Source organism: Leucopleurus acutus, assembly GCF_964270905.1.
Source record: "Leucopleurus acutus genome assembly, chromosome: 10".
Lineage (NCBI taxonomy): Eukaryota > Metazoa > Chordata > Mammalia > Artiodactyla > Delphinidae > Leucopleurus > Leucopleurus acutus.
In genome coordinates this window covers 63019151-63163329 of record NC_139153.1, presented here as the reverse complement: position 1 = coordinate 63163329, position 144179 = coordinate 63019151, and the positions used below count along the sequence as shown (strand labels likewise).

Below are 144179 nucleotides of genomic sequence, written 5' to 3'. Positions count from 1 at the left end.
AGGTGATAACTCATTATAGTTTTGATTTGCATTTCTCTAATAATTAGTGATGTTGAGCATCTTTTCATGTGTGTTTTGGCCATCTGTGCTCCATCTATCTTTTTAAACAATCCTTTATTTTGGGTCATGTTTGTTCATTTCATTTCAACTATTGGATCCTTTGAGAATATGAGCCCAAGTCTCTTCTTCCTTCTTTCCTTCTTCTTGGTCTTTCTTCTTCTTCCCAACCTCCCTTGTTCATAACAGCCATTATATTATGCTCACTAATCTGTTGATTGACATCCAGATATTTTAAAAGTTTTACTTAACTGGAGAGTGTGACTGCTGATCAGGAGAAAGTGACTCTCACAGAAGCAAGGCTAGAACCCTACTTTAGCCAAATGGTACCATGGATTCCTTTTCTCCTGGGTGGAAAACAGGACTCCTGCTCATGTATGAATAAATTACAAAACAAATCATCTCCAGGTGACTGAACCGTGATGTCACAGTGAACCACTAAAACCACATATACAGTTTAATTTCTCAACAGGTAGAGGTTTTTATGTGTAAAAATGAAATCCAATAAATATCATAACATTGTTCGATTACCCTGTTGCTTATCATTCACTGATTGTATCTAGAACAGAGGATTACACATAATTTGTGAGCACTAGACGTACATCTGACAAAGACAAAGAATACATGAAAGATGATGAAAAGGTGATATTGACTTGGTGCCAGTGCCATGGGAGTTTATTTTGAGTCAATAAGTCAATTATCTTTATTCTTAGAGAATGTGGATCATGTTCAGGTTCACAGAGAGGTGCAACAAATAATAGATCTTCCAAAGTGGGAAACTTTTGCCAGTGAAAGTGAGAAAGACTTAACCTAAAACTTTCCTCGGAAAATTGCCATGCAATGTAAGCATTACTGCTGTAAAATGTAGGGAACTGGGTAGGCAATGGGAACCTAGGAGTCTGTTGATACTTGTCTCATCTCTCGTTGCAAATTAAAAGTAAAATATTCAAAACAAGCACATAACAAAAGGAATTACATTCTAATACTTCCTACTCAGTTTCTAGCATGCGGTGAACCATGGAGGCTCTGGTAGCTGAAGAACTTGGGATGGACTCCTTTCCTGCTCTGACAACATGGGCCTTGCTAATGTGGCTGTTCACAATTACAGGGAATTTATTTTTTTTTGCTCAATATATACTTTGAAATATCTACTATATGCCAGACACTGAGCTATATCCTTGAGATATAGTCAAACAAGACAGGATCTGCGTTCTTGCAGATTTACAGTGGAGCAGAATATGAGATAGAGTATTCTTCAGCTTCAGAATTAAACATGCTTCAGAATTAAACACCAATATATAAACATATTTATATTTAAAAATTATCTCTTGGGGCTTCCTTCATGGCACAGTGGTTGAGAGTCCACCTGCCAATGCAGGGGACACGGGTTCATGCCCCAGTCTGGGAGGATCCCACATGCCTCAGAGCAGCTGTGCCCGTGAGCCATGGCCGCTGAGCCTGCACATCCAGAGCCTGTGCTCCACAATGGGAGAGGCCACAATGGTGAGAGGCCCGCGTATCTCAAAAAAAAAATTATCTCTTGTTTCAGATTACCCATGTCATCATTTCCCTCTACTGGTGCAGAAAGTTGATCAGAGTGATTGAGGAAGATAAAATCAATTAGAAGTAATGCTAAATAGTATTAAATACAACTTAAAATCATTAAAATATTAATTTATCAATTTATTTATTCAGTACATGTACTGTAAACAAGCAGAATTACTTCACCTGTCAGTCAAATGCATTCAACTTAATGAAAAAATATACCAACTGTCTTCCTATGTTCGTCAATCAACCAAATGGAGAGTATTTGTGGGGGGCATGCAGTGTAGATAAAATTTTGACACTTTCTTTTTTTTATTGGTACCACCGGAGGTATTTGAATTTTCCAAATAGAAAATAACTAAGATGTAACCCTTTTTTGGAACATCAGCTGTCATGAAACAAAACTGGCATAAGAGCTAGAAAGGCCACGTTTCATCATAATCTCAATCCTAAAAGTAAAATTATAGTCCCTTCAACATTAATTTATATGACCTACACTAAGCAGACTCTAAGTCTTTTATAAAATATTTCATATATTACAGGGTTTTGCTGAAAGCTTTGTAACCACTGATGCCAGATCCTTCCTACCTTGAAAAAGTTAATTACGAAATTAAAGCTTAAGAAGCTAAGCCTGTCAGCATAGTCATATGCTATCATGATGTCACAAATGTGTAACTGAGCTTTGGTACTTATGACTCATACTAATGTTCCATAATGAATCAGGCAGGCAGGGCTATTTCTAAACTCATTTAGTCAAAAGGTTTTTTCCTTCATTGCTGAATGTTCCTGAAGAAAATATATCTCATATGTATTATACATAGTTCACAGGAATAAGGCTCACTTTTAAAATGTATGTTCCTAAGAGGAACGTTATAGTAATCAATGATTGATTGGGCTTGAAGGACCATATTTTTTTTTCTTTTAAATATATACAATAATTGAAAGTAATAATATTAGTCTCAGAAAAATTGATACCCCTTCCTTAAAATTGTGGATAACAATAAAAGTAACCATGACTTATAAGAAGATATAAAATTTCATTTGAGTTAAAATGTGTCATTATATTCTGGAAATATATTATTCTGGAAGAAGAGGTCAATGGATCATTACAGGGACCTATAATGGCAAACTTAATACTTGGCAATGCTACTTCATTCAAGCAGTCCTTTGATTTCACATGCAGAGGTAAATTCTCTCCAAGTATTGACCTACCATGATTTAACAAAAGATTTATATCTATAATTTATTCAGAAAAACCATCATGACTATAAAGATTATGTTTAAGTTCTTCTAATTCTGCTGTTCTCCCTGGTCTTTCTGTAGGACTAAAGGATAAGCCAGTAAAGTCTGTCTTTGTTAAAATGAGGTTAATAATATGGCACTGCCTAAAAAGAGTGCTTGAGGATTAGCTAAGTACTTGTTTTAAGTGCACGAAATATTTCAAATAAGAGAGGCTAGGCCTTCATGTAATTTAGAAACCACTGGAAAAGTACTAGGTGTATATATATTTACATATAATTTTTATATATAATTATAAAGACCAATATCTTCTACTCTGTCTTACTTGATAAGGGATTGAGAAGAAAGATTCTATCCTACTGTACATTTTGCACAGTATTAAAGCAGGAAAGTTCCAACACGGAAGCCAGGTCTTGCCTTGGTGCCTTTCTACCGCTTCCTTCACATCACCAATATTGCTGAGATTGGCTCTTGTTTCTCTGTTTACTATCAAAAGTCCTAAGACTAAGTCATTGCAGGTGTATCCTTGGCTGGGGATGTATACAGTCTGCCCTCCGTATCAGCAGGTTCCCAATCTGCAGATTCAACCAAGCACAGAAGGTGCAGAATCCGCGGATACAGAATGTCCACAATGGACTAGAGCACCCGTGAATTTAGGTATCCATGGCAGGTCCTGGAACCAATCCCCCGCAGATACTAAATCTTGTTTGATTTAAAAGGATGGAAAAGTCCTGCTGCCAGAAATACCTTTATGGTACTGGAAAGGCTAGCATTCAGGTCACAGTTTGGATCAAGCACTCTTTTGGACTGGCTTCTAACACAGTGCAAGCAGGTTAGGCAGTGAGGCAGAGGGGCCTGGGGAAGCGGCGCTCATTACCACGCATTTTGACCACAACCTTGAAAGAAGAGCAGAGCTCTGGGTGAACATGACACAGAACCACAATTGGAGACCCTGATTCATCGAACTGTACTTGGGGAAGGCAAAGCTGCTAGAGACAGGTAGAGGTTTGGTCACAGGCAAGCAGGAGGGTAACGTGGGAACTACGGGAGATAGAGCCAACCATTCAGAGAAGGCACTGGAAAGAGAATTAATTCCTTAGGAAGTCATCTAAGAATTATGGGAAACTCACCATCCACATATGTGTGCCAATTCTCACTTTCTAAAGGGTGTAGATTTCATCTGGATGCAATCCCTTAATTAGAATGGATGTAATTAAATTCTAACAAAGGAAAGGAGATCGTTGACTAGGAATAGAGGTGTGACTTGACTTTGGGGTAGCAAATGAAACAGTGCCCCTCAGGTTGTTTCAGGTTTTTAAAATAGTGTTGAGTTTTGTATAGTTACACTTCATACGTAAGTATTAACATGATGCTGATTTGCTCTAAATTATTATTTTACAAGTTAAATATAATGTTTCTCAAGTATAGCAAAATTAAATAATAATACCAGCCAGTGCATGATTCAGGGCCAAGCAGACATAGAAGGTGACCTGATATGATAGAGTCAGGTAGACCAGAAATTGATCCTAATTCCACTCCTTAGTAGCTTTGTCATATGGGGCAAGTTGCTTAACCAGTTTGAGTCCCAGTTTCCTCTTCTGTAAAACAGGTAAAATAAGATCTACCCTCAGGGTTAACAATATATATGAATTGCCCAGAAGAGTGCTCAGTAAAATGGTAACTTATTAAACAGTGATGATGATGATGATTATTTTTAACATCTTTATTGCAGTATAATTGTTTTATAGTGTTGTGTTAGTTTCTGCTGTATAACAAAGTGAATCAGCTATATGCATACATATATCCCCATATCCCCTCCCCCTTGTGTCTCATTTCCACCCTCCCTATGCCACCCCTCTAGGTGGTCACAAAGCACCAAGCTGATCTCCCTGTGCTATGCAGCTGCTTCCCACTAGCTATCTATTTTACATTTGGTGGTATGTATATGTCAATATGACTCTCTCTTCATCCCAGCTTACCCTTCCCCCTCCCTGTGTCCTCAAGTCAATTCTCTACATCTGCATCTTTATTCCTGTCCTGCCACTAGGTTCGTGAGAACCATTTTTCTTTTTCAGATTCCATATATATGTGTTAGCATACAGTCTTTGTTTTTCTTTTTCTGATTTACTTCACTCTGTATGACAGACTCTAGGTCCACCAATCTCACTTCAAATAACTCAATTTTGCTTCTTTTTTATGGCTGAGTAATATTCTATTGTATATATGTGCTACATCTTCTTTATCCATTCATCTGTCAATGGACACTTCAGTTGCTTCCATGTCCTGGCTATTGTAAATGGTGCTGCAATGAACATTGTGGTACATGTCTCTTTTTGAATTATAGTTTTCTCAGGGTATATGCCCAGTAGTGGGATTGCAGAGTCATATGATAGTTCTAGTTTTAGATTTTAAGGAACCTCCATATTGTTCTCCATAGTGGCTGTATCAATTTACACTCCCACTAACAGTACAAGAGGGTTCCTTTGTCTCCACACCTTCTCCAGCATTTATTCTTTGTAGATTCTTTGATGATGGCCATTCTGACCAGTGTGAGGTGATAGCTCATTGTAGGTTTGATTTGCATTTCTCTAATGATTAGTGATGTTGGGCATCCTTTCATGTGTTTGTTGGCAATCTGTATATCTTCTTTGGAAAAAGGTCTATTTAGTTCTTCTAAATGTTTTTGGATTGGGTTGTTTGTTTCTTTTGATATTGAGCTTCATGAGCTGCTTGTATATTTTGGAGATTAATCCTTTGTCAGTTGCTTCATTTACAAATATTTTCTCTCATTCTGAGGGTTGTTTTTTCATCTTGTTTATGGTTTTCTTTGCTGTGCAAAAGCTTCTAAGTTTCATTAGGTCCCATTTGTTTATTTTTGTTCTGTTTTCCATTTCTCTAGAAGGGGGGTCAAGAAAGATCTTACTGTGGTTTATGTCAAAGAGTGTTTTTCCTATGTTTTCCTCTAAAAGTTTTATAGTGATTGGCCTTACATTTAGGTCTTTAATCCATTTTGAGTTTATTTTTGTGTATGGTGTTGTGGTGTGTTCTAATTTCATTCTTTTACATGTATCTGTCCAGTTTTCCCAGAACCATTTATTGAAGAGACTGTCTTTTCTCCATTGTATATCCTTGCCTCATTTGTCATAGATTAGTTGACCATAGGTGCATGGGTTTATCTCTGGGATTTCTATCTTCTTCCATTGATCTATATTTCTGTTTTTGTGCCAGTACCATACTGTCTTGATTACTGTAGCTTTGTAGTATAGTCTGAAGTCAGGGAGCCTGATTCCTCCAACTCTGTTTTCCTTTCTGATGAATGCTTTGGCTATTCGGGGTCTTTTGTGTTGCCATACAAATTGTGAAATGTTTTGTCCTAGTTCTATGAAGAATGAAATCCATAGTTTGATAGGAATTGCATTGAATCTGTAGATTCCTTTGGGTAGTATAGTCATTTTCACAATGTTGATTCTTCCAATACAAGAACATGGCATATCTCTCCATCTGTTTGTATCATCTTTGATTTCTTTCATCAGTGTCTTATAGTTTTCTGCATACAGGTCTTTTGTCTCCTTAGGTAGGTTTATTCCTAGGTATTTTATTCTTTTTGTTGCAATGGTAAATGGGAGTGTTTCCTTAGTTTCTCTTTCAGATTTTTCATCATTAGTGTATAGGAATGCAAGAGACTTCTATGTATTAATTTTGTATCCTGCTACTCTATCAAATTCATTAATTAGCTGTAGTAGTTTTCTGGTAGCATCTTTAGGATTCTCTATGTTTAGTATTATGTCATCTGCAAACAGTGACATTTTTACTTCTTCTTTTCCTATTTGGATTCTTTTTATTTCTTTTTCTTCTCTGATTGCTGTGGCTATCTTCTCTGTGGCTGTCTTCTCTGATAGCTGTGGCTATCAAAATTCTGTTGAATAATAGTAGTGAGAGTAGGAAACCTTGTCTTGTTCCTGATCTTAGAGGAAATGGTTTCAGTTTTTCACCACTGAGAACGATGTTGGCTCTTGGTTTGTCATACACGGCCTTATTATATATATGATTATTATTTTTGTTGCTATTACAACTGCCATTATAGGCAATAAAGGCAACAGGTGTTCAAAGAAACTATAAGGTTTGGGAACCTCAGCATTTTGGGACATTTTCACAGAGGAGACATGTCTTGTGCTGATATTTAAATGTTCAGTAGACTACGTATAGGCAGAAAGGATTCTGTGAATGGCAGGAGGCTTCATTGCATTGCAGGGAGAATGGTATAGTTGTGCAGACAGAAATATCTCTGACATGATTTAGAGAGACAGTGAGTACACTGATGTAATAAGGACTCCATTTTAGGGAGATATGGGTAATAAAGGGAGAAAGGTTAAATTGAGACCTAATTATAGATGATCCTGAATATCTGCCAGCCCTTGGGCTTTTTTCTGTGGATAATTGATAATAGGCTGGGTTATGATTAATGAGCCAATGTCAACCAGAAGAGAGATGTGTGGTCATAATCTGTAGGGCTGTCCTCACAGCTGACATTTTAAATGGGTTATCAAAGATCCAGCCTACATAATTAAGTCAGACACTTTCTCTGGAGCAAGGGAATTGAGGGTTCCATTCAATTCCTCACTAAGCAGACCACAGTTGAAGTAGGAGGGCATCTCCACAAATGAGTAAACATAGTAACTCAGAGACTAGAAACCTTTGTCACTGAACAATAGAAAGGTCTATATATCATCAAAGAAAAAGCTCATAGACATTTTTTGATAGATGAGTGAAGGTTTTTTTTCTTCTTCTTATGACCGTATAGCAAAACGCAAGGGAATCCAGCTTTCAAAATAACTGGGGTCCCAAAATAAAAAAAGAAATATTTAAAGTATTTTTACTATAATACAAAGCATAAAATATTTTGTATTTCCTACAGCTAATAGTATAGTATATTATAGTGAATCTCGTCTGTATTTACTCTTCAAATGATTATTTAAAGTAAAAAAAAATCTAGTTGGATAATGTTTCAGTCATTCTGATATAGGCCAGGCATTCCTATGTTTGATAACAAAAAAAAGGAATTTTCTGGCTTGCAGCATCATCCGAACCTGAGTCTGTAAACTATGTCTTTCAGGAATGCAAGGCATTCAGAAATGTAAATCTATCTGATCTATGGAACGTAACAAGCTCTCTGTCCAGCTAGGGATGGCCTAAGCTAACAGCAAAACATCAGTTTTACATTTTAAAAAAAATTTGTATGCTTAGCTTGAGGAAAAAGAACACTCAAGAAGGCCATGTTAGCAAATGTTCAAGTAATTAACAGGCTGTCATGTGGAAAAGGATAAACGTATTCTTTGTAGTGTCACAGCACAGAACTAGTTCTGTGGGTTAAAGATAAATAAAAGCCAGTTTTAGCTTTACATAAGAAATATTTTATAGAGTTGGCTGCAAATAGCTTAGCCTGCTTCATGAAGATGGAAATATTCAAGTGAAACATGGATGATCGGTCATTTGTGAGGCTAGCTATTAACTCAGAGATTTTCTTTCAGTCTTAACATTAGCATCACCTGATGGTTGTTTAAAGCTCCACTGACAACAGAACCCCAGCACAGATCAATTCACCAGAAACTAGTAGTAAAGCCCATGGGTATTGATATTTTTAGGAAGTCACAGGGTTGGGAGTCACTACATTAGCTAAGTTAAGTCTACATGGCCCCACTGCATCCACCCTGTCTGTAACGTTAATTAAGAGTGTGCCAGGAAGAATTCTCGTTAGCGTGGCTGGTCAGGGGACAGTGTGCAGAATGGATTGAGGATGATCCAATTTATGGTCCAGCAGTATAAGGAAGGGGCTGCTATGGGTCCAGAGGCCAGATCATGAAGTTTTCTACAATGAATATGCCGTGCTTTTATAAACACAAAAGAAAGTTATTTTGAATTAGCAATAATATTAATCTTTAATACTATAAAGATTATATAATATTGTATTGTATATTATATTATAAAGGTTATTATAAATATTATAAATAAATGAAAATTTGAAAGAGTTTTCCAGCCTCATCTTCAGTTGCTCCTGTGCCCCCACCCCTACCCCCAACATATATATATATATACTTATGTTCTGGCTACAATCCATTCTCTCAAGATTCCAGGAACATGTTAAATAATGTCCCACCTGCACAATTTTCAGTCATTGAGACCAATCTCCTAGAGTCACTTTCCTCTCTTCTCGGCTGGGTGGAATCATATTATCTCCAAGATCTTGTTCCACCATCACCTCTTATGAAATTTCCCTGACTTCCTCCCAATTCATTATTTTCTCTATTATATTTCTGTAGCATTCTGAGCATAGTCCAAGAGCTGTATTTATCACATTGTATTTTAGTTGTTTTTACTGATGTTGACTCCCTAGATTTTCTGTTAATTCTTCTGAGCAGCAAGGAGGAAAGAGAGATCAAAGAAAATTCAGGTTTTCTTCAGGAAACTGTAGTATTGCTGATGGAATCACAGAAGCTAATTGAGGCTATTTTTTTTGAAGTACATGGGTAAGGGCCACACCCATAATTTAGGGTAATTGACAGACTTTTATAATTCAAATAAAATCCAGAACGATAAACTGACTACTTTAGGATAAAATCATTGGGTGAGAAGCTTGCCTTCTCACTGAGATGAAAGGCCTGGTTTTATTGAGCTTCACTCTGAAGTTACTTTCTTTTGTATCTGGCATTCATCAGACATATTCACAGACCCTTCCACACCCTTGGGGTAAAGTTTAAAGGAACTGAATAGTTTACATTCCAAGTGAAAGATCTGCACTAGGCCCAGAGAACAGCAAGTGTGTGGAGGCCAGCAAGGTCATTTATGTGGGAGGAGAGGAAGTGTCACTACAAAAAGCCTTCCCAAAAGATCTGAAAAGAGACATTCAAACAAACTACTACTCCAAGTATCATAACAAAGGCTGTTAGTGGAATGAGCATCACCTCCAGATTCCCACTTAACCTGGACTCTCCATGGATCACAATAAAGGTTTTGATCTTGAAATAAAGAATGGTTCAGCACAGCTTTCTGGACTAAGTGTTTGGTCACCTAAGAGTTTTTTGGTTGTTTTGGGGTTTTTTGTTTGTTTTTTAACCAAGGCACAACATGATTTGGCCATATATGTTAAGGAAATAGTAAAGGGATAATACTTTTTATCAGGAGATACTGATTATCTAGCTTTTTAATTTAAGATCATTTCACAAAAATAGTAGTGGCAAATTGAGTAGTATTAATACTATTAAGATATTAATACAGTTTGGTGTAAAAATTTTAAACTATTATTAATTTCTAACTAAGGATCTGCTACTTATTCCTCATCAAATGAGTCATATTAAATCCAGTTACATTCAAATTAAGCATTTATGGTTTCTGGCCAGAGGAGCAATATAATATGATGTTATGTAAATCAGAAGTCCTAGGTTTTAGCCCAAATTCCAGTCCTTTACTCTAATTAGCTGTGTGATCCTTGGAAAGGTATTTAATATTTCTTGAGATTTTATTCCCTCATGTGTAAAAAATAATATATTTTTGCTCATTTTGCCAATAATTTATGCAAAAATGTTATGTCAACTGTAGAGATCTCTAGAAATGTAAGTTATTATTTCTATTATTATAACAAGTAATGTAAACTATATATAAAAATATAGAATGTTTTTCATACACATTTTAAACTACTTATTCCAGAAAGATTTTCTATTTTAATGTGAAAAAGAAAAAAATTTTGCCTTCTGATAAAAACCTAGAGGGGGTTAAATGCTCAAAGATGGCTTCATTGGTTGCCTTAACTAGTTCACTTATTAAACATAAATGCTTCATATGCTGATTAGATAACCATCTGAAAATGAGGGTCTAATATCATTGATCTTGGAACTCAGGATTTTTCTCTTTCTAGATACACAAGATCAAATATACCTTTGGAAAACAAGTTTTATTTCCATCTATTCCCCTATTCGTCTTTTACACTATTACAAAATTATATTACTTGTTCATAAACTAGTCCCTAAGTTTTTCTAAATACACTTCATTCTCTATCTAATATCCTCTCCTTTTCTGCCTGTCAAAAGAACTACAAATTTAATCACAACGTTATTTTTGATATTAAAAGACTGAAAACAAAGTGGGTGTCAATCACAGAGAGTATCAATTATAGTGGACTATTTTTTTCTCCATTTCTTCCTTGAAAATGGAACCCTTAGTTTTTTGCTGGGTCTCAGTTGCCTGAGTTGAAGGCTACTTTTCTCAGATTCTCTTGTAAGTAGACATGGACATGTAAAAAAGTTCTATGCTTTGGATATAAATAAGAATAGTAATGTGCAATATATGGGAAAGTTCTTCCTTTTGCTTAACTTTACTCCATCCTCCTGAAACTTGAGAAACAGATAGGGTCTGGGATCCTACATCATGTGGCTTCATCTCAGCTCAGAAGTTCTTTCATGCATGTAAGAAAAAAATTCTGCCATGTTTAATCTGCTCTTAGGCTTGGTTTTCTCTCATTTGCAGCCAAATCTAAAACTAACAAATACAGATTTTTACTTTGGGGAACTGGCTAAAAAAGCTATTCAGACATTAAAATGATGCAAAAGAATAGAAAGTTGATCACAATATATTGAGTGATAAAATCAGATTACAAAATAGCATTTACAGTATGGTCTGAAAGCATAGCAAAGAAACTATTGACAGTATTAAATGGAGGGGATAAAAAATTGTGGCCAATAATTTAATTTTCTACAATTACAAAATTACTTTTGACTGACTGGCTTATAGGCAGTTTTATTCCCTTCTATTTGAAATGATTTTTTTTCTAATTTATATGAAATAAACAGTTTTAATATAGAATAAATTCATAAAGTTTATCTTAAAACATGATGTTCATGTATTAAGCCTCAACTTAAGGCCACTTTCTCTTTGAAGACTTCTTGGAGACACCAACAAACACTAGTACTTTCCTCCTCTGAAGTACAAATTATTTATTTATATCTCTCATATCGACTTTCTCCGATATCTTTTTATTTTAATTATCATTGTCTGTACTCATTTCCCATTAGAGTGCAGAGCAGAGATTATACCTTGTTCATAAATGCATCTACTTAGCCCAAGTTTTGCACATAGAAGGTGTTCAAGAAATATTTATCAAATGAGTTGGTGAAGTACAATTGAATAAAAAATATAGGACATCTTTTACAGGAAAATATTTACAAATATTCACAAAACAGATGTTAACAGGTCACACACAAAATATGTGAAACAAACAAAAAAATAATATTCATTAGGACAGACTCCCATGAGAGATGCTGTTTACTGGTTTGCACACTCTAATGACCTGAATCTTGACTCTTGTGGACAGATAGGATATATCCATTTTAGATAGCCAAATTGTTAACTTAGGACCTTACACACATCACAAAAAGATTCAACGAAAATGACTGAGAAGAATGTGAGCTACCCTCTGGGACCACTCCAGGAACTCCCAGGAATAACTTGGAGAGACTTAAAAGGTGGAATTGAGACCCTGCTCTCACATAGCTGGAGGCTACACTATTTTGAAAGTAGTATTAATGGACCCTTGCTCATTTCCACTAGTTGGTAAGGAGAAGCTTATACACGTATAGTAAATTCTACTGAATAAAGAATGGTTATGTTTTCAATCTCTAGTGCTTCCTTATAGTAAAGCTTAAGAAAAGTCTCACCTAAAGTAATAGCCACATCCAACACAATTCCCTTTTCCAGATGTCTCATGTAATTCTTTTCTATGCCACTTGGGCCTTTCAAGGTATGTCACCTCTTTCTTTTCAGACCTTTATGTCTAAATTATAAAATAGACTTAGTCAAAGTATTAGTGCTCATTAACAGGTTTCTTCACAAGTCTTTCCACCTCTCCAAAATCTGACACATGCTATGTGTTGCTGCAGCTCTCCGTATCTCTGAGAAGAGGGCTCATGAGTTGTATTCCACAATGTAGGATAAGGAGGATACAGCACAAAAGAAACCCTAATCTCCCTTTGGCTGGGTGATTCACTTCCTGATAGAGGTGTAATGGAGCAATCTTCCCATTGGAGACCCCCATGCCCCATGTCCTCCACCTGCCTCTTGTATGTAGAAAAACTTTACCCAAAGAATAAGTTTAATCAGAGAAGTGAGAAAATGCAGAAACAGAGGAAAATAGTCAAATAAGACCAAATAATAATAGTTTAGTCATTAAGAAATGTCAAGGACCTTTAGTTCCTCCTCAAGGGCTAGAGCTAATATTTTGAGCCATGTCCTTTGAGCTGTTTGGTAGATACTGAAGCCCCTGCCAGGTGGAGGAAGTTAACTACATGATGACCAGACTGTAGCCTTGACATAAGCTGCCACAATTCCAAGAACTGGCCTCAAAGAAATTGTAACAAACCAACCATGGAACTGAAGATTAACTGTACTTAAAACAATCAAGATGACAGTGGTCAGACCACTGCATGACTAAGTTCAAGATGATTGTCAGAACTGACTGTACTGTTTCTGCAAGTAGCCCCCTCCCTCCACCTATACACCCCTGAAACTCCCCTTTAAAAGTTCTTGCCCCTTGATTGGCAATGGGGAGTTTGTTCTTTGGGACTTGAGTCCACCTTCACCCCAGGATTGCTAGTTTTCTCAGTAAACCTTTTTACCCAACACTTGTATCTCAGCATTGGATTCTTGAGCAATGAGCCTCTGAACCTGAGTTTGGTAACAGAAGTGGCACCTGAAAACAGGTGTGTCACTATGAAAGACCAGAACTCCACAGACACTGTATAAGACTATTAGAGCATGGTGATTCATTGTAGATTTAACACAGCAAGTTCATGTAATGAACTATTGAAAAATTAGCTTGGTTTTACTTTTCATTGCTATGTGCCCTTCAAGAAGGAATAACAGTTATTCTCCTTTACCTTCTCAAGAGGGAAGACAGATCTTATTTGTAAAGTATAGATTCTCCTTCTTCACATGAAGATGTCAGGGAAAAAGAGACTTTTGTGTTTCATGACTGTGACAAAATTGCAAATGGGGATTGAAACACTGATGGCAAATCTTTATGACCTTTGGAGCAGGTAGGCATCCCAGAAGGAGAAAGTTATGGCAGCTTTGCATTTATAGATGCGGTGTGTATGTGGGAAAAATCATAAGAAGGGGGGATACCCACACAGGGACAGGGGAGAGTTTTAGGACTGAAATTTTTGTGAGAGCTACAGGAGCCTGAGAAATCTTATTTGAAGTCTCTTTCTTAGGAATCAAGATCTGGAAAAAAAAAAAAAGCACAGCTTCCTGGGTAGCTGTGAGCACCAAGGATATGGTGGAGAGGGGAGGAGAGGGACACTAAGTAAGCAGCACAGCCTGAGAGCCCAAGCAAGGGGCCCCCAAGATAGAACTTGGACCTGAGGGAAAAGAGTCACACGTGGAGCTGTCCAGCTGAACAGGTTCCTCTGTTTTGGAAAGGAAGCTGGGAAAGACCCCACATTGGATGATACTTCAGCATCAGACAGAGACAACAGACCAGAGCCCACCAAGATATTCTACTTCCATTAGGAAGCGAGGTTGCTGTGGAAGCTGTGGAATTTTTTTCTGAACCAAATAAGCATATGAGCTTGCATAGGTGTTTGTATAAACTTAGGGATGGAGAAGGAGCTCCTGGAAAAATGTTGATAGAGGTAGTTGAAGCTGTATTAAACTTGATTTGGGTAATCCAAAAACTTGTGAACACCACTTTCATTATTATTATTATTATTATTATTAATGAAAGCACTTAACATGAGATCTACCTTCTTAAATTTTTAAGTGTCCAATGCAGTATTATTAACTGTAGACAACAAAGCAAAAGATAATAGGAGCAGCGTTTATGCAATAGCCAAAGTTCTCTTAAATTAATTACAGTACTTATAAGGAGTTTCAATTGTTATACATAATCCATGCATTGGCTGTTGTGAGAGCCCTCCACAATTTTAGTAAAGCTAATGTGACTGATGACACAAATATTAAAATCTCCTTTCTCTTTATGATACACTTAGGTCTGACAGCAATAATCCTGGAAATGTTACACAGATGAGTAGCCTTTCCACAGACTATTAAACACAGGCTAGGCTCTCTTGAGCATTTTCTATATGTTTTAGGACTTGGGATAGTATTGATTCTATTAGTAATATATATTACATTCATAAATAATATTATAATTTATTGATTATGTATCTATTTCCTATTGATATCAAATAGAGGTTAAAATGCTGGTAAGCAGATAGAAGTACAGCAAGTACAGCCATGAGAGTCTCCCACCAGTGGGGAATTTATGGCTTTCTCTAGTCTAGTTAATCCCTTCTGCCTTTTTTCCCCTTGTAAATTTGAGATAATAATACTCATTAATATCTATAGACTGTGCTTTGGGATCCTCAGATGAAAGGTGTTATTGGATGTATATTTACAGACACAATTTAATTAGCTATCACTTCACTTCTTGGGTTAAGTGTCTCTAATTATTTCTTTGTGAATGTGGAATCTAAGATATAATGAGGGCAAGTGATGTGCTGAAAGTAATATTGTAAATTGGGGACAGTGCTAGAAATATAGACTAATGATTATAAAACTAACTAGTATAAATCTGAATAGAATCAAATTCAAATCAGGGAAGTTTCCCAACTATATGTTTTATGTAAAATTTAATGACAGGTTTGGTAAATTTTAAAAAGAATGCCACTCATGTGTTAAAGAAGAGTATTATAAAGCATTTTTTATTCTAAAGTTTTTGTATTTGATGTTCACTGCTATAGGTGTGCCAAAATCTGTGAAAATTCTATAGATAGAATGAGACAGTGATCAGAGAATAAAGTTAAAATGAAAATGCTATAGATGCTAAATTGAGACTTGAGTATAAAATATAACTTCACTTCCTTTGGTGAAAGATATTAGGAGTTGTATAAATCCTGAACTGAAACATTTGTCTCCATTATTCTCATCTCCTGAACTTCCTGAAAGTCCAAAACTTTTTCTCAAACTTTATTCTGTACACATTTTGCAATATCTCTTTTAGGTGTTACATTAGTTTTCTATTGCTATTGTAACAAATTCCCCCAAGCTCAGTGGTTTAAAACAACACAACTTTACTGTCTTGAAGTTTTGGAGCTCAGGAGTCCAAAATGGGTCTCTTTGGCCTAAAATCAAGGTGTCAGTAGGCCTGTGTTCGCCCTGGAGTTTCTAGGCGGAGAATCCTGTTTTCTTGCCTTTTCCAGCTTCTAGAAGCTACCCACTTTCCTTGGTCCATGGTCTACTCCCATCTTCAAGTCCAGCAATGGCCGGTCTCGTCTTTCTCACATTGCCATCTCTCTGCTTCTCCCTCTTTTCTCTCCGCCTTACATCTATCGTAACCCTTGTGATTACATCCTCACCCACACACACAATAATCTAGGATAATCTCCCCATCTCAAGGGGAGATTATCAATCTCGATCCCATCTGCTACCTTAATACTTCTTTGTCATATAATGTAGCATATTTTCAGGTTTGGGCGATTAGAACATGGACATCTTTGGAAGGTCATTATTATTCTTCCTACCACATATGCTAAGAATTAAAGGCCCTCAAATGAGTAGTAGGTATAGGAATAGTTTTCATAAATAAGCATATTAATCTCAGAAATTCAGACCTCTTTTCAGTATGCCTAAATGTCACATTAATTACTTAGACAACTTTTTTTTGAAAATCAAAGCTTTTGTGTCTTAAATATTTTTCTTATCATTAAAGAAGATGAAAATACTCCTGGCTGATAGTTATTTGAAAACACACAACAAATTAAATCATGTAATCATATATGATCAATAACAACATCACCCAGTCAACATAAACACAATTTGTAAATCTGCATGGTAATAGAATAGACACTCAATCCAGGAGAAATGCATTTGACCATTTTAAAATAGAAACACAGCCTTATAATAATGGTGAATTGTTCCTTTCTCATAAATTTATATTTGGAAGTGATCACACATAGTTTATTCTCCTTGAGAATTTTGTTCTTCTTTTCTCCCCTACTCAATAAATCTCTGCATTACAGCTAGAGAGAAACTTTGTGACAGGCAATTAGAGAATCATTTTTTGTTGTAAGTATAATTTGCATCATATAGTTATCCAAAAATATTGATTTAAATAAATACATTTCCAAAAGAATTTGCCAACTTCCCCTTTTGAAATATGGGTTCTTTCCTCATTACTTGTTTAGGACACCACTCTTCCCCAGTCACTCAGCATCATCATTTACACTTTTATTTCCTTTATCGAGATATCAAATTCTGCTATTCTTCTCTTGAAATAATATCCTCACTCTCGTCTACTGGAAATCCTAATCAATCCATACCAAGATTACTATAGAACATATCCTAAAGATTAGTCCACATTGATTTTTTTGAAAGGTAAAGAAAAAATCAGCTCACATTTACTGTCCAAATGCTTTAAAACGTAAGGCTCATTTGGTTCCCACCTTGACCCTATGAGTTGAGTACTATTTTAACCTTATTTCCTAAGTGAGAAAACTGAGATGTGGGGAAGTTAAATAATTTGCCCAAAGTTGGGTAAATGGAAGCAGTAAAACCAGAATGCAAAATCAGATAGTCTGAGCTGAGTTTCCACAAACTTGCTCAGTGCACTGCCAGGAACGTTTTATGGGAGGCATGTGAACTCCCTTTGTGACTGGGGGCTGTGTGACCCACCATACTAATTCTAACATGTTCTCACTCTGACAGATTCCACTGGGAACTGGAGGGCATACTTGATAGGCAGATAGACAAGGAACCACTGGGCGTGAGGGCCTCCATTCCCAAAGGGGGAAGAGAAGGAACCAGTCTTACCAGCCTCAGACAGAAACTAGCACAGTCCTGTTTCCTTAGTCCTGCCTTCGTCAGCCTTCTCTCAGCCTAGCTAGACAATGCAGCCGGTGCTCCAACAGCACCTCTTACATCATGCTGCTCTCCTTCCCAAGATCTTAAAGCAACTTTGTAATGCTTACAGGAGCAAGCCCAGACGACTCCATCTGGCACTGAAATGCTCTTTTATTCTGCTTCATTGTGTCTATCTAATTTTCCACTTCTTCCCAATATAGATTTCCTAATTCCAAAATCTCAGACTCATCCTTGACTCCTCTCTTTCTCTAACAAGTTATAGCCAATCTGTGAACAAATCCCCCTGACTCCAACTTCAAAACATACCTCAAATCCAACCATTTCTCAACAATTTTCGGGCCACCACCCTAGACCACATAACCCTCATGCCTCGTTTGGACTATTGACATAGCTACCTAACTGATCCAGCTGCTTCCGCCCTTACCTTTCTACAGAATCTTCCAAACACTGCAGTCCAACCTTCACTTTCATATAAATTACTCCTCTGCTAAAATCCCTCTAGTGCCTCCCTGTATCCCACTGGATAAAAATCCACAGGCTTCACCAGAATGTACCAGAATGTACAGGGCCTTACATAACCTGGCCCCAGAAATCTCTCTGAATTTATCACTTTCCACTCTCACACATGATAACTTTGCAACAGCCACATGGCACATAGTACTGTTAGTAGGTGTGTATTTAGAGTAATTTCTAAAATTTTAGTATCACTCCCTGAGTGTTAAGTTAAAATAAGATGGAACCCTTGGATTTTATATAAAAATATTGGTTGAAATTCCTGGTGGAAAACAATTATCATTATAGTGGAAGTTGTAGTCTTTGGAGAAATACAGTTTATTAATTTGAAAAAAATAAGCATTAAAAGTCACCCTTAAATTCTCATATGAGTTTTGAAAAAATTCATTTTAACTAGATGTTAATGTACCGTTAATAAAACCATAACACCAGAGATGTTACTAAATTGACATTTTCTAAAGGGGGAGAACTTATGAAGATAAAAATCTGACTCTGACTTATCTTTTAGTATGATTATCCAATTTTAATTTTTGATAATACCTAGCAAAAAAATGGGCCTGCAAAGTATCTCCTCCTTTTCCCTTCTTGAAGTACAACAAATAAAAGCAGGTTTGACTTTATCTTCTACTTAAGTATACATTTCAGGAAAGTCTCCATAATGTGGTTTTTATGAGTATTTAAAAAATAAATTCCATTTTAATAATAAACAAACTAGCATAAAATTGGATAAATAAATGGCTTCCTATAAACTTTTCTTATTTAAAATTGACCTGGTTCTTGCAACCAGGGTCCAACACAAAGTGAAACTACAAAAGTATTCAATGACATAATGGGATAATTGTTTTTTAAATTATGGTACAATATACATAACACAAATTTTTACCATTTTAACCATTTTTAAGTGTACAATTTAGTGGAATTAAGTGCATTCACATTATTGTGAATCCAACGCCACTATCCATGTCCAGAAATTTTTTTATCATCCCAAACTGAAAATCTGTACCCACTAAACAATAACTTCCTATTCCTCCCTTCCCCAGATCCTAGTAACCACTATTCTACTTTCTGTCTCTATGAATTTGGCTAATCTAGGTACCACAAACAAGTAGAATCATATAATATTTGCCCTTTTGTGCTTGGCTTATTTAACTTAGCACAATGTTTTCAAATTTCATCCATGTTGTAACATGTATCAGAATTTTGCTCAGTTTTTATGCTGAATAATATTCCATTGTATGTATATACCACATTTTGTTTACCCATTCATCTGTTGAAAGACATTTGAGTTTTCTCCACTTTTTGACTCTTGTGAGTAATACTACTTGAATTTTGTTCAAATCCCTGCTTTCAGTTCCTTTGTGTATACACCTAGAAATGAGATTGCTGGATCTTATGGTAATTCTCTGTTTAATTTTTTGAGGAACTGCCATACTGTTTTCTATAGCAGCTGCATCATTTTGTATTCTCATCAGATATGCACTGTAGTTTCAGTTTCTTCACATCCTAACACTTGTTATTTTCTGTTTTTTTTTTAATAGTCATTTTAGTTGATGTGGGGAGAATTCTTTTTTAATCTCAGAATGAGGAAGGCTTTTTCCAAATATGATACAAAAACAAAACAAAACAGAAAGAGAAGCCATGAAATAATATATTGACAAATTTGACTACTCAGAAGTGAAAATTTTTAAAGTTTCTGCATGGCTGAAATCCCCTTAAGAAAAATCAGTATAAAGACAAACTAGAACATAATTGTAACTTTCAGACAAAGATTTAATTTCCCTAGCTTAGAAAAAGCTCCTTCAAATAGTTAAGAAAATAATCATCAACCAATGAAAAGTGGACAAAATGTATGATTAAAAATTATCAGAATAAGAAAATGCAAATAGGGCTTCCCTGGTGGCGTAATGGTTGAGTGTCCGCCTGCCGATGCAGGGGCCACGGGTTCGTGCCCCGGTCCGGGAAGATCCCACATGCCACGGAGCGGCTGGGCCTGTGAGCCATGGCTGCTGAGCCTTGCGCGTCCAGAGCACAGAGGCCACAACAGTGAGAGGCCTGCGTACCGCAAAAAAAAAAAAAAAAAAGAAAGAAAATGCAAATAGATCTTAAGCATATGAAAAGATAGTATGAATCTTAGGTTATCCATCTTCAAAATAGGCTAATGATGTCTACTTCATTAAGCTGGTATAAAGATCCAATAGTAAGTCCTCGATGAATAAATTTTACATATTTTCATTAACTATCCAAAATCTCTAAGAAGTAAAGCAACACAATCTACATACAGCTAAGACAAAAGGAAAAATTGTTCTTAAATTTGAATTCAGCTTAAAAAAACCAATTTCTTTAAGACCAACCAGGCTAAGGCATTAAAGTATAAACCAAGTTATTGAATTAGATGGTCAGGTTAGTTCAGTACAGTAGTAACTTACAGAATGGATACTCGAAAAAATATAGGGAACATTTTTAACCAAACATCTATTTCTAAGGAGAAACCTTGGAACATTTTGGATACTAGCAATAGAAAATTATCAGAGGATCTCTTTCAACACCCTCATCATCAGAGGCTGAAATAGCTAATCACTTTATTCATACACATGAAAATCTCTAGAACTCTTCACTCACTGTGAAAAATTTGGCTTCAGTGAGTCTTGTAACTATTTAAGTGTAATTCTAAGATGCTTCATTAACTTTGATTCTTCCTTGAGCAAAACTCTTTGGTAAGGAAAATCTATTTAAATTTCATGAACATTTTATATGGGATGTATGTATTTAATTGTCATGTTTCACACCAGGGGATCAGAATGATCAAGAGCATTTATGTAGCAGCACTTCTAATGTTCCCTATGAAGCCATCAGGGAGAAAGACATTTTCCTCTCCCCTTCTAAGTTCTCCTGGCTGGTCTAAGAATTAAATTGACATGAGACAGATTAGCTACAGAAAATCAAATAAAAGTTTAATAACATATATATATATATATATATGGGAGAGACTCAGGAAAACTGAGTTACTCTCCAAAATGAACTAAAACCTTTACCTTAAAATACCACCTTCATCTGAAGACAAGCCAGGATGTTGTGGCAAATTGTTGGGATTTCAAATGGGAGGAAGCATATTCACATGGAGATGGAAAGACAAACGTTTGCTGGGCTAGGCAGGGCTCACAGGGTGCAAAGTGAACTCTGATTTCTAGGCTTTGCCAAGTTCCCCCACCACACCCAGCCCATATTCTTTCCAGATATTTCTGGTAATAGCTCTATTCTAGGAACGGGCCCTTTGTCTAAATCCTTTTAGGCAGTTAAGGGTGAGGTAATGAGAAGAATTTCCTGAGTCTTGTTTTTAAAAACAGCCTAAATTAATTCTCATGCCAAAGAGACATATTTTGGTGTGGCAAACTGCTCCCTTATAAAACCATTATTAAATGAATATTCATATAAAGGGATACAGAAAGCTAAAGTTAATGAACTCAAAAAGTTATTTTCTACTCTAGGTATTAACTTTTTCCCAACTCGCATTAATAAATATAATTTACTCCCTACTATATATTGAATGCCTTCTGTGTGTCAAATGCTATTCTTGATGCTTTTAGATAGAGTTGTGAACAAATATGATGAAATCCTCACCCTTGAAAAGACTACATGGTGATAAGAAGAGACCACAAAAATCATAAAAACAAACAAAAATTTATAGAGTAAGTGTTGCAGGAAGGGAAACCCCTTCCAAGGTCCAAGACTGGGCTCTTGTCTAAAACTTGGAAATGAGTTGTCTGAGAAGTCACACCTGCTGACAAAGCAAAAGACTTTATTCAGAAGGGGCACCCAGGTGGAGAACGGCAAGGTAAGGGAGACCAGGAGAACTGCTCTGCCACGGGGCTCACAATCTCAAGTTTTATGATAATGGAGGTAGTTTCTGGGTTGTCTCTGGCCAATCATCTTGCTTGGCTCCGATTTGGTCTGAAGCAGGGTCCTTCCTGGTGGTGCGTGCTTCTCTCAGCCAAGATGGATTCTAGCAAAAGGATTCTGGGAGGCTGGTAGGACATATTATGGGCTGGCATCTCCTCCCTCTTTTCAGCCCCTCCTGAATTCTCCTGGTGAGTTTTCCATGCCAGCACCATGTTCCTTATCAGGACCTCCTGTTGTGAGACAACTCATGCAAGTGGTTAGCATCGTGCCTGGCCAAGGCAGGTGGTTTCAGTAGATGAATAAAAATTAAAAGGGTGAAAGGGGCTAGACGATGACTGGGGGAGTTTCTCTTGTGTAGAGCAGTTGGGGAAGGTCATGTCTGATAAATCATAAGAAAGCTGAGGGAAGGATATCCTGGAGCCAGAAGGAACAGTGAGTGAAAAGACCCTGCAGCAGGACTATGTGTGAAATATGTAAGTAACAGCAGCAAGGACCACATGTGCAGAACAGTGAGCATGAGGGCAATTCAAAGTCAATGAAGTCAGAGATGTAGCCAGAGGAAAATTTGTGCAGGACTTTGCAGGCTATTTTAAGGATGTTGGATGAGTGGGATGATATGCCACTACTATGAGTGGGATGATATGCCATTGGACAGTTTTATAATGAAGAATGATAATGTTAAACATATTTTTAAAATTTCACTCTGGCTGCTCTGTAAGAATAGACATTATGGGGCAAAGGTAAAAAGAACAGCTAAGATGCTCTTCCAAGAACTAAGGTAAGAGTCTCTTTCTAGTCACACAGCAACTAGGTGCCTGGATGGTTCTTCTTGTTGAAAATAACTGCAGGTGCTGAAGAATACACAATGGGAAAGTGTGGCAGAAACTGCTAGATCCTTCCCAGTATTTACTTTCTTCTTATTCTCTGGTAACAGAACACTGATGATTAACTCAACACATTGATGAGAACATCTCCATACTTCCCCACTTCTCGTGGTTAGGCATGGCCAAGTGACAAAGCTCTGGCTAATAATAAGTAGAAATTTTATGTGAAGTCTCCCACTGAGACTCCTTAAAGGACGAAAGTGATCTTTTCCTTGTGTTTTTCTCTCCCCTCGCTTCTCAGAATGCAGACAGATGCCCGAGCTGGAGCAGACCTCTTAGATTAGTGCAGTGGAACAGTTACATAGAAGGATGCCAGGTGCCTGATGACAGTGGAACCTCCTGGAAATTTCTATCTTGTTCATGCTACTGCTTGTGTACTCCTATTAAATAAAGCAGAATGTAAGCTTAGCAAATGTGGGAGCAAAGGTGAAAGCAGGTTAACAAGTTAGGAGGTTTCTGCAATAGTCCAAGGAAAAAATGACCAGGATTAAGCAGGGGTGGAATAATAATAAATGGTGAGATTTGGAATGTATTTTGAAGGACAATCTAATAGAATTTGTTAGTAGGTTGAATGCAGATTACATTATAAAAAGAGAAATCAAGCATGCACCCATATTTTTTGCTGAAATAAAAAGGAATGGAATTACTATTTACTGATTTGGGGAAGATTGCAGGTGGGGCGAATTGTTTTGTTTTGTTTCATTTTTGAAGGGCAAGCCTAACCAAAACTTAACTTTGGATATGTTAGTTTTAGATGTTATTATACTTCCAAGTTAAAATATAGTGGGAGCATCTGATGAATGATTCTGCAGATCAAGAGAGAGGACTGGGTTGGAGACTCATCAGGGATCACCTAATGAATACATATGGATAAAGAAGAGGTCAAAGGACAAGCTAAGGGACACCAGTGTTTATAATCCAAGAGATGACAGTGAATAAGCAAAGAAAACTCAGAAGGAGCAGTCAGTGAGGTGCCTTGGAGGCCAAAGGGCATGGAGTCGGGAGTTCTGTTTCAAGAAGGCCAGAGTGATCAACTGTGACATACGCTGCCGATAGATCCTGTTAAGTTCAAATCAAGAACTGACCATTGGATTTGGCGATATGAATGAAACACATATTTTTGAAAAGAGCTGTTCATATCACTTGGGTGGGGAGGAGGTGGGAAGACCTCATGGGAATGAACTCAAAGAAGAATGAGACCACAAATATTAGAGATTCCTGAAACTTTTTTAGAAACTTTGTCGTAAAGAGGAGCAGAGAATTGAGGAACTAGATTTTATAATTTTTTCATTTTCTTTTAGATGAGAAATAGTATAACATGTTCGTATGTTCATGGAAAAGATTCAATAGAGACAATTAGTGTATGAAGCAGGAGAGAGGAAGCCACATCCTGTCTTCCAGTGGGTGACAGGGAACAGAAACTAGTGCAGGTGTGGAGGGGATTGGCCTTTCCCAGGAGTTAGGATAGTTCACCCAAAGGTGAAAGCAAAATTTCATTTTTAGGTTTTATATTTGGTGGCTGGAATGTCAGGACATTTTTTTCTGATTTCTTCAGTTTTCTCAGTAAAATAAGGGACAAAATCATCAGCTGTGAGTGGGAGGGTGGAGGAGACATTAGAGGTTTGGGGACAGAGGAGAAGCTGGGAAATAGTCATGAGGAACAGTGGGAGAATGAAATGAACAAGGGAGGTGCCGTGGGGTGGGTTGCTGGAAGTTAGTGATCATAGATGTGAACTGGGACCAGGCAGCATGGTGGTGGGTTTTCCTCCAGCTCTAGTCTCTCCTTGTGTGTATGTGCAGAGGAGATAGTTATATTCACCCAGAACTGGGAACCTGGCTAGGAGAATACAATGGAGGGAAAGAGCATTATGGGAATCGAGGGTATAGGTAAGGGAATGATCCTAGTGATGAACATTGAATCTAAGTAAGGTAGAAGAGGAATGAGGAATGAGGGAGGCAAAGAGGAGTAAAAAGATGTCAGAGTTGAGGAATTGAAGGCCCATGGAGTTAAGGTTTTAGATATTAGAGGTCTAGTGGGAACAATGAGAAGAATGAAGGTGGTGGTCAGAGAGGGATATTTGAAATGAACATCACAGAGAGGGTGTCATTATTGGTAATGGCCAAGTCCAGGGTATGACCGTGGGCATGGCTCCTGAGATGGGTTGCAGGCTAAGATTATTGGAGGAGAGATTAACAACAGGATCAACAAAAATCTAATAACCAGGGTGTGTTGGAAAGATGACCTATGTGTATTCTGCACTCACCAGGAATCAGAGAGCTAACCAGATGTTAGAGTCTTCAAGGAATCTTGGGTGTCTAAGAAGTCTGTAGATGACACCAATAAGGAGACATACCAGATGGCCAAACTACTTGTGTACTCCTTCTGTTGAGTGCCCTGGAACCTTGGGATAATCATATGTTGGATATATTTCACCCATTTTTACTGAGTGCTCACAATTTACTAGGCACTGAAGAAAGAAGGTGAATAAGGACGGCACAGTCTCTGATATTAAGAAAATCCATCTAATAGGGGAGCCAGGCATGAAAACAAATGTTAATGCAGTGAAAATGCATTCCAGTAATCTGTGGAATATTAACAACAGGAAATTATGACAGTGATAGGTTTTTGAAATGAAATCATTCTGGGTCATATACAAGTCATCCCTGGATACAGTTCAAAATTGGATCCACCTCACATTGATTTTCTCAAAAATATGTAGTGAGTACTACATAAGAGTGTACACAGTATGGTAGAAGATACGATGTTATATTAGATTGAAACTCTGTCTTTATATTAAATTATATTATGATAAGTCATGCCATAGGCAAGATTTCCCATGGTTAATTTTTTTTCAGACATTTTATTTAGGCAGCCACGGAGGTTCTGTTTAGGTAGGGTCAAAGTTGCTCTTTCATGTTACATCAAATTGCCTGAGTCATGTAAGCATTTGTTTAAAATTTAAAACCAGAGCTTCAACTAAGAAAAATATCAGGGGAAAACAAAGCCAGATCCTGAAGCCACAATGCACTATGTGTTATCTCTCTGAACATAATCACAAGGTTTTCTATGAGAACTTTAAATAGGGTCAGTATCAGTGGGGTATCATTTTTGTTTGTTTGTTTTGGGGGACTTTTGGATTAAATTATAGTATCTGTCAAAATGACTCATAATGCCACCTGATGGTCAGTATTTACTTCTTAATAACTATCATACCATGCTAGTGAATAACCACTATCAAAAAAATAACTGAAAGAAAAAAAGAACTCCTGGGATAATTTCTCACCTTTTCTGTTGAAGGTGTAATATAATATCACAGTTTATTTAAAGGAACCCAATATTTATTAATTCTTTAATTTATACTAATAACTTGCCTGAATATTTTTCAATTAAAGATGTAACAATATATGCTAACATTCATTTTATCATATTTAAATTGGGGAAAATAATAACATCTATCTCATAAGGTTATAGAGAAGATTAAATAATATGTCATATAAAGTTATGAAAAATGCTTGATTAATTTTAGTTAACATTATTATTACCATAGCCATCAAAGTTATTGTTATAATGGCACAGCTGTTTTGTTTTGAAACATACAGTTGCAAATGAACAGAACCCAGCTAATGGTTGGGCAAGCACATAATGAAGGTTAATTGAATTTGCAGAGGTGGAGAAGCGACATAAGGGGGCTGGAATGGTGTTGAGCCTCAGAAGACAATGGGATTAGGCCCAGGAGAGCCATGAAAATCTCCTTCCATTTCTCTTGTTTATCTCTGCACATCTGCATCAGTTTTTCCATTTCTGCATAATGGCTTTCTCTGCTTCTCATCTTTAAGACGAAATGGCATTGCCACGGCCACCGAGTTTACATGTTGTGGTTCCAGTCACATGCCACGACTAACTAGTTCATTCTCAAGATCATTTCTAAATAGAGAGAAAGTGTCATCTGTCCAGGTTTTTTCAGTAAGCTCTTCCTGATCTTGTTAGGATCCAGGAGTTGAGGCAATTTAAAGATGGCTGCCCTCTCACCCTCCTGATGCTTGGGAAGTTCCCAGAGGAAGGACGATTATTGTCAGCAGTGCAATTGTCTGCACTGCAGAAAAGACATGTCATGTCCTACTATTGACTTCTCAGCTCATCTATGTCTTTCTTTCCATATATCCAAAGATATCCTATCCACGATTCAACCAACCAGTGCCTAACAACAAACACTTAACTACTCCATAATTAGAGTAATCCTGAAGTAATAGTCTTTACTTTACACAGAGCTATACCATAGGGAATAGATCAGGACTTTTAAGACAGGAGCAACTTAAACTAACTTAAAACTAAAAGGGAAAGTTATTAGATCATTAATTTGGAAATTCTTGACTCTAGATTAGATTCAACTAGATTTCAGAGTTCAAAATATTTTCCAATATGTGTACCTCTACCTCCACTGCTTCCCTCTGTATGTAAACTTAACGTTCTCAACTACCGAGGGATTTTCTCCATGTGTCTAGGGAAGATGGGTCACTATTAGATTCATGGTGTGCTATCCCAGTTTTTTCTCCAGTATCCAAATATATAATCCAGTGGAAGACTCACGATTGATATTGTTTTGGTCATGGGCCCACCCATGGCCAATTGGTCTATTAAAGAAAAATGCAGTTCAATCTACTTGCATCATACATTTTGTTACCTGAAGTATTCCTTTTTAAGATACCAATTTATATATGAAGACTCCTTGGGTTGCAAGGGACAAAATCCAACTCAAATTCTGTTTAAAACAGGAGCTGGATTGATGGTTTTGTAGTTAGCTATATCCAGGACTCTATCATCTTACTAAAATGTCCTCTCCCTCCACTTCCCAACTGTTTAAAGTTTTTGTCCTTCATAAGTTGGCTTAATTTCCTTTTTCTTCACATTCATCCATACAGTTAGGAAAGGAAGAGGCCATCCTTCCCCACCTCAGCTTAACAATCTCAGCAGAAAGACAGCTTCTAACTTCTCTAATTGCATTATGATATATGGATATCATTTTAAACTTTACAACATAATCCTATATATCATTTAGGGGTATGTACATAGGTAAAGAATCAAGTATCAGGACAGACATGGGAATGAAAACTGGGGAGAATGATTAACTTTCCAAGATCACAGAATGGCCTGTGGTGGGGTATGTAGGGGCTGTATTGGTTACATGGATCCTTGTTATATTATTCCTTATACATTTTAGTACGGCCAAGATATTTTATGATTAAAAAAATTTAAATGTTGGGATTTTGATTCTAGAGACAACCTCTGGTTGGCCCTATGTAGATGATTCGAGCAGCCTGGCCCTCTCTCTCTCTCTTTTTTGCTTTAATAGTAAACATGGAAGGCTAGGCCATTTGCTTACCACTGTGGCTGTGGGGAGAGTGAAGAGGTACTGAGGTTCTCAGACCCATTAGATCCAAAAGGAACAGGGAAAATATGGTTTTCCCAAAAGGCGGATGTTGCTGGACAAAAACATCTGAGGGGCATTTTAATGGGTTAGTTTTCTCTAAGTGAAACTCATTCTTTCTCGAGTTCATTTTCAGTTTGTTCTTATATACTGCTACCTGAAATTATAATCTTAATTGTGGCCAACACACTTAAAATAGATAACTAAAAAGGACCTGCTGTGTAGCACAGGGAACTCTACTCAATATTCTATAATAACCTATATGGGAAAAGAGTCTGAGAAAGAATGGGTATATGCATACGTATAACTGATTCACTTTGCTGTACACCTGAAACTAACACAACATTGTAAATCAACTCTACTCCAATAAATTTTTTTTTAAAAAATTGTGGGGGAAAAAAACGGAATGAATCTTTGATGAAATCAATCTTGATCTTTTCCTTGTGCAGTGCTCTTCAAGGCCTCCCCTGGGAGGAGCATGAGGAAGGCTCCTCTTTGTGGGTGTGGGTAGGCACATACACATAGGTATTTGGGCACCCCTTACTTCCTAGTGCTGGTTGATCTTGGATCTGAGGGTGACCCAAGGGGATAATACTTCCTGCACTATTTGTTATCATGGATAACTGTTCCTCAGATTTTTATACTGCCTCTGCCCTGAAACTTCTTGGGCTGTCTTTTGACTTTATTTGGGGGAACTGAAATTGCTGAAAAACATTTCCACAAGACACTGCCTATAAGGACACTCTCCAAACCCTATTTTACCATGAAATTTCCCTTCCTGTGATTATGAGTTGTGACCAGTTCTCACCATCCCCTGCTGATTGACCTCGGCCACAAACCATGGATGGGTAACAGTAGAATGAAGAAGGAGCCTTTCTTAACCGTGACCGGGTCCTGTACCTTCCTCCTGATAATGTAGTGATGAAATGAGGCTTACAATGAAATGAAAAGATTATTACTTCTGGGAACAAATGTTAGAAGACTGCTTGAAAGACATCGAAAGGGAGGCAGGTGGTCAGGTTTAACATACATATCCCTCAAATTTCGATTCTGTACTTTGAAACCATTGCTTCAATCTTATCCATAGTACCTGGTGTATGCACCAACTGCAGTTCATGTGATTTATGGTAAATTGTTTTGCCTAGATCTCAAATGTTTTTAATCACCGACCCAGATTTTCTTTATCTGCTTGCAGACGAATGCAGGACTGAAGCATATCCTGGGCTAAAACTAAACATCTCAGAGTGCAAACAGCACACTTTCACATATATCGTTATTTGCTATTTCCACTAATGTTTCATTTCTGGTAAGCACTCAGCCTAAATCTCAAGAGCCAACGCATATTACTTAATCAAATACTTCACTGCTGCATGATACAGATTATCAATTTCTCTCTCTGGGTTGAGAAATCAACCTGACCCTCTCCTGAAAGCCAGTTCCACATTCTCTGAGAGTCTGTTATTCTCAGCCCTCCACCTGATACTAAAATAGGTGATCAGTTAGAATTCTTTAGACTGTGAGTAACAGAAACCAGCTTGTATTTACAAATGTAGGAGTGAAAGATACATTAAGAGGATGAATGCATCTCTCCCAAGCCCAAGGACAGGATTGCACTCAAGCCCACAACAGAATCTGAGCCTAGAAAGTGGAAAGCAATTAAGACTCAGTTTCATCTTTCCTCTCTACTCTGCCGTGGGCTTTTGTGTCCTCATTCTCTTTACAGACCAGTTCTCTTTGCTTTTCTTCTCCATGACTAAATATGGCTACTTGCGGACTGATTTTATAGCTCCAGACAGATGCTGAAGTTGTCTCTAAATTCCAAGAGAAACTCTCATTGGCTTCCCCTAGTCTGTAGGTTGTGCTAGCTGAAAACCGAATGACGGGGGTGGTTATCAGTTTGTCTTTTTAGAACATGATTATACAAGGTGAACCATCAGAATGGAATTTTGCCATGCAGAGAATGAGGCTCTGTTTCTGTCCTAATTCATCTTAGAGCTTGTCTCGGCTTTGATGTTTGAAATAGGTGTGGAATGTCTGCAGTAATGATAGCCGTAGTCATATTGGACCTTTGTATGGTAACTGTATGTTTTCTAAGCTACCTAACATCTCTTTGAGGTTGGTCAGTATTATTATAATTATACCAGATTTAGGGGTATGGATTTGGAGACACAGGCATTTAAGACGCCATGCTAAGGGTCATGACAAATCCAGGATTTGAATGAAAATCAGCTGGTTCTACAACTTGGGCTTATAAACTTTGGTAATGTTATTGGATTTCAATTTCTGTTCCATCCAGATTTCTATTTTCTTCTCACCATTTCTCATTCCAGATGCCCTAATGTCCCAACTGAATTTCATAATAGATTTTTTAAATTAAACCCAAAAGCTATGTTCTTTATATAATAACAAATAGCAATGTAATCTGACTCTCTACAGCAGTAGTATCCTATAGGTTTTTATAAATTATTTTCTTTGTTAAACATTCTCTGTTAACTCCTTTTGTCCAGCTAATAATCATAATGATGGTGGAGTTTATTTTGCTTATGTTTGCAAGCAGAATTGGAACCTTAGGGAACATCTGCTTAAATGAAGTCTAGTGTATTTAAAATAATCCCCACTGGGGAAATAATATACTTTTGGTTGGAATACTGTTGGTGGTGAAGGCAGAACATGGCACTGTTCAAAAGTGTGTCTGTGTTTAAATATGAATAATTCCAGTCTCATAATTAGAGCAGAGATTAAGAGATACATTTTGATATTTGAAGTCTGATATTGAGCAATATAGAAGTCAGGTCTTTGAAGCTCACAATCCCTTACATTTGTTCTTTTCAACACCATATCAACTCAATTTTCAGAAGAAGAGGAAATGTCGGCTACAGAAGTTGCTAAGAGACAAAAACGTGAGTATGCAGGCACCACTTGGAAGAGTTAAAGGGAAGGTGCTCTTGGGTATAATACTTCATTCACTCCCTCATTCATTCTTCATATATTTTTGAGCCCCTGCTATGCACTAGGGGTTCAGAGGTGGACAGAAACAGATGGATGTTCCCTGTGAACTAGAGGAGTTGAGCATTTGCATAAACTTAAAATTATAATTACTATAGTTTTAAGGAAGAAAAACCACATGAAAATGTACAAACCTGGAAATGACCCCGTCTGAGAAGCCAGGAAGGCTTTCCAGTGGAAGGAAGGGTAACGTTTAACTCTGAAGGAGGAGTTCATATTAGACTTTTTTCTTAAATGCACCAGGATGTTTATTGCAACGCTGTGAATAGTAGAAAAATATAGTAATCCAGATATAAAGTTGCAATCAATAGAGAAATGCCACATATATAATATAAAACATCCTTTCAAAAGGTACCATGTCCCAGTTAAAAGAATCAATTAGAGCTTTGCCTTTTGACACAGGAAGATTTCCATGAAGTAATATTGAGCCAGAAAAACAAACTAACAAACATGCTTTAAAAAAACATGGGAATAATTCTAGAGAGTGGTTTCCTCAAGGGAAAAAGAGGGAAAGCCTGGGGAAGACAGTGAGCTTTCCAGGCAGAAGGAACAGCATTTGCAAATGCCTTGAGGAAGAACATCCAGGAAAACAGATGAACTGGGAGGAAGCTGATGGGGCTGGAACTCAGAAGGTGACAGCAGGGGGTACAGTGTGAAGGGAGGTGGAGATGCCAGGTAAGTAGCAAAATAGGCAGGCCAGTGCATGCAACAGGCCATGGTAAGGACTTTGTTGTTACCATTCAGTATATGTTTTATGCCTTTGGACTATTTGCTCTTTCATCACTTAGTGGTTGCAGCCATCACTGGGTTGGTCCTGCAGTGTTGTGTGTATATTAGAATCTAAGACACCGTGCCCAATACAAAGGAATTACTCAGTAAATCCTAGTTTTCTACTTTACTTCTCCTTTCGATCTTGCTTTTCCCACAAAATAGTATAATTTGGTTCTGTAGGTCTCAACTCTCAGACTCAATGTCCCTCTATGTTTCTGAACAAATAAGGTTAATGTCCCCTCATTATACTGAAACAAACTGAAAACTATTGATAAAATAACGACCTACACACATATTTTTAAAAAGGAATGTCATGCCCTCATTTGTAATATAAATACAAGCAATTTGTAAAACAATACTGTTTTTTTAATATATAAATATTCACACAGAATTCTACCAGAAAACACGAATCAGATGCTTGACCTACAGTTGCCTAGGAAGACAGATATGTTTTACTGGTAACTGATGCAGTTCTGCTAGTGTTGTGATTTACAGAATAAAGAATAATTCTTAGCACATTTCTAAATTAAGCAAAATATATTGTAACTAGATTCCTGGAATTCAATGTATGTTAAAACTGTTTTTACTTGTAAAAAATTACAAGTAAAAAAGAATTACTTACTTGCAAAAATTAACTTAGTTGCAAACAATTCTTGTATGTAAAAGGAAGAAATTCTAGTCTTAGGTAATAATTAACGGATTTTTCACCCTCATTATGTGGCAGGACTGCAGTTACTTGCACAATACAGGGGGGAATTTTCCATTGTGCTGGACCCGTTGCAGGACATATTCCTTTCCAGGTTCTTGCCCACCAAATGCCAGGAGAGCCCTCAATCATTGTAACATTTCCAAATGTCCTCTTTGGATTGGTATTCCTTCTGCTGAGAACCACTGATCTGATTGGAAGACAGGATGCTGGGAAGGTTAAATTATACCAGAAGACTTCAGTAACAGCCCTGGAAAACAATGATAGGTATGTTATAAGGTCACATATTTTTAGCAGAGAAGTAGTAAAAGGATTAAGTATTTTGCATTTTAAAGAGCCTACACGAGTCAAAGCTAGAATTAGACAAAGCAGGAATAGAGATGGGTCTTGAGCAATGGTTATCCTACAGAGAGGCAGAAAGGAACAGGAGGGCATCACAGGCTGGGGATCCACTGAGCAGGTGTGGGCAAATGCATGAAGTGCAAATAAACATGATCTGGGAGACAGTGATATAGGATTGCAGACATCCCCAAATTAGATCTTCCAGAAAAGGCAGTTGGAGTTGGCAATTAGCTGCTGCTCTTCTCTCCTCTCTCTCTGTCTCTGTCTCTCTCCTCTCATTGTTTTAATCACAAAATCACAAGTTATATCCCAGACCTCAGCTGACCTCTGTGAAATCCAGTCCAGGAAGTGAGTGACCCTGAGGACAACTAAAATGACCGCTACTGCAGTATCTCTAAATAATTCATACAGTGTAGGATAACGATGGATGTCCGTGATTATGTTAATAACCTTGGTGATCATGGCTGTTGCATACTGCCACTGTAAAATGCCTTTGAAGACAGCTATTCATATTCATCCATAACAATGATGAATAGCTAATGACTTTTCAGAAGTTAGGTGAAGCCTTTGAAAAGATATTTAAACTGGACAACTTTCATATACCTTAGCAAACACTGGTAACAAAACACTAATGGAAATTTATTAAAAATTAGTAACTCTAATAATCAGTAGATTATATCAAATATCTTCTATCAGCATCACTACATGTTCTGTCCTTCTACTTCATTGATGATTGTGTGTTTTACTAGTAAATACTGGCAAGATTTTTAAAGTTATTTGTGTGTGTCATGAAAAACGTAAGCAACCTAATATTTTCCCATATTTGATCTGCCCAAGAGGAAGAGAATATGCATTCATGAGAGGGTAGGATCTAATGAGTTTAGCGATTTAAAAATAAAAGATGATGGTTTTCTTTGTTTTAATTACCATTTAATTTCTCTTTACCTCATTTCCTAAAATAATTTGTTACAATTATCTAACTTTGGACTTCCCTGGTGGTACAGTGGTTAAGAATCTGCCTGCCAATGCAGGGGACATGGGTTCGATCCCTGGTCTGGGAAGATTCCCACATGCCGCGGAGCAACTAAGCCCATGAGCCACAACTACTGAGCTGGCACTCTAGGGCCCGGGTGCGGCAACTACTGAAGCCCGAGTGCCTAGAACCCGTGCTCTGCAGCAAGAGAAGCCACCAAAATGAGAAGCCCGCGCACCTCACCACAAAGAAGAGTAGCCCCTGCTCGCCTCAACTAGAGAAAGCCCGCATGCAGCAATGGAGACCCAACACAGCCAAAAAAAAAAAAAAAAAATCTAACCTTTTATAGATACTTCTAGATAAAAAAAATAATTACACAGTAATAAACATTAATTTTGAAGAATGGAGGAAGCACAAAGTATAATAATGTGTTTCCCATCCTTTTGAAAGAATTTAGCAGTAGAAAAAAACCCCAGAAAAAACTATTATTAATCTACATATGTACCTAATAATATTTAATTATATTTGTTTCCGTACCTCTTTTCACAAAGAATCATACCATCTTTTTGGACTTTAAATTGTATTTAAGTTTTTACACACACATGAACACACACACACAAACATACACAAATGTCAAAGATTCAGATAAACATAGATAATTCCTAGGCATAACTGCTCTGCTTTATTAACTTTCCAACCTCTGCCCTAATTAGTGCCTGACATGATGCCTTTCCTACAGAAAACTCTTGATAAATATGTGTTGAATTAATGACACTTACATAATACTTTATATAGCAATTTAAATGTGGCACATAAATAAAATGAAGTTCATTTCAATGATTTCCACAGTAGTCATACATGAAATGTCATAAGACAGTTAAACTGATGTGATGATGCATCCAGCTATAGGTTTTGTCAACACTGATACGGAATTTTGCTTCTTAACTTTCCCTAATGTACTTAGGGAAAATGTTATTGATAAGCACAACTTGTTTTTTTATTGTTAAATGTGACATTCTTTCTGTATCAATGGCTTTATCTGCCTGGAAGCCATTGCCTTGAAGTGCACTAAAATGTTTATTTTAAAGCTCTTGAAAGGACCAGAAGCTTAGTGCTCCTTTGGTCTACAAATAATGACTGAAATCTGGTAACCCAACCCACTGAAATAGCTTCTTATCATTTTTCTAAGAAGTTTTGAAGTTACACGTGTTTGTTAAAAGCAAAATAAACAGTCAGAAAAAAATATGTCACCAAGAATATAATTCTCTTTTCCAATAAACTTTATTTGCTTTTTCTCTTCTATGATTTCTGTATCTTTTATTTTTATGAATGTTTTTGTGCATCTGTATAATACTCTGTGTTATTCTATTTCATATATGTATAGTTTGTTTTCTCAATTAAATTATAAATATGTTGAGGATCAGAAAAAAAAAAGAAACTGATACTGCTTTTGAATCTCCTTGTGCATGTGAACTCAATGTGGGAGATAGCTCAAGATCTGTTGAGTGTAATTTAACATTGCCACTATTTTGTTCTTGGATTTCAGCCTAAATTTTGTTGAATGGGGTAAAGAAGCAATGAAGATGGACTTGCTGTCTGATCAATAAATATTGTCTTGGGAGCCTCTTAGTCAAGCATGCCATCTTCTCACTCATCTTTTTAGTTACTTTTAAAGTATTATTTGTAAAATTTTAGTTCCTGTTTTCAATCTAACCTGTTTAAAAAAATCATAGAGGTGAGAATGTATTAGGCACGGTTTTCATATGGAAAGACTGAGGGTTATGTGTGCTTTCCCACACTACCTGGCTCTTTTTCCTTACCACTATTCTTTCTATCCTTTGCTATTTCCTTTCCACAATCTTTCCCTGAGTGCCTATAGACTTAAGAGAGGTCCCCAACATCTCAGAAATAAATTCCACGTGACCCTGTTCCTGCCTCTTCCTACTTTTCACATACATGGCTAGTTTATTTCTTTCCTTCCCTCCACTGATAACTTTTAGCAGCTCCAGTTATTTCTTATTTCAAACCCTTGAACTTCCACATCCACTCTGACCCCCAATGATATTGATTTTCAGTCTCATTGGCTGTCTAATTGGTCTCTCTGTTGTCACTGCTGCTACCCTTGTCACCCTTTTTACACTACAGCTGGCCTAACTGCTCTTCCTCACACCCTAGAATTTATCCTAAAGGGCATCAACTGTTAGATTAGTCATTATTTCACCATCAGTCAATACCAAGTCTGTGTTTTGCAGCTTTGCAATCAGGGCTCTTCACAACCTGAGCCCAAGTATAATAATAGTGGCCACTTAGTATCACATATCAGTGCTATGGTAAGGGTTTTACACGTACTATTTCTAATTCATAATTCTCACACCAATCCTAGGCAGTAAATAACACTGATATCATTCTGCAGCTGAGGAAATATCTCGAAACTTTTCTCCGAAACTTACCTTCCAGTGCAGCCCTGCCATACCCATGGCCACATGTGGCTATTGCTGTGTAGGGTCCCAGAACTCACTTTTACTTTCTCACCTCTAACCTTTCGTCTGCGATTTCAACATCTAGTTATACGTCAACTTCCATCTTCTGCCAAGTCTGCTCATCAGTCAGGACCCAATTCAAACTCCAACATTTCTATTCTAACAGCATTCCCCAGTAATCTAAGCAGTTAATCATTTCTTCCTCATACCTGTAAAGCACACAGAGCCTTTCCACTTAAAGTTCTACTGCCTTGGGCTTCCCTGGTGGCGCAGTGGTTGAGAATCTGCCTGCTAATGCAGGGGACACGGGTTCGAGCCCTGGTCTGGGAAGATCCCACATGCCGCGGAGCAACTAGGCCCGTGAGCCACCACTACTGAGCCTGCGCGTCTGGAGCCTGTGCTCCGCAACAAGAGAGGCCGCAATAGTGAGAGGCCCGCGCACCGCGATGAAGAGTGGCCCCCGCTTGCCACAACTAGAGAAAGCCCTCGCACAGAAACGAAGACCCAACACAGCCAAAAATAAAATAAATAAATAAATAATAATTAAAAAAAAAAAAGTTCTACTTCCTTGTCTAGTAGCTCCCTTTCCTGTACATGTGTCCTCTCTCCTCACCTAGCTTGCAGGATACTTAATGTGTCAGGTCAATTTTATACATTCTCTCATCCCACTAAGGATGGAAAGCCCTTAGCATAGCACCCTTAATGGATTCTTCCTCTCTACTGATACTTTCCTCTCTCTTGCTTTGAATAATTAACATTTTAGTAGATACAGATTTCACTTGATTTATGCACGAATGCATATGTTAATAAAATTCAACTTCCCACGGGTCCCTTTTAATTTTAGTCTAAATGTTCTTGCTGTTTTTTAAATAGGATAAGCATATATTTATGAACATAGTTTCAAAATGCTCATAAATATTGTTCTCTTAATGCAGCATTATTTTTGAACACCAGCAAATGAAGATCCACACAGAGAACATGGACTGAGTGAGTCAGAAGATTTCATGCCAGAAATGAAGACCAGAATTGCAAAAATATTAAAAGGTGAGACATGGAAATTAGCAGAAACAGAAGAAAGAAGTTAATTGAGTAAAACAAGAATATTCTGCACATGCTGTTGAAGAAACTACAGATCGCAGATACCACAATCTGGAAATTTGTCTTTGTGATGTGCTGGAACTTACTTTTACTTTCCACCTTTGTCCTTTGCCCTGTTTCAACATCTAGAATATGTACATTTCATTCTCCTGTGTCTACTCATCAGTCAGGACTTAATTCAAATCTCAACAGTTTAGCATTTTCCTCAAGTGTTTTATTCAGGGCAAAATAGCCATAAAAGTCATTTAAAAAGTCAATTCCAGCTTATGATAATTGACATATCATGCCAGAAGTTTAAAATATGCCTATTTTTCCTAAGTTTCATTCTTTCCCTACTAGGCTGCATTTTTAACATTTGCTGCAAATGGCTAGATCTTGAAGACGACGTGATTATACAATTATTAACAACACTCGAAACAGATTTACTGAGATGTAGAAGAAAAAATATAAAATTAATTTCATTAATTGCTGCAATTATTTTATATTAAAACCAAATGATAGTGTCTCTATGTCCATAACATTGCTCCATATCACCCCACCTAGTGACCTGCTTTTCGCGCAGGTATTCCTTTCATCCAAGTCAGTAATCAAGACAATGCAAAGTCAGTCCCACATCTTTGATGATACGTAAAACTCTTTCTTACAAAAAGATAAATTCACACGCAGTTTGTCTTCCACCTTTCCACCTCCTGCTCTCCTCCAAGCCCGGACACACTCGGGCGGTGGGGTAGGGTCTGCATTGCGGGCTGCCGATGGGAATTATCTCCCTGGAGCTGAGTCCATCCGCTCCCTGGGGGTGGTACCACCCCGGCTTTCACCCTGCCGCCCCCCGCCCCCGCGCATTCCTGAGCCCGGGACGCACGGGGGATGGGAGCTGAATGCCGCTCCGTGAGCCCAGCCCCTGCCCAGGTGAGCGCTGCCGCCCTTCGGGCTCTGCTCGCCCGGCCGGGATGTCGCGACTTGTAGTTGCTGGTAGCCCTGAGGGCGGACAGGAAAGAAAGGCTTTCTATTTTGCTGGCCGAGGGTTGGAGGTCTGAGTTAGACAGGTTCCGGGGCGCTGGCTGGCTGCGCGGGCTTCGGTACGACCCAGCTTGGAACCTGTTGCAGCCCGTCCCCACACCGCCCTCGCTGGCTCGGCACCTGGGCCCGGGAGGCGCGGCCCGGGCGGGACCGAGCTGCCCTCAGCGCCTGACGCGCAGGTGACTCCTAACCTCCGCTTCCTGGGACGCAAACCTTTGGCGCGGGCGTGGCTGCGCGCGGCTCGGGACGCTCCCGGCGGTAAGTGGGGTCCTGGCTCCCCTCCCCTCCCCTCCTCTCCCCGGCGGGCGGGGGGCGACAGGGGCGGGGACCACGGCCACCCCGGGGCCGGCCAGGAGGAGGGCGCGAACCTCCCTGGGCAGCGCGCGCGGGATCGGACAGTTGCCGGCGTGCAGAGGTGTCTCTTGCTTTTATCTGCTTTTCTTTCGTTAGCGTGTGTGTAAGAGTGAGTTGGAAAGTTTGAAAAGTTCAGTCTCAGGCGAGCTGGGTTCGGGTGCCCGAGGGACAGGCCCCGCTCGCGGTGTACTTTGGATCATTTTCCTCTTGGCTCTGGGGTCGGCGGTGGGGAGAGTCCTGGAGGCCTCCTTGGGAGGAGGGCGGCTGGATGGAGGAGGGGGGCTTGGGAAAAGGTGGGGACCGCGGCTGCACAGGGCGTGGGTGTCCTTTAGACCCTGCGTGGGGAACAGCACTCAAAAGGGAAAATAAAAGTTTACCTTGACACACTCTCCTATTTGGGTCCGATCCCGCTTCTGCTCTCACATTAATCCAGACTTGTGCTTTTCAAATTTTAGTTCCCCTGAGCCTGGATCTGTGACCTTGATTAGCTCGCCCGGTCATTCTGGTTCCTATCAGATTTTGAGAACCACTGCTCCAGGGTGGTGGTGGCCTTAAAAGGAGAGGGGATTGCTCCTGGAAAGTCACATGGAGACTTGAGGTCTGTTCTTTGTGTCGTGTTGGGAGAATTATTACCTATATGGCGGGCGGGCAGTGAAGAGGAAGATAATGTATGTATGTTAGCAGTTGGAATCACGGGTGTGTGAAGAGACAGTGGTGCTTTATAGGGAAGAGACTGGAGATTTGGGAACACAGGACCGCATGGAGACTGTGCCCCTAGGAATGTGCTTATAAATTATAGCGTCTCAGCCCCAGCAGTGGAGATAAGAGCTAAGGAGGCCAGGACACTAGGAGTGGTGCTAGTAGCCAGCAGTCAAGGCCAAACGCTGATGTCCAGCAGCTCCTTTCCAGATTCCCACTTGATAGACATAATGCTAGGTTACCAGCAGGCACCTCCCCTCTTTCCCTTTCTCATCCCAAACACAGGCAGAAGCCCCAGGGAAACCCATGACTGAGGCTGAATCAGTCCTGACAAGAAATACGAAAGGGAGCAGGGATGAAAGGGACTCAGAAGAGGAAGCTGGTCTTTTCAGTTTTGCAAAATAACAAAAGAACAAGAGTGGCATGGATCCGGATGGGGTGGGGGTGAAGCGGGTCTTGGTTTTGTTTGATTTCTCCCTGTCTTCCTGCAGTTCCTAGCATGATAGAGGCCCCTACTCCATCCAGTCCAAATTTCACCTCTTGCTTTTGAGTTTACGGCACACGTTGTGTACATACCTGTGTAGAATGCTGGCGGCACCCTGCAGAGCCTGCCTGAGGGGCTGGGTGGATCCTGCCTTTCAAGCTGGCACGTTTTAGACCCCAGATGCTCAGAATGTAATGTGGGAAGCATCACCCATTGAACAACTGCTGAAAGATGTTGCGTACATGGAGACAAACCACACCTCTTGCTCAGTGATGTTTTTTGTGGTTACTCTCTGGAGATTGTTACTTTAACTGTAACTGACTAAACTTTTGGGGGATGGTTATTCTTTCTAGTACATCCCCTCCTGCTAGCAGACCCCTTACAGTTTATGGTGGAGCTTTCCTTGGCCATGACTTACTGACCAGAAACAACTCACCTCCTTGCTTCCGGTTCCATTACATTATACACTTGCGAGTTTCCAAGATGTAACAGGACCCTGTGAATCTTGCAGTGAAATTATGATTCCAGTAAATCAGGCCTCTTCTGTAATGTAAATCTGGTTGGAGGAGACCTTTTGAAAAGGCCCCACTCTTAGCTTAATTTAACTAATTATTTGTAAAGTTACAAGTTGCCCTTATTTAGCTAGTTAGGTAAGTTCATGTGTCTCCCTCTGTAACTTGCCGAGTATGTGTGTCCCAGGGATGTTTCACAATTTCACAGCGTCTGTTAAACACAGTGTTAAAAATGTCCTTTTGATCACTTAATTATATCTAATCTGGAAGTGAAGTGTATTTTAGAACTTTGTTGGTGAATTTATCATTTGAAAATCAGAATACACTCCGCAACCCCCAGAACCCTGGAAACAGAATTCTAAATGATGGATTTTAGGGGTTCCATGGGTTAAATTTTATACAAATAGCACCTAAGCTCCATCAAGAATTAAATCCACCAACTACCAATTTCTCTGAGAAAATTTTCTGGAGCCTTCAGATGCCTCTTCCTCCTCCTGAGGTGGGCCAGTGGGCTTTGGCACTGTTTGCGGTACCTATCCCAGCCCACAAGGTAGAGTCGGGAACCCACGGGGGTTGGCATTGCCAATCATGGGAGATGAGTACTGTGGGCAGCTGACACAGGACGGGAGGGTGGGGATGGTGAGCTCCAGTAGAAAGGGTATGTGTGGAGGTGAACTTGAATGGGAGTAAGTTGGCTTCCATTTGGGAAGGAGGGTTTTTAAGGAGTCAGGATGCTAGCATGCGTAGGAGGTAGGGGTGGGGGATCAGGGAGGTAAAAGATGTTTTGAGCAGCTGTGATGCTATGAGGAAGATGAGCCTGGGTTGGAGAGATGATACCAATATAAGGAATATTCACCCGTTGGACACATCTACATTGCAAAGTGCTTGAGTCACATGATCATGGCTTCTATGCGGAACTTTTCCTCGGGGGATATCTAATTACTACCCAGTTTGTATATTGTTTTATTTTCACACTGTCCTTTGGAGTGAGCCCAGATGCCCCCTAGAGGCACGTGCCATTTATCCTTTGAGCTATGTGTCAAATAATTTGTAAACTCTGCTCATCCTTGGGGAAGGTATGGTGGTGGTAGTGGTCAGCCTCTTGCGTGCTGGCATAGGGTCTGGTGTAACCTCCATGTGCACGTATATAAATGACAGCCAGTAGGCAGTGGCCTATTTTAAAGAGTTTATACAAAAGCTGTGCAGTCATGATGTGTAAAGGTTATAACTTTGTGCTCTTGTGCCCTATCTATTCATTCAACATATATATATTGACAGTTATGCACCAAGCAATATGTTCTACTCCAGGAATGTAAGGGTAACAAGATCCTGTTCTTGGATCTCAGGAAGCTCACAGTTAGGAACCTAATAAGTACAAACAGATATTAATGATCAGGTCCCTTTACTCAGTATTTCCTTCATACTGTGAAGATCTCAGCAGATATTGTATATGTTCATTAATCATTTGTGAAATTGAACATTAGTAGACCTGAGTTAGTGGTGATTTTGGACGGAGTACTTAAATTCTCTCAACCTCTCAAGTTTTTCACTGGTGCGAAAGGGCTTGGATACATGATCACCGGTGTATCCCATTGTGCTCTGAAATTCTCTGTGATTGCTTTTAATTGACGGTACCATAAAATAGTGTTAACTAAGGTCTCCCCAAGGTATCACTGGAATCTCATTATTTCCACTTCTATTGTCCAACTTTCATTTCAAAGGGTTTTAGTTCTCTGTTTATTATCACGTTGCTTCTCAGATTGTATAAGCATTACTCACTTGGGGAAGAAAAGGCAGTTTTCAGAGTACTAAAAAGCGGCATCTTCCACCTCAATGGCTGTAATAGCGTCGCTCACCATGGGATGTCTGTCTGGGCTGTCTTTTATATACATGCAGAAGCAATGATGGCTTCACTTCTAAACAGTGTGTTGCTCCAAATACTCAGTATCCTCTGACTCATTCAATAGCTGTTTCCTGATGTTTTTTAAAAAAATGTATTTTTCTCAAATAAACGTAACTCCTGAATTATTGGTTTGAGAAAAGTGAAAAAAAGGTAAGGTGTTTTTAGAGTAAGGAACTGTTGACGGTGTTTCCCAATGATTTCAGGGTTTTTCTGCAGTCTCAACTGTTCCTTTGCTTTCCAGTCTTACTGTCCATTTAACCTTTTTGGCCTCTCTTTGTCCCTTCTCGTTCCTTCTCTTCCTTTTCTTTCTTTTCCTCAGTCTTCTCTTTCTTTCTTTGCTCCACCATCTCATCCCTTCTCTCATCTTCTTTTGCTACCTCACCTTTCATCTTTTCTCTGTCCAGCCCTCCCATTCCCTACTTCTGTTTGTCTGTTTCTCCATTTGTTCCCCTATTTATTTATTTATCTTTCTTCATTTCCATCTGTCATCTCCATCAGTACAGGTCTCTACTTTGGTACATTATATGTTTCTAAAAATCTGTAAAATCAAATTGTATTAAAAAAACACATTACAAGAGAAGTTTTATTCTCTGATAGCCAAACTATAAATAATATTGCCAGTTACACTTTAATGTTAAATACAATATTTAACAATACATTTCTAGGGCTTCCCTGGTGGCGCAGTGGTTGGGAGTCCGCCTGCCAATGCAGGGGACACGGGTTCGTGCCCCGGTCCGGGAAGATCCCACATGCCGCAGAGTGGCTGGGCCCGTGATCTATGGCCGCTGAGCCTGCGCATCCGGAGCCTGTGCTCCGCAATGGGAGAGGCCACAACAGTGAGAGGTGCGCGTACTGCAAAAAACTAAACAAAACAACAACAACAAAAAAATACATTTCTAGCATCTTATGCATTTGAAAATTTATTTTCCTTCCTAATGGAACAGGTATATAATGATCATCTGTTTAAAACTAAAGATTTGCCTCATTTGTCATATCCAGTCATTTCCATCTTTGCCTTGATTATATTCCATTTATCAGATAAGCATTTTATCACTACCATGGAGACTTTCATTTATCTATTTTTCAAAAACTTATAAGTTCAAGTTGGAATAAAATATTCAAATAAGAGTGCAAATAAGACAGTAAAAAGAGGGTAACGATGTTTTGAAACTGCATATTGACATGCTGACAGCCTTACTGGGCAGTAAATTGAAATGTTTCTTAGTTGATGGATTAAAGACTGGATTTATCACAGAAGAGTTACTTTGAGTGTCAGTGTCTAATGCAGAAAAAGTCACAGGTCAAAAGGACTAAGTAAGGGACCACTTAAACATATAACTGAATCTTTCTTTTAAAAAAAATCTCAATAGAAAAATGATACTAAAGAAAATTGAAATGATAGCCTATGTCTACAATTTCCATGTCTGTTAATGTGAGGCAAAAAACATCAGCCTCTAAACATTGAGAGTAACATGAAAAGTGCTTTATTACAAAAGCATTTGTTTGTGCAGTTGGCCAGTTCTTGTACACTCGCATCTAAAGGTATTCCCTGAGAAATCAGTCACATCTGGTACATCCTCAAAGCCTTAATTCAGAGTGCTGTTATTAAGACAGTGTCTTCAAACTATATTAAATCCCATGTTTTGTTTATAGAGTAGACTTACTCCCAGTTAGCAGGTTGCATCTTGTATGTAGAAGAGTTAGGACAAGAAACCTAAAGGGAAAAGAGCATAAAATCTATTCAAGGCCATTGGATCCCAAATATGATTCCCCAGAAATTTGGGACAGGAGCCCTAGATCATCCTTAGTAGGTGTGTGCACAGTAAGTGACTTGATAAAATCATTAATGATTTGAGTTAAAGAAACAAATTGTTACTTTTGATTTTAATATCACAGCATAGTAATACCATTATCTGGGGGAGACCCTCAATAGTTGTTTATTTTGTATACATGTATTCACATGTATACATACATGTGAATGACTTTCTTGATTTGTACAGAGGATGGTTACAACTGAAGCACAGAGAAGATAGCTTTTGATAATGTAACCAGTGATAACACACCTTCAGAACAGTGCCAGGGTCTTTCCACTTGAAAATGTACATTGTTGTAGGGATTGCTTGTCATTACAGTTTTCCGGGTTAGAACCACGGTCAGAGAGATTAAATCACAGTTACGAAGAGAGATCACAGGGAACTCAGGTTACTGTTTCCCTGAAATCCACAAGACCTAGAATCCATTATACAAATCCAGCAGCATTTTACACATTTAAAAAATGTGTTTCTTTATTTAGACCTGATTAACTAATTTCTACGTGTGCAATTGTTTTATAAACAAGTGAGAGGAGCCAATGAAGAAGCTTATGGGCTAGTTTTCCAATCACATGTTTTTAGGGGGAATTTCTAGGAGAAAATAAAAGAGGATCACTTTATTTCAACTGTGATATAGCTAGCTAAGCACATCCGGTGGTGTGTTTTGGGGTGTCCGTGAGCATATTATGATTTTAGGCAGCCTCTCTGCTATTGGATGGGGCTGTGTTCCTGTCTTGCTAGTTGTTTGGCATAGGGTGTCTAGCACTGTAGCTTGCTGGTCTTTGAGCGGAGCTGGATCTTAGTGTTGAGACGGAGATCTCTGAGAGAGCTTTGGCCGTTTGATATTACGTGGGGCCGGGAGGTCTCTGCTGGACCAGTGTCCTGAACTCGGCTCTCCCACCTCAGAGGCTCAGGCCTGACACCCAGGTGGAGCACCAAGACCCTGTCAGCCACATGGCTCTAGCTTCTTCCTAAAGTGGACGCATTCTCGTAAATATCTCAAGGTATCTAGAAGAAACTGCTCATCTTGTACTACTAAGCCCGTGGATCTCAGCAGCCTCAGCACACACCTTTTTTTCTTTCCTGATGAAAAGTACAGAGCTTTCGCCTTTTCACTCAAAGGAAGCATTTTACATCCTCTCTCTGGCGTTTCCGGATTGCCATCTTCACTCCTCTTGCTTTGGGGTCGTTATTAAGTAAAATAAGGGTCACTTGAGCACAAGCCCTGTGACACCCCAGTTGGTCTGATAACCCAGATGGCCACCAAGTGACTCACACAAGTTTTACGTACCTTTAGAATGGAGAGATTTACATACTGCTCGAAACCATAATCTGGCTTTGTAACAGGATAATTTATTGGACAATCAGAAGCCTCACACTGCTGTGTTTTATCACGCTGTTAAAAATAAATGTGGACTTTCAAACTTCTCCAGGCTGCTCTGGAATATATCGTCAATGCCAGTTTCACCTTAATGATATACCAAACGTCTGTAATCATAATTCATTTAAACAGAGAATGAATCATTCCTTCCTGCTGAAATAAATCCATTTAATAATATAACTGACATTAATAACAGAGGTGAAACGAGTCATGCTTTACAGCTAATTTGTATCACTATTTCCATTGAAAAACACAGGACTTTAAACTTTAAAATTAAAGATGATATAAACAGATGGAGAGATATACCATGTTCTGGGATTGGAAGAATCAACATTGTGAAAATGACTACACTATACAAAGCAATCTACAGATTCAATGCAATCCCTATCAAACTACCAATGGCATTTTTTCACAGAACTAGAACAAAAAATTTCACTTTGTATGGAAACACAAAAGATCCTGAATAGCCAAAGCAATCTTGAGAAAGAAAAATGGAGCTGGAGGAATCGGGCTCCCTGACTTCAGACCATACTACAAAGCTACAGTAGTCAAGACAATAGGGTACTGGCACAAAAACAGAAATATAGATCAATGGAACAGGATAGAAAGCCCAGAGATAAACCCACACACATATGGTCACCTTATCTTTGATAAAGGAGGCAAGAATATACAATGGAGAAAAGACAGCCTCTTCAATAAGTGGTGCTGGGAAAACTGGACAGCAACATGTAAAAGAATGAAATTAGAACACTCCCTAACACCATACACAAAAATAAACTCGAAATGGATTAAAGCCCTAAATGTAAGGCCAGACACTATAAAACTCTTAGAGGAAAACATAGGAAGAACACTCTTTGACATATCACAGCAAGATCCTTTTTGACCCACCTCCTAGACAAATGGAAATGAAAACAAAAATAAACAAATGGGACCTAATGAAACTTCAAAGCTTTTGCACAGCAAAGGAAACTGTAAACAGGCTGAAAAGACAACCCTCAGAATGGGAGAAAATATTTGCAAACAAAGCAACTGACAAAGGATTAATCTCCAAAATATACAAGCAGCTCATGAAGCTCAATATCAAGAAAACAGAAACCCAATCCAAAAATGGGCAGAAGACCTAAATAGACATTTCTCCAAAGAAGATAACAGATTGCCAATAAACACATGAAAGGATGCTCAACATCACTAATCATTAGAGAAATGCAAATCAAAACTACAATGATCTATCACCTCACGCCGGTCAGAATGGCCATGATCAAAAAATCTACAAAGAGGGCTTCCCTGGTGGCGCAGTGGTTGAGAGTCTGCCTGCCGATGCAGGGGACATGGGCTCGTGCCCTTGTCTGGGAAGATCCCACATGCCGCGGAGCGGCTGGGCCTGTGAGCCATGGCCGCTAAGCCTGCACGTCCAGAGCCTGTGCTCCGCAACGGGAAAGGCCACAACAGTGAGAGGCCCGCGTTCTGCAAAAAACAAAACAAAACAACAAAAGAAAAACCCAATACATTTCTAGCATCTTATGCATTTGAAAATTTGTTCTTTTCCTTCCTAATGGAACAGGTGTATAAAAAATATCTACAAAGAATAAATGTTGGAGAGGGTGTGGAGAAAAGGGAACCCTCTTGCACTGTTGGTGGGAATGTAAATTGATACAACCCCTATGGAGAACAGTATGGAGGTTCCTTAAAAAACTAAAACTAGAACTACCATATGACCCAGCAATCCGACTACTGGGCATATACCCTGAGAAAACCATAGTTCAAAAAGAGACATGTACCACAATGTTCACTGCAGCACTATTTACAATAGCCAGGACATGGAAGCAACCTAAGTGTCCATTGACAGATGAATGGATCAAGAAGATGTGGCACATATATACAATGGAATATTACTCAGCCATAAAAAGAAACAAAATTGAGTTATTTGTAGTGAGGTCGATGGGCCTAGAGTCTGTCATATAGAGTGAAGTAAGTCAGAAAGAGGAAAACAAATACTGTATGCTAACACATATATATAGAATCTAAAAAAAAAAAAGAAATGGTTCTGATGAACCTATGGGCAGGAATGGAATAAAGACACAGATGTAGAGAACGGACTTGAGGACACGGGGAGGGGAAAGGGTAAGCTGGGACGAAGTGAGAGAGTCACATTGACATATACACACTACCAAGTGTAAAATAGATAGCTAGTGGGAAGCAGCTGCATAGCACAGGGAGATCAGCTCGGTGCTTTGTGACCACCTAGAGGGGTGGCATAGGGAGGGTGGGAATGAGACACAAGAGGGAGGGGATATGGGGATATATGTATATATATAGATGATTCACTTTGTTATACAGCAGAAACTAACACACCATTGTAAAGCAATTATACTCTAGTAAAGATGTTAAATGCACAGAAACCGTTTTCAGAATGACTTCAACATAATTAAACATTTCCAAATACAAATTTTTGTTAGAATCCCCAATTGACACTTGATAACATCTCCATTCTCCTGACAAAGTGCTCATTTGAAATAAGTGTTTGTGTTTTTTGATAGAGATACCTGGATTTATCTAATGACTTACAGCAGTCACTGGGTTTCTAATTATTTTCTTAGAAGTGCTTTACAAATGGGTAATATTTTGTATTGTCAAAAAATTAACCTCTAGTTAATATAAACAAGTAGTTGCTTCTATCTTTAAAAGTTCTGCATGGGTATTATTGCTTTATAAAAAAATTTATATTTTGGCAATTTTTGACCTATCATACTTTAATCAACTCTCATTCTCTTACTTTGAGTTATTAAGGCAGTATGTGATTAGCTTATTATTTAACAATTATGTCCATCCTGAGCATTAATGAGTGTGCTAAACAGAGAGTCTCCTCTATCCCAGAGCTCCTAGTCTAGCGAAGGAGGTATAGTGAATAAGGCCTTTAATTGATGCATCAGATGTGATAACAGGTGCCACGAGTGCTGTGGCACTCCTTGCCCTGGTTCTGGTCCTGACCCCTGAGAGTTGGGGATGACACTGTGCATCTCTGAGCTACTTAGTAAGACCTCGTTAACCACATGGAGTTATTTTAATTTTATTTTTTTCTTTGTGGTCCCTGTGACCATAGCTTTATTTTCTGGACATTTTGTAGTTTTTCATGTGTTGCTTTGTAATAATTATTAGACTGCAGAGTCTAATAATTATTATATGCAGAGTTTTAAATTACCTATTACAGTCAACTTAGCACATGACTGAAAAAAAGAGGAGGACATTCTAAAGTCAAAAATAACTGTTGGGATACTTCTTTTATCAACTTTCTTTTTCCCCAGTGCCAACAATACATATTCATTGATACACATCTGGCAAATACAGAAATGTGTAAAGAAGTTTTAAAACACCACTCATAGAACCACCACTCTAAGACAAGCACTCTCATTTTTATGTGTGTGTTTCCTTTTGGTTTTGGATGAATTTTCTTTAGTTATAATTTTGCTCTTCTGTAGTTTGGTAGCCTGCTTCTTGTCCATATAGCATCATAACAGAAGCATTTTTGCCTGCTATTAAAACTACTAGAGACACCTTCTGACTTTCTTGGGTTTTTTGTTCATTTGTTTTGCATTTGTGTATAATGTTGTTTATTTAACTTCAAAAGAATGAAGCTAAACTGTGAAGGCTGACTCTGGAGAATCCAGGACAGGGCATAGTAGGCAGGTCTTTGTTACACCTAAGAAACGCTTTGCTCACCACTTCCTTGCTTCCAAACAAAGTTCGTGAGTTTGTGGGTATCCCAGGTCTCTTCAGAAGGCCAAATAAACATCATGTTAAAATTTTAAAGCAAAGGGTCCCCCAGGAAGCCAACTTGTGACACATTATAGGACTCTATCCAAAAATATGTCCTCTGTGTGATTACATACAGAGAGAGGGTTCTCAGTAAGAAAGAAAAATAGAGCCTTATTACTAAATAAAACTCCTTCCTATATGACTACCTCACCATTTTTAGCAGTTTTTATGGCTGATATAGAGTAAAGCTTTAATCTCATTTAGTCTTTATAGAAACCCTTTGCTATCAGTACTGTTATTTTACCCATTTTCCTGGTGAGGAACACGAGGTTTGGAGCCCTGAAATAATGAAGACCTAGGTCTTAACAACCAGTATGTGGCAGAGCAGAAGTCAAATCCTGGGCCATCTTTCCCACTCTGGGTCACTGAGCCAACTTGTGATTTGTCATTTGCCTTTAAAATAATTCTGCTTCACCATTTCTTGTAACTAAAGACTACCCTAATATGCCCTATCTTTGTGTTCTCTTTGGACTAAGCATTCCAATTATTCAACTATTCTTTATGACATAACCTGCTCCCAAACCCTCCTCCATCCTATACTTGTATAGCTAGTTTTAAATGTAAATTCAAACTTTAAAATTTATTTTATTGAGTTTAATCCTATCCAGTTGATTTATTAAATTTAAATAAATTTATATTTCACTACTTAAGATCATTTTGAATTCATTTTGAATATTGATTCTGGCATCTAATATATATGCTATTGTTCAATTCCGTAAACTGTATCAATGTTTTTCTATTTATTGGTCCAAATGGTTGTTACACACATTTATCAGGATCAGGCGGAGATGGATCGTTTTGGCACAAGTTACAACCCATCAGGATGACCTTGTTTCATCCATTGGAGCTTCTGGTGTACTAATATCATAATAGAACACAGTTCAGGAACAGGTTAGATATTGGTCAAAAAGTAATTTTACTCTAATTTCTCTTGCATTTTAAGCCATGCATAGAGTAATCCTCTGCAGTTTGACTATTAAGTATATGTTCTCTCAGTAAAGTGTTTATTCTTTTTCCTACAAATTTCTTTACAGGAATTACTCAATAAATCCTTCCAAATGGTAGTGAAGGATTATGTTTTAATGTCATTAACATAAATTGGTGGCCTTTATTTTCTTACATTTGAACTATAGTTTAGACTGGGGGTGCAAATATATTGAAGAGCAGCCAATATAAACAAACCCTGCAATTATTTTGATGTGAAAGTGATCATCATTCTATCCCCAATTAAAAGAGATTAAGGAAACTAATAAATGATTAGATATTGAGCAAATGGAATTTTCATTTGGGATTTATAAAATGAGTTGGAGCTGCTTAGTTTTGTGCTTTTCATGAGTTTGATAAGATGGGTGATTCTGTAGGTGACTCACGTATGGAGACATCTACACCCACACTCTGATTGCGTGTGCCACGTAGGCATGTATTCCTTGGCCTGCTCTGTGGAAGCCTGTGACCTGTGCTCTTGGATACTGGACCATTTTGTTTTAAGTGTTATTATGAAGCCAGCTTAGAATCTCCTAATACATTTGGATGCCAAAATTAGATATCAGATTGTCCTTGGCAGCTTCAGTATTATAGTGAATTTTTAATTTAACAGTAACTTCTTTAATGTTTTAATTGTCATCTTAAATTTCTGATAATCAAAGTCAAACTTATCTTGGCAGGTACAAATTTGAACGAAGAAGAGATATATGATTTTGAACAGTGGTCCACCATAGATTATGATTTTATAAGACAGGGATGTTCTGAAACAATCCTTTATAAAACATGTTCTCATCTTCTGTAAGTAGACATATATATATATATATTTTTTTTTTTTTTTGCGGTACGCGGGCCTCTCACTGTTGTGGCCTCTCCCGTTGCGGAGCACAGGCTCCGGACGCGCAGGCTCAGCGGCCATGGCTCACGGGCCCAGCCGCTCCGCGGCATGTGGGATCTTCCCGGACCGGGGCATGAACCCGTGTCCCCTGCATCGGCAGGCGGACTCTCAACCACTGCGCCACCAGGGGAGCCCTGTAAGTAGACATTTTGATACACATCATAGAGTCAGTTCTCACCCCCCAAAAAAAGAGTGATATGAGGCATTTTTTCCTCAATATTTAAAAGACTGTAAAATGTCCCTTAGTGAAATTTGCCTAACATTGAAGTTATGTCAGAGAACTGGTTTTATAATACCACATAAACTAGAAAAACACTTGAAATTACTTGTGGAGGGTAAATTAATTTTTTATTAAGTTCCTTTATTTTACATTCTTTAAGGTTTACAAATAAAGACAATCCTATGTGTGTTTATATTAGCTTCCTTGTATTGCTATAACTACCACAAATTTTGTCCTGAAACAATAGAGTTTATTCTCTCACAGTTCTAGAGGCTAATACTCTGAAATCAAGGTTTCCTCAGAACCTCATTTTCTTAGAAGGCTCTAGGGGTTAGTCTGTCCGTGGCTTTCTCTTAGTTCTGGTGTTGCCAGAAATCCTTAGCATTCCAATCTCTTATTCTGTCCTCATTTGGAGTTCTCCCTGTGTATTTGTCTATGTCCTGTATCTTACAAAGAAGACCCTATTTCCAAATAAGATCACATTCACTGGTACTGAGGGTTAGGACTTAAACATATTTTGTTGGAGGACACAATTGAATTCATAACAGCATTCAATAGTTGAATAGGAACAGCCTAAGATGGAAGTTGGGAAAAGGACCTCAAAGACACTGGCAACTCTGATCTGTTTGGTATTTTTCAGTCAAAGTCCTGATTTGGGACCAGCTGCTTGCACATGAAATAATCATAACCTCAGACTATCTGTCATTTAAGAAGCTTGTAATTTCTCCTTGGAGCATTTTTCCACTGACCTCTTCTTATTTCAGAAGTCTTTTCAATGAGTTTTCTTAGATCAGAAACCATAAACAAATGGAGACTAGGTTTGGCTGTTTGCTTAATACTGCAGTTGCCAAAACAGTGCATAACATTGTTCATGGGATGACAGAAAACACTACCTTTTTTTGAATCCTAAAAGACTCTTGTGAACAAACGATTTTTGTATCTTTATAGTGTTTATACTCTAACAGATTGTTAAAACGTAAAATACGAATAGTAGTATAATAATAATTATGATAAAAGCTAAATATTTTAAGGGTATTACCTCATTTATTCCTTAGAATGACCTAATGCCACTAACATGTAACTGAGTAGGACCCTATGGGGCCTTCTTGGGACAGACCCCTGCCCCATTATCTTCTGCTTTAGCTCCTCTCTGAAGTACCCCCCAATAATAGCATCTCATATTTCCTGAGATTTTCAGATGTTAAAAACCACCACCAAATAGAAGAAATTAACTACTTGATGACCATGACCACATAGTCCCTAGACCTATTGGAGCCTAAGGATTGATATTGTTAACCCTTGTGACACCACCTTGGTACCTCACCATCAACCAATCAGAGAACTGTGCCTCAGATGACCACATTCCCTGAGATGTCCCTCCCTCACCTGGCCTTTACAAATGCTTTGCTAGAACCCTGTGGGGAGCTCGGGGTTTTTGAGTGTGAGCCACCCAAGCCACCAGTTCTCCTTGCTGGGCCCTGCAATAAGCCTTTCCCTGCTCCAAACTCTGATGTTTCAGTTTGATTGGCCTCACTGGGGGTCAGGAACATGAACTTGCATTCGGTAACAAACACAGACTGAGGCTCGTGGACATAGGTCACTTGTCCAAGAGCTTCGCAATACAGTAAGTCCTCTACATATGAACGAGTTCTGTTCCGAGAGTGTATTCCTCAGTCCAATTTGTTCGTCAAGTCCAACAAAGTTAGCCTAGGTACCCAGCTAACACAATCAGAGGGCAAGCTGCAATTTCACTCATGCCTGACGTTGATGGAACCCACGTTTGCATCTTCGACACAACTTGAAGGTTCGTTATGTAGGGGACTTACTGTAATTTGGGAAGCAGGCTTTGAACCTGGTGGTGTGAGCCTGCACACAAGCTCTCACCCTCCCAGCTATGTGTTGTTTTTGTTTTTGCTTTCTATTCAAGGCAGATGAAATTGCTCATCAGTATAATTTGTTTTGAGGCAATTGTAGATTCACATGAAGTTGAGAGAAATAATACAGAGGAATTCGTTGTTATCTTTTACCCAGTTTACCTCAGTGGTTACATCTTGCAAAAACAGTCATTCTGTATCACACCCAGTATATTGACGTGGATATTGTCAAGATCCAGAAAGTTTCCATCACCACAAAAATGCCCCTTGTTGCCCTTTTATAGCCACATCGACCCCTTCTTTATCCCCTGGCATTCGCTAATCTGATCATTTTTATAACTTTGTCATTTTAAGACTGTTTTATAAATGAAATCATGCAGTGTGGAATCTTTGGGAGTTGGCTTTTTTCACCCAGCATAATCCTCGTGAGGTTCATCCAGGTTGCTGCAGGCATCAGAAGTTAGTTTATTGTATAGCTGACTCATGTTCCGTGGTCTGAGGTTACCACAGTTTGTATAATATTCACCTGCAAAGGACATTTGAGCTGTTTCCAGTTTAGAGCTATTATTAATAAAGCTGCTATGAACATTCATGTACAAGTTTGTTTTTTTTGCGGTACGTGGGCCTCTCACCGCCGCGGCCTCTCCCGTTGTGGAGCACAGGCTCCGGACGCGCAGGCCCAGCGGTCATGGGCCACGGGCCCAGCTGCTCTGCGGCACGCGGGACCCTTCCGGACCGGGGCACGAACCCGTGTCCCCTGCATGGGCAGGCGGACTCTCAACCACTGCGCCACCAGGGAAGCCCCATATACAAGTTTTTGTGTGAAGATAAGATTTCATTTCTCTGGGATCAACCCCAGGCGTGCAATTTTTGCCTCGTGTGTTAGTTGTGTATTTATATGCAGTTTTATAAGTGAACCTGCCAAACTGTTTTTCAGAGTGGCCCATGCACTGAAATCTATTCTTTTATACCTTGTTTATAGCTTTTGTGTCTACAGATTTAACATTTGGAATTTATACTTCCCTCAAGTCACACTAAAGGTTTGATATCAAATGCAGTGTGTAGTGGTTTGGGGCCTGGATTTGAATCATGTATTTTCCAAGGCTCTTTTTCTGGACTGAGTCACTTAAATAGCAGCCGAGCCTAGCACTCTGCTCAGCTTTCATATCATGGCAAGATTTTATTTTTCTCTACTTATTAACTCTATCCTGTATGTTGAAAAAATATACTTTCTAGGAGTTTTTAATGGTTATGAATTAAATAATGCTTTTTGTATGTTTAAAGGTACACCCAATTCATTTTATCCTCAATTATAGCCCTTCCAATATTTAATAATTGAACTTTTGAAAGTATTATATTAAGTCTATAACTAAATACTGGTGCTATTTTATTGCAGTAGCTGTTTATGTAGGTGCCATTACCTTGCCCTCCTCCATTAAAATTTGTTTGTAGATGGCTCCTTTATAAGTATCCCTTGTAAACACCTCTTGCAATAAATGGATATCTCTAGACATTGAAAGATAGCCTCTCTCCAGCAGGACAAATCAAGTGTATTTATTTCTTAACCCTTATAAATCATATCTCAACTTCAGTGCTTATGGCTGTTGTATTTTTCCTTTTCTGCATCATTTCTGGCTTTGCTATTTGATTAGTCCTGTAGTGTTTTGCTTTTTTCGCATTTTCAATTGTTTTTTCCTTCATAATTAACTTTCCACTTTATCCTCCTAGTTTTATTTTACTTTCCTAATCCCTCCGATCTTTATGATATCTCAGCTTACACATAGTTCAACAATAATTTTTTTATAGTTGCAGAGTATATATATGCATAGGTAAAGCTAAGAAATGAATATAGTTTTTTAAAGCACTTTATGCATTTTAATTTCCAGATAAGTCATAGGCAGTTAACATCATAAGTTATAGGAATTCAAAAGTTAAATTTTAAAAGTTTAAAAATGAGTGCTCAAAAAACTTGGGGTTGTTATGAACAATCAGAAGTTACCTACTGTTTTTAACAATCACAGATAATCTGTGTGATTTTCATGTCATCACTGGATATTTGTCCCTTCATGGACTGGAATTATCAAGTGAGAACCACACCTCACTAAACCTTAGGGAACTATACTTTCATCAAATGGATTGATCTTCTCAAGCAACTAAAAACCTTATCTCTTTGTTAAAAATGAGTGTTATGTGCCAAAGAGAACTGTAATGAACACCAAAAAGTCATCAATTAGTAGTATGATATCATGCATAGGAAGTGTACAACTTGATGAAGAGTTCTCAGCCTTGGCACTGTTGACATTTTGGACCAGAGAATTCCTTACTGTGGGTGGCTGTCCTGTGCATCCCTGGCCCCTACACACTGAATGCCAGTAGCACCCTCCCCACAAATCCTTATAATTAAAAACATCTCCAGACATTGTTCTTGTTTGGGATGGAGGTGGGGTCAAATCTCCCCTGTTGAGAACCACTGGACTCAAATAAAATGTCATTTGAAAGAAGATGGCACCTTATACAAGATTGAGACATTTATGAAAGTTTCCTCATTGGCTTCCTGGTGCATGTCAATAGATTAAGTTAAATGTAATTAGGTAATAAAAGAAACAAATTTTACTTCTTCATACCGTATCTCTCACATGAGCAGACAGCTTGGTATTTATTCCTCCTTCTGCCCATGGAGGAGTGAGAGTGTGTTACCCAAAGCTCCACCATAATACCACGTGGGGCAGGAAGACGGTATTGCCCAGAACTCAGATGCCACATTGCACAGCCTGATGGTCTTGGGACCCAGGGACAGGTTCAGTCTCCTTGGCCTGGATCAAGTTATGGCTCAAGCTGAGGACCCTCTAGGAGACCAAAAGGGACATGTTCTGGTTTTATTTTTGTATCAGATTTACTCTTTAGACTTTCATTACTGCTAGATTTTCTCTATAAAAACTCTGAGCCTAGGGATGGACGTAGGCTTATCTGCACTAAAATAGTAACGTAAGGTACCCTGTATCTTCCTCACTCCTCACCTCTGCCTTCCTATATGCTGGATCTTTTTCTGATCTTTTCTCCCCCAGCAGAACTTATGACCCTATTTATTGTCCATTCCTTCACGACTTCTGTCTATGAGTAGTGACTCTTGTTACACATTTTCAGGTAAGGAGTTAATAAATGGTAATGGCTTCCTGGGTTACCCTCCCAAATCAGATTCAATTTTTGGTAAACCTGAGACCAAAAAGTCTGAGTGAAGTGGAAAATTGTAAACTAGGGCACGGCCACTGACAAAGATGTTTTTGGTCAAATAAGCCCTTTTGTGCTTGTAGCACATCATAGGGTTGTACTTTGTTTGAATCCACACAATGAAGATCCTGACTTCAAAAGCCTAGAAAGTCCCTTATTTGATTGAGATAAGGTCCAGTCCAGTATCTCATGCAGGGAATTATGGAACAGATAACATTTTGTGGGCATGAGGGATGGGGCATGAGCTCAGATAGGCAGATTTTAATTCCTATGAGAAATCTGAATTGTCTTTGATGTCCTGAATTTTTTTATCACCTGTATGTTGTCAAGCCATCAAATTTCAGGAGTTCATGCTTTGAACCATCACTTGAATATTCTTGTCACGTCCTCACTGAGACTTTGAACTCTGAAAGACTCTCCTAGCTACTTGTCTCTCCTCCACTCCCCTGATACTGCCAGACTAATTGTTTTAAACACAAGTTTTGCTGAATCACAACAGTCTCCAGTGGCCCTCCACACCTGGCTCCATTTTGTCTATTCAACTTTATCTCCTACCCCTAATACAAGGATCCTAATTTCCAGCAGACCAAGGTTTTTATTTTTGTTTTTTGTTTTTTTAAAATTAACTTCTGAATGTACCAAGTGCATACCTGTTCTGTGCTTTTCTTATGCTTTACATTTTTATGTGGGATGAAAATATTCCTTCTTTCCACCTGATGATATTCTTACTCATTGCCCCAGGTTCACCTGAAGCCCCCCTCCTGTGCAAGGCTATCCGTAACTCTTTTATTCCATATTGATCTCTACTTGCTTTTATTCTGAAAGCATTGATTACAGACAGTACTCATTTTGGCCCTTAGCAATATATGTCTTTGTTCAAAGTGGTAACAAACAGTTTTGTGTGTACATTTTGCCTCTTCATCTAATTAATAAGTTCCTGGAAAACAAGTGTTCTGTACTTTTTATATTTCATCAGGATATATGTATAACAAGTAATCAGTAAGATTTATATAAATGGCTGGCCAGGCATTGGTTTTCTTCTAATTCTATTTTAAAATATTTTAAAACCAAAAAGAAACTGATCACACCATGTGTAATCCCAGATTAAAGTTAAGAAGGGTGGACTTTCTGGATATCAGAAAAGGAAGATGTATTTCCTTAGTTGAGAAACTAAAGTTAGAGGTAACCTGGAAAAGGAATATCAGCTAGCAGTCTGTGAATTGGATTCTGTTTAGCTTATTTGTGATAGATATGGGAATTATGGTATTATTATTACCACTTTGGATATGAAATGTATGTCATATTGAGCTACTGGTACTCATTTTTATGAGTAAATGTAAAAATAACAGTTGACATGGATTATGAAACATTTGATTACAGAATTCTAACTGATCTTGATTTCCTTCTTTTTAAATACCCAGATACTTCTCATCCCTGCACGAATGGGCATTTGAAAGTGCCATTGTCAAAGCATTTGCAAGCATGGAGAACTCATCAATGCTTTCCTCCTTGAATGACGAATGTAAATTAGACAATTACATTGAACCTCACTACAAGGAATGGTATCGAGTAGCTGTGGACACACTGATTGAACAGGGGTTAGATGCATACCAAGAATTTCTTGCCAAGGAACGAGTGTCAGACTTTCTAGCCGAGGAAGAAATTAATTATATTTTGAAAAATGTTCAAAAAGTGGCACAAAGCACAGCATATGGTACTGATAATTCCTGCGATGATACCTCATCTTCAGGGACTTACTGGCCCGTTGAGTCTGATGTGGAAGCTCCAAATCTTGAATTGGGCTGGCCATATGTGATGCCTGGACTCTTAAGGGGTACCCAAATTGACCTCCTCTTTCATCCACCAAGAGCACAACTATTTACAATTAAGGAAACCATTCGGAAGATGATAAAAGAAGCAAGAAAGGTAATATTTCTATTTATAAATGAAAAATTTGAAATGTGGAAAATCACCAGAGTAGTATAACAGACATATATGTTAATGAAAGAGTCTCTATATGTATAGACCATGCCTATTTCAGGAAATATACATATGGATACATAGAAAGGTTGTAACTTCCCATACTTTGTAAATATCTGAGAGAGTGGTGTTGGGTTCCTGCTACAGGTGGAGATTTCCTTCTCTTCATCACGTACATGAGAGATCTTCACCCATGAAGACTGAGGTGTATGGACCGGAAAAGAGATGATTTGATGTATTCATAGCCTAAATCACTTACATTTTCCTTAATCTCTGAAAGGAAATATGTGGTTGGCAAATCTGGTGAATTTTTCTTTGTTCTTAACAGGACTGAGCCCTAATTCTTGCTCTGGATATAGTTTATCCTATTAAATAAAGCATAGATTTTCTTATTTATTTCCTAAGTTGTGTGAAAATGGTGAAAAATCAGGCTTGATAATGTAAAATTCTAAAGTAAAGTCCTGAGGTGCTTAGCATTTTAGGGCCTCTGTACTCTCTCTTAAATATTTATATTGGTTTATAAATCTCAGAAATTCTATTTTAAAGCTCAGATAAAACTGTAGAAATGTTCTTTTAATTAATCTAATAAAGCTTCTTGGGAGTTTTCTATGTACTCACCACCATGATGGATGCTTTGGAAACTACAACAAAATTTCCCAGGCTGTTTATTGAGTTTTAAAATATATGAACAAAAAATTATGATTGTTAACTATGAAGTGTCTATTTCTTAGTTATGGATACTATACAGTATAGAAATTTAGACCTAAAGGGGGCCTTGCGATGCACGCATACACGGCATTGCTTTCTTTCATGTCAACAAGACACAGAGATGCTTGGGAAAGCATGCTTTTATGAAGTACAGACATATTAGACCCTTGAAACCCACAGGGACATGGTAGTTTAGAAGACAGGCAACTAAGAGCCTCCCGTTCACATTAGGAAGACACAGTGTTCCAAGGCTACTGTCAAACTCAGGCTTTGTAAAAGTAAGGTGATTTTTTTTTTCCCTGGACCTTTTAAACTCAAATAACCTGACCTTGTAACCATATTAACTCCTTTAGCAGGGTTACATCAAGGGAGCACTAATCTATTCCAGTTGTTAAACATTAGCTATAGAATCAGGTACACGGTAGGTGTCCAAACATTCATTGAATGAATTGAACTGTCAGTTCAATTTTCTGAATTGAACCATGAGGATTTTTAAAACTGGACTATCCTGTGCTCTGAGAACAAAGTATACAATTGTATTTTGTGAAACAACAGAAGTCAAGAAAATATATGAGTCCTTGTAAAGGTAAAACAACAAATATCAAGTACGAACATTTGTGAATTTCTGCTTGGGGAGACAATATGTTTTTGAACTACAGTGTTAACTGAAAATTGAAAAATACATCAGTGAAGCTTAATATTTGTTATTATGGTAAAGTTAGTAGTTATGAGTTCATTAGCCTGCACCACAGCTAATCTCCTATGGGGCATTGCATTTCTGTGGCACAAAATGAAATTCAGGAGCTAGCATGAGTTCTTGGGCTAGCACTTACTGGAAACTGAACATTAGTCATGACCATCTGATGTATTTTTCTTTCTAATGTGGCAGCTATTTATTTAGTGAGCCTCTAAAAGTAATATCCTCTGCCTGGTCATCATCTGCTTAGAATTCCTACTTGAATTAGCAAGCTGAGGAACTCAAAGTCCAAACTGTAAAACAATAATGTAATGCTTTGCTTCTCTTTCACCAAATCTAAGTGGCATAAAATAAGAAAGAATTCTACCTTTATACATACCCAAGGTATGTATATTACCTTGTATATACATATCCAAGCTGAATTCAAAGAAAGAGAATTATTTGAACTTTATAAGTTGAGTATATTGAAATTGAATATAAATCATAATAGATTACTTAGTGGTTTTCTTTCCTTTTTTTTTCCCGAAAGCATTGGAGAATGTGTTTGTTTCTAATCAGATGCAATAAATATTGAGGTTAAATGGGCTATAAATGCATGGGATGTATATTTTGCGAATATTTTGGAAATTTCTTCATATGTCACTATGTTAGTTTAAAGATTTTTGAAGGATTCAATACTCCAGAGAAGAAAAAGTTATTGATCACATTTTTACAAAATTTTAGACTATTTAGCCCATAACTGAACCAGGTCCTGTGAAAAATGTTAAAATAAGAAGAGCAAATATTATTATGAAATACCAGCTTGTTGAAACACGTTGCCTTTTAAATATTCTGCCTGCTTTTCATGACTATCATTTATTCAGCAGGTAAGTTAGGCTCTTGTAAACCTTCAGAATCAAGCCTGTTAGTTATTATGATAAAATTCTTGTTTCTGAACTATTTTCAGAGGACAAATTCTCTTTATTGGTAACTCTCAATGAATTGTCATGACAGGATGAAATGTATGAAGAGGATGACCTTTTTTTTCATAAAGTACTTGAATAATGTTTATTTTAGTGAATAGAATAAAGTTTTTTGCCTCTGTGAAATTATTTTGTTAATCAACATTACAAAACTCTATGGAGCTATGAGGCCATAACAAGTAGAGCTAGGAACCAGCAAAGCAGAATCCAGGAAATGATCTCAGAGAAGAATTTAAATTCGTTTTCACTGCTCTGTTTGCAATTAAGATAAGGTGCTTATGAAAATAAATGTCATATAATGGAAAAAAAATCTTAAAATAATAGAAAGGAGCCAAAAGCAGTTTTCTTAGAGGTCCAAACATTTGAAGTCTGATCATAACCACTGAAAATATTTTGTTTTTGAATTTCATTAATTTATATGCATTAGTTTTATTATCTCTGAATCATTCTGTTTTTATAAGCAGAATACAATCTTTATAGTATTTCAAAAATCCATAGATTTGTTTGTATTTGTTCATTTCATTTATGTCAGTTGTCACAGGTTATTCAGAGAGATTTTTTTTTTCTTCTTTTGTTTCCATTTTTTTTTTCTTTTGTATATTTGCTTATTTGGCTATTTGACAATTTTCCTTTGGGAAAATCTAATTACAGGTAATACCCTGTGCCCTAAAATGGTCTTATTTTTATTTACTTGCTCTTTCCTAACTTACTTCTATTTTTCACTGTGTGGTTGACATAATTAAATTTGGTTCAACTTTATAAAGTCTGATAGCATCTAGCAAGACTTTTCCCAGGTAATTATCTGTCTGTCAAGAGGTGTTCCCAAGATGATATATGCATTTATTCCTAATTACTTCTACTCTGTGTTATGAAAATGTCCCCTCTAATTACTTTAAAAAGTCATCTTTCACTAAAGTCATTTTTCTTCTGTCCACTCAGTGATAAATATCCCTAAAGTAACCATTTCTGGTAGTCTTGAATATGTAAATGTTTAACCAGAATGCTGTTGGCCTCTCTGTTTCCTAATTCTAGGCTAGCATCTTCCATAAGATGTGACTCTTACTCTTGTGAAATATGGAGTCGAGAAGATACATAAGCAAAAGTCTAGTGAGAATTAGGGCAGAAGTGATTCCTGAGGTGCTCTGTCCTGCATCTCCTGAGTTCAGATCTTGGTTGCTCCCTGAGTCACTGTTCCTAGGCGTGTCTGTTACAGCCTCAGAATTCTTAGTAATACAGAGAAACATTTACTACCAGGTGGCCCATTGCCACAAAAGGGAAGGTGGACTAATGATGGGGGCTTCTGGGATTTGATGGGTGTTATAAAAGTAGCACTGGACTAGAGGCTTGATAGCTAACTAGTTATGGATTGAACAAGTCATTGTACACCACAGGTATCTTCACTTGTTTAATGAAAGACATGAAGCAAAGCATTTTAGGGTTTTTTAAATCGAATGTTCTTATCCAAATCTCTAATAGCACTTACCACCTCAAGATTATTTCAATATGTTATACTGAATTAGTTCATTATATGAATAATAATAATTGTGTCATAGTGTGTCACTTTCATCACTATTACTTTGCAGCCATATCCTGCCCAGCTAAGTGATATTTATGTGTTTGTCAGTGCCTTTATTAGACTAGGGTTATCTCTCTCCTGATATTCCCAATTTTTATTAAGAATTTCCTCTCTGCACCCTCCCATTCCAACACAAAGAATATTTCTTTGTTTAAATTTGAGTCAAAATTAGTTTCTTCCAAAAAATAGCTTTTACTTAGTAAGATTTAATGACATTAGTATCCTGTGACATTAATTTGAACAGCTTTTCTTTGAATAAAATGCATTTTATGTGTGTGTATATACGTGTGTGTGTGTGTGTGTGTGTGTGTGTGTGAGACAGAGAGAGACAGAGAGAGAGAGACAGAGAGAGACAGAGACAGAGACAGAGAGAGAAAGAGAGAGAGAAAGAGAGCGAGAGATCTTGTTAAAAATCTTTTTAAAATTGTACTGACTTTACCATGTTAACTCTCACTGTGTCTGCATGGGAATACTCTCTATATGCCAAACTCCTGGTTCTCTACTCCTATCCTCCACTACTAACAATAACCCTGATGATTTTAACACAGTTACTTTAACACAGTTACTTTAACACAGTTACACAGAAAGCTGCAGCCTCTTTTAATTGCCAATTTCAAATAATGCTCTTTTTCAAAGAGACTTCATGGAATGACATGAAGACTCTGAATCTCAGAGTCAGTTAGGGCTGGGTTGAATCCCAACTCAAACAGCTGTTTGCACTAGACATTATACTACAAACTCTCTGAGCTTTAGTTTTCTCATCTGTAAAACTGAGATGCTAATACTCCATAGGATCCTTGAGAGAGTGGAATGAATTGGCTGACCTATCTACCATGACACCTCCACATGTTTAATACCCTGCGTGTGGTGTTGAGATGATGGCGACCCCTTCTTCTCCTTCTTCTACTTTTCCTCTTACTACATTACTCCAGACCTTTATTTTGTCAAAGAATCCATCAGCCTGTATTTTTAAAATTAATTTTTATTGGAGTGTAGTTGCTTTACAATGTTGTTAGTTTCTACTGTACAGCAAAATGAATCAGCTATACATATACATATATCCGCTCTTTTTTGGATTTCCATCCGATTTAGGTCCCTACAGTGTATTAAGTAGAGTTACCTGTGCTATGTGGTATGTTCTCATTAGTTGTCTGTTTTATACGTAGTATCAATAGCATATATGTGTCAATCCCAATCTCCCAACTCCTCTCACACCCCCGCTTCCCCCTTGGTATCCATACATTTGTTCTCTACATGTGTCTCTATTTCTGCTTTACAAATAAGATCATCGATACCATTTTTTCTAGATTCCACATACATGCATTAATATACAGTATTTGTTTTATCAGCCTGTATTTTTGCATCACTGTGATTTGGCATTTCTTCTTTAAAAGTGAGAGCAATGAATGACCAAGTCCAGTATGTAACAAGACAGCATCTTACCAGGAATGCCAGCCAGGGTTATTAGCTGTTGTTGAAATGACTCAAACCCATTTCTGAAGTATCGTGGTGATTATGTACACTGCATTAGCAATCTACATAGCATTTTCCCAGTATTACTGCTTAGAAAGTTCAAAATGGGAAAATTTTGATTCAACATAAGTTTGTATATTTGAAAATAAGACCCACTGTGAAGACAGCTTAGATGTATGAATTTTATACTCTGGATGTGCAGAAAAGGCATCTCTTTTATGGACAGGTATTCAGAGTTGAAGAAAAAATTATAAACCTGCTTTCTTACATAAAGATCCAAAGATCTGAAAAGATACAGAGTTCTGGTGAAAAGCTAAGGTGGAGGTAGGGGAACATTCTGTAGACCAAGAGGAAAAAAGGTAGTCATTCCATTTTCATCTTGAATTTTAAAAGTGATAATTTTATTAGATTTTTAAATAAAGACATTATACAAGGGTTCCACATTTATATAAAAGAAGAGCAAGTTTTTGTAAGTTTTTAAAGTTCATATTTATTATAGACCTGCCATTTAGGGTCAAAAGTTGGTTTAAGTAACTCTTGAGTTTATGAACTATTATTACTTACTAAATATTCTGATGTAATTCAAAAAGTAATATTAGGTATATTATTTAAGGTCTACCATAATTAGTCTTAGATTAAAAGACTTTGCTTTCCTGATAGAGTGGCTGTTTTTCTGCTCTGTGGAAGCAAAAAATCTGGTGTATGAAAAAATAAAAAAAATTGTTATATAAGACCTCCAGCTTGGTTTGTATACTAAAGTCATGTGTGATTTATGAGTTTCAGATGCTTTACCAGGCTATGTCTTATCAGGTAAAGTCTTAAATCACCCATGATTTTCATTTTTAACCGATTTGAATTATTATTATTGAATTTGAATTATTTCAGAGTGAGCATAATTTATCTGATTAAGGGAAATGTTTTTAAGACCATTTTCTGTTCTCAGTTTTTACCCTTTGGTACTCTTTAATTCTTTTTCTTTTCTTTTTCCAAAATAAGCTGTGAGAAGCAATTCCTATAGGGACTGCATGTGGTGTGTACAATCTTTCTCTTGAACTTTGAGAGAGCCTGTTATTGACCATGGGACAAAATTTAGTTCTTTGTATTCTGGGTTCTCTGAAATAGAGAGTTTATTTTTTATGATAATTTGTTTACTCATTTTCCTTCCTGTCATAGGATTAAATTTTTAAAAACTTATTTATTTATTGAAGTGTGTAATATTTTTCTGATAATACACCTTTAGTAGTTTGTTGGAATGGCAAAGCTAATCATAAAACATTATGATCATAAAACATTCAGTTTTCCTAATGTCTAAATAATACTTAAAGTTCATAGGGATAGAATTTAGCAGTTTTGCAAACTCAGATGCCTTTAGAGCCAAGCCAGAAAAATAACCCTGCACAGGAGAACGGGGCAAGTAGTATTCTAATAGGAAGCGGAAGGAACATGGATGAAGAGAACTCTGTAGGCATCTTTGTTTAAAATGTTATACATAAAATGTTTGCAGCTGAATGGGATGATAAGCTTAGGACCTCAGGTACACATTGAAGCATCTTATCAAATGTTAACTTCCATGAGAATAAAGGGATATAACTTTCTTTTGCTTATCTGTCCTCCTAATGAGATGTGAAATGTAATGGGGGGTTGCTATGGGGACCCTTTTGAGATGAGGGTGGCTCTCACACCAGACGGATGTTTGTATTCCAAGGATTCTGCCTATTCTCCTGTAGTTGCCACAGATGCATCATGTGGCATATACTTTTATATCAATCATTCATGTCTTTTAACTAGTCGCTCTTCAAATTATCTTGAAAAACGTTGCTTTTATTATCAGGACTGGAACTAGCATCTGATTTTGAGCAAAAGATTTATCTTATGTTATCTAGTAACAGGAACACGTAATTTATTGAGCACTTATGTGTCATGTACTGGTCAGTATTTTACATGCAGTACTTTAAACTGACCTTCATACCTTCCTGTGAAATAGGTACTTTTATTATCCATACTTTACTGATGAATAATCTGCTTTCTTGTGATAGATGTGACTAAGTCAGTGGTAATGATCTAAAAGGGTCATAACTGGAAACTATTAATAGCTGCATATTCCCAAATGGAGGTTTTAGAAGACCTGGTTGAGAGGGTCTGGGATGGAGACTAGTTGGTGGGGATGCGGAAGCACTGGTTTCTAAATGGGTCAGGTACAAAGCCATTGTGGGGTTACTCTTAGAAGTCAGAAGTGACCTACTGGAAATGACAGAAGGTTATGATACGTAGATGAGATGTAGCACCTAGAATGCAGACTAAATCAGGATGTACTGAACAGAAATGGGTTCTCTGAGTTTCAAATAAAGGAGACATTCAAAGAAGTAAGAGAAGGGCAGTCAATGAGGTTGTCCTCTGGCCTCTTCTTGGTTCAACTATGACTGGGTCAGCCAGCCTTTGGCCAGTCTTAACAGGTGACAAGTATGGCAAGTTACTCATTCATTCAGCAAATATTTATTTAATGTCTGCTGTGTGTCAAGTAGAGTTCTAAATTCTGAGGATAAGGAAGAGAATAAAGTGCCAAAGAAACCCTATCTTTGAATGGAGCTTACTGACAAATAGGGAGATTTAGATTTTAATAAGTGTAATAAATTAGGAGTGCTATGGAAAAAAACAAAACACAAATATGGCTGGGTAAGGAGTGCTGATTAAGAGCGGTGTCAGGGGTTAGTTTGCGATTTTAAATTGGGTGTTCAGAAGAGGCCTCATCAAGAAGGTGACATTGGAGTCAAGATTTGAGGTAAGAAGGAATGAGCCCTGCATCTCTTTGAGGGCAGAGCAGACTAGACATAGGGTAAGCTTTAGGGCAGGGACATGCCTTCTTGTTTGTTAGAGGAACAGTATGGATGCCAGTTCCTGGACCCAAGAAAGCAAAGGGGAGATGAGTTAGGTGAGTTCAGAGAGGTATCATGGAGGTCCTTATGGACCATCACAAAGACATTGGCTTATGCTCCATGTAAAATGGGGAGCCACTGGAGAATTTTGGGCAAAAGAGAGACATGATCAATTTGAAATATGCTTTATTTTAAAAGGACACAGCTGGCTGCAGTATTGAAAATTAACTATAGGGGCTTAAGAATAAACATAGCAGAGGCTATTACAATAATTCAAATGTGAGATGATATTGTCTTAGATCACCAGGATGGTAGCAGTGCTGGTCAGATTTTGGATATATTTTGAAGGCAGTAAAATGTGGGGTATGAAATAAGTTGAATAATATAAGATGACCCCAAAATTTTTGGCCTAGCAACTAGGATTATGGCATTGTCCTTTGAGGTTGGCCTCAGAGTCATGAGAGAGTTGGAATCAGAAAGCAGGCAGAGACCAAGGCACAGAGGCTTTTAAGTTATCATTTTCACCAGAGCCCTGAGATAGTTGACTGGTGATGGCAGCCACCAAGAGCAACATGTGTCTAAATAGAGATTAGGGTTCAGATTAGAATCTACATCCAGCGTGGCTGGACTTGGAAATAGTTCTGGTCCTGAGCTCTTAGGTGAGAGGCGGCCTAGGAAGTACCTGGATAAGCCTCAGATACAACAAAGTAGGTAAAAAAAAACGTGTGAGATAAGAAGACTGTCTGGATGATGACCCGGGAGCTGATAAGGCAGGAGGTTATATAACCTGCTGAGAAACAGAGTCTCCCAAAGGCAAGTGTTAAGCAATGTGCTTAACCATGTGCTGGTCAGGTGAGGGGGAAAAACAAGAACTGGGAGGGTGCCTTTGGGACCTCACTTTCTTCAGAGGTCACCTTGGGTCATACATGTTGAGGAGTAGGAGATGTACTGTGGAGAGCTTGACATTTTAGACAACAGGGAATGTGGGGGGAGTAGAGTGGGGCTGTAAAAAGGAAGGCGGTGGGGGGTGTGTGTTGAGATCAAATTGTGAAGGTCCTTCAGTCCAGCTTTGTGGGTATGGACAGTGAGAGGTCATGAAATGTTTCTGAGTGATACCATTACATCTGATCCTGGATATATTAACATTTTGTTGGTTAGCTAAAATGTAGAGGGAAATATAAAACAGTTTGTAGCATATGTTGGGATAATGCTCACCAGCAGACTGATAATGGCCTGGAGCTGACGACGTCTTCTTGAAATGAGAATATACCTTCAATTTCCTGCAGGAATAGAAAACTATAACTACTTAATTCTGTGCCCTAAAGAAGATGATTTAGGGGGTAGGTCTTAAAGCTATTTAAAAATGTCTTAATATTTTAAGTCAATAAAATTTATTTCTGTATAAAAAGTCTCAACTACATACTATATTATATATAGTTTATATGCCTTTATTGAATCCCTGCTATGTTCAAGACAACCTGTTAGGTCATACAAGTAGAAAAATAAACACTTCAGGTGGTTTAGAGTCTAATATTTGGGGGATGTGCTAAAAGATTTCTGGGAGTTGTATAGATAAGAGGTTGAGGGTGTATGGACATTATGTGAGTGACCTATGTATTACAAAGGGGCTGGATTTTTTTCCCACCTTTTTACTCTGTGTATCAGAGTGTTATAGAGATATTTCCTGAAGTTTCAAAGTAGAAAAGTTTTGATGTAGTTGAAATGCCTTCAAAATATTTGCTGGCAGAGACAGATTACTAGTTCAATGATTGCATAGAATAAAGGTTTATTTTTTCTTATTATCAGAGTATACCTATTCCTTATAGAAAATATGGGGGAAAATACAGGAAGGGGTTAAGAAAATAAACTTTAGAAATTTTCTTCCCTCTAAGATATAAATAGATGGATAGAGAAGTACATGTGCACACAACTGTGTGTGTGTGTGTGTGTGTGTGTGTGTGAGAGATCTCTGAACACCCAATATTAGATCGCTGAAATAGAATGTTCGCATGTAAAATAGTTGAGATCATATTTGAAATTATGTATAACAATTTGCCTCCTGCTTTTTCCACTTAGGATTTTTCCCATAATAAAATACTTGATTTCCTGTGCTGATAAGCAAAGGCATATAGAACAGTGGCAGTGGAGGCTGCTTGGGTGCAGGTAATAAGGAAGTTCATTGTCTCTTGGGAATTTGAAAACAACAATAAGTCTGACTAAAAGGCAGTGTGCTTTTTTTATGACACCGTGTGCTGGCAGAGACCGTGTAAATAATATCAGGGATAATGTGCTCTTTCACCAGGGCAGCCTCTGCTGCAGACAGGGCGGATCCCTGCTACCTGGACCCGTACCTACCCTCCTCCCACCTCTCGGCACACCAGTACTGATATGATGAGCATCTCCCAGTAATATTCCTTTAGAAAGCCTTTAGAATTTAGAAATGAAGAAAGCCTCATAACTATTTTTGCATAATTATTAGCTACTCAATAATTAATCTCGAAGCTTTAAAAGCAGAAAAATCAGTAAGTGTACATTTTCTTTCCTTTGGGCTGTATTAATGTCTTATTAATCATCACCTATCAATTTTCCCCCTAAGAAGTCAAACAAATATTTTAAATAAGTAAATAAATGTGAAAATGCAAAAACATTGCCTTTTGGCTAAATATCAATCCAATATGTGCTACTGGAAAATCCATAATCATGAGAAAAAATCAGTATCTGAGTCACAGTACATAGTCATACTCAAGCCTGCTGAAATTTGGGAGCAGTTACTTAAAAACAGAAAAGAATCTCGGGTTAGTGACCATGTGGTCTTTTTACTAAAGAGCAGTTGGAAATTGAGAAAGTCCAAAAGTGCAAAGTCACCCAACTGATTAATAACTCTCAGTACAGATCATATTCAGGGGTCTTCCATTCCCAGACTCATATCACGTTGCTTCTCTACTGGGAAGGAGAACTAAATTTGTTCATGACATTAATACTATCTAGCATTTATTGGCTGGTATGTGCCAGGCTGTGTGCTAAGCTCTTTATATGTATTAATATTTATATTCACAACAGCTCTCTCAGGTAGGTACCTCTGTTGCCTCCTTTCATGGGTGAAGAACAGAGGTTAAATAATTTATACTAGGATGTGAAGTAGGCAATGCTGGTACTTGAGTCCAAACAGAGCACCTGATAGACCTTCCATGCTGGTACCAGGCAAACCACTGAATTCTCAGGACACTTTTGTACAGGTCCTATTACATTCGGGTTCCTGATGATGTACCAGATAGAGTCCAGGTCAACAAGCATGGCGTATATGAGGCTCCTCCTGTTAAAGGTGGCTCCCGCTGCATCCTTACCTTTGTGCTTTATCTCCTTCCACCTCCCTCCTGTCACTTGACCCTGCAGTGTTACTTACTGCGATTCTGTGGGCCTTCCATGACAGCTTATTGCTTCCTAATTTTCTACATGATTATTCCCCTCCTTGGAACATCCTTTTCCATATTCTTTGCCTCCCATTCATCTTTTAAAATCCATGTTCAATTTTACTTGCTACATTGAGCCCTGATCAGTTTTCTTGCCAGATGTTGATTAGTTGCTCTTATGATATTGTCACCTTTATACTTGTCCTTTGGATTTTAGATGAGATATGTTTTGCATTCTGTCATAGGGCTCAGGGTTCTCTACCCATTCTTTTCTTATTTTTTAAACTAGGTTATTTGTTTAAGATTGATTTCTAAGAATTTTTTATGCCATATATTGATTATTTGTCAGATACATGTCTTGGAAATCTCTTCTGTGGCTTACTTTTTCACCCTGATACGGTATGTTTGTTTGATAAACAGAGGTTCTTAATTTTAATGTAGCTCAATTTTTTATTTTTTATTTTAGGATTAGCTATTTTGGAGTTTCATGGAAGAAATATTTTTCTACCTACGATCAAGAAGATGTTCTCCTTTGTTAGCTTTTAGAAGTTTTATTTTGTCTTTCATATTTAGGTTTACAAATCCTTCTGGTATTGATTTGTGTGTGTCATATGAGGTCAGGGTCCATTTTAATTTTTGTAGAGTTACTATCTAGTTGACCTAGCACCATTTATTGAAAAGATCATCCCTTCTATGCTGTACTGCAGTGACACTATTGTCATAACTTAAGTGACCACTTTGATATTAATATATTTCTCACTGTATTCTGTTCCTTTGATCTATTTCTTAACCCTGTTCCAAGACCACAGTGTTTTAGTTTTTATAGCTTTATAGTAAGCCTCTCTATTTGGTAGCATAAGTATTCTAGTTTTGCTCTTCTTCAGTATTGCCTTGGCTATTCTAAATCCTTGGCTTTTCTGTAGGAATTTTAGAATCATCTTGTCAATTAAAAAAAAAATCTGAGCTTTTGATTGGTATTATATTGCATCTGTAGACTATTTGAACAGAATTAAATGTTACAATATTGAATCTTCCAATCCATGAATGACATATGTTCCTACATTTATAGTTATAAATACTTTCTTTCAGTGAGATTTTGTAGTTTTCTGTATATAGGTCTTACATATCACTTGTTTGATTTATTAATGGTTATTTGTTTTTTTCTGATATTAGAAATAATATTTGAATATTTTTGTTCTAATTTTTCTTCTTTGCTAGTGTGTAGAAATACAATATATTTTTCGTATTTTGACCTTGGATTCAATGACTTGATAAATTCATTTATTAATTCCAATAGTTTATGTATAGACTATTTGGAATTTTCTAGATATATCATCATATCTGTAACTAATGCTAGTTTTATTTTCCCTTTTGCAATCCATGTAACTTTTTATATTTTTGATTTACCTTACTACATTGCTAGGTCTTCCATTACAATGTTGAATATAGCATGAAATACAAACAGTACTTGCTGTGAATTTTTTTTTAAACAAGCTACCATTGCAGTTGTAAAGACTTTTATTGTTGCTTGTTTAGAGATAATGTATTTTTTTCTACATCTGCTTTTAAGGCTTCCTTTTCATGTCTCATTTTCAGGAGCTTTAATATGATGTAACTGGATGAGGACTTATTTTTTTATTTTTTTTTTCCTTGACATAGTAGAGCTTCTTGAATCTGTCTTGTCTTTCTGTTGCTTTAGAAATATCTCAGCTAGCATCTCTTCAAATGTTGATCCTCCTGTTCTATTTCTGCTCCTGTCCTAAGAATTCTAATTGCTGGTGTATACATCTTTGTTTATTTTTACTTAAACACATCCCATATAATTCATATTCATTTTTGTATCTTCCATAATTTTTTCCCTGTATATTTCATTCTGGATATTTTCTACATAGGTATCTTTAAGTCTTAACCAATCCTTTCTTTGAGTATTATTTATTATTAAACTCAACTGTTGAATTCTTAATTCGGATGGTATTTTTCAGCCATTTAATTTTTTTTTTTTTTAGGTTTGGGATTTTTATTTATTTATTTATTTTTAACACCTTTATTGGAGTATAATTGCTTTACAATGGTGTGTTAGTTTCTGCTTTATAGCAAAGTGAATCAGCTATACATAAACATATATCCCCATACCTCCTCCCTCTTGCGTCTCCCTCCCACCCTCCCTATCCCACCCTTCTAGGTGGACACAAAGCACTGAGCTAATCTCCCTGTGCTATGAAGCTGCTTTCCACTAGCTATCTATTTTACAGTTGGTAGTGTATATATGTCCATGACATTCTCTCACTTTGTCCCAGCTTACCCTTCCCCCTCCCCGTGTCCTCAATTCCATTCTCTATGTCTGCGTCTTTATTCCTGTCCTGCCCCTAGGTTCTTCAGAACTATTATTATTTTTTTCTTTTTAGATTCCATATATATATGTATTAGCATACGGTATTTGTTTTTCTCTTTCTGACTTACTTCACTCTGTATGACAGTCTCTATGTCCATCCACCTCAGTAAAAGTAACTCAATTTCATTTCTTTTAATGGCTGAGTAATATTGCATTGTATATATGTGCCACATCTTTTTTATCCATTCATCTGTTGATGGATACTTAGGTTGCTTCCATGTCCTGGCTACTGTAAATAGAGCTGCAATGAACATTGTGGTACATGACTCTTTTTGAATTATGGTTTTCTCAGGGTATAACAGCCATATAATTCTTGAATGCCTTAATAATAGTTATTTTAAAGTCTGTTTCTGGTGGCACCAGTATCTGGATCACCTATAAACCTATTTCTATTATCTGTGTTTTGTTTTTCCACTTGGTGTTTGCTCATTTGGCCCTGTCCTCTTACATGCTTGGAACTTTTGATTGAATGCTGAATATTTAGTATGAAAAGGTGCAGAAGTAATCTCCACTAAAGAGGATTTAGTTTTCTTTAAGTTGACAGTTAAGGTAAGGGTAAATCAACCTATTCCATACAGGGATTGAGGTATAAGGATGACATTTAGTCTTACAGAATAGTGGGCTATCTCCAGTTTTCATCTACTTCTAGGGTAACTCTTCTGGGATTTCACTGGAGGTATTTAGAGGAGCCTCTCTTTCTTGGAAGAATCTCAACTCCAATTTTTATCTTCCTAATGTGATTTTCAAAAGCTTTCTTAAGCTCTTTACCCTCTTATCAACTTTCTTCTCTTTTGTTTTTCATCCTTTTACTCAGTGTGCAATTTAAGATTTGCCAAATGTCTTTAGGGCAATAATTGCATGGAATCCTGAGTTCAGTTTATCATGATTCCCCTTTCTCTGTGATCAGGTGTCTGTAAGTCCTTTTTGCATTGATGGTACTGGAGTCCAGTTTCTGTTTTCTTCATCCCTCTGAAATTGCTAAAAACTCTTCACCACAGCTTACTGCTTTGGCCTCAGTGCCTTGCTGTGTGAACTGGCAAATGTGAAAAAATATTAGGTGAAAAAGTGGCAGGAAACACTTGGCTTTCCTCATTGTTTCTCCTTTATCTATGATCTTGGCTCCACAAATTCTGGCTGCCTTTATTTTTGTTTTTTAGCCTTTATTGTTTTCAGAAAGAATGTTGGTCTAATATAAGCTATCATAGTCTTGTATTAGAGGACTCCCTTTCATTTAATTTAGGATGAATTAGTATGATTAAATATCACAAAATCTTCATGTGAGAAAAAAATTACACATATCTTAGATATATATTAATGGAATTAAAAATAAAAATAAAGGGTAAGCTATCACTATTTTAAAGTTGAGAAAAATTGTTTAAAATTTATGTCTAGTACTGAAATATAGATATTACTCATTCAATGAATCAGTTAAAGACTATTTTTATTTTACTCTTATTTTAAGAATTTCTAACATGTTTATGAATGGAGACCATCCTATATTTTATTTTTCCTCCTCATGCCTTACTTTTCCAACATTTTTCCATGCAGTACACATCATCAAACTCATTATTACAACCATTATCTTCATGGAGTTTTGTCTATCTGAGCTGCAAGTGATAGTCTTGTGTTTAAAATACTACTTAAAAATAGTATACATGTGAGAATACATTTATGTATAGATGTTCTATCTGTGTAAGGATAGATGTTTATATTTACATATGTTTTATATGTACATGCTTTTCATCATGTTTAAAATCTTAGAGACTTCTTAAAGCACACTTATAAATGTTTAACTCCATGGGAAATTTAATAGGGTTTAAGTGCTCCTAGGTTTAAAGCCTTAAAAAAAATAACTGTGTATCTTTTTAAAATGGCTTTATAAATATTATAAATATCATGTATAGCAATATATTATTTAGATATATTAAGTAGTGAAGTTTACGTATAAATTTTGTACATATAACTTTTATATTTTAACAATTTCTGTTAAACTTAATTTTTTAGTAATATTCTCTCTTTCCCTCTTTTTTATGGCTGTGCCACGTGGCTTGCAGCATCTCAGTTCCCAGACCAGGGATTGAAACTGGTGCCACAGCAGTGAAAGCACCGAGTCCTAACCACCGCCAGGGAACTCCCTAAACCTAATTTTTTAAACAGAAGTATATAATGTCAGATTCTATTCAAAACATCAAGAGGGAAATGAATGGCCCTGAGTGAAACCAAATACAAGAATTTTATAGCATTATATTTGTCAAAGTTGTATTTTAGAAAGCATAAGGTTTGGGAAAATGTAGTGTTAATTTTTTCAGATGTATGTTCATTTCACCTTTTTTCAAAAAACATCTGCCACATTCAAAAAATAAATGTATTCATTGAGTCAAGTACACCAGTCTTTTTCTCTTTCTAAGTTACATTCCAAATAATTTATTTCCGTTAACAATCCAATTTGGAAAACCATGAAGCTAACTTCTAAAATAAAAGGTTGTCATGTCAGCTGCCTTTTTATGTGTTTGTAGAAGTAGACCCATTCTGATTCAGTCATCAGGGCTTTTAAGATTTATTTGCATAGTTTCACAGTAGCAAAATCCCTGGAGCTCAGAGTCACAGATTTCCCAGAGCTTATTTTCACGTTTAACATGTGTGTCCACACAGTTTTATTTTTCAGGGTAAGATCAAAGAAGTTGAGAGCCCAATTATTTAAAAATACCACTTCAGGAAATGTGACCCAAAGAGTGCACTCATTGATTACACATGTGAAATTCTCCCTTCAGCCTGGAAGTAGAAAAAGTCCTTTTTTTCTTTCCTCTTTTTCTTTCTTTCTTTCTTTCTTTTTTTTTTTTTTTTTTTGTTTCCTGGTTACTGCTGAAGAAACTGCTTCAGATTGCTATAACCTATGTCACAGTATATTCAACTCATGTAATCTCATATTAAGAAGAAACAGTGACAAGAGAATTTTTAAAATTACACGTTTATTATGGGGCTTAGCATTTAAAACTGTATTGAACATCTTTACTACTCAGAGGCCAAGAGCTGCTTCCCTGGATAAATCCCTGATGTGAAGACTTTCTAAGTGAACCCCTTTCAACCTCCAGCTTTTCCTCCTCAAAAGCTTAGTATCGGCTGTCCTCTCTCCTAACCTCCTGTTTTCTTCAGACAAAAAAAAAAAAAAAATCTGTGATCTTAACTGTCCCCTGCAGTTCTATTACTTTGATTTCTATATCTCTATTTTGTGTTTATAGTTATTTCCCTCTGCTTTCCAGTACAACATACTCAGTGAGTTGCTTGCCTCCACCCTGTTACCATTCTCTCTCTTACTTTTCAATCATTATACTTTCTTAGGGAGTATTTTCCATCAAGCGTCTCTGTTTCTTTATTGCTCTTTCCTCTAATCTCTGCAGTCTGGGTCTGTCTTCCATTCCTCTCTAACCCAGTGCCTCAGAGGCCACTGTTGTCCACATGGTCAAGACACGCCAGCCACTTTTTAACAATCCTCAGCCTCCTCCACTTCTCTGTAGGCACTGGTCACCTTTCATCTCTTACCATTGGTTTCTATGATATTTCTCTCTCTTCATTCTTTTCCTGTACTTCTAGTGTTTCTTTATGTCCTTTGGTAGCTCTGTTTCCATCTTCTGAAAGTGAACGTTTTAAAGGTTTTAGCCCTTGGGTCTGTTCTCTGCATTTTATTCCTTGGTGTCCCTTTCCACTTCCACACCTCCTGCTCTTTACAACTCTGGTGTGAACTGTCTTCTGAACGGTGCCCTTTAATTCTAGCTGACTGTCCAACATCTTTACCTACATGGCTCACTGGACTTTCAAATGCAATTATGTCCAAAAGAGTAGCTAGAAGTTTATGAAGCTCCCTAAATGTTTTCTCCTGTCTTCTCTCTCTGTGAAAGGCATCATCACTTTCTTAGATACCAAGGCCACAGTACCTTGGAATCACATATGATTCATCCCCCTCTCATGTTACGCTTCCAGTTTTGTCATCGGGCCCTGAGGTTTGGACCTCGGCCACATCTCCCTCCTCCTAATTCTCTCCATTGCTACTGCCCAAGTTCTGCTCCCAACTTTTCATGGTTAATTGCAACAGTCCCTTTAACTCCTCTTGCTCCCTAACAATTCTGCTTCCTCCAGTATCCCTACAGTTTCTTGCCAGAAGGATCAATATCATCCTTTTCTGATTACAAACCTTTGTGTCTTTGCTTTCTTCAAGTGCCACAGAAGCACTGACCACATCCAGAATCTGCCTTCTAGATTTGACATCTGCCATTTTCTGCCTTTAAATGTTTGCTTTTGTCCTTCCCTCTTCCAGAAATACTCTTCTCCATCTCTACCTACTAATATTGTGTACATTTTCGGCAACATATCTTACTGTTACGTGTGCTAATTTTAAAATATGTCCACAACTCTTCAACAGTCCTCCCTCCAAAAGTGGAGCTGAATTCCCTTCTCCTTGAGTGTGGACTAGATTTAGTAACTCCCTCTAATGAATAGAACATGGCAGAAGTAAGATCAGGTTTTAAAAGATATCTTGCTTGCCTCTCACTCTCTTTTGATTTCTTGCTCTGGGGTAAGCTCTGTCATGAGGTCCCCCAGCGATTCATACAGAGGTCCGTGGGGTCAGGAACCAAGAACCCTCTTGGGAGCAGATACTCCTTTTCAGCCAGGCTCAGATGACGACAACCTTAGCTCTGAGTCAGAACCACCCAGCTAAGCTGCTCTCAAATTCTTCACCCATGTAGACTGTGAGATAATAAACGTTTGTTGTGTGAAGCCACTACATTTTAGGGATAATTTGCTAAGCAGCGATAGATAACTATTATAGGAAGCCTGATCTGAACTAACAAGATGAGATTAATCCTGAGAACCCTTTCAATTTATACCACTGACTTGTTCCTTGACACACACTCTTCGTATCATGGTTATTTGTTAATAATATTTTATAGTTGGTGTATTAGGACAAATTTTACTAGTCTAAACTGTTTAATAAACTATATAAAATACATCAGCACTTATAATATGAACCAAATTTCTGATATCAGTTCAGCCACTTAACACTTCATATCTTGGTTCTAGAGATGGTGTTTGCCATCAACTGGTGGTTCTTAAAAGACATTCTCAGCATCACAAGTTTCACAGTTCCAGCTTTGATATATGCCCAATATGTATGGACCAATTAAAATATTCTGCTTCTACTAAATCAAGTTACATACAGAACCAATTTCTAAATTAAATCAAAGGTCAAATATCTGAACAAAGTGATGTAGATGGAATGTGACTTTATAAAAACCTTCTAAAAGTTTAGCACCTAAGATTCTCCTTTGATAATATTTATATGAAGAGAACTATAAAAGGAATCTCCAAGGAGTCCTTTCTTGTGCACATGTGCATATACGTGAGGCCTCAATGTTTATTCCTGTAGCCATTCTACTCCTCTCCATTCTGGAAGTGATTTGACATTCTAATTACTTTAAGTGTGTCAAGTGCTAAAAGATAATTGGTTTCTTGTCACCTTACTCAAATCTGAATCAGTGTGTTTTATGGTCGTCGGAGAACAGCAGTCTTTAATTATTCCATGAAGAAAACTGTTCTTTTCCATTTGGACGTTTATATTTGTCTGTTTATTTAGGGGGTTAATTTAAGGGTGAGAGAGAAGAGTTCTTTCCAGGCTTATATTTAACTGCGTGTCTTTTGCACTTGAATCCCGTAAGTGTTGTGGCATATGTAGCCAATGGCCTTCGGTGACTGTGGTGTCCAGTGATTTAAACGGCTCTCCCAGTGTTCCATATCTAAATTCAGGAAGCAATGGATCTGCCCAGAATTTACAAACTCCAAGTCCTAGAAGCACTTTTTTTTTCCTGATAGATGGTGTATATAGTCTATTTGGGTACTGATGAGTCTCTTGATTTTGTTTAGGATGATAGTTATAGGTAAATTAGGGAAATATAATGTACTTTCTGTAACTTAACATATGTGTGTGATGTCTGCCAATAAAAAAAACACACATATGCCAAAAATGGTACAAATACAATATAGTTTATGCAAGTGTCATGTCTTATATTTGAGAGAACATACCTGAAGAGATTTTAGTTAAGAATATGTGTCATCTTAGGGAAGCTAAGAAACAGAACTCTACAGGAGTGTGCCTCAGCCATCTGGTGTTTCAATTAACGTTTTTGTTTTTTACTGGAATAGAATACAAAACCTGTTTCTTCAGTTTTCAGTAGACATATTAGAAATGGTAGTAGACCCTTGGAATTTAGGCTGCTCATGAAGAATGGCTTTGTTTGGCCAGAAAACTATTAGAAATAAGCAGGGACAAATCTGATGTGATACTTTTCAGAAAGAAACTTCAGAATATGCAAATGTATCCGGCAGCTTAGGGCAGGGATGATGAACATGGACGTGAACCCTGGATCCCAACTGCCTGGCTTTGAACCTCAGCTCGACCACGCAGCCTCTCCCATGTGTTAGGTATGATGCTACATGCCTAAAAGACTATTTTATTTCATCCTTGAAAAGACTGTTGGGTATGCTTTATTTTCACCTTTTTCAGATAAAGAAACTGAGATTTCAAGAAGTGAAGTAATTTGACCACGGCTAGCATGGTAGCTCCAAGCCTGGAACCTAATTATTGCCAGGGCATTTACAAATACTTTATTGCCACGGACTCTGTAACTCAGAAGGGGTGTGGGAAAACAACAACAGTAACATCCAAAATGGGGGTGAGTGAGAATGCGCATTACAAAGGAATATTGAAGAGATGATCATGATGGAGCCTGGACAGGACAAGCTTTGGTTTGCCTGGGGCAGGTGTGTTTTCTTGGGAACAGACCTGGGAACGGAGAGATGCGATACCACATCAAGATCCCTTCAGTTTTTATCATTTTAGCCTTGCGTAAAATACTATTATACTTTGTTGTACTTCCTTGAGATTTGTACATATCTTTTTATAATACATGCGTGTTTTTTTCCTATCCTCAGGTAGATGTACCAGTTTGTGGTTCTGGCTTTTACCTTCTCAGGCAGTTTGTGTTCAAACACGATTGTTGCATCAGAGAATTTTAACATACACTCACATATCAAGGCATCATATATTCTGAAAATAAACATGTGAAGTTCACGTTCATAGTTTTTACTTGTGTGTGTTGTAAATGTAGTATATAATGGTTGTTTCTGTTGAGAGAGGCTTCATCAAAATTAGGGAAAAATGGGTTCTGAAACCAATAACCAGTTGCAAAGACTAAAAAAACAAAATCACTGGTTAAAATACTTTATCAATTGCTTAAACCTAAAGTATACACCAACATGTTACCTTTCCAGATGTGACCGCCTGTTTATACCACCATCTAGAATGACGCAGAGAACCAAGAAATAAACAAATCAGCCCTAGAACAGCCAAAACAGACATGGCAAAAACAATAGCTTTTTGGTTGGACAGGCCTCCTAGTCCCTTATAGTATACAAAATTCAAATTAGCTCTTTCCAAACCCAGATCAAATTACAAATATCAAGTTAGAATACAAGGAGCCACACTGACAAGAAAAGAAAGTGTTAGCTTGACATCCTTATAGCAAGAGAGAAACAGTAAGAAGCATACAAACGAATACCATAAGCATAGCCCCATAAGGCCTTAGCATGTAGCAAGTGTCTCTGCCAACAGCCTTTAAAATTGTCATTGTCTTAGAGTACATTTAAATAATATTGGATTTAAATTATATTCAGTATACTATGCTTGAGAAGTCAGGGAGGATTTATCCTCTTAACCATTTTTAAAATTGAAGTAGAGTTAATTTACAATGTTGTGTTAGTTTCAGATGTATGGCAAAGTGGTTCAGTTTTATATATATATATATATATATTCTTTTTCAAATTCTTTCCATATATATATATAATGTTATATATATATATTCTTCTCCATTATAGATTATTATAAGATATTGAATATAGTTCTCTGTGCTATACAGTAGGTCCTTATTGTTTATCTATTTTATATATAGTAGTGTGTATATCAGGGAAGATTATTCTGTATTTAAGAATGCTGTCAATTTAAAATTGATAGGATAAAAACAACAAAATGTTTTGGTATTTAGTCACATTTCAACAACTATCAGGAAAATTTACCTGGTTTGAATTTATACATGTTACCCAAAATCCTTGGAAGGATCTTCTTTAATAAAAATCAACTGCATTTGTTAAGAATTAAACATAATAATATTATAGTCAAGTCTAGATTCTAAGAGGTCGTGTGGAAACAGTACAAAAGCAAAATAGTATACAATTACTTTTGACATCATCCTGTTAGTATTTAGTTAGATGTTGTCTCTCTGTTTCCTTCACTTGAGTCTTTGCTGTTCTTGTTTTTATTGTTATTATTTTCCTAGTCACCACTGCTACATTCCTTCCCAGGTCCTCTCTTTGAGACCCTTTAGGCTACTTAGTACCTTCAGCAGACCTGAGACAGCTTTACCAGCCAATACTGCTGCTGCACTGGTGTGGAGTAGCCCATCACATGACCTGATAATAGAAAACAACAACAGCCCCTGGAAAGTAGGGAAACCACAGATGGGAAACAGCTTTGGGTACCATGATTAATCTGAAATAATATTTGTAGTCTTCTTGCTGATAATGAAAGCCTTGATTGCATAGTTGTGTATTCTCAGTAGCTTAAATGTTATAAATAGGAAAGCCCTTAGATGAGATTAAAATTTATGACATGTACTTATGTATTATTGTGTTCCCTACAAATAGAATATAGGGACAGAGGACTCAGAAATTTTCTTACAGCTTTTGACAGAAATTCTAATAAGAATTTTCATGTTAAAGAATTCTGCAGATGTCTGGAAAAAGACAAAAGGACATGAAAACCTAACTGTTAAGTTAGCTGTCAAATTCAGGTCGAATTGTTTAAGCTGTCGATTGGTGAATATTCTGGAACTTCTAGTCACTCTCTTTTTGTCTGAACTAGTAGGATAATGTAACAGGAAAAAAAAAAAAAAGACATGCAAGTAACACTGAGGCATCTGCCAGAAGAAGAATTAAGCAGGTCACATGCCTACCAGTTCACAGCCAGCAATGATTTTGGCTAGCAGGTAGGGATGGGCCTGCATAAAATAGAAATAGTACCTGTACTATTTTCCTAATTAGCAACCTTTAAAGTTAAGGAATTTTGGTGTTGTAATTACAGTATACTCAAGGAAAATAATCAATTATTTGGGCCTGAGAGAAGACCAGAATAAGGAAAACATCCTTCCTTCCTCTACTCAGGGTGGCCTTTCTTAGAGAGGCTAATGTTATTTTCTTCCTCCCCCTTTGGATATTTAGCAAAATGTTTTTGTCTTACAAAGGGTTTCCAAGGATCCAGTATGACATTCTCTGTATATCCCCTGGTAATTAAACCTGAAATGAACCAGAAGCTTCTGACATAGTTAAACTTGCCTATTGCTTCTGTCTGGTGCTCTTTCCTCCCCGGCTGTCTCTAGCTCGGAGAATTCTCTGCCAGCCCCACAGCCCTGCAGGAAGAACAGGAGTCCTTGGGAGGCTCATCGCTAGCTCTGTTCAGGTGTGAAGCAGGCTCGGAGATGCTCTACACTTGGCAGAGACTCAGACACAGAGATGGCTGGTCTTTGTAGGTCATTTGTTACTTGTGGAGAACTGGGAAAAAGGCCAGAAAGAATGACATGCTGCCCATCACCAGTTCACACCAGCGTCTCCAGACATTGCCACCTGAGTGTCCCGTGCACCCCAAACTTAGTACTTCCTCAGCTGAACTCCTATCTCTACCCCACTTCCAAATCAGATGTTGCATTTATATTTTCTGACTGTATCACCATCTTAACATGCATTCAAAACAGTAACTCAACTATACTCCAATATAAAATAAAAATTTTAAAAACCCCAAAATACTCAAAATAGTAACCTTGAAATCATTTTAACTCCTTCTCTCATGTATCTTTCCCTACCCCCATCCAAATTTTTATCAAGACCTGTTGGTTCTTTCACCAAGATGTGCAAGTGCCCAGTGTCATCTGCTCAACTTCAGGTTTGCATGGTCTCTTATCTGGACTGATTTGGGAACCTCTCTTCTGTTCTTTTACAGTCATCTCTCCTGTTGGTTTCTTCTTTACCTTCATGTTTTAGTTAACACATCTTTGCTAAGCATTTCCTGAACTTCCCAGGTTCTCTTAGTATTACTTTCCATGCTTCCATGCACATCTTTTTAGCCCTTAATCCTGCTGTGATTCAAATCTTTGTTTATGACTCTGTTTCTCCAACTAAACGTTAAAGTCCTTGAGAAAGGAACTTTACCTTGTATACTTTAAAATACCTAGCACATAGTGAATGTGCAGCATACTTGTTAAACAAAAATGAGAAATAGAAAAGTGAGTTCTGATTTGCCATGAAATCCAAAATCAGCGGTATAAATTGATAAAGTAGAAATTAGGAAAGCCTTATTATTATATTTTAAATAGATATTATATACAGCATTTGTGTGAATGAGAGAATAGGTTCAAGGTTTTTCCAAACATTTCCTTTTTTCAGCATTTTAGAAATTGCATGCAAGGATAACTTGCACTGAGATTTTAGGATGTAGTAGTAAGTGCAGCAACTGGAAGCCTGATTCAAAATACACATTTTATCCTTTGTCATACCCAATAATTCCAGTGCCCTCTTTACTTGGGTCTGTCAGTGTTCTGTTCAAAAGCTCAGGGAAATTGCCAAACTGAATGCTGTTCAAATGTTCATGCTCAGATTTTGGTGACTGAAGACAAATTGAACTCCAGGGCCCAAATTACCCAGAGCACACTTTTTAATCATAATGAAATGAAACGATTTGGGTTAAAACAAACAAAAATCAAACCTGATATATAAAGCAGGTTAAAAGAGTTTATCCCATGATAGTTTATAAATGTTTACAAAATGCAGTATCACATTTAAAATCAACCAAGATTTTGTGAAAATGCACATTTGATGTGTACAATGCAATTATGTACACAAAGTTATTCATGTAATGAATATTGTAACATACTTCACCTTAATGGTGGGGCTTACAGCTTTTAGCATCTTCATGTAAATACAAGGCACAACTTGAAAGCAGGAGCAAAGAACTTGCCTCTTTAGATCGTTGCCTTTCGGTGGATGGAGAGATGGGAAGAGAGTGAGGCATCCCCAGCGGCATCCCACCCCTGTGGCAACAGAGTAGAATCTGTGGGGGGCCTTTTCAAAGTGATCATTCACAGCCCGGGGAGGGAGGAAGCTCCATGTGTAAAGAAAATTTTCACTTGTTGGGAGTGTGGTATTCCTGAAGAATATTGAGGCAGAAAAAGTGAGAGTGCTATTGAAGAACGAAGTCAGCAGTTGGTATGATTTCTGTTTCATACTTCAAAAGCACCAAAAATAAAACAGTTTTTGTATTTTTACATACTCAAGTGAAGCATTCATAAAAATAATAGTTTCGGTGCCACAGATTCTGTCTTTGCTGTTAATCAAGTAAATGTTGATGACTCAGGGGAGAAAAAGCACATGTCACTGACAACATATGTATATATATGTGTATATTTATACATGTGTATAACAAATATACATAGCGAATAAAATGCTTGATTGTGGAGGCTGAATTGACTCTGCTTGCAGCTAAATGGCAGCATGCCTCAAATAAGTCCTTTTAAAAAGCAAGAAACTGAGAGATGCCGAAACTGATGAGCATGATGGGCCATCCCATTGACCTTGTAAGAATGGCTGGGAAATGTGTGTGCAAGACCACACGTGTAACTGCACTGGCATAGTCAACACTCAAAGCATCTCTAATTGTGTATTAGGATATTAAAGGGCAGTCATAGGTCAAAATTTAAATTTTTCAATAGATCATGACACTTCTTTGGCGCTTGTCAACTTCACTGATTTACTGAGTTGCTAGCAACAAAAGCTATCGTTGACACGTGTGAAAAGAATTGAGAATCTACCTATATATCTCACCAAATCAGTATTTTTGAATAGTCTACAAAGAAGAAGCCTGAAGCTTAAAGATGACACGTCTCAGAACTCAATTTATATTGATCCTGCTTTTTACGCTATCCTCCTCGAGTTCTGTTGCTCTCCTCTTGATATATTTAGCACGTTTTCCTAGACTGGAAATACCACCGGGACTGGGGAATTGGGTAACCATGTAGCTCGATTTAGAATCTCAGTCAGTAATACTGTATCAGGTTTACAAGGTTGCTCACTGTTATTAAAAAAATGTGTATTGTTATGCTCTTGAAACAAATATGGTGAAAGCCTGTTACAATAAAGCAAGTAGATGATCAATCGTCTTATCCCCTGTAACTGTTATGTTAAAGAATTTCCTGTCATAGGAAAGAATATATAACACATCATATACTCAACTGAAGAAGTTTTTAAAAATGTGGTGACACAGCATTGCCATGATATAGAAAGTTAATAAAATGACTTATGTAGGTTCTCATAAAAATAACATTGCTTTCTTTATTCAGTCCTTTAATATTGAACATAAAGGAAAGAAATAACAGTTGCTGCTGAAGTTAGGCTGTTGAGGCTCTAAGTTCTACCTTGGAATGACTTTGAAGAGAAGTCAGCATTTTACATTCAGCTCATTTTTATTAGCCAGATTTATAAAGAAATTATTTAAGGTAATTAAGCACTTTAGCTCTGACAGGCTGATGCTGTTTAGTGACAGGTGTGTCATTGGTGAGGCAAGCCACCTGATTTGACAGACTATATTTCAGTCCAGGAGTCATCCCTCCTCGGCCTCCTTTTCAAGTCTTAGAAGCCAGCTGTCTTCCCAGCCCTGGGTCTTTCTTATTTAAGGAGGTTAAGACTAACTTCATTTTCATTCATGATTTGTGAATTTACCACCATTTGCTTGAATCACTTTCAGCACAGTTTTTTTTGTTTTTTGTTTTGGTTTTGGGTTTTTTGGTGTAAAATGTTTCTTTTGTTTTTTGGTGCAAAAAATTCTCTTTGTAGTTTATTACCATTATTTTTTCTTATATCTTTTTTTAAAAATATTGGAGTATGGTTGATTTACAATGTTGTGTTAGTTTCAGATGTACAGCAAAGTGATTCAGTTATACATATACCTATATCCCTTCTTTTTCAGATTCTTTTCCCATGTAGGTTATTACAGAGTATTGAATAGAGTTCCCTGTGCTATACAGTAGGTCCTTGTTGATCTTCTATTTTATATATAGTAGAGTGTATCTGTTAATCCCAGTCTCCCAATTTATCCCTCTCCCTATGTTTCCCCTTTGGTAACCATACGTTTGTTTTTGTGTTTCTTCTTTCATCCACCTCCTAGCAAAGGGGTTGCCTTATTGGGTCAAACATTGTGTCCTGTGTCTGTGTCTTGTCCCTGACATTGGCATCCAAGTGCATGATGTGAGATAAAATAATCCTGTTCCCCAAAATGGAAGACAATGTCCCCAAGTGCCCCCCACCTTCTATTTCAGAGCTCTGAATCTACAACTCATGAATTCACTTTTCGGAATCCTGGATCATATTTCCATTGTTTTGACTCTGCCAACTTCCAGAGGTAGACATTTCCTAAGTCCAATATCTATCAGACGGAATTTCTTCTTACCTGGGGATTCATTAGTAGGAATTGACCGCCATGATTTAGTCTTCAGCTCTACTATGATCTTAGACTCTCTGAGAATTCTGTCAGTTTGTCATTATTATTGGGGAGGCTACATGCCCTTCTTAATCATTACAGTTATCTTGTTTTTGACAATTTCCAAAACTTTTGTATGGGTTCTAAGATAAAAGAACCATAGAATTCTGGACAAACCTTCTTTACTTTGTACAAGAGTCAAATTGTCCTTTCATTTTATTTCTAGTTGTCTACTAGTGATGTCCAAAATCTTATCTATGTATAACTTGTAGCTCACACACTCAGGCAGAAATAAGTCTCATTAGGACAGAATTTTTCAAGGAGTGCTGGTTATTATATTTGTTGTCTCTGTACACAAGTGTCTTGAGGGGCTCTTTAACTTCAGCCTTTAGGATAAAACAAGACGATTTGTTCAGAATGACTGAACTCTCACTACGTAAGGTGAAAATTATATAGTTTGATTTCATAAATATTTAAAACAAATACATTTTGATAATCAAAAAATAGAACTAGTCTCACTTATAATAATACAGTACAAGAATAAGAGGAAGATAGAAGACAATAAAAATAACCTGAAATAAACTTGGTGATTATAATTGTAGATTTTTTTCTACGTATATATTCCTCTATATTTCAGTCAATGGGTTTATATCCTACAAACTGCTTTGAACCTGGCTTATTGTCACCACTGTTTTCCATTATATGGATGTACTATAATGCCATATTATCTATTGGGCATGTAGGCTGCTTACAGATATGTGTAGTCATAGTGAGTGCAGGGTTGAACATGAAGGTGTACATCTCTACCTTTGAGTACCGTCTCTCTTAGGATGAGTCCAGGGAATTGCCCTGGTGGGAAAAAGGATGTGGTTTGGTACCTATTCACTGTTAAGAACATTACCAGATTGTCACCTAGGAAAATTGTCTCAATTTACACAACTGCTGAGATTTTCTCTCACCACCTGCCGAAATGGAGTGCTGTCAGTCACCTCAGTTTTTTTGACAGGCTGATAGGTAAAACACGACAGTTTAATTTGTAATACTCTCTGTTACTGAGATTTTGTGCTACATTTCATATGTTTATTGGCCACGTATCTTGGCTTCAGTCATTTTTCTATTGGGGTATTAGTCTTTATTTTCTTATTTTCTAACCCTATTAATGTAATAGCATTGTTCTTTCTTAACTGTTTGAAAATCATCTTTAACAGAATCTTGATTACAGTATATTTTTTAACTCATTCTTCTTTATTTTTCCTCCATTTCTTTCTACTGGTCTAGTTTTTATATGCCAGTAGCATACTATTTATTCTAGCGTAAGAGTACACTTTCAATTACCCTTTTCTCTGAATTTTTCTATGTACTCACATTTTATTTTCCAGGTGAGTATTATAATTGTTGCTCTATATGCTTATGGATCATGCATATATAGAGTAGGTTCTAATGTCACTTCCCAGCTCCTCACTGAGGAATTAGTGTCAACCCTTATCCTGTATGACAGGGGAAGAGTTCTTTGTTAGGCTGAAACTGTCCTGGGCACCCTGGATGGTTATTGTCTCACTCCATTTGGCAAAGATATTTGCTTCTATTTTAAGGCTCCTATGACTAATCACAAAGTTTAAAGTCTTTGTTTACATATTGTTCAATGTCCAATTGTTAAGTAATAAGTCAGTGCTCTTAAAAAATCATAAGTAAAAGACTATTTCTCTCTCTTCTAAAATGTCTATAATTAGCTGGTCTTCTCAGATATTTAATGGTGTTAGGGAGTGATGGTCAGTACAGATGCTGATACGCAGACAGTTATCAAGTCCAGCTGAGCAAACAAAACTTGTCCCAAAGCAGTGAGTAGCATTATCTTCCAAAAGTCCTAAGGGACCCTGTTGAGTGAATTCACAGCTATTACCATCTCTACCTAGAAGTACTGTTGTCCAAAAATTACATCTTGTTCTAATCTTGATTATTGCCTCCCCACTCCTTTCTAAGATAAGATAAACACTTCTCCACTGGACACTGCCCACTTCCTCCACCCTGGATTTAATGCCTCTTGGGGTCTGGCAAAGAATGAGAGCTCAATGCACTTTTTTAAAATTAAAAATAAGCAGACGGATGAGACCCCATCTCTGCTGATTTCAGACTTCAGTGTTTGTTCCATGGGTGGGCCAAAGAGATTCTGGCTGTTAAGACATTAGACTGAGGTTCAGAGACGGAGTCAGTAGACACCTTTAGCACTAGAGCCGTGGTGCCAGGAAAGAGTGAGAACCAGAGTGTAGCTCTGGCTCCAGGAGCCTCATGCAATCCAACGTTGGCAGAGTGGCCATGGGAGGCAAAAACTGACTTTTGGGGAAGCCAAGCAGTAAAAAGAAGCAAAGAAAATGTATATCCAGGGAAATAGAGAAAGAGGGAAAAAGAGACCAAGAGAAAATGAGAGGTTCCACATACAAGCAATGTCATATGATATTTGTCTTTCTCTTTCTGACTTTATTCACCTAATATGGTAATCTCTAGGTCCATCCATGTTGCTGCAAATGGCATTATTTTATTCCTTTTTATGGCTGAGCAATATTCCATTGTATACATGTGCCACATCTTCTTTATCCACTCATCTGTGGATGGACACTTAGGTTGCTTGGCTTTTGTAAACAGTGCTACAATGAACATTGGGGTGCATGTCTCTTTTCGAATTATGGTTTTCTCCGGATACATGCCCAGGAGAGGGATTGCGGGATACAAATGAATTTATATACAAAACAGAAATAGACCCACAGACATAGAAAACAAACTTATGGTTACCAAAAGGGAAAGGGAAGAAGTAATAAATTAGGAGTTTGGGATAAACATATGCACACTACTATATATAAAATAGATAAACAACAAGAACCTACTGTATAGCACAGGGAACTATATTCAATATCTTATAATAACCTAAAATGGAAAAGAATCTGAAAAAAAAAAATATATATATATCTGAATTACTTTGCTGACACCTGAAACTAACACAACACTGTAAATCAACTATACTTCAATTGAAAAAAAGAAAATGAGAGGGAGGAAAAGAAAAGAGGAAGGGGAGGGTGGAGGAGGGAACATTAGTGACCTGTAAGGAGAATGAAGGACATCCTGGGGAAGCCTGGAAAAGACCCCCAGAGGCAGCAACCACATGGGAAGCAGGAGTGGCAGAGCTGGGGAGTGGCTGCCAGCCATGCTCCAAAGGTCACCTGCTTCGGAATAAAGTTCTGTGCTTCCACCCAAAGTGAGAGAGGTGGAGAAAAGGACAGGTTATTAGCCACAGACAAAATGGAAGACTGTGAAGCAGATTGAAATCACTGTGGGCTCCAGCTGTGCCTCTCCCAGCTCATGCCACGATGACCAGGTGCCTGGAATTCTCGCCTCAGAAAACAGCTTCCCTCCCTTGTTCTAAGATGAAGCTCTCCGTGGGTGTGTCTTTGTGCTGAAAGGACTAAACTGAAAATCTGAGACTTGTTTCAACTGACGTTCCTGTTTTATCTCTATGGAGAACTGAAATTCCATTTAAATGGAATTTTCAAAAGTTGACAAAGTACAGAATGTCTGGTTCAATTTAGAAATAAGCTAGGTCATTTATTGTATTAAGAGCAGAAAAAAGTCCCAGAACCTGTGACAATGATCCCATATAAGTAACGTACATGGGCTGAATTAAGCTGGTGATTTTGTTACCGAATCAGGTTCAGCTTCCCACTGCTCAAAAATCAGTGGGTGTGTGGGGGAGAGAGAGAGAGACAGAGAAATGTTGGTAGAAAGGAAAGTTTCTTTTAATCAGAATGCCATCAGTCTGGGGAGAAGGTGGACTTGTGTTCCCCAAAAACCAACTCCAAAGATTCTGCTCAACCTTGAAAGTTTTAAAGAGAAACAGGAAGTAATCTCAGTTAATCACTGGGATAGGGCATCAGATTGGTCACCATACCCCACTGTGCACAGGCATGTATGCAGGCTTACTGCCTTCTTGTGACTTTTCTTTAGATGCTATCTTGTTCACACTGTTCGCTCTCGAGATTACTAAAGGGTAAGTTAGGGAAGAGATCTGGTCATCTGTTAATTACTTATTCTTCATTTCTACTCCTTTGATCTATGGAAAGAACCAACAGATTGGGCAAGGTATTGTGTGATTAAGGTTTGAAAGGTGTGCTAGGGCCAGAGATGAGTAGAGCATGGGAGTGCCTGGTGTAAGGTTAGTGACAAGACAAAAGGGGCCCCTGTAAAGAGCTCTTTCCTGCCAGAAGCTGCTTATACTTCCTTATCTATTTTATATGATTTTATCATCTAAATTTAAATTAAGAAAAAAATCAACTTTTTTCTAGACTTAGAATTCAATCTAGTATAGAGTCAAAGCAAAACAAGTTATTGATTATTCCCACAGTTAATAGGTGATTTTATATATATGGTGATTTGATATAATGTTGCTAAGAATTATCTCTAAGACCTGGTAAAATGTTATAACTAAATAACCACATACTGTAATATCCATTCACAGGTATGGCAAGTATCATGCAATCTCTTTCATTCAATGTATATGTATGAACCTTTTTTATTAGGCATTCTTTTCTGGTTATATTAAAATTCATCCTGTTTTATGAAGTGCCCATTTCCATTATATTCTATTATTGTAATGTGTTTAGGGTAAACAGGAGCATCAAATATAAAGCTCATTACAGTTATGTGGAGAAAGCTTACTTTTTAATATGTGCTATGCATCTCTTTTCAGGCAGTGCCTTTTCTTGAATGCTGGTTAATGGTAAAAAACCACAAATGTTAGAAACATATTCCAGCCTTTTTTTGTTGTTTCTTCTGAGTAGTAAAGCCATTATCTAGATTAGTCTTATTATATTTTTAATTAAACTGAAGAAGATTATCCCCAGCATTGTTTTATTCAGTCAAATGCTATTTAAGAATGTGTTATTTTTCTTAGATAGTGTAATTTTGTTTACTGATCTCAATCATTTGGAAACATTACCATGGAAGACAACCAAATGACTCCAAAGTATTGTTCAATGTTACTGAAATATACAAGTAGAAGACACCAGGGTGGCTGACATTTCTGGGTGATGTCATAGCCCAGTGAAGTTCTCTTCAGTTCCTTATTCTCTTTACTCCCATTTGATAGTCATTTTCAACTTCTGTGTCTAACATCTCATAAGCTTGCAGCATGAGGAGCCGATGGCCTGAGACAGAAGAAGTAGAGGAGAATTCTCAGTGATTCATAGGGAATCTTTTATGAAGTTTTTTTGTTGTGTTTTTTTTTAAGAAGCATAGTATCTCAGAGTTTGAAAGCACTTCAGAGGTCAGAGTTGATTTAATTCATGCCTTTGCTCAACAAATGAATTTTTTTTTTTTTTTGGTTAAACACAGGACCAAACTTCAGAGAATGTATTAAGATTTGAAGGAATCTCAGAAAAGAGACCTAATGACATAAATGTTATGATGACATATTTAGCTTGAGTCACCATATGATTTTTATCAAAGGAATGGCATTGAACAGATGTGACATAGAACCTGTCATGAAAGAAAATCCAGTCGAGGGATAAAAAAAAAAAAAATTACCATTACTTATTTAAGGCTCTCCTTTACCAAAATTTGGAGGAAGATAAAATTAATGGACTTTAACACTTGTGAAATATGAGGCAGCTGTTGCTACTGCATTTATTGACCAAATGGAAATATCTGCCTTCTTGGCATTTCACGAGAAAAGAAAAAAAAAAAAAGCCTGGCAAATGCTGGCAAAGATTCTGGTAAAAGATAGTCTACTAATAGAATTGTAGTCAGTGATTTCATTGACCTTCAAACCCCTTACACCCTCATCCCACTTTATTTTTTCTTCCATTTCTTTAGTAGAAACTAAGCAATTTCTTTCATGAGCCATTCTACTTTTACTTTTGCAGCCATTCTACTTTTACTTTTCCTTACCTGGCGAGATTCTTCCATTTTGAGAAATATCCCTAGAGCACAGTTCTGCCACCAAGAACTCCTTTAAATGCTGTGAAACCTGTCTTATTTAAGATATTCTATATATTTTATTATGGATGAACATATGATTTATTTTGATTACTTGATTTTTAATTTTTAAATTAATGAGGTAGATTTTTCAAATAACCACTTTTCGGCTATACTTCTTAAGAAAAAAAATCTAGGCATAATTTTCATATCTCATATAATTTATGCATGTATTGAAATCATCCATAGTGGCTTATATACATTTTCCTTTCAGTTTTACTGAGGTAGAATTGATATACAGCAATGTATAAGTTTAAGGTGTAAGCATAACGATTTGAGTTAACATACATCATGCAATGATGACCACTATAGGTTTAGTGAACACCCATCATCTCATATAGATACAAAATTAAATAGGAAGAAAAAGGTTTTCCTTGTAATGAGAACTCTGAGGATTTACTCTCAACAACTTTCATATACAACGTACAGCAGTCTTAATTATATTTATCATGTTGTACATTGAATCCTTTATATTTTTTATCTTACAACTAGAAGTTTGTATCTTTTGACTACCTTCATCCAATTCCTCCTCCCCTCTTCACACCCCATCTCCCGCCTCTGGTAACTACAAATCTCATCTCTTTTTCTATGAGTTTGTTTTTGAAGTATAACTGACCTACACTACTATGTTAGTTCCTGGTACACAGCATAGTGATTTAATATTTCTATACATTTCAAAATGATCACCATGATAAGTCTAGTTACCATCTGTCACCATACAAAGATGTTACATAGTTATTGGCTATATTCCCCACACTGTACATTTCATATCTGTGACTCATTTATTTTTTAACTTAAAGTTTTTACCTCTTAATCCCCCTCATCTATGTCCCTCCCCTCAACCCGCTCCTCTCTGGCAACCACGTGTTTGTTCTTTGTATCTAGGACTCTCTTTCTGTTTTGTTATGTTTGTTCATTTATTTTGTTTCTTGGAGTCCACATGTTAAATGATATCATATGGTATTTGTCTTTGTCTGACTTATTTCACTTAGCCTAATACCCTCTAGGTTCACCTATGTTATCATAAATGGCAAGATTTAATTCTATTTTTATGGCTGAGTAATATTCCATTGTACATGTATATCACACCTTCTGTTGATGGACATTTAGGTTGTTTCCATGTCTTGTCTATTGTAAATAGTGCTGCAAGGAACATAGGGATGCATATATCCTTCTGAGTTATTCTTTCTGTATTCTTCAGGTAAATAACCAGGCGTGGAATTGTTAGATTATATGGTAGTTCTATTTTTAATTTTTTGAGGAGTCTCCATACTGTTTTCCATAGTGGTTGCACTAATTTACATTCCCACCAATGGTGCACGAGGGTTTCCTTTTCTCCACATCTTCACTAACACTTATTAACTTTTTTTTTTTTTTTTTTTTTTGTGGTATGCGGGCCTCTCACTGTTGTGGCCTCTCCTGTTGTGGAGCACAGGCTCCGGACGTGCAGGCTCAGCGGCCATGGCTCACGGGCCTAGCGGCTCCATGGCATGTGGGATCTTCCCGGACCAGGGCACGAACCCGTGTCCCCTGCATCAGCAGGCGGATTCTCAACCACTGCGCCACCAGGGAAGCCCCCTAACTTGTTTTTTTGGTGATAGCCATTCTGACAGGTGTGAGGTGGGTTTTATATACATTTGGAATAGAACCTCTCAAAATAAGATTCTATCCCATAGTGGCTCAGATATAGCTCTAGATAGACTGTAGAGAAAAAGTAGAATTTAATACTAGCTTAACCCAATGGTAATATTGTGGAGATTTTCAGAACTTTTAGACAAGATTCAGAACATGGGGTACAGTTGTATTTCAAGAATGGAACTCTGCATCAAATTATTCTTTGCCTCTCACTATTGATGAAGCATTAACCACACCTCTGTGACCAAACTGGATTCTACCAAAAGAGATGGTCTGGAACCAAGTTCTGGACCTCCTCAGGTATACACATTTTCCCCTGCTTCAGGCAAGGTCTGGGGGCATATGGCCTGATGGCAGAGTACTGAACTAGAAGAAAATCAGTTCTAGCCATAGTTTCATCATTTACTGTGTGATCTTAAATACTTTAATTTCCATGATCTTTAGCTTTTTGTTGCTGATGTCACTCGTGTGAAATACAACTTATCCAGCCCAACTAAAGTGAGCCATTTTGAGAAAGATGATTCTTACTAACACCTTCCACAGTGCAAGTGTTATTATTCCCCACTTACTAGGACCCATGTTTTCTACCTTTATTACCTGTGCCATTTAGGATAGATTTCAGGACATAGTTCATTTGAATAGCAGGCAGATGACCTTCAGGAGTCTTCTTGCTATTTCATACAGGTGTACATACATAAAACGTTGCCCAGAAACAGAAGACCAGTAAACACAGTAATAACATCAGTCCATGTGTTCCAACCCACCTCCTTCCCAGACTTGGTAAATTGTAAATGAAAAGTACCATGAGAGATATCTGAGACAGTGCTTTATTTAGAAAATGATAGGAATCTTTAGGAATTCAGATTAGAACTGTAAATATTCATTTAAAAAATTTGCTTGTTTACTATTTGAAAATAGCTGTCTTTGATGCTTTAGAGAAAGCATGAATAATTTAATAAATTTTATTGAGTTGTATTGTTAAGTTGATGGGGATACAAAATGACAGGTATATTTTCCCCACCCTCCACTAGTTTATTACTCCCTTGAAAGTAATGAGTGAGCCACAAGGCTGATGAAATAAATGCTATGCTAAATGTATTAAACACCATGGATGGAGCATAAGTTAGGATGCCATTTATTTAGGCTCAGGGAATTAGCAGAGGCTTTGTGAAAGAGGTCTTCAGGTAAGCTAGGCCTTGAGAGATGAATTGGATTTTCATAAAGAAGGAGAACATGGGATTTTAGACAAAAGGAACTGCAAAAGCATGATGTGAAAGCACATGGCCATCAGAGTGGGATGCATGGAAGATGCAGTGAAGCATGAAACGAAGAAGAAAAGGCATTCAGATTGTGATAGACCTTGCACGCCATTGTAAAGAATTTACATTTGATTCTATAAATTACATATTTTTAAATAGTCTAAATCATGGCTGGAAATTTGTAACATTGGAGGCCAGAAGCTTTCTCCTGAATCCCAGACCCTGACAACCCACAGCCTGTAAGGGTTTCCATGTGTCATAGATGACTGACACTCAATAGACCCAAGGCCATCCTCCTTCTTTCCAACCTCCCAACTGCCTGTGTCTGTCATTGATGACACCAACCAGTCAGTCATTCAATCCAGAAATCTGGAAGTAATCCAGAAGTATATTCTACTCATGACCCCACCATCCAGCTGCCGGTCACATTGCATTTTTGCCACCTACTTCCTAAATATCTCTGAAACCTAGCCTCCATTCTGCATCCCTGAGCACATTATCCTCTATCCCCACCCATCCCAGATCTGTTTTCCACCTTTCTCTGCCCCTCTTTGCTTTTCAAACGCTGATGCCATAAACCGCATCACCTGGGTGTCCTTGCCACCTCCTCCCTGATCAGGAAAGGGTGCTCAGTGGGAGGTGCCAGCAGGAGAGTGAACACCAGCTGGAGAGAAGTTTATGTTCTGTTTGTTTTTCTCTTGCTCTCTCCCTGCTTGTCTCTATAGTCAGTTCCGTTAACTGTACTCACACTTTTGTAAATATTTTCATTAATTCCTCAACAACGAAAACTCTTAGGGAAACATGTTTTCTTGGCAGACCTCTGGATGATATAACCTACTTTGCCGATCAGGTTCTGGACCTTTGCAGCAGATTCCTAGTCGGTCCTTCTGTGTTCAGACTACATTCTTCACACTGCTTTGGAGAACTGTCTTTTCTGAACATGTGATGCTATGACAGTTTGTTAATAGGAGAATATTCTAGAATGACAAATATATAGCATACACATTACATAAATAATGTCAGTTTTGTAAAACTACGTATATACCAAGAAGAAAAGAAAATGCCATTGTCCTTGGCATAATTGTGAAATTGTTGCAATTTTTCCTTTCTTAGTCTGTTTTTTGTAATTTTTCCCCTGAAGGTAGAGAGAACGAGACAGATAATCAATCTCTCTCTCTCTCTCGTCTCCCTCTCCCCTCCCCATGTGTGTGTGTCTAATTATGAAAAATATTTTATACATTTTTTTCATGTCATAAGAATGTTGCTAACCACTTGTTTGTTTACTTTCTGATCCAGATACTAGAATTGAAAGAAATGCTCCTAAATTTTACTTAGGAAGTTTGATTTCAAAGTAAAAAAGAGTAATCTAACATTATGTCTAAAAAAACTGTGAGATGATCTTTTAACTGAATAATTAGCCTATCTGAGAAAGTGTGTTTGGAAATCTATTCTAGATGCTCATGAAACTTTAATTTCTTTAATTTAATTTGAAACTAAATATGTCATTGACATGTTCCCTCCTGTCAGATCATTAAATTCACGAGAGCGTTCTGCATACTCCTTTTCTACACTCCTCTCAGAGGACAGATTCCTTTGGTCTCCTTATCAATCAGCAGGCTTTCTGTTGCCTTTGATCAGCTCAATAATAAAAGCTTAAGTTTAGATTTCTTACTGAAATCTTCACATTTTAATGATTTGGATTTTTTTTTTTCTTTATCTGAATGTTTTAATGCTTATCCAGTGTACTTTTCTTTTGCCATTTGATCTATTTTCAAAAATTAAGTCTCAAGAAACCTAAATTACAGGCATATTTAAGTTGTTTCAAAAATATTTCACTGGCCCAGATTGAAACTCCAACTTGAATTTTGTTAGAATGGAAGTACCTTTTTAATATTATTTGTGTCCTTATATGTAAAAGATGAAATTATTTGGCCTTTGGAAATACTTAGAGTTTAAATGACTTTTCAAATGTCATTTTACAAATTTGGTATAAGAACGAAATTTAATGTATTACTCCAAGAGAATTTTTGTATAGTTTTTCTCCTCTTTAGTCCTCATCTCATTCTATTCCTCTTCTTTAATCATTAATTTCCATTTTGCCAAAATCTATAACTTTACCAGCTGCTTGAGGATATAGTTATATGAAACATATTTTATTTTTCAATAACATATTTATGTAGAATATTAATCAAGGGTGATATGTAAGGACATGGACCTTCCTTAATTTTACAGATAAAACAATTTGGTTTAAGTTAATAAAACTGTTTGGAATAAATGTGGCTATTTCAGCTTTTGATAAAGACCGTTTCCTTTTGATAAAACCTCAAATTTCAGATGTAAAATATGTAATAAAGTGAAACAGACTTTCAACCTAGAATTCTGACAAGTTCCTTCTTCTGAACCTATATAAGGAAAATAAATAAATTATACTTTAGAATTTTCTCAGCAGAGAAAGGGAAGATTCTCACAATGAGATTTTAATCATATTAATTAAGACTTGAAAATAACATAGTTGCTAGTAAAATAGGAAATCTGTGTCTTGTTTCTGTAGCCCAACTGAAAAACATTTGCTGTTTTGTGTCTGTATATTGTTTATCTGAAGAGAATGAGTATCATTAGGTGTTCAAAATACTTAAGAAACCTGGAGTGTGTGGGAGAGGGATTATTCAGGAAATATTCTAGGTAATGCGGTTAACATTTTTCAATTTAGCTTGATGAGCCCCTGATAATTATTTCCCCTGTCTCTTAGCTTTTAGAATGACTCTTCCCTACCACCAAAGGTATGTGGCCTTTCAACTTTCAGGCATCAAAGTGAAAAATAATACACAATTCTCAGAGGCTAGTGGTGAAAAAAATTATCCAAGAGAGAAAAGAGAGTAGTAGAGTTAAATAAACAGAGGATTAGGTGCATGTAACTTGACTATAAAGACATAGGAAAGACTTATACTAAATGTAAAAATGCTTCTGCAATATTTCATAACTTTTGTGTAACTCCTTGATACCTTGATACCTCTTCCTCCTCTGCTCATGCCATCCCATTCTGACTCCACCGAGATTGTATGCCATTGTATTACCTCTTTCCTATTTTATTCCTTTGATGTATACCTTGATATTCAAGTTTCTTATCCAGATAGAAATTACTATTGAATAAATAGGACCTGTGGTATTTTTGCCATGTGGTATGTTTGATTTTTTTATGTCAGGTTAATTAATAGTTGACATTAAAGTAACACAGTTATCGCTCAAGTAAAGAATGCAGCCTCTTAAAACATGAATAGAAAATTTTGTTCTGTTTTGTTGTAATTGTTGTTTTAATTATTGGGGAATATTTGGTTAAGGCCAATGCTATAAATTAAGAAAATAATGGCTTGAAACATGTGAAACACTTTACTCATCTCTTTAAACTAGGGACTATAAAATTTTGCTCAAATATAACAAAATATCTATTCTTCAAGCTCTGTTATCACCCACATTTTTATTAATAGTAGCAACTATTCAGTGATCCTTTGCCACGTGCTTATACTATGTAACATCTTATACCATGGGCCACTTATTACAGACTTGATATACAGCATCTCAATTTTCCCAATAATCCTACAGAATGGGAGTTATTCACTTGATTTTATAGATGAAAAATTTGAGGCTCAAAAAGGTTATGTTCTTCTCTTAGTTCACCTCGCTAGAAAAATGACAGAATCAGAGAGATATGTAGGGACAGATATTTGTGGAAGTAAAGGAAACACTGAAGAGTGACTTAGGAAGAAGGAGTACAAAATTAAAGAGGAAATTTAGCAAGGACGATATCTGAACTAAAAAGATAAAAATAGAAAAGAGTGAGAAGAAGGAATACAATGGATAGAGTGAAAGTTTAGATAGTTTCTTGATTACTTATCATCTTGCTTTGGAAACTTTCAAACGTATATAAAAGAAGAGAGAATATGATAATGATTCCTCATGTACCACCACCCTGTTTCATTAATTATCAACTTGTGTTCTACTTTGTTTCCTCCGTATCCTCCACTGCTGCTGAATTAAGTTGAAGAAGATCACATGTAACAGATTATTTCATTTCATCTGTAATTGCTTCAATATAATTCTCTAAAAAATAAGGGCTTTTTAAAAAGCATAAATTATCAAACCTAAAAAAAGCATTACTATTAAATACCTAGTCAGTATTGAAATTTCTGTTACCTAAATGTCTTTTGACATTTGTTGAATGTTGATGGAAAATTTCTCAAAAACTTGCTAAAAAGTCAATTTCAAGTTTACATTAAAAGAAAAAGTTCAGTTGGCCTCTCACTGTTATACTGAATAACTTTTAATTTCCTGTTAACTCTGTACTGTATTCCTCAGAGCAACTGTTCTGGACCTTCTTCATTCCCATGCAAGCCCACAGTCTGAGCCTTCACTGACCACAGCCCCAGAGGTAGGCTTTACCCCCAACCATGAAGTGTATGCTGAGGGCATCCAGTGACAGTCACCTAATCTGTTTCCCTTTCCTCCTCTCACGATACCCTATACACCATCAAAACGTTTCTTGCAGTTAGTACTCATTCTCTTCTTCCCTGTAGTCTTAGCACTTCCGTAGAACCTAATTCTAAGGCAAACCCTCCTCTGCTCATGCCATCCCATTCTGACTCCACCGAGATTGTATGCCATCAACTGTATTACCTCTTTCCTATTTTATTCCTTTGATGTCCACCCAACTTTTCCTGTATGCCTAAAAACACTTAAGTTTCAATGACTAATTTAAAAAAAGCATAGATGAAAGGATGGATGAATAGATAAATAGGTAGATGGGAAAAACAGAGAGTACAACTTTTTAGCATGGTGTTTATCACGTTGTTTTGAATTTCCTTATATACAAATACTCCTTTCAAATTTTAAATTTTCTTATAATGGTACAATAATTTTCCATGTAATTTAGGTCTCTAATACCTGATGAGCCCTGACTAGCCTCTCTCTGTTGTCTTTCTCAAGCACTCAGCCACTGAGTCTTGTCAAGTCATCCTTTGCAGCTTTACCTCCATCCCTTCCTTCTATTCCTGCTGCCTTCATTCACATTGGGATCGTACACATTTATGCTGCATTAGGATTGAAACCTCCTAACTCCTCTACTTGCTGGTAGATGTTCCAGTTTCTCACTCATACCATGTATACTAAAATGTTAATCTTCTTAAGTATTTTTCCAATCACATAACGCTTTGGCGAAAAGCTTTACATGCTTCCCCATTGTGCCTTATGGAATCTGTAGTTAGCCTGGCGTGCAAGGGCTGCCCTCTACAATCTTGGCCAAATTGACCTTTCTAATCTTTCTAGCCTTATGGCTAACTCCCCATCAGCAGATTTCCATGACCCAGAAAAATGGGTTCTAATGCTATTCCTGGTGAGTATTCCTAATGCTTCAACTCCTGTTACCCAAGCGTTTCCTCCCCTTTAAGTGCTACTTTACAATTTTCCCAACACAACTAGTAATAGATTCTTATTCCTTTCTTCCCTCTTTGTCTTTCCACCTGCAGTGCCCTTCACTCCTTTCTTCCTGACAGACATCCCTTAATATTGGAAAAATTTAAATAAGATAATAGTTATTCCAAGCCAATGGATAGTTATGCTACAGGTTAAAGGAGATCTCCTAAGAGTCTCAGGAAAACAAGTTACTTTGGTCAGTTTGCCAAGATCTAGATTCTGATACCTTGGCTTGGGGGCCCATGCTCAGGACCCTTGTCAGGTCAAGTTTCAGGAGAAGTTACTTTTTGGAAGTGCTGGGGAAATGAGAGCTTGTAAGAGGGCTGAACTGTGAAATCAGTAAAAGAACTATGGCTCTTCTTGCTGTTTTTTTTAAGCCTGCTCAGGATTTCAAAATATGCATTTTTGGAAGACGCAAACATTCAGTCCATAATACTGGTGTATAAATACTTTCAATCATGTAGCACAATGCAGAAAGGGAGGGAAATATCAAAATTATGCAATGCTTCTGAGTTGTCAAACATATGTACTACTTCTACAGATTTATGTTGTAGCCATAACACAGCCCAAACATTCCCCCTTACATCTTCTGTTGAATTTTAGTACAATACCCAGGATTTTTGCTTGTTTGTTTTTCACTTTCACCAGGTAGTGGTTGGTGAGATTTTTACAATCTAAGTACAATGCATGTTTTAATCCAATTTTTGGGTAATTGGGAGTGAATGAATAGTTACTGAAACATAGAATTTTAGAACTTGGTACACACACGATCGTCTGTGATTTATTTAATATATAATAGAGGTCAGTGAGACTCAGAATCATTTCACTGACTTTCCAAAGGTTACACAATTTATGGCAGACCAAACCAATTGATATCAATTTAGCTACTAGTATAGATGCTTATATATGTACAAGTTATGGCATTCATAATGTAAAGCTTAAACTTACTAAACAATATTATAGTGCATACAATATATTATATATGAAAATTGATACTTTTATTTAGGCTGCAGAAGGATAAGGACCAAAAGCACTTATTCTTAATATTGGGCTCTCTTTTTTCTGAAATCCATTTAGCACATTGCTTTTAATAGGCATTACAGACTCAGAGATATATATTTCCTAAGTGATCATTTCCCTAGATTTCTATTACTCAATTCTTAAGGTCTTCTAGTTGTGTTGAATTTTATTATAGATACGGTTATTAAAAAGTTTTTGTTGATTTTTTTTTTAATTTGAACTCCTTATTAGCGTTCCTTCTGTTGGAAAAAGGTAAATCCTCCTGTATATATGTAGGCAATTACCAAGGAAGTCCGAATCCTTTCAAATGGTGCTTAGTATTTTGAAGCATAAAAGGTATAATATTCACTTTTTCAATTTTGAGGGTAATACTGACAGTTCTGTGACTACAGATCATTAACCCAAGGTGTACTTACATTTCTTAAAGTATAGGTCATATAAAAGCATACTGCTAATAGTGTTCTATCTTAATGGATTATAGTGGAAAATGCAGTATGGGTTTCAAAATTAAAATTCTGAAGATGGTGAGGCATATTTCTAAGGAAATGCAAGTAATTCAGTGTCAACATTGTGATGAACATTTTCTATCAAATCTATCATACTTTTCATTTTTCTTGTCATTGGTTTCTACCTCACATTTTAAAAAATATTTCACTGCACTTATAACATTACCATAAAAAGAGGGCTTCATGATCCTCGTTAGTCAATATGATTCATTAGAATTTAGATACTTTCAATATGAATGTTGCTATCAGATACATTTTCCCAAGATACTATTTTGTGCACATATTTTCCTCTTCAGGATTTATCTTGCTCTCAAAATCAAATCTAAACATGTGTCAGATTTTCAAGACCCTTCATAGCAGTTATGCAGATAAATCCTAAGTAAATTTGTTCCATATTCATAAGTGTAATAATCTTTTATTTTAACATTTTTAACTTTAGGTTAATTCAATAAACATTTATTAAAATATTACTGTTGCCATCATTCTAATTTTTGCCTCTATTTCTGTAATGCTAGTCTTCCAGCTTGGATGGCTAAAAATAATCTTTATTCATTATTTAAGGCTTATTCATGAAGCCCTGGTAGTGTATTTCATTCTACTGGGAACCCACCCTAACAACCATGTACATTTAGAGCTTTTTCTCCCCTTTCTCTGAATTACATAACAACTCATTATTTACTTTCCTAAATGAGCTTAAATTGTATCATGAATATGAAGTTATCATAAATTTATTGTCACTGTTTATATTATTTTAATATTTAATTTTAATATTATTTTAATTCAGTGTGTCTAGGTCACTTCAGGAAAATTTACTACTCTGAGAAAAATAAGTGGAAACTCATATCCTTGAATCAGTTTCTCTGAAACTACTAAAAGATGCAAAGTTTCACTCAAATCTTAAAAGTCACTCAGAATATCTTCCTGAAAGTTTTCTAAGTCTCATGTTGCTGATGAATGCATTTGCTTGTTTACTTTTTCAATTTATCAAACAAGAATAAAACAGTAATTAATGAAGAAGGAAGAGAAGAAGTTTAAAATTATATAACATGGTAGTTTAATGAATGCCATTTAATGTAACTGGTTTCTGTATTGACTTATGAAATCAATTAATATACCTTTTGAAAAGCCTTGTACTAATCAGGTATATCATTTTTATTTCATTATATATAGTCATTGTGGTTATTTCTACAGCACAGTGTGATTTAGTTAACTAGCTGGGAGTGTAACACCTTCAGATCAGGTTTGGCATACCTCATTTCTAATTATCATTCCTTTCCATGAATGTAACCCACCATTAAATTTAAAAAAAAAAGGCTACATTTTATTTTGCCTTTCTTGGCACAGCTGAAATTTTCTGTAGACTTTATATAAGTTTTCAAGATATCTACTGGGTGCTGGGAACCAGAAATCCTGTTAAGGTACCTGACTCCATTGACATCACATAAATTTGTCAAAGATGTGTAATCTGGTCTCCCAGATCCTGATGCATTGCATTATCTGTCATACAAGAGGGACTGTCATTTGTTCTACCTTTTATGTGCTAGAATCTTCCATTGACTGAGTGACTTCAATTACTTTTTAGAAACAAAACCCTTTATTTATCTGGTCAAGAGTTTTTGTTCATTTCCAAAGTCTCAAGTAATCTGTTACAGGAGACTATCAGACAAATTAAAAATAAATTCTTTCGATATACTGATTATTTTTTTACAAAGAATACCATGTAGTATAATAATGTTTCTTTATTTTAAAACATTCCTTTCTAGTTAAAAAAAAAAATAGTGCTAGACTGCTCCAGACATATGTTTTTAAAAGTTATTTTGTAAAATAAGTTTATAAAATGGACATTTTCATTTCTTTATCTCAATGTCCATACACTATCACATCACTAATTATTGTATATAAATGCATTCATTAATAATTGTGGATGTGACTGAAAGTTTTTCACATGTTCTATTTTATAGAGAATATGCACAAGACACAGGTGAGGCTTTTCTAACTAGCTTCTCGCTTCTCCTGCCACATCATACCATTTATAAATAAGGAAAGGATCACATGAGGCCATTAGAGTGATTGAAATTGTTCTTCCTAAAGAAAATCTGATTGAAGTATATTTCACTGGTAGCTTAAAGAAAGTCATCATCTTGTATAAATTGAACATGGCCCAGTATTTTGTTCTAACATCTTATTGGATTAAATAATATATTATCCATGACTTTCTTCATGTTCTAACATACTTGCAATGTATCCAGTATATTATCCTAGCTGTTGTTGCCATGTGTCTATTCCCAGGGCATTTCTTTCCTTCTCATTTCTTGACAATTTTTGTTCCTTGGTGAGAGAGAATAGCTCTCAACCACATTGACTGGTCTGATTTTAAATTTATGACTTGGTGGGTCCTTAATGCCACTCTGCAGTCACACTATATTCTGTAGTCCGTTCCCTCTTCTACCCTCCTAGCTGACTACTTAACTGCCTTTCCTCATACCGCTAACGTGTCTTCCATAATCCAAGGTCTTCTCAGTTGAAGACCTTGCCTCCCATTTCACTGAGAAAGTGGCTTTATTCAGAGGAGAACATCCATAGCCCCTCCACCACATCTGTACTTCCACCAGCACCTGCACCTTGTACCTAGCCTTCTGGCTTGGTAGTACAATGATCTTTTGAAGATCTTTATTCCCTCTGCTCTAATTACTTTTTGCACTAGATCCTGTCTTTTATTTCCGCTCAAAGGCCTTCCTCCAGAAATCCCTTGTTTCCCCATCCCACCTCCCACCATCTCTTGCATCACTGATTTTTACTCTTTACTGGAGCATTTCATTAGCACACAGACCTGCTGTTATTTCTCTCACCTTAAAACAAAACAAAAAATACAACTTCTCTTGACCCAGCTTTACCCACAGCTACTGCTCTATTTTTCTGCTTCTCATTGTAGTCAGATTACTCAAAAAGAGTTACCTATACCTGCAGATAACTTTCAGTATCTGAGGTTAATAAATACTTGGTGTGGGAGGATCCCTGAGACAGTTTGAGGCTGTGAAACAAATCCAGTGTTTAGAAGAAAATGATAGATAATTCTACTTAATGAGTACACAGACTAATTATTGTAATGAAATATGTTTAATTAAAAAGAAGTCTGCTTTCTAATAATTATACTGACTGTACACCAGTTTGGAAAACCACAAAGATTGATAAAGACAATACACATAAAGGTTGCAGGGAAAGTTTACACAAGGAGGGTAAATAAGTGTGTTTATAACTGTCGTTTAAAGTTAGCATTCTATATAGCACTCCTAGGCTCTTTTAATATACTTTGTCCTCTCAAACCCTATTAAACCCCTCCCAAGAAAGCTTTTGCTCTCACCACTCCACTAAAACTACACTGTGAAGTCATCAATTACCTGTATATTACTAAATCCGATGAATGCTTAATCCTCATGTTACTTGGCCTTGCAGTAGGGTATGACACTCTTGAGGACACCCTTCTTCTTGATACCCTGTCTTAACTTGCCTCTCAGGATGTCCCTTCTTTTAGACTTCCTTTGCTAGCCCCTCTTGTACTAGATCTCCTAACTATTCATCCAGTCTCCCTGGATGACTTGGATTTAATTGTCATCTCTACACTATAACACCCAGTTGACAGCTCTGGCCTAGACCTCCCTACTCAGTATTCCACTTGAATGTCCAAGTCCCTCAAACTTAACTTGCCTTTTCAGTCTTTCACCTAAAATTTAGTGTAGCTGTACCCTCCCCTATCTCAGCTCTGTCCTTCAGGTTGGTGAGCTGAAAAATCTTAGAATCATCCTCTTTTTCCCCCTTTCTCCCACATCCCATATTCAGTCCATCTAGAAGTCCTTTTGGCTCAAAATATCCAGCGCTGACGATTTCTCCTCATCACTGATAGTGGTTGGTACCAGGACCGTCTGGTCCTGGCCACCATCACCTCCCACTGGAATTGCTCCAATAGTTCTAACTGGCCTCCCTGCTTCCACCCTGCCTTCCAGCCTTAAAGTCTGTTCTTAAACAAAGAAAAGCCTGAAAAATCCTTTTCTAACATAAATGAGACCATATTATTACTTCAATAATAACCCTCAACAGCTTCCACTCTTATTCAGGAAAAACCACTGAAGGCTTTTTAATGCCTTCAAGGCATTGTGATTAGTTTCTCCCTTTCTTGTTTCATTTCTGCCCTTTCAGTTTCTTGAACCTGATATAGGACCTTTGCATTGCTGGGTCCCCCTGCCTGGGACATGCTTCCTCAGGATATCCATCTTGAGGACTTCCTCAAAGGACATTTTCTCAGAGAGGCTTACCCTGAAAACCCCAAACCCCTACTTCTCAATTTCCAGGGAACTGTGATTTCCCCTTATCCTGCTCTAATTTTTTCCCAATAAACATCATTTTATAGCTTATCACATAATTTACCTCTTCTCTGTATTGCTTGTGGTTTCTTCCCCTACTTTGTAAGCTTCACAAAGGGCAGGGATTCTGTCCTTCTCATCTGGCATATAGTCAGTCAAATGATTTCCCTTTCTTTCAGCATCATTTCACTCCTGCTGCTTCTCAAAGGCAATAATGGTTCTGTTTCCAACAGTTAACTTGGACTCTCTCCATTTTAGGGGCCTGTTCCTTAGGATATTTCTCTCTGCATTTACCTTTTTAATCATATCTTTTTGTCCATTTTGTTTTCTTTTACTTGTTCTGTCTGCTAAGCTAATTTTAAGCATATGTATTTAATTTTCTGGTCTTCAAGTCTTCTTATCCCCTTTCTTATCTTTGGTCCTTTCTTAGCTATATTTCTATTTCTAGAAGATTTTTTTTCTCTGTCCTAGTTCTCCAATACTTTTATTCTTAACTAGTTACAGAAATCTTGCTTTTCCCCTGAAATATTTCCCATGAAAACTGTAGCACCAATTTCTACCCTCTGTCTACCTGTCCCCTCCATTCACCCTACAGGCAACCTTGATTGCCATGATTTGGATCTGCCCTTCACTCAACATTCTACTGAAATGAAGATTCCCTTTGACTTAAAGCTAGTATGAAATTACTTAGTGTTACAAATATGTATATAGTTTGTTTCAATATACTTTTCTATCTTCTATTTTAGAAAACTGCAAAAATATTTGTGTATATATTTATATATATGTATATATATATTTATTATGCATTGAACTATTTTCTATTTTGTCCAGTTTTTCCTGAAAGCAAGCAATTTCTAGATCTTTCTCTATTGGGTATCTAAAATTGTTTCATATTCTTATCTTTAACAGGTCATTGCTTTAGTGATGGATATATTTACAGACGTGGACATTTTCAAAGAAATAGTGGAGGCATCAACTCGAGGGATATCTGTGTACATTCTGCTTGATGAGTCAAACTTTAATCATTTCCTAAGTATGACCGAGAAACAGGGCTGTCAAGTTCAACGTCTCAGAGTAAATATTTCATGCTTTGTTTTGCTTTCTTCAACTATTTTATCTTTATCTCAGTCATTGAATGTAAGGCATGTTAAGTTATATTACTCTAAATGTACACCATATATTTAAGGTGCTGACCACAGAAGGGGTCCTTTGTACTCTTCAGACTGTGACTTCACCATCTTCGTGATGGTTTTATAGGATGCTTTTCTTGATGGTGGGGCACTTAAGCTTTTGAGTTAACTTTGCTGCCAGTCATAATTAATTTACAACCTTGAAACGACTGGCTTGAGTGATAATCTTTCATTCAGCAGATATTGCTTGTCACAATCATTTAGCATAGTGTTTTCAGTGATGTTTGACTTATTAAAAGACAGGTGGATTTTACTCTTAGTTATTTTGTTATCATGCTACTATAACCTGAAAGGGGCTCTTGCAGTAGGACCCTAAGTGACTTATAGAACCATCCTGTGTAAATGATGTAAGTTATGTTAAAATATATTATTTTAAGTGACCATGTTCCTTCTTTTTTGGGTGGTGTTTTAAAATGTGCTTTTCACTATATTTGTTTTTGTTGTTATATGTTTTAAAAAATTATTTCATGTGTACTTTTTTGGTTACTAAGTTTTTACGATGACATATTTTACTTTTCAAGATATCCCCTTTCTAGCCATAATTTTTACTTTATATTTACATGCAATTCTAGAATATCCGAGTGCGGACAGTAAAAGGCCAAGATTATCTTTCCAAAACAGGAGCAAAATTTCATGGAAAAATGGAACAGAAATTTTTGTTAATTGACTGCCAGAAAGTTATGTATGGTTCCTACAGGTAAGATCATTGTGTTTACCTCCAGTATTATCAATCATTTATAGAATTTATGAGTTTAAAGTTTTAATGTAATCTGTTTAGTTATTTCTTAAAAATAAAAGAAGAACCCTTGCATGAAAAGCTTGGAAACTTGAATTTCAGTTCTGGCTCTGAAGTCATTGTGCAAGTCACATAACTTCCTTGGGCTTCAAGTTCTTCCTCCCCAAAATGAGAGCGTTGACTTATATCTCAGGTTTCCTAAATCTCTATAATGCTAAAAGTGTTTTTGTTCCTTATGAAAACAGTATGAATCATAATAATTGTTCATAAAAATAGAAGCTATCACATTTAAGAACCTGCCTAATGGATTGCTCTTATTTTAGTATTATTGAGACTCTAATGATTATCATGTTGTCATCATAGGACTACTGAAAAATCATTGAAGAGTCTGGCTGTAAAAATGCCATGGTAGACACTAGGCAAGGTTTTTCAGCCCCAGATCTACTCTCTGGCATCTTTCTAGGGTACCACTGCTGGAATATATCTACTTCTATTCTAGCTTGGCTCTTATGTTTCACTCACAGTCCTTAAAACTTCTCTGCAAGGCAGTTGTTTTTATCTACATTTGATAAATGATGAAATGGAAGTTCTAGAAGGTTCAGTGACTTGCCCGAAACATCACAGTTAAGGGCCAAAAGACAGTTCAGGTCTGGCAACACAGTCTAGGTCCAGCTGATTCCAGAGTTTAAGTGCTGCCTTCAAACTCCCTTATAAATTCCAGGCATTGGTCCTGAATGGGATAACACAGTAAGGCTACATCAATAGGCAGATAAAAACACCAAAAACACGTGAACTGGAGAGGGGGAAGATGGCGGAAGAGTAAGACTCGGAGATCACCTTCCTCCCCACAGATACATCAGAAATACATCTACACGTGGAACAACTCCTACAGAACACATCCTGAACACTGGCAGAAGACCTCAGACCTCCCAAAAGGCAAGAAAGTCCCCACGTACCAGGGTAGGGCAAAAGAAAAAAGAATAAACAGAGACAAAAGAACAGGGACAGGACTTACACCAGTGGGAGGGAGCTGTGAAGCAGGAAAAGTTTCCACACACTAGAAGCCCCTTCGTGGAGACTGCGGATGGTGGAGGGGGGAAGCTTCGGAGCCACGGAGGAGGGCACAGTAACAGGGGTGCGGAGGGTAAAGCAGAGAGGTTCCCACACAGAGGATCGGTGCCGACCAGCACTCACCGGCCCGAGACTTGTCTGCTCACACACTGGGGCGGGCGGGGCTGGGAGCTGAGGCTTGGGCTTCCGTTGGAGCGCAGGGAGAGGACTGGCGGCATGAACACAGCCTGAAGGGGTTAGTGCACCATGGCTAGCCGGGAGGGAGTCCGGGAAAATGTCTGGACATGCCAAAGAGGCAAGAGACTTTTACTTCCCTCTTTGTTTCCTGGTGCGCGAGGAGAGGTGATTAAGAACAATGCTTAAAGAACTCCAGAGACGGGCGTGAGACATGGCTAACAGTGCGGACCCCAGAGATGGGCATGAGACGCTAAGGCTGCTGCTGCCACCACCAGGAAATCTGTGTGCGAGCACAGGTCACTATCCACACACCCCTTCCGGGGAGGCTGTGCAGCCCGCCACAGCCAGGGTCCCGGGATCCAGGTACAACTTACATGGGAGAACGCACGGCGTGCCTCAGGCTGGTGCAACGTCCCGCTGGCCTCTGACGCCGCAGACTCGCCCCGCATCGTACCCCTCCCTCCACCAGGCCTGAGTGAGCCAGAGGCACCGAATCAACGGCTCCTTTAACCCCATCCTGTCTGAGCGAAAAACAGACGCCCGCCGGTGACCTACATGCAGAGGCGAGGCCAAATCCAAAGCTGAAACCCGGGAGCTGTGCGAACAAAGAAGAGAAAGGGAAATCTCTCCCAGCAGCCTCAGAAGCAGCGGATTAAAGCTCCACAATCAACTTGATGTACCCTGCATCTGTGGAATACATGAATAGACAACGAATCATCCCGAATTGAGGAGGTGGACTTTGAGAGCAAGATTTATTATTTTTTCGCCTTTTCCCCTTTTTGTGAGTGTGTATGCAAACGCTTCTGTGTGACATTGTGTCTGTATAACTTTCCTTTCACCATTTGTCCTAGAGTTCTATCCATCCGGTTTTTTGTTTGTTTGTTTGTTTGTTTTTTAATTTTTAAAAAAACGTTTTTCTTAATAATTATTTTTTATTTTAATAATTTTATTTTATCTTACTTTATTTTATTTTATCCTCTATTCTCTTTCTTTCTTTCTTTCTTCTTTCTTTCTACTTTTTCTCCCTTTTATTCTGAGCTGTGTGGATGAAAGGCTCTTGGTGCTGCAGCCAGGAGTCAGTGCTGTGCCTCTGAGGTGGGAGAGCCAACTTCAGGACACTGGTCCACAAGAGACCTCCCAGCTCCACGTAATATCAAACAGCGAAAATCTCCCAGAGAGCTTCATCTCAATACCAGCACTCAGCTTCACTCAATGACCAGCAAGCTACAGTGCTGGACACCCTATGCCAAAAAACTAGCAAGACAGGAACACGAACCCACCCATTAGCAGAGAGGCTGCCTAAAATCATGATAAGTCCACAGACACTCCAAAACACACCACTAGACATGGACCTGGCCACCAGAAAGACAAGATCCAGCCTCATCCACCAGAACACAGGCACTAGTCCCCTCCACCAGGAAGCCTACACAACCCACTGAACCAAATATAGCCAGTGGGTACAGACACCAAAACAACGGAAACTACGAACCTGCAGGCTGCAAAAAGGAGACCCCAAACACAGTAAGATAAGCAAAATGAGAAGGCAGAGAAACACACAGCAGATGAAGGAGCAAGATAAAAACCTACCAGACCTAAGAAATGAAGAGGAAATAGGCAGTCTACCTGAAAAAGAATTCAGAATAATGATAGTAAAGATGATCCAAAATCTTGGAAATACAACAGAGAAAATGCAAGAAACATTTAACAAGGACCTAGAAGAACTAAAGATGAAACAAGCAATGATGAACAACACAAAAAATGAAATTAAAAATACTCTGGAAGAGATCAATGGCAGAATAACTGAAGCAGAAGAATGGATAAGTGACCTGGAAGATAAAATAGTGGAAATGACTACTGCAGAACAGAATAAAGAAAAAAGAATGAAGAGAACTGAGGACAGTCTCAGGGACCTCTGGGACAAAATTAAACACACCAACATTTGAATTATAGGGGTTCCAGAAGAAGAAGAGAAAAAGAAAGGGACTGAGAAAATATTTGAAGAGATTATAGATGGAAACTTCCCTAATATGGGAAAGGAAATATTTAATCAAGTCCAGGAAACACAGAGAGTCCCATACAGGATAAATCCAAGGAGAAACACGCCAAGACACATATTAATCAAACTGTCAAAAATTAAATACAAAGAAAACATATTAAAAGCAGCAAGGGAAAAACAACAAATAACACACACGGGAATCCCCATAAGGTTAAGAGCTGATCTTTCAGCAGAAACTCTGCAACCCAGAGGGACTGGCAGGACATATTTAAAGTGATGAAGGAGAAAAACCTACAACCAAGTTTACTCTACCCAGCAAGAATTGCATTCAGATTTGATAGAGAAATTAAACCTTTACAGACAAGCAAAAGCTGAGAGAGTTCAGCACAACCAAACCAGCTTTACAACAAATGCTAAAGGATCTTCTCCAGGCAAGAAACACAAGAGAAGGAAAAGGACTACAATAACAAACCCAAAACAATTCAGAAAATGGGAATAGGAACATACATATCGATAATTACCTTAAATGTAAATGGATTAAAGGCTCCCACCAAAAGACACAGACTGGATGAATGGATACAAAAACAGGAACCATATATATGCTGTCTACAAGAGACCCACTTCAGACCTAGACACACATACAGACTGAAAGTGAGGGGATGGAAAAAGATATTCCATGCAAATGGAAACCAAAAGAAAGCTGGAGTAGCAATTCTCATATCAGACAAAATATACTGTAAAATAAAGACTACTAGAAGACACAAAGAAGGACACTACTAATGATCAAGGGATCAATCCAAGAAGAAGATATAACAATTGTAAATATTTATGCACCGGATGTAGGGGCACCTCAATACATAAGGCAAATACTAACAGCCATAAAGGGGAAATCGACAGTAACACATTCATAGTAGGGGACTTTAACACTCCACTTTCACCAATGTACAGATCATCCAAAATGAAAATAAATAAGGAAACACAAGCTTTAAATGATACATTAAACAAGATGGACTTAATTGATATTTTTAGGACATTCCATCCAAAAACAACAGAATACGCATTTTTCTCAAGTGCTCATGGAACATTCTCCAGGATACATCATATCTTGGGTCACAAATCAAGCCTTGGTAAATTTAAGAAGACCAAAATTGTATCAAGTATCTTTTCCAACCACAATGCTATGAGACTAGATACCAATTACAGGAAAAGATCTGTGAAATATAGAAACATATGAGGCTAAACAATATACTACTTAATAACGAAGTGATCACTGAAGAAATCAAAGAGGAAATCAAAAAATACCTAGAAACAAATGACAATGGAGACACGAAAACCCAAAACCTATGGGATGCAGCAAAAGCAGTTCTAAGAGGGAAGTTTATAGCAATACAATCCTACCTTAAGAAACAGGACACATCTTGAATAAACAAGCTAACCTTGCACCTAAAGCAATTAGAGAAAGAAGAACAAAAAAAAACCCCCAAAGTTAGCAGAAGGAAAGAAATCATAAAAATCAGACCAGAAATAAATGAAAAAAAACTGAAGAAAATGATAGCAAAGATCAATAAAAGTAAAAGATAATTCTTTGAGAAGATAAACAAAATTGATAAACCATTAGCCAGACTCATCAAGAAAAAAAGGGAAAAGACTCAAATCAATTGTGTTAGAAATGAAGAAGGAGAAGTAACACCTGACACTGCAGAAATACAGAAGATCGTGAGAGATTACTACAAGCACCTCTATGCCAATAAAATGGACAACCTAGAAGAAATGGACAAATTCTTAGAAATGCACAACCTGCCAAGACTGAATCAGGAAGAAATAGAAAATATGAACAGAGCAATCACAAGCACTGAAATTGAAACTGTGATTAAAAATCTTCCAACAAACAAAAGCCCAGGACCAGATGGCTTCACAGGCGATTTCTATCAAACATTTAGAGAATAGCTAACACCTACCCTTCTCAAACTCTTCCAAAATATAGCAGAGGGAGGATCACTCCCAAACTCATTCTACGAGGCCACCATAACCCTGATATCAAAATCAGACAAGCATGTCACAAAGAAAGAAAACTAAAGGCCAATATCACTGATGAACATAGATGCAAAAATCCTCAACAAAATACTAGCAAACAGAATCCAACAGCACATTAAAAGGATCATACACCATGATCAAGTGGGATTTATTCCAGGAATGCAAGCATTCTTCAATATATGCAAATCAATCAAAGTGATACACCATATTAACAAATTGAAGGAGAAAAACCATATGATCATCTCAATAGATGCAGAGAAATCTTCCGACAAAATTCAACACCTATTTATGATAAAAACCCTGCAGAAAGTAGGCATAGAGGAAACTTTCCTCAACATAATAAAGGCCATATATGACAAACCCACAGCCAACATCGTCCTCAGTGGTGAAAAACTGAAAGCATTTCCACTAAGATCGGGAACAAGAAAAGTTTGCCCATGCTCACCACTCTTATTTAACATAGTTGTGGAAGTTTTAGCCACAGCAATCAGAGAAGAAAAAGAAATAAAAGGAATCCAAATCGGAAAAGAAGAAGTAAAGCTGTCACTGTTTGCAGATGACATGATACTATACATAGATAATCCTAAAGATGCTACCAGAAAACTACTAGAGCTAATCAATGAATTTGGTAGAGTAGCAGGATACAAAATTAATGCACAGAAGTCTCTGGCATTCCTATACACTAATGATGAAAAATCTGAAAGTGAAATCAAGAAAACACTCCCATTTACCACTGCAACAAAAAGAATAAAATATTTAGGAATAAACCTACTGAAGGAGACAAAAGACCTGTATGCAGAAAATTATAAGACACTGCTGAAAGAAATTAAAGATGATACAAATAGATGAGGAGGTATACCATGTTCTTGGATTGGAAGAATCAACATTGTGAAAATGACTATACTATCCAAAGCAATCCACAGATTCAATACAATCCCTATCAAACTACCACTGGCATTTTTCACAGAAATACAACAAAAAATTTCACAATTTGTATCAAAACACATAAGAACCCGAATAGCCAAAGCAATCTTTAGAACGAAAAACAGAGCTGGAGGAATCAGGCTCCCTGACTTCAGACTATACTACAAAGCTACAGTAATCAAGACAGCATGGTACTGGCAAAAAAACAGAAAGATAGATCTATGGAACAGGACAGAAAGCCCAGATAAACCCACACACATATGGTCACCTTATCTTTGATCAAGGAGGCAGGAATGTACAGTGGAGAAAGGACAGCCTCTTCAATAAGTGGTGCTGGGAAAACTGGACAGGTAGATGTAAAAGTATGAGATTAGAACACTCCCTAACCCCATACCCAAAAATAAGCTAAAATGGATTAAAGACTTAAATATAAGGCCAGAAACTATCAAACTCTTAGAGGAAAACATAGGCAGAACACTCTGTGACATAAATCACAGCAAGATCCTTTTTAACCCACTTCCTAGAGAAATGGAAATAAAAATAAACAAATGGGATCTAGTGAAACCTCAAAGCTTTTGCACAGCAAAGGAAACCATAAACAAGACCAAAAGACAACCCTCAGAATGGGAGAAAATATTTGCAAATGAGGCAACTGACAAAGGATTAATCTCCAAAATTTACAAGCCGCTCATGCAGCTCAATAACAAAAAATACAAACAACCTAATCCAAAAATGGGCAGAAAACCTAAATAGACATTTCTCCAAAGATATACAGGTTGCCAACAAACACATGAAAGAATGCTCAATATCATTAATCATTAGAGAAATGCAAATCAAAACTACAATGAGATATGATCTCACACCAGTCAGAATGGCCATCATCAAAAAATCTAGAAACAATAAATGCTGGAGAGGGTGTGGAGAAAAGGGAACACTCTTGTACTGCTGGTGGGAATGTGAATTGGTACAGCCACTATGGAGAACAATATGGAGGTTCCTTAAAAGACTACAAATAGAACTACCATATGACCCAGCAATCCCACTACTGAGCATATACCCTGGGAAAACCATAATTCAAAAAGTGTCATGTACTAAAATGTTCATTGAAGCTCTATTTACAATAGCCAGGAGATGGAAACAACCTAAGTGTCCATCATCAGATGAATGGGTAAAGAAGATGTGGCACATATATACAATGGAATATTACTCTGCCAAAAAAAGAAACGAAATTGAGTTATTTGTAGTGATTTGGATGGACCTAGAGTCTGTCATACAGAGTGAAGTAAGTCAGAAAGAGAAAGACAAATACCGTATGCTAACACATATATATGGAATCTAAGAAAAAAGAAAAAATGTCATGAAGAACCTATGGGTAAGATGGGAATAAAGACACAGACCTACTAGAGAATGCCCTTGAGGATACAGGGAGGGGGTAGGGTAAGCTGTGACAAAGTGAGAGAGTGGCATAGACATATATACACTACCAAACGTAGAATAGATAGCTAGTGGGAAGCAGCCGCATAGCACAGGGAGATCAACTCGGTGCTTTGTGACCACCTAGAGGGTTGGGATAGGGAGGGTAGTAGGGAGGGAGAAGCAAGAGGGAAGAGATATGGGAACATATGTATATGTATAACTGATTCACTTTTTTATAAAGCAGAAACTAACAAACCATTGTAAAGCAATTATACTGCAATAATGATGTAAAAAAAAATCAATCAATATAATTCATCATGATAACAGACCAGGAAAAAAAGAAAAAAAAAAGAACACGTAAAGTCCTAGGTCACTCAATACTAAAGCCTGCAGGAAGCAGCCAGGAGAGCTGTGGATGTCAACAGGACAATGTGAGGGAATATTTTGCCTCTTCTCTTAAGAACTTAAAAAGTCCACAAGAAGGAGGCAACTCATTGAATAGGGTGGCTGTGGACAAGCTACTTAACTTGGTTGCCCTTTAGTTTCCTCCTCTCTAAAAGGAGGATAATAATAGAACCTACTTTGTGTCGTAAGAATTAAATGAGTTAATTCATCCAAAGCCCCTAATGTCAACTGCTATTTTAGGCCTGTTTTAACTGTTAATATTTGCTAAATTTCTCTTTGAGCTCAGGGACCCTATATTGAAAATCCTTTTTGGAATTTTAAAAGAAAATGTGTTAAGAGCAGAAGTTACAACTAGTGCTTGAAATTAATGAATTCTTTTAAAGACTCATTATTTGTGTTTCTATTTAGTCAGACCCACTTGTTTTTAGAGGGGTTTTAATTGAAATTTTAATTAAAATAGGAGTTCACTTGACTTATAAAATGGTGTTTATTATTCTCATCAAATTATTATTATTATTATATTATTCTCATCATAATGAGTACTTTCTATTTTTATTATTTAACTTGACTTTGAAGATTATCTTCAACAATAAATTCACATCAATACTAGGTATTAACAGGTGATATCTGTTGAGATGACTGTAAATGAGCTACTTTAAAATTGGTGTTGGAAAAAACAAACAAACAAACAGCAACAGAAACTCTTTATCTTCTTATCTATATCATAAGCCAGAGGCAAAATTTAAGTTGCTGTTTGTGTAAGTGAATATGGAATACATAGGACCACAGATTATTAAAATTCATCAAAACAATTATCTAACAACTCTACTCTCTTTATTATTTCATGTTAATTTTAAATATACTTCTTTTTAAAAAAATTGATGGTTTTCAGCCCTTGTCATTTTTGTTTTTTTCTGACTAATAATTATGGATTTTTCTTATTTTTACCAAATATAAGAGGATCTGGTGGAACTGTTATGAACCAGTCTTTGTAGAAACTGGTTAAAAATGTACTCTCCCTTTTAGGTAAAAGCAGCCTTTATCTCTGCTGTTCTAGTATTACCATTGTTTTCCTTGTAGGCAAATTCAGAATGCCTTCTTCTTTAATTCAAATTTCTTAGCCATAAAACTTCTTGAAATGCTAAATACCCAACATTTCTAGAGAGGTCTGGCATCTGTACTCACCATGTCACACACTGTGTGACAGCTCACATGTGACAAGGACAGTTTTATCAGGAAAACACAACAGGTGTTTTGCTACATCTTGATACTAACAGTGAAGAGATAAAACACATATACTTTTTTATCAATGTTTGTAAATCAGATTTTGAATTGGATACCCTCATTTGAAATTGTCATAGGAAAACCTGGAAGTTACTTAGTATTGTCCACAGATTTGACTAAGAGAGAATTTTGTACTTTCTTTTTCAATCTTGTGATCTCCCTGCTTTGCTTTCAAGATTTCCCCCCACTAGTTCATCAGTCTCTTATATAGCTTCTTATTTCAGCAAATATAATTTGTTTTCTGTGTTCAACCAAAACATAGCCACTATTGCTTCCTTCCTTTTTCCATACATTTCTTCTTCGACACAAATTGTTTTCCCACACTTTTCAAGTTTGAACTTCTAGGCTTCTAGTCTCTGTCAAAATACTGCTAACCTCTTACCATCTCTGGGGATTTTCTTCTATTTGATAGCTGAATATTTATTACTTCACTTGCTGTTTTTAACAAATTTTATATTCATACCTTCAGTTGGATTGAAAATTCCTCAAATGATTCACTTTTCTACTATTTCTTGTAAGTCATCCTGGTGGTCCACACATCTGTACATAAAAATATTCTTCTCATACTATGAATTCAGTAAGCATACTGATAAAATTAAGCATATCAAAATAAGAAGAATTTTAAGTTATACACTGCTGTTTATGATATTTTATGTATTTTAGAGTATTGTTCTGCACATTCTTTTAATATTTCCATCTGCCCTCTGTTATTATCTTCCCTGTATAAACAGTAAGCTCCTTTATTGTGGAGAATGGCTCTGTCTCCTCTTTCTTTCGTGTAAACCCCCATTATATCATGTACATTTTTTGAGACATAGCATATTAGCAATGGCCTTTTCAGCTCAGTTACTCTCTATGTTACATTATCAAGATTTTCTAAAATAAGATTTTAAATTATATATGAAACTTCAAGATAACTGTTGCCTCTAAACTTCAGGAGAGAGATTTGAAGTTCCACAAAGTACTATAAAGTAATTACAAACTTCAATCCCCTAGCAGTTGTATTCTACATGGAAAGGTCTTAATTGGCATTCTGATTGGCATGGTTTGTAAGTACTGAATTTACTGTATATACTGAGTGAAGTGAAGGATGCCCTTAGTGGCTGAAGCTGCTGCCACAAATCCTGTCTGTTTCCAAACCCTGGCACCTAAATTACATTTACACTTAAGCCACAGAGATGAAATACACGCATTAGCACAGATGATCTTGCATCATGACATGCTAGTACCATAAGGAATTGTAGCGAATTATGCTGTCCTTATCCTCATTCTGGCTGGGAGGAAACTGAGGTCCAAGTTCATGTGGAATAGACAGCTTGGCAGAGGCCAGGTCTCTCAACTTTTCCTCCAATACCAGCTTGCCTGCACCCTGCCAGGATGTTGTATATGGAATATAATGTCATATTTTACTCCATAAAATCTTAGTAGGCAGAGATGAAAAATGCACACCAGGCTTTTCTTTGTACTTCTTGAAATTATGGATGGATTGAAAGCCAGAACTTGTGTTGCTTTGTTATTTAACATATGAATATGGGAGTGGGGAGACATGTACTGCAAGCATATAATGACTGAAGATGTTCTAAATTATGGTAGTTAAGGAAAATAAACAAAAATACTCTTTTGTCAACATTAAATGACACTTTTCTTAATAGAGCTAAATATTGTCAGCACAATTAAAATTTGCCTATTTTGATTTTTTTTTTCCCAGCTACATGTGGTCATTTGAAAAAGCACACCTCAGCATGGTTCAGATAATCACAGGACAACTTGTTGAGTCCTTTGATGAAGAATTTAGGACTCTCTATGCCAGGTCCTGTGTCCCCAGCTCATTTGCATGGGAAGAGTCAGCAAGGGTGAAGCACAGCAAAGCACTCTGGGAGAATGGCATTTACCAGCATTCAGTGTCTTCCTTAGCTTCCATTTCCAGCCAAAGAAACCTTTTTGGTACACAAGACAAAATTCATAAACTAGATTCTAGCTACTTCAAAAACAGAGGGATATATACTCTCAACGAACGTGACAGATATAACATAAGAAATCATGCATACAGACCTCATTTTGTTCCCAACTTTAATGATCCAATCCATCAGCATCAACACAGTCAGATAAATGAAAATTGGAAGAGGCATAGTTATGCTGGGGAACAGCCAGAAACAGCACCATACCTGCTGCTTCACAGGGCTCTGAATCGAACAGTTAATGCTCCCTATAATTGGAAAAGGCCTTCAGATAGTCTCAGTGTGGCATCCTCGTCACAGGGAGGCTATGCAGGCCACCAGAACACACCTGCCCAGAGTTTTGCTGACAGACTTGCCCAGAGGAAGACGACAAACCTTCCAGAAAGGAATTCCAACTTGCGGAAGTCTTTTAACGGGACAGATAATCATATTCGCTTTTTGCAACAACACATGCCAAACCTTGAACATACCACCAAGTCATTCTTGCGTAACTGGAGAATTGAATCCTACTTAAATGATCATTCAGAAGCTTCTTGTGATTCCAATGGATCGGTTCTAGGTGACCGGTTTGAGGGCTACGACGGTCCTGAGAATTTGAAAGCCAATACCGTTTATACTCACTCTCGGCTTCGTTCTTCTTTTGTGTTTAAACCCACTTTACCTGAGCAACAGGAAGTTAACAGTTGTACAACTGATTCCTCAAATTCAACAGTCATTGGTTCCCAGGGAAATGACACTCCTAAAAAGATCCCAGACACCCCAACAGGTGCACAGCATCCGACAGACAAACCCTCACAGGAATCAACCCCCAAGCTCCCGTTGCAGTCAGAGGCACCAAAAACGCACACCCTACAGGTTCCCGAAAGCAACCTGGCAGTTTTAATCCCAACTACAAATGGCCCTACGGACTCAAACAAACATTTATGTACGACCTTGTCTGTAAATAAGCAGACAGATAACCTAAAGAATCAACAAAATGAGAATCTGCTTAAAAGGCGAAGTTTCCCATTCACTGACCACTCAAAAGCCAATTTAAATCATGGAAATAGTAAGCATTATGTGTATAGTACACTTACCAGGAATCGAATTAGACAACCAGAAAAAACTAAAGAGGATTTGTTAAAAAGTTCTAGAAGTGTTCATAATGTGACCCATGCCATGGAAGAGGATGAGGAAGAGGTTACCAAGAGAGGCCCTCCAAGTGGCACTGCTATCAGATCAATTTCCATTGCTGCTTTGCTTGATGAGAATAAAGAAGAACCCAACAAAGAACTCACTTCCAAGAAAGAAGTGAAGGGTTCCCCAAGTTTTTTGAAAAAGGGATCTCTGAAGTTAAGGTCATTACTTAGCCTTACCCCAGAAAAGAAAGAAAATCTATCCAAAAATAAAGCACCTGCCTTTTATAGAATGTGTAGTAGTTCTGACACTTTAGTTTCTGAGGCTGAAGAGAATCAAAAACAAAAAAAATCAGAACCCAAAATTGATTCATCTCCTAGAAGAAAACATTCCTCTTCATCCAGCTCTCCAGGCAGCATCCACAAGGGTAAGGAAGATGTAGCAGTTCGTTCATCTCAGGGGATACATTCTTCATCTGATGAAAGTAACAAAACTATACCTTCTTCAGGTCCAGTTGAAAGCAAGTTCTTGGAAAAAGCAGGAGATGCCTCTGCCCCGAGATTCAACACTGAGCAGATCCAGTACCGAGATTCAAAGGAGATTAAAGCAATTATTGTTCCTGAAAGAAAACCAGCTTCTTCTCCAAGACCAAAGCCCAATGATGAGCTTATAAGAACTCATTCAATTGACCGGCGTGTTTACAGTCGTTTTGAGCCATTTTGTAGTATTGAAAGCTCTATTCAGCCAACAAGCAACATGCCAAATACCAGTACACACCACCCAGAAATGAAATCCTCAACTATGGGCAATAGTTATGGCAGGTCCAGCCCAATGCTTAATTACAACTCTGGTGTTTACCACTCATATCAGCCAAATGAAAACAAGTTTCGAGGACTTATACAGAAGTTTGGAAACTTCATAAACAAAAATAAATGAAATACTGTAACTACAAATAGACTTTAAAATACAAAATAAATGTGGCTATAAATATTTGTCCAAAGAACATTGTAGATTTTTTTTGTAATATCCTAATAGATTTTTATGGGGGTGGAATTTTGGGTGCGAAGTATATGTTTACCAACTTACTAATGTATAGTAAAGTTATTGTTCTGTGTGATAAATTTAGTTGTGCTTAATTACACTATAGATGGAATGTCCATAAATACATGATTTTTAAATGGTAATAGTAAGACAAATGTAATGAAATTGTTTTCTTCAGACTGAAGATCTTCTTAAATCTTAAATGGAAACTTTGGTGGAGAGATGGTATATGGATTTTAACCATTCATTGCAAATGCTTTCCTTATTAAAACGGATCATGGATCATAACGCTGTCAACGGTCCTTTATAGTACATCTTTGTGGGGTTTTCATATCTTCAAATTATGAGAAAATAGGACAAAACCTTTGTGGTTTTTAATTACCTTTAAATTCTATGAGATAACTTGTATTTTATTAATGTTTTATTAACTTTTCTGTGGAACTGGTTGGGCAACAACAGTACAATTTAAACCATATAGCACAGCACATTTTTTATTTTATCTGAGGTGTTTGCAAAGTATCAGCCTCAGGTAGTTCAAGTACACCATAGAAATTTATTTTCAGGATGTGCTTATTTCCACTCTGGACAAAGGGAGCCTGTACTGCACTCCACCCATCAGCTGCTGAACTTTTATTGTCATTCTTTCCTTCAAACTTATAGCAAGCCAACAGGAATTTGGAAAACCTGAATTATTCCTCTCTTTTTTCTAATACAAAGAAGGTTTTAGAAATGTAAACTTCTACATAAATTTTTATCTTGGATTAGTACGACAGTGCTTAGGTGTTTTGCTTGCAAAAGTCTTTGTTCTTTTCTATACTGTGCCAAATACACTCTGACTGCATAGTATTTTCTTGAGAGAACCCTGATGAAAATGAGGAGAAGTGCTATCTGGCTTGTTTCTTCCATGACCTTGGGACCTCATTGAAAGTTTTAAATCTTTCTATATCTTAATTTGATGATATGCAGTTCATAAGATACACTTTGCCTTTCTTAGAGTAATGAAATAAAAGCTCTATATCCATTACAGAGACTTTAACTTGGCTTTACTTCATCCACAAAGAACAGAATTCAAGAAACAATGCATCATTTGAGAAGTGGAAAGTGTTTCTATGAAACTTATTTTTTTTCGTTACCCGACCAGGGATTGAACCCATGCCCCCTGCAGCGGAGTCTTAACCACTGGACCACCAAGGAAATCCCCTATGACACTTTAAATATATGGTTTAACACCTTCTAATTTGCTATATGAGGCAGGATGTTGTTTTCAAAATTCAAGATTCAGTCAAATATTAATATCTACGTCAATACTAAGTAATTAAAATAACGATATTGAAATATCTATGTCATTAAAAAAATTTCCACAGTATTTTAAAATCATGATAAGAAACATGTCAGGAAAATACATGACAGCAGCAGAAGAAAACCTAACATTCATAGACCAGGTCCTCAGCTAGAATCTAAAGTCCCCGCGGCACTATTTTGCAGCTACCATTGTCCTCATTATTTACAGGTGATAATTGCGACACTGAGACTCAGAGAAGTAATGCCCCAAACCACATCACCAGTGAGTCATGGTACTAAAGTGTCTATAACACTGTCACATCCTATTACCTCCCCAATGTGTTCAACACCTGCCTCACCCAAACTGTTGAGAATTAAATGAGAGAACGTTTATATTTCCTGACTTAACAACGATCAGCTAGCAAAGGTTTCGTTGTCTTTCTCTTTTGCTCTCTTTAAGAGTTGCAGAAATATACAACTAACTGTACAACAATAGCATTTTATATACACAAATCCAGAATATAGTACTCAATGTCACATCATTCATAAAAGTAGATTTTAAAACTCCTGCTATAACATAGGGAATTTCCAAGTACTACGACGTGGGAGTTGCTTGTTTTGGAAAGCTGAGTCTAAAAGATTGGAAAATTTGCACACTTTCTAATAATTTAACAGCATAAATATAAACATTAAGAGTCAACAGTCATTTTTCACAGGAAAAGTAGCCAAGTATATTTACAAAAAAAAATGTATTTTTTAAGAAAATGGCCTTTGGAATGTGTAGTTCCTTATAATCAAATAAGGAATTCAGTCACAATAAGAAAAGTGTTTCCAACTGTTAGCGTTTTAAATTTTAGAGTCATCTGGCAATTGTATGATCTTCACAGATTAGTATCAGATTATTTAAAAGCATTAGAATTGAGGTTTAATGAGTGAGAGAGGTTTTTCATTTTGCTCTTAGAAAAATTCACTTCTATGATTCTGGACCATAGTCATTTACTGATTTATCAAAGGAGAATCTGGAGTTAACCAAACCAGATTGATTTTACTATTACCCATTCTTTGTTATAGTGAGATAGGGCATCTTTCAGAGTGAAGGGGCTAATGGGCTGTCCTTAGGCAGCTCTGAAATTGGAAGTCCTGAAATTTACAGCAATGCAACTGAAACTGCACAAAGCTGAAATTACATAAAGACTATAGAGTTTTAATCAGTTTAATTATATGCAAAAGCCTGTTGCCTTTTTGTACAGCAGCTGCCATCATTTCTGGAAACACAGATAGCTTTTAAGTAGTTGCTAAGTTCCTCCTCTCCCTGGTAGGGTTGGAAGCCCAGGGTTTCATTCCATCCACCTGTGACGGGTAGCTTGGGCTTTTTCATGGCAGATATATTCCCCTCTGCCTCTTTTCTTATTATCATTCTATTTTTTTCCTCCAGAAATATCTATATGTCAGCATCTATACACAGTAACTTTCCAAAGTTTCTGAGGCTGAGAAACTCCGCAGGGTTAAGACTGAGCAAGCATACAATGCTTCAGATAATTTACTCAGGGTTTTGAATTTTCAACAGACACACCCAAGCTTCATGGAGGTAATCATTTCAAGCAATATATTTTCTTTTTCTCCCCATATTAATTTTGGTGGAAAGATAATGTCACTTAGATGCAATTTTATATTAAAGTTTGGTGAGGCAATTTTTACTCTCTACATAGGACATTAGTTTGTAAGCAGAAACTCAGAAAATTAGGTACGATTTCAAAGTAGCTCTTGATAGTTTCAGAATAGTTTAAGTGCCTGTATCCTGAACACACTGCTATCCCTCTGCTTCAGGGATTGGGATTGGCCACAATTCTGATGCAATGTGTTGAGGTCTGGGTATATGGTGGCCATCTACATTTGTGGAAACAAATATCTTATTTAATCTAGATGACATCTAGTGTGACCCAGATAAGGTTGAACTATGGCTGCACTCAACTATAACTTTACTCAAGATTTTCCAATTATTCAACTACTATCCCACAGATATTTGTCTTTTGTGGATATCTGTTGATTCTAATGTGCCTATGGCTAAGAAGTATAAATTAGAATCATTGTTTTACATAATGTGTGACCTATGTGTGATGCTGGTTTTTTTTAGAAAAAGTTTATCATAAGATTCATTTGGTTCTAGAATATTTAAAAAGAAAAAGATGAAATTATAAACCAGAGAGTCAACTTTTTATATATGTGCAATGTTAGCAAATATTCTTCCAAATTAACTTTTGTTATTAGATTTAATAAGTGAATATTAAATAATTTTGTACAAAATCTATGCATCAAGTTGTTAATTTTTATCTTCATACCCTGGATTTTGCCACTGACACTGATGTTTTTCAGTTAGTTATTATATAATGAATTTAGATTTTTACACATTTTAAAATATTTCTCCATAAATTTTGAAATAATCTCTTAAATGCTTAATTTTTTTGAATTAACCATTTCATTTAATAATTTATCCACATTTGATATCCAGTGACAGTATTCTTCCCTTAACAGTATCACATACACTCATTCTCTTTCTATTTCTACTGGAATATAGTAGTTATTTTAAATAACTTGTGACTTTGAAAAATAGAGACTATTTTGTTAAAATATTGATAGCTGATTTTTGTAGAATTTTGTAGCATTTAGTTTGAGTAAGATATTCTGAATGTGCATTTGTATTACATCAGTTAGTGACATTATACAACCTGGAATCTGAAAGTTACTTTAACTCAAAATGCATTTTCCTTAGGGGAAAAAAAATGTCCCTTATATCACAGATTAAGATGCCATTGAATTAAATAGTGGCCTTTTAAAGGCAAATGTGATTTTTAAGTAGGTAACAAAAATTTTAAATAGTTAAGTAAAAACAAACTTTGACTTTTTTTACGTTCACCATAAATGTCGATATTTAAGAAAATTCTGGTTCAATGGGATAGTATGGGACATAGATGAGGTTTTACTTTTGTGGCCATCCTAAAGGAAACTTATGAATAGGCTCAACTGACTTAAGGAGTCATAGACCATCCTGAGGTAATTGAACTAGAAAAAAATAGAACGGCCTTAAAAGAAGTAAGTTTGTATCCTGATTGAGGAAAAGAATTACCTGAGGTAGGATTACCTGAGCTGAAAGCATTAAAAAGAGAAAAAAGAAATATACAGAGGAATACTCTTAAGTTAACAAAGAAAAGTATAACACGTCTGATTGGACATTTCTCCCATAACTGTTTCAATAATCTAGCTTATTTATTTATTCACCACTCATACTGGGAGCCTACTTTGTTCAAGGTGTGCAGGTTACAGTAGACTTTTTTTTTTTTTTTTTTGAGCTACGCAGGCCTCTCACTGTTGTGGCCTCTTCCGTTGCAGAGCACAGGCTCCGGACGCGCAGGATCAGCGGCCATGGCTCACGGGCCCAGCCGCTACGCGGCATGTGGGATCCTCCTGGACCGGGGCACGAACCCGCGTCCCCTGCATCGACAGGCATACTCACAATCACTGCGCCACCAGGGAAGCCCTGCAGTAGACTTTTTTTTTTTTTTGGTAGTGTATATAAGTCCATACCACTCTCTCACTTTGTCACAGCTTACCTTTCCCCCTCCCCATATACTCAAGTACATTCTTTAGTAGGTCTGTGTCTTTATTCCTGTATTACCTCTAGGTTCTTCATGACATTTTTTTTTCTTAGATTCCATATATATGTGTTAGCATACGGTATGTGTCTTTCTCTTTCTGACTTACTTCACTCTGTATGACAGACTCTAGGTCCATCCACCTCACTACAAATAGCTCAACTTCGTTTCTTTTTATGGCTGAGTAATATTCCATTGTATATATGTGCTACATCTTTATCCATTCATCTGATGTTGGACACTTAGGTTGTTTCCATCTCCTGGCTATTGTAAATAGAGCTGCAATGAACATTTTGGTACATGACTCGTTTTGAATTATGGTTTTCTCAGGGTATATGCCCAGTAGGGGGATTACTGGGTCATATGGTAGTTCTATTTGTAGTTTTTTGTTTTTGGTTTTTTTTTTTTTTTTTACATCTTTATTGGATTATAATGGCTTTACAATCATGTGTTAGTTTCTGCTTTATAACAAAGTGAATTAGTTATACATATACATATGTTCCCATATCTCTCCCCTCTTGCGTCTCACTCCCTCCCACCCTCCCTATCCTACCCCTCTAGGCAGTGACAAAGCACCGAGCTGATCTCCCTATGCTATGCGGCTGCTTCCCACTAGCTATCTACCTTACATTTGGCAGTGTATATGTCCATGCATATCTCTCACTTTGTCAGAGCTTACCCTTCCCCCTCCCCATATTCTCAAGTCCATTCTCTAGTAGGTCTGTGTCTTTATTACTGTATTACCCCTAGGTTCTTCATGACATTTTTTTCCCTTAAATTCCAAATATATGTGTTAGCATATGGTATTTGTCTTTCTCTTTCTGACTTACTTCACTCTGTATGACAGACTCTAGGTCTATCCACCTCATTATAAATAGCTCAATTTTGTTTCTTTTTATGGCAGAGTAATATTCCATGGTATATATGTGCCACATTTTCTTTATCCATTCATCCGATGATGGACACTTAGGTTGTTTCCATCTCCTGGCTATTGTAAATAGAGCTGCAATGAACATTTTGATACATGACTCTCTTTGAATTATGGTTTTCTCAGGATATATGCTCAGTAGTGGGATTGCTGGGTCATGTAGTAGTTTTATTTGTAGTTTTTTAAGGAAACTCCATACTGTTCTCTATAGTGGCTGTACCAATTCACATTCTCACCAGCAGTGCAAGAGTGTTCCCTTTTCTCCACACCCTCTCCAGCATTTATTGTTTCTAGGTTTTTTGATGATGGCCATTCTGACTGGTGTGAGATGATATCTCATTGTAGTTTTGATTTGCATTCCTCTAATGATTAATGATGTTGAGCATTCTTTCATGTGTTTGTTGACAATCTGTATATCTTCTTTGGAGAAATGTCTACTTAGGTCTTCTGCCCATTTTTGGATTGGGTTGTTTGTTTTTTTTGTTATTCAGCTGCATGAGGTGCTTGTAAATTTTGGAGATTAATCTTTGTCAGTTGCCTCATTTGCAAATATTTTCTCCCATTCTGAGGGTTGTCTTTTGGCCTTGTTTATGGTTTCCTTTGCTATGCAAAAGCTTTGAAGTTTAATTAGGTCCCATTTGTTTATTTTTGTTTTTATTTCATTTCTCTAGGAGGTGGGTCAAAAAGGATCTTGCTGTGATTTATGTCACAGAGTGTTCTGCCTATGTTTTCCTCTAAGAGTTTGATAGTTTCTGGCCTTACATTTAAATCTTTAATTCATTTTGAGCTTATTTTTCTGTATGGTGTTAGAGACTGTTCTAATCTCATACTTTTACATGTACCTGTCCAATTTTCCCAACACCAGTTATTGAAGAGGCTGTCCTTTCTCCACTGTATATTCCTGCCTCCTTTATCAAAGATAAGGTGCCCATATGTGTGTGGGTTTATGTCTGGGCATTCTATCTTGTACCATTGATCTATATTTCTGTTCTTGTACAAGTACCATACTGTCTTGATTCCTGTAGCTTTGTAGTAGAGTCTGAAGTCAGGGAGCCTGATTCCTCCAACTCTGTTTTCCTTTCCGATGAATGCTTTGGCTATTCGGGGTCTTTTGTGTTTTGATACAAATTGTGAATTTTTTTGTTGTTTTCTGTGAAAAATGCTAGTGGTAGTTTGATAGGGATTGCATTGAATCTGTGGATTGCTTTGGATAGTATAGTCATTTTCACAATGTTGATTCTTCCAATCCAAGAACATGATATATCTCTCCATCTGTTTGTATCATCTTTAATTTCTTTCATCTTTGTCTTAAAATTTTCTGCATACAGGTCTTTTGTCTCCTTAGATAGGTTTATTCCTAGATATCTTATTCTTTTTGTTACAATGGTAAATCGGAGTGTTTTCTTGATTTCACTTTCAGATTTTTCATCATTAGTGTATAGGAATGCCAGACTTCTGTGCATTAATTTTGTATCCTGCTACTCTACCAAATTCATTGATTAGCTCTAGTAGTTTTCTGGTAGCATCTTTAGGATTCTGTATGTATTGTATCATGTCATCTGTGAACAGTGAATGCTTTACTTCTTCTTTTCCAATTTTGATTCCTTTTATTTCCTTTTCTTCTCTGATTGCTGTGGCTAAAACTTCCAAAACTATATTGAATAAGAGTAGTGAGAGTGGGCAACCTTGTCTTCTTCCTGATCTTAGTGGAAATGGTTTCAGATTTTCACCATTGAGGATGGTGTTGGCTGTTGGTTTGTCATATATGGGCTTTATTATGTTGAGGAAAGTTCCCTCTATGCCTACTTTCTGCAGGGTTTTTATCATAAATGGGTGTGAATTTTGTTGAAAGTTTTCTCTGCATCTATTGAGATGACCATATGTTTTTTTCCTTCAATTTGTTAATATGGTGTATCACATTGATTGATTTCCCTATATGGAAGAATCCTTGCATTCCTGGAATAAACCCCACTTGATCATGTTGTATCATCTTTTTAATGTGCTGTTGGATTCTGTTTGCTAGTATTTTGTTGAGGATTTTTGCATCTAAGTTCATCAGTGATATTGGCCTGTAGTTTTCTTTCTTTGTGACATCCTTGTCTGGTTTTTTATCAGGGTGATGGTGGCCTCGTAGAATGAGTTTGTGGGTGTTCCTCCCTCTGCTATATTTTGGAAGAGTTTGACAAGGATAGGTGTTAGTTCTTCTCTAAATGTTTGATAGAATTCACTTTTGAAGCCATCTGGTCCTGAGCTTTTGTTTGTTGGAAGATTTTTAATCACAGTTACAATTTCAGTGCTTGTGATTGGTCTGTTCATATTTTCGATTTCTTCCTGATTCAGTCTTGGCAGGTTGTGCATTTCAAAGAATTTGTCCATCTCTTTCAGGTTGTCCATTTTATTGGCATAGAGGTGCTTGTAGTAAGCTCTCATGATCTTTTGTATTTCTGCAGTGTCAGGTGTTACTTCTCCTTCTTCATTTCTAATTCTATTGATCTGAGTCTTCTCCCTTTTCTTCTTGATGAATCTGGCTAATGGTTTGTCAATTTTGTTTATCTTCTCAAAGAATCAGCTTTTAATTTTATTGATCTTTGCTATTGTTTCATTCATATCTTTTTCATTTATTTCTGATCTGATTTTTATGATTTCTTTCCTTCTGCTAACTTTGGAGGGTTTTTTGTTCTTCTTTCTCTAATTGCTTTAGGTGCAAGGTTAGGTTGTTTATTCGAGATGTGTCCTGTTTCTTAAGGTAGGATTGTATTGCTATAAACTTCCCTCTTAGAACTGCTTTTGCTGCATCCCATAGGTTTTGGGTCGTCGTGTCTACATTGCCATTTGTTTCCAGGTATTTTTTGATTTCCTCTTTGATTTCTTCAGTGATCACTTCGTTATTAAGTAGTGTATTGTTTAGCCTCCATATGTTTGTATTTTTCACAGATCTTTTCCTGTAATTGGTATCTAGTCTCATAGCATTGTGGTTGGAAAAGATACTTGATACAATTTCAATTTTCTTAAATTTACCAAGGCTTGATTTGTAACCCAAGATATGATGTATCCTGGAGAATGTTCCATGAGCACTTGAGAAAAATGCGTATTCTGTTGTTTTTGGATGGAATGTCCTAAAAATATCAATTAAGCCCATCTTGTTTAATGTATCATTTAAAGCTTGTGTTTCCTTATTTATTTTCATTTTGGATGATCTATCCATTGGTGAAAGTGGGGTGTTAAAGTCCCCTACTATGAATGTGCTACTCTCGATTTCCCCTTTTATGGCTGTTAGTAGTTGCCTGATGTATTGAGGTGCTCCTATGTCCGGTGAATAAATATTTACAATTGTTATATCTTCTTGGATCAATCCCTTGATCATTAGTAGTGTCCTTCTTTGTGTCTTCTAGTAGTCTTTATTTTAAAATCTATTTTGTCTGATATGAGAATTGCTACTCCAGCTTTCTTTTGGTTTCCATTTGCATGGAATATCTTTTTCCATCCCCTCACTTTCAGTCTGTATGTGTCTCTAGGTCTGAAGTGGGTCTCTTGTAGACAGCATATATATGGTTCTTGTTTCTGTATCCATTCATCCAGTCTGTGTCTTTTGGTGGGAGCCTTTAATCCATTTACATTTAAGGTAATTATCAATATGTATGTTCCTATTCCCATTTTCTAAATTGTTTTGGGTTTGTTATTGTAGCCCTTTTCCTTCTCTTGTGTTTCTTGCCTGGAGAAGATCCTTTAGCATTTGTTGTAAAGCTGGTTTGGTGGTGCTGAACTCTCTCAGCTTTTGCTTGTCTGTAAAGGTTTTAATTTCTCCATCAAATCTGAATGCAATCCTTGCTGGGTAGAGTAAACTTGGTTGTAGGTTTTTCTCCTTCATCACTTTAAATATGTCCTGCCAGTCCCTTCTGGGTTGCAGAGTTTCTGCTGAAAGATAAGCTGTTAACTTTATGGGGATTCCCGTGTGTGTTATTTGTTGTTTTTCTCTTGCTGCTTTTAATATGTTTTCTTTGTATTTAATTTTTGACAGTTTGATTAATATGTGTCTTTGCGTGTTTCTCTTTGGATTTATCCTGTATGGGACTCTCTGTGCTTCCTGGACTTGATTAACTATTTCCTTTCCCATATTAGGGAAGTTTCCATCTATAATCTCTTCAAATATTTTCTCTGTCCCTTTCGTTTTCTCTTCTTCTTCTGGAACCCCTATAATTCGAATGTTGGTGTGTTTAATGTTGTCCCAGAGGTCTCTGAGACTGTCCTCAGTTCACTTCATTCTTTTTTCTTTATTCTGCTCTGCAGTAGTTATTTCCACTATTTTATCTTCCAGTCACTTATCCATTCTTCTGCTTCAGTTATTCTGCTATTGATCCCTTCTAGAGTATTTTTAATTTCATTTGTTGTATTGTTCATTGTTGCTTGTTTCATCTTTCGTTTTTCTAGGTCCTTGTTAAATGTTTCTTGCATTTTCTCTGTTGTATTTCCAAGATTTTGGATCATCTTTACTATCATTATTCTGAATTCTTTTTCAGGTAGACTGCCTATTTCCTCTTCATTTCTTAGGTCTGGTGGGTTTTTATCTTGCTCCTTCATCTGCTGTGTGTTTTTCTGTCTTCTCATTTTGCTTATCTTACTGTGTTTGGGGTCTCCTTTTTGCAGGCTGCAAGTTAGTAGTTCCCGTTGTTTTTGGTGTCTGTCTCCAGTGGCTAAAGTTGGTTCAGTGGGTTGTGTAGGCTTCCTGGTGGAGGGGACTAGTGCCTGTGTTCTGGTGGATGAGTTTGGATCTTGTCCTTGTTGGCAGGTCTAAGTCTAATGGTGTGTTTTGGGGTGTCTGTGGACTTATTATGATTTTAGGCAGCCTCTCTGCTAATGGGTGGGTTTGTTGTCCTGTCTTGCTAGTTTTTTGGCATAGGGTGTCCAGCACTGTAGCTTGCTGGTCATTTAGTGAAGCTGGGTGCTGGTGTTGAGATGGACATCTCTGGGAGATTTTCACCATTTGATATTATGTGGAGCTGGGAGTCCTCTTGTGGATCAGTGTCCTGAATTTGGCTCTCCCACCTCAAAGGCACAGCACTGACTCCTGGCTGCAGCACCAAGAGCCTTTCATCCACATGGCTCAGAATAAAATGGAGGAAAATTGGAAAGAAAGAAAGGGGATAAAAGAAAATACAATAAAGTTATTACAATAAAAATTAATTATTAAGAAAAAATATTTTTAAAAAGTAAAAAAAAAAAAAAAAATCAGACGGATAGAACCCTAGGACAAATGGTGAAAGCAAAGCTATACAGACAAAATCTTACACAGAAGCATATACATACACAGTCTCAAAAGAGGAAAAGTGGAAAAAATCATAAATCTTGCTATCAAAATCCACCTCCTGAATTTGGGATGATTCATTGTCTATTCCGGTATTCTACAGATGCAGGGTACATCAAGTTGATTGTGGAGATTTAATCCGCTGCCCCTGAGTCTGCTGGGAGAGATTTCCCTTTATCTTCTTTGTTTGCACAGCTCTGATGGCTCAGCTTTGGATTTGGCCCCGCCTCTGCGTGTAGGTCACCGGCGGGCGTCTGTTCTTCGCTCAGACAGGACGGGGTTAAAGGAGCAGCTGACTCGGGGGCTCTGGCTCACTCAGGCCGGGGGGAGGGAGGGGTGTGGATGTGGGGCAAGCCTGCAGTGGCAGAGGCCGTCAGGACGTTGCACCAGCCTGAGGCGTGCTGTGCATTCTCCCGGGGAAGTTGTCCCTGGATCCCGGGACCCTGGCTGTGGCGGGCTGCACAGGCTCCCTGGAAGGGAGGTGTGGATAGTGACCTGTGCTCGCACACAGGCTTCTTGGTGGCGGCAGCAGCATCCTTAGTGTCTCATGCCCATCTCTGGGGTCCGCACTGTTAGCTGCGGCTCGTGCCCGTCTCTGGAGCTCCTTTAAGCAGCACTTTTTATCCCTTCTCCTCGCTCACCAGGAAACAAAGAGGGAAGAAAAAGTCTCTTGCCTCTTCGACAGGTCCAAACTTTTCCCCGGACTCCCTCCCGGCTAGCCATGGTGCACTAACCCCCTGCAGGCTGTGTTCACGCCGCCAACCTCAGTCGTCTCCCTGCGGTCCGACCGAAGACGGAGCCTCAGCTCCCAGGCCCGCCCGCCCCGGCGCATGAGCAAACAAGCCTGTCGGGCTGGTATGTGCTGGTCGGCACCGATCCTCTGTGTGGGAACCTCTCCGCTTTGCCCTCCGCATCCCTGTGGCTGCGCTCTCCTCCGTGACTCTGAAGCTCCCCACCTCCGCCACCCGCAGTCTCCACTCCGAAGGGGCTTCCTAGTGTGTGGAAACCTTTCCTCCACAGCTCCCTCCCACTGGTGCAGGTCCCATCCCTATTCTTTTGTCTCTGTTTATTCTTTTTTCTTTTGCCCTACCCAGGTACGTGGGGAGTTTCTTGCCTTTTGGGAGGTCTGAGGTCTTCTGCCAGCATTCAGTAGGTGATCGGAAGGAGTTGTTCCACGTGTAGATGTATTTCTGGTGTATCTGTGGGGAGGAAGGTGATCTCCGCGTCTTACTCGTCCACCATCTCTGCAGTAGACTTTTGATGTAAGAAGAAAGAATGTCTGGATCATCAGGAGGTGCAGCAAGTTTTCATGAGTGTTTTAAAAAACACTGTTTGTGCTTGATTTCTTTTATATTAAATGAAAATGGTAATATTTTGTACTTCATAAGAGTATGTAAATATTAAACACATCTACTTTGTAATTTGGTCCCCTCGAAAGAAGAGCACAGGTAAATATTAGCATAATACGATTATCATTCCACTAGCATTGCTTTGAATACTTTTTACTTGGATAATGTCAGTAATAACTTTTAATTTCTTAGTAGTTCTCTCCAGTGAACCCCAAATTTGACAAAGTCCAATAAAATGAGTTATGCCTGTCTACAATCACAAGCACTGAAATTGAAACTGTGATTAAAAATCTTCCAAGAAACAAAAGCCCAGGAGCAGATGGCTTCAGAGGAGAATTCTATCAAACGTTTAGAGAAGAGCTAACACCTATCCTTCTCAAACTCTTCCAAAATATAGCAGAGGGAGGAACACTCCCAAACTCATTCTCTGAGGCCATGATCACCCTGATACCCAAACCAGACCAAGATGTCAGAGAAAAAGAAAACTACAGGCCAGGCTTCCCTGGTGGCGCAGTGGTTGAGAATCTGCCTGCCAATGCAGGGCACACAGGTTCGAGCCCTGGTCTGGGAAGATCTCACGTGCCGTGGAGCAGCTGGGCCCCTGAGCCACAATTACTGAGCATGCGTGTCTGGAGCCTGTGCTCCACAACAAGAGGCTGTGATAGTGAGAGGCCCGCACACCGGGATGAAGAGTGGCCCCCACTTGACACAACTAGAGAAAGCCCTCGCACAGAAACGAAGACCCAACACAGTCATGAATAAATAAATAAATAAATAACTTAAAACAAACAAACAAAAAAACTACAGGCCAATATCACTGATGAACATAGATGCAAAAATCCTCAACAAAATACTAGCAAACAGAGTCCAACAGCACATTAAAAGGATCGTACACAATGATCAAGTGGGATTTATCCCGGGGATGCAAGGATTCTTCAATATACACAAATCAATCAATGTGATACACCACATTAACTAATTAAAGAATAAAAGTCATATGATCATCTCAGTAGATGCAGAAAAAGCTTTTGACAAAATTCAACACCCATTTATGATAAAAACTCACCAGAAAGTAGGCATAGAAGGAACTTACCTCAACATAATAAAGGCCATATATCACACACACACACAAAGAGTTATGCCTGTTCTGAGTCAGGAAAATGATTTTATGATGTCATGAATTGTCTTTCCTAGGTTGCCTTAGCTTTATCCATGGCCTGCCTTAATCTTCATCTGTTTAGTCCAATTCTAGAAAAATTTTCTACAGCAGACTTCATGGCAAGAGCCATTTGTCAGAATTAGAGCAACATCAAGAAGATACGATGTTTAAGAGGTTGGCCGATTTATGAGGTGGTTACTAATTAATGTGTAATATAGAAAACTCTTAGAGGGAGCATTGGGCAGGGGGAGACTAACATATGAAAAATTATTCCACTGTGTAACAGAGTGTTTGCCATTACCCACTATCAAAACAAATAAATTTAGTGGTCTATAATTATATTTTAAAAATAGAATGGGAGAGACTAGAATAGAAAATATCAGAGTGCCTCACAAATAGCAAGAACAAATATTTGATGTCACTTTAATTGCTCACAATTGTGGAGGCATTGGTCACGATGGAAAATGTATTTTTTTAAACTTATTGAGAAAATTTCAAACATATAGACACCTGGACAAATATTTTAATAAATACCCATCACCCATTAACTCATGGGTAAATGTATCATCCACACTCTTAACTGTTTCACCATTTCATATTATTTTGAAGCAATATCAGATGTCACTTCTGTGTTTTCATTATGTATCACTAAAAGTTAAGGATATTTTCTAAATATCCTTAATAGTTAAGGATATTTTCTATAATACCTTTATCAATTATTCCTTAATATCATCAAAGATCCAAAATGTGTTTCTTTGTGTCATTCATGATCACCATCTGCATTTCCCTTAGAAGAAGTAATGCCCCTAACACTACACATGGGGAATTGACTCAGTATTAGGTGTGGGAAATTTATGACATCATTTCTGAGTTAGATTTTGATAGGGATGTAAAGTAGAATTCACCAGGCTGCTTTTAAATGTGGAGTCAAATTTTCCTTCATTCTGAAAGTAAAAAGAGAAGAGAAAATGGTATCTTTCCAGATTTTTCATCCTCCCTAAAATGTGTATCTCCTGAACAATTTACTACTCACTGATTTGTTGACCTTATCCTAACATCACTAAGATCATTATTTATGGATGTAATTACTATGGATGTTGCCTTGGATTTATTTAAGTATTCATTCACTGAAATTAAATGTCTATTATTTGCTGGATACCTATGGTGTACGCACAATCTCCTCTTTCCAGAAGCATAATTTAGTGATCGAGTCACAAATAAACAATTAATACCCCATGTGAAAAGCCACAGTGAAGTCTCTGTATGCTAGTAAGATAAAGTGGAGGATCTACTCTAAGCAGAGGAAAAGCACATACAAAGATAGAAATGTATAAAAGGTGTGGTGTTTTTCTAAAACAATGGAGAGGTTTGTGTGGTTTGATCTTAGCGTTTATGGGGGTGCAAAGAAGGAACAGTAAATGTCAGAAAAGAAGCTTTAGAGCCAAATTATAAGGCATCCTATGTGCCAAGCTAAAGTCTAGACTGTATCTTGGAAGCAGTGAGAAATCTTTGAAGGCTCTTGAGCTTGGAATGACCTTTAAAATTTTTTTTGTAAAAATTAATCTTAGGAAGTGCTACTAAAAATGGATGAGGAGGAAATGTGGAGACCCAGAGTCCAACTGGGAAGCTACTGTGGAAATCTAAGAAATTTTTAATGGGTGATGAACAAATGCAGTGGCCTTGGGGGATGAAGAAGAGGGAACAAAATTGAAGAGGTTTTGGAATTAGAATAGAATAGTTGATAACCAAAAATATGATTTTTCTTAAAGGAAAGGGATGAGTTTTGATCATATAAGTTTTTTAGCTTGGAAGGCTGCAGAGTTTCCTTACCTGAGGTAAGGTATATAGAAGAAGGGGCAGGCGTGGTGTGTGGTGGTGTGTGGAGGGAAGGATGCTGAGTCATTTGTAGTTGTTGTATTTCAGATACTAGGTTGTAGGCAGTCATTAATGGTGTATATCTGGGGCTCAGGGGAGAAGAGTGAGATAGTTGTGGAAGTAATCTGCATTGAAGTGGATAATCGAAGTGGATAATTACACTGAGTAAGATTGTCCAGGGACAGCTAGAAAAGAGAAGAGAAAAGAAATCAAGAGAAGAGAGAGAGGAAAGAAGAGCAAATGGCAGTGATTTTAGCCTTATTATTTTTCACCAGTGACCACAAAACCAATGAATCTCCCCTGCTGAAAATATGTTTATTTTGCTGTTTATTGCATGTTTTAAATAGTCAATGAGAGTTTTCCTGAGCACTTTCCTGGAAACCATGTATTTAAATCCAAGATGCTGGCTGTGTATCTTAAATACTTCCTCCACATTTATGATGAGGATATAAATGTGTATAATACACACCAAAATTTCTCGATTGTAGCAACCGGAAAACTGCCTTAGGCTAAATGTAACAACAAAGGAAGGCTTTGATGACTTCCTAAGTATGTCATCTCTTGAATTTCTCTTTATCCAGATGGTTTTTCATGATAGAAACACAAACTCAGTGGTGAAGCATTTTCACAAAGGATCCCTTCTGTCCCGATATTATTTGCCAATTAAAGTTATTATATTTCAAAATATAATCAGACATGGACTGAGTAACTATAGCAGAATTGTCAAAGAAAGATCTGCCTAGAGCTATAAACTAGAATCACTTCTAATGAGGCATGGGGAGACTGTAGCTACTTCAGCTGGAAAGAGGAGAGGAAGGTAGAACTTAGAATATTGGATGTGTAACAAGGGACCACAACAGATAGTCCAACACAGAACTCAATATTTTATGGTACTAACAAGGAATATGATGAGGCCCCCAAAGGTTGGTATGTGAACCATATAAAGCACATAAACTGATGATTTAACTGGGAGTAGTTGGCATAGAGAGTTATGGCTAGCTAAGGGGACTCCTCCATAGAAATTTCCAGCAACTTTGGGACTTATTAAAACAACTAAATTCCTCTAAAACTGGAGATCTTTGGTGGGTATCCAAGCAAAACTCTGGATTCAGAGAACAAAATAGGAAAACACTGGCTAGGTCTGAGAAATTTAGGATTTAGGGGAGTGAAATTTTAGTGTTTGTATTCTGTATTTTATTCCTTGTGCCTTCTAGGGTTCTTTGATAAGGAAGTACCTGACATGCTGGCCTTGGTTCTGTACCACACTCAGGGCTTGGCTGAGAAGCAGGGCTAAGGCTTACACCCAGGAGGATGTTGTTTGCTTCCCACTGTCCTCCTGCCTCTCTTTCCCCCCTTTTCCTGCCCCACTATGTTTCATCCTCATACAAGCACACAGTTTTTTGCATGCTGGTGAAAAGTGGCCTGCTTATTGGCTTCATCTCTGATTAGTCTTCTTACTAATCAATGCAGCCTTGAAGAGCAGCTAATAAGAAGGGGAGTCAGAAGAACATGCTAGGGTGGACATTCTGTCCTCTGGGATAAGAGGTGGAAATATAAGAGGTGCATTTCCAGAAATAGGGAAATGATTTGATAACCAGATAAAGTAGAACTAGTCAATAGGGTGAGTCAGATTGTCAATGAGCGTCATGACACTGACCCTCAAAGGGAGGGTCTGGAGTTAGATGAATATCACTGACCAGAATCAAGATCCATCTTAAAGACCAAAATGAAGCTGAGCTTGAGCTTGTTAAAGAGAGAACGGGGAGGAGGTATGGTGGTGTACAAAATGTTCTCTAATTGAGTCAAAGGAGTAACATAACTAGACAGGACTTGAAAGGATCTAGAAAAGGCATCAATGGCAAACATTCTACTTAAACTAATGATTTTTGTTTGCTCCAGACTTCTTGGCACATACGTCAAATTGCTCTTCTTTGTGAGGAATTGATTTAGACAAGAGATGCTCAAGTGTTCGTGTGCATCTAAATCTCTTAGAGAGCTCATGAAAACATAGATGTCTGGATTTTACCCCTAGAGTTTCTACATTAGTAGGTTTGGAGGGGGGCCTAAAATGTGCGTTTTCTGAGTCCCCAGATGATGTTCATGCTGCTAGCCTAGGGATAGAAATATGAGAGCCACTGAAGCTAAATTTCTGTGTTTCTAAGAAGATTCTTAAGCCTCAATAATTTCAGGGACGTTTACACTGCCAGAATTTAACGTTGAAATCACAACATTTAACTATAGTATATTCTACCAAAATAAAATATTAAAACTTGTTTCTTTAGGATTGATTTGACTCCTTTACCTCGGTGCACACACATGCTCACACGCTTTCTAGGACCTATGTTTGATGAATGACATTATGTTAGAGATAAATCATGCTTGCTCCATCTTTAAGCTTAAATAGTTTTCCACTAAAATGGTTTTTTCTTCAACCTGTTGAAAGTTAGTTAATATCCACCTAAGCCAAATTTGTAGGTTTGCTTGCTCAGCTGTTAAGAGATATTTTTATCTGTATATATTAGCAGAGGAGAGGAATCGGATCTACACTACTTTGCTTTATTGGGACAAATGTTATTTGTATATTATTTTTAATAAAAAATTTGGAATTATGTAATCCATATAATTTATAGATCATCAAAATATAATTTATTTTGCCATTTGAGAAAGAAAACTTTTTCTGTTTCACTATATTCAATAACAAGGGAGCTCATTTGCTATTGCTCTGGAGTCCTGTAACTGTGATCATTTTGATCTGACTACCTTACAGAAAGAAAGACATCATCAAATAGCCTAGTTGTCTGTATAAATAAATAAATAAATATTATATATAATGGTGTGTTGACACCATTATAAGACATTATAAGACTTAGCACTAGGTAAGAACTAGATTTTTAAAATGTATCGTTGGTTTATGTATTCTATTCAGGTTAAATTTAAATAAGGAATGAATTATTGATATCAAATACACTTGAATACACCTTGCTATTTAGAGCTAGATAAAAAATTAAAATAAAAGTAGAAAAACCATAAAATTGGTGATTCTGTGCTTTGTTAAGTATGAAGAGAGAGTACTGGAGACTCATGAGCTTGGCAGAGTTCTCTTTATTTAATGCATCCTGAATGGAGAAATACTAGTTTACTGAAGTCCAGTTAATTCAAATCTTATCAACAGTAATTATCCATTCAAAAATGTCTGCCCCAGAGGTCAAGAGATCCATAATAGGGACAGCTGCGCAATAGATCAACACTAATTCTAATAGTAGTAATAGCTAGTATTTATTGAGTGCTTATAATGTGTGGGGATTTTAAATGCATTATTTCAACTGATCCTCACAGAAATTTTTGTGCTAAATTCTACTGTCATCCCTCTTTACCCAATGTGGAAACTGAAGCTTACAGGACTTTCTTAATGATCTCAAAGGACAAGAAGCTAGTAAATGACAGAATCAGAATTTGAACGGAAACAATTAGCTTTCAAAGCCTATGAAAGAAAAAAAATACTATGTTTTAGAGCTGACTCATCTGTCACTAGATGAATTGATTATGGTTCAAAACTCATTGCATGTTCATTAGTGTCTGAACCACAAAGTCTGTTCAGGCCAGATTTAGTATCATAAATTAGATTAAAGGATCATGCTTCAGCAAAATTAATTCAGGGCACTTAGAATACAAAATATTATGGTTTCTAGAATAGTGCTCTACCTATACTAAATGTTTAGTAAGTATTAGAGACAAAGAAGAAAGAGATGAACAGGCTTGGATGCTGTGATTGGACCTAGAAGGAAGATAATACTAAAAACTTTACTCAGATTGGGCACTCTCTCCAATGCTCCTAATATGGTACCTTGTACCTTCCTGGCGTGGGAATTGCAAGTCCTTTTCAGGTCTAATCTTCCTTCTCTCTGGAGTTCACCCTTCTTCTTATTTACCCTCTCATAAAAATAAATTCTCCTCTCCACTTCATATTTATCTAATATTTGTCTTTGCAAATGATGAAAGCAAATCAGACATTGAAAGTGGACCCGTTTTCATTAGTTTAACTCAAGAAACTGTGTAGCACATAAAAATCTCTCTGTGTCTGTCAAACAAAAACACACATCTTTCCTCATAATGTACTTTTCCACAAGTACATATTTTATTCAAGTCAATGATTTTTCATTAATCCCCTATAGCAGTAAATGCAAATACCTTTTTAAGATTCAGTACCTGACTTCAAAGAGTTTACAATATATGGAACCAGCAGAATGACTCAAGTAAACAGAGTGATAATAAAAGCCCAAAAGCACAAAAGAGGCATGCAGAAAAGTATTAAGAAGACTCAGAAGAGAGGGGAAGTATAATGAGGCAAAGGCTCACATGCTTTACTTACTATATAAAGATAGCTTAATATTGAAACAAGTTTTGTCCAGAAAATGAGATAAAGATACTAAAAGTAAGCACAGTTTAGGAATATGTATTTATTTTATTTTTTCTTATTTAAAAAAAAAACTTTAGTTTTTTAGAGTAGTTTTAGGTTTATAACATTAAAACTTACAGAGATTTCTTTTTTAATTTTTATTTTATATTGCAGTATAGTTGATTAACAATGTGGTGTTAGTTTCAGGTGTACAGCAAAGTGATTCAGTTATACATATGTATGTATCTATTCTTTTTCAAATTCTTTTCCCATTTAGGTTATTACAGAGTATTGAGCAGAGTTCCTGTGCTATACAGTGGGTATACCTAGTTGGTTATCTATTTTAAATATAGTAGTGCATACAAAAGTTACAGAGATTTCTCACATACTCCCTGCCCTCACACGTGCATATCCTCCCCCATTATCAACATCACTCACCAGTTGTTTTTTTTTTTTTACCAAGGATGAACCTACATTGACATCCACCAAAATTCCATCCCATTAGGGTTCACTCTTGGTGTTGCACACTCTATGGGATTGGATAAAAGAATAATGATATATATCAAATATTATAATATCATCAGAGTATGTTACTGTCCTAAATATCCTTTGTCCTTTACCTATTCATCTCTACTGTCTCACCACCATCACTGCAAACACTAATCTTTTTTACTGTCTCCATAGTTTTGACTTTCCCAGAATGCCATTTAGTTGGAATTATACAGTATGTAGAATCTTCAGTTTGGCTTCTTTCACTTGATAATAAGCATTTAAGCTTCCTCTGTGTCTTTTCATGACTTTGACAGTTCATTTCATTTTAGCGCTAAATAAAATCCAATTTCCTGGATGTACTGTAGTTTATTTAACTTAACCATTCACAAACTGAAGGATATCTTGGTAACCTCCAAGTTTCGGCAACGATGAATAAAGCTTCTATAAACATTCATGTGCAAGTTTTTGTACGGACATAAGTTTGCAACTCCTCTGGGTAAACACCAAGGGATGCAAAGCCTGGATTATATGGAGAAAGTAAGTTTAATTTTGTAAGAAAATTCCAAACTGTCTTCCAAAGTGACTGTACCATTTTGTATACTCATCAGCATTTGTTTTTTCCAGTGTTCTGGATTTTGCCCTTTCTAATAGGAGCGTAGTGGTACAGCATTTTGTTTTAATTTGCTTATCAGTTTTATTGATCTTTTCAAAGAACCAGCTTTGGTCTTGTTGATTTTTCTCTATTGATTTCCTGTTTTCAATTTCATTGATTTCTGCTCTCATTCTTATGATTTCTTGTCTTCAGCTTACTTTGCATTTAATTTGTTCTTCTTTCTTTAGTTTCCAATGATGGAAACTAGATGATTGATTTTTGATATTTTTTCTTCTCTAATAATATATGCATTTAATGTTATAAATTTCCCTCTAAACACTGTTTTTGCTGTATCCCACAAATTTTGATAAGTTCTGTTTTTCATTTTATTTTAGTTTAAATATTTTAAAATTTCTCTTAGGATTTCTTCTCTGATGCATGTGTTATTTAGAACTGGTCTGTTTAATCTTGAAATGTTTGGGGATTTTCCAATTATCTTTCTGTTATTGATTTCTAGTTTAGTTCATTGTGGTCTGAGAGCAGACATTGTACAATTTCTCTTTTAAATTTGTTAAGGTGTGGTTTACAGCCCAGAATGTGGTCTATCTTGGTGAATGTTTCATGTGAGCTTGATAAAAATGTGTATTCTGCTGTTGTTGGATAAAGTAATCTATAAATGTCAATTATATTCAGTTAACCTATGATGTCGTTGTTTACCTATGTCCTTACTGATTTTCTGCCTTCTGGATCTGCCTGTTTCTGATCGGTGTTGAAGTCTCAAGTTATGATAGGGGATTCATCTATTTATCCTTGCAATTCTAC

General features: G+C 37.2%; 1 protein-coding gene across 1 annotated transcript; it reads left to right on the top strand.

Annotated features, from left to right (window-relative positions):
* Positions 1-58504: 58504 nt before the first annotated feature.
* FAM83B (family with sequence similarity 83 member B) lies at positions 58505-122228 on the top strand (the record flags this gene model as incomplete). The annotated part of the gene is made up of 4 exons (XM_082848912.1): positions 58505-58948; positions 107895-108059; positions 108748-108872; positions 119927-122228. 4 exons carry the CDS (start codon positions 58505-58507, stop codon positions 122226-122228), a joined length of 3036 nt encoding a protein of 1011 aa, XP_082705038.1.
* Between the last annotated feature and the right edge of the window lie 21951 nt (positions 122229-144179).